Source organism: Pseudopipra pipra, chromosome 3 (genome assembly GCF_036250125.1).
Source record: "Pseudopipra pipra isolate bDixPip1 chromosome 3, bDixPip1.hap1, whole genome shotgun sequence".
Taxonomy (NCBI): domain Eukaryota; kingdom Metazoa; phylum Chordata; class Aves; order Passeriformes; family Pipridae; genus Pseudopipra; species Pseudopipra pipra.
The window spans coordinates 57,306,544-57,450,722 of NC_087551.1; the positions used below are offsets into that span (position 1 = coordinate 57,306,544).

General features: G+C 40.1%; 3 protein-coding genes across 8 annotated transcripts in view; 2 read left to right on the forward strand and 1 right to left on the reverse strand.

The window, feature by feature from the left end:
• Positions 1-300: 300 nt before the first annotated feature.
• Positions 301-91,673, reverse strand: ARFGEF3 (ARFGEF family member 3). Of its 6 annotated transcripts, XM_064649325.1 has the most exons (36): positions 91,208-91,670; positions 90,039-90,090; positions 76,074-76,155; positions 72,632-72,763; positions 57,185-57,253; positions 54,467-54,598; positions 53,268-53,390; positions 51,634-51,676; positions 50,543-50,621; positions 49,090-49,194; positions 46,128-46,452; positions 44,630-44,742; positions 42,983-43,893; positions 39,706-39,789; positions 38,368-38,534; positions 36,986-37,151; positions 35,484-35,591; positions 35,000-35,215; positions 34,631-34,741; positions 33,095-33,245; positions 32,192-32,506; positions 30,479-30,612; positions 28,776-28,921; positions 27,053-27,232; positions 26,527-26,671; positions 24,528-24,650; positions 21,573-21,676; positions 19,896-20,040; positions 17,498-17,626; positions 16,790-16,966; positions 16,117-16,231; positions 15,248-15,350; positions 14,482-14,613; positions 12,206-12,336; positions 7,872-9,102; positions 301-7,119 (listed from the first exon to the last, which is right to left on the reverse strand). In XM_064649325.1, exons 1-36 carry the CDS (start codon positions 91,290-91,292, stop codon positions 6,928-6,930), a joined length of 6,756 nt encoding a protein of 2,251 aa, XP_064505395.1. In that variant the 5' UTR covers positions 91,293-91,670; the 3' UTR covers positions 301-6,927. The 6 variants fall into 6 exon arrangements, with proteins under 6 accessions (XP_064505395.1, XP_064505398.1, XP_064505397.1 ...); XM_064649328.1 differs by lacking the exon at positions 54,467-54,598; XM_064649327.1 differs by lacking the exon at positions 53,268-53,390.
• Positions 91,674-111,620: 19,947 nt separating this feature from the next.
• LOC135411591 (p53 apoptosis effector related to PMP-22-like) lies at positions 111,621-120,578 on the forward strand. The gene is made up of 3 exons (XM_064649364.1): positions 111,621-111,937; positions 119,387-119,530; positions 120,148-120,578. Exons 1-3 carry the CDS (start codon positions 111,727-111,729, stop codon positions 120,381-120,383), a joined length of 591 nt encoding a protein of 196 aa, XP_064505434.1. The 5' UTR covers positions 111,621-111,726; the 3' UTR covers positions 120,384-120,578.
• A 9,568-nt stretch (positions 120,579-130,146) lies between these two features.
• LOC135411592 (p53 apoptosis effector related to PMP-22-like) overlaps positions 130,147-144,179 on the forward strand; it is a 14,626-nt gene continuing 593 nt past the window's right edge. Inside the window, exons 1-2 of the mRNA XM_064649365.1 lie at positions 130,147-130,481; positions 144,028-144,171. Coding sequence (XP_064505435.1) covers positions 130,277-130,481; positions 144,028-144,171 — 349 coding nt within the window. The 5' untranslated portion in view covers positions 130,147-130,276. The remainder of the gene's footprint in view (positions 130,482-144,027; positions 144,172-144,179) is intronic.

A 144,179-nucleotide genomic window follows, 5' to 3' on the forward strand; every position in this document is an offset into this window, starting at 1 on the left:
TCAAAATTCTGCATGGTATCTACTTGGACCTTTAGCTGCCTCAGCAGCTTTTATCTTTTTCCACCCTTACAAGCCCAGACTCTAACTAGGAGTGCTGCAGGACTCATTTGTTACAGTGTTTAGATCTCACCTGCCATCAAAAAAACCCAGCAGTTCATAGTGACTAAATTCCACAGGTCATCCATAAAAACAGCAGTCCCTGCTGGTACATACCACATATTTCAGGCCCTTTCTCAGTTCTGTTCCTTTGCTTCATCAGGAACTGTAAAATAATTTTTGTTAGACAAAACCAAAGCATAATTTATTTTGCATTTGAGTCTTTATTCTACAACACAAACAACATAAATAGTTTATACTTTTTGTTTTAAAATATTTCCATTTCAGAATTCAGTCAGAATAAAATATACACAAAATACAATTTGCAAGCCAGCTGACAGTGACTGCCCAACCACTGGACACCCAAGGACCATACAAAGCTAGCGGCACAACAGGACGCAGCGGACATAGGAAGGTGTTTTTCTAAAGAAGAGCAGAAAGGTAGAGGGAGGAAACATGGATGAGACCAAGGAATTGCAGCTAGGTATCAAATTAGCAGAAGGTAAACCCCATGTAAGCACTTGCTTGACAAGGTGATTTATAGTCTCTCTTAAAAAATATTATTGGCTCCTCCTGAATATACAGCTAGAGAGATTAAGTCCTGGGAATCATTTTTTGTGGTAAAATGCTTCCTGTGGCAGCCATCATCATGGAAATAAAATTTTTTAATTTTCAAACAGGAAAGGCTTAGATCTTTGGTGAAATGGAGTGTTCACTCCCTTTGGCTTGCCTTCAGTTCTGGTTGAAGGGCCCATAGAAGTATGTTTGCAGTCTCACAAATAACGACCAAAAGTGGGGAGAGAAAAGAGGCAGAGAACAGAAAGTAGGAGGAACTGAAAGAAGGTGCTTGCTACTGTCATTGTGTACTTTTCAATCTCTTGCTCCCAACTGCGCCAGCAAACAACACGCAGTACAGGGCTCTGTCACCACCATGCTCTGCCATTCCTGGCTGTTTCCCCTTTGGTATCGAATCCTGCCTTCACCTGCAGAGTAGGTGGCTCAGGAGCCACAGCCTGCTTATGGAGGTGATATTTGTCCCTTGCTTTCACCTGTGTACCTGTGCCTCTCAGCTAGCTCAGTTCTCTCACTGCAGCTTGCTTCTTGTGAAAGCATGGCACTTCAGTGCAGCCCAGATGAACCAAATGCATGGATAGGAAACAGGGCCTTGGTGCTCCATGGTATTTAGATGAAATTTATGGAAGTACATAAACTACCTTTTGAAAAGTGGGATGTTGGGGTAAAAGGATTGAAATAGATCCTGTTGCCATGTTTCTTAACCAAAAATGCTTTCCATAAACCCTGATTCAATGTGGCAGTGGAGACTATGCAAACCTCAACCTGTGATTTTGCCAAAAACTGGAATTTGAGGGATCTGGTTCCACAGGCAAGCTCAGTATTGCATTAATCCAGGATCATACAGTGCAGCTCCACTAATAACCACAGAATTAGGGCATTTCTTCTTCCCTCTGGTTTTAGTTTTCAGCTGGGAGATCTCTGACCACTAAGTGAAAAGACTGGTGCATACTTAGGCCATGTGTGTTTTCATTTTTTATTTTTAAATATCCAGCACTGCATGTTTGGCCAAATCTGTCTGTTTAGTATATTAGTGTTACACATTAAGTATATGTTCTGAGGGGTATTAGTGGAAACAACAGAAAGAGGATATACGACTTCTTCCTTGCAGCTGTACAACTTCCTGGAGTCCCAGGTGTGTTGCTGGTGAGGGCCACTAAGAGACCCTTTAGTCATATCCCTATAGAAGCTCCACTCAAAATAGGGAGTTTCAGTGAAGAGGGATCACTAGCTGCCAGATGCTGTTATCTATATTGCATAAAATCCAACATTTGTGCTTCTGTGCTATGGTAACTTGGTCCTTCTATACTTACAAAATACAGTTAGGGGTTTTTTTTGTCATGTACACAGGTCTTTTCATAAATGACTGTAACTGGAGTAATGAGTAAGTAGCCTGCTTAAACATGATCTTAGTACAAAAGCGGGGAAAAAAAAGAGAGCAATTCCCTTTTTTTGTGAATTAAAAACAATTTATCACTGAGAAATGGCATGTCTAGAATGGATTGCTAAAGGTGACAATAGCCAAACCACACGCTCAGTTTCTCAATTGGCTTCTACACAGATGAGGAGGTAGGTAAAAAATAAAATACTTCAGCTTGTTTGGGTCAGCCTCCTACTGGATCTGTGAAAAAGCAAAGGTTCCAATTTTGCAGCACCAGGATGCATGGGACTATGTGCTGGTTCTTGTGGATTCTTCAAGTAGGAGCTGTATAGGGGACAGCAGCAGAATGGGTGATGCGAGGAACTGTACAGGACTTACCCTTTCCTGAGAATTTGTAAACCCGTATGTAGAGATTAAAGGATTCAAGGACTGAGTCCTGAGTAGTGAAGATGTCTAGGTACTTAACTTCCATTGATTTCAACAGCTTTGGCACTTTGTACCTTTCTTCACAGGTTAGGCCCACATTCAAAGTGCAGGCAGCACATGGAGCTGGACCTCTCTACTTGCTAGTTTGTTTGCTGCTCGGTTTCACGCCAGTGCTGTGCCAAGCTCTGAAGTGTCAATACCAACATTGAACTGCTGCTGTATCAAGTACAGCTGATGATTACGCACAGTAACGTAAGGTACTTAGAGGTGGGGGTTATATCTTTGGCGAGTGAGAATTTGTCAGTGAATTTAGGTTAATGTTTAGGTTTTAAAAAAACTTGAAGCTCAACCTGAAAGGCAAAGCACCTTACAAGTCACAGGTGTAAACTGTGCTTGGCCTTGGCATGAGCCAGCCATAGTGCAGAGGACATGAATTTTTTATCTGTGATAAGGCAAAAAACTGTGTTGCCTGTGCTTGGAGTTGTACAAGGAAAGTTTTGCCTAAATCTTTTCCTAGCAATTCTTTCTAGATGCTAAATTAAGTCAGTTATTCTCACATGAGTGTTTATCCCCAGGAAAATATTAAATCTGTATCTTAACATCTTAAGGACATGAAAGCATGTTAACCAAAAGGTAGTGGTGGTAATTCTATGGCTGATGAATGTTTAGAAAATGTACCAGAGTAACTGCGTTAACCAGTGCTGGTGTGATATAAGCACTTGGACAGCATGATAAACGTATTACTAATGTGGATTAGCTCTCTGTAAATCTGCTGAATGCTCAGAATATGACAGCGACTGCAGCTACAGGTATCTGTAGATACACGCATCAATCATCTCATACGTCTGCATGTGTTCACAGTACGGAATAAAGTGCAAACACATGCAATGGCCTGAGATCATGTAAGCTGGGGTCAAACCTTGCTTCTGGTATGTAAGAGAAGGATCACTTACTTTCTTGATGAGTGCTCTGCTTTTGTCCGCTTTAAATATTTGCACAGTGATGAGCTACTTCATGTGCTTAAAGGTAGTTGATGATGGACAACAGCAACTTTCTCTGTTAGTGGTTGCCTACAAGATTTGAAAACGAGTGTCCTTGCCTCTGCTTGCTGCAGTGACCCTGAGGAGGGCAGTGTGAATTAGGCAAAGGCAGCAGAGGTGCAGCTCTGGTACCTGAGAAGGATGTCAAGCCACCAGAGTAAAGCTGCCAAGATGCTGCTGTTAGCTCATGCATTAGGTTATAGAGCTATAAGTGAGGATTTGAATGGGTTATATGTGTGAGAAAGACTTACATGTGTACAAGGGCTACTCTGTGCTGCTGACTGAGGTGCTTCCCCACTCACAAGTGGAAAGCAGAAAAGCTGCTGTAGCATGGACACATAGCTGGACATGACTGGGATGTTCGGGAATCCCCTCCTGAAGCTTATGACAGGCTGATGCCAGTCACCTTTTCCTGGGACTGTCCTGGCAGACTCCTCCTTTGGGCTAAAAGCTTGAGGTTGAAAGGTATCACACTGGCAGCCATGAGGCATGAAACAGATTGCACAGATCTATGAAATAGGGACTTCACGCGTTTATTGTTCTACTTCTTTGGGGCTTGCTGATGTCTATGGCTAAACTAGCAAAAAAATTGCTGAGAATCCAATGAACTAACTCAATTTTTTTATTTGTTTATAATTTGAAGGTGCATCAGAAGGCTTCTACATCTCAGATAAATGGTTACTGAAGTGGCCCTGGGCTGCTCTCCTCACCTGCTTATCATTTAACACATAAAGAAAAGGAAGAGCAGCACATGCTGAATTTTGCTATGTAAAGCTTGCTGCTTCAAACCCCACCCCCCTCCTTTTAAATCACGTTTCTGGAATTACTCAAAGTTACTTATGACCTCTTATGGAGGGGTGTTAATAAGAAGAGGCACTGAGGGTGACAATGGGCACTTGGTGCACAATTTGAAGGACAATGTTTAAAACAGGGCAACAGCAGTATAGCAAATCTACTCCTCATTTTCCAGTATGGTAGTTCTAGTGTAAATAGTTGAAATTAAATTATATTTTAGGTCAAGATGGTGGCTAATCAGATAATACTAGGTTATACTGTTCATGACTTGAGAGAGGTGGTAGTGGTATTGTCACTCCTAGAGCTTTTTTTCTCTTTTGCAGAAGGATTTTGTATTGCAACCAGAACACATAACCATAGTGTTTCCTAGATACTAGGGTCTCTTCTGTAGTCCTGGGTGATTTCACCAGTACTGCTGCCAATTTTAGTACCCCAACGTAATCTAGCGATTTTCTTTAGTTTTAGATCAGTACCACAAGGATCTGCATCCATTCATATAATTTATAATGAAAACCTGGGTTTCTTTAAATAATCAAAACCTGTTTTGCATATGGTTTATTATTCTGATTTCTGTTGTTGCCTAACTACTGTACTGCTTTAAAACCAGTTCTATATAGATGCCCAGTAAAAACTTGCACAAAAAATATAACCACTCTTTTACTCTACCTAAAGATGTATAAGAAGGACATGGCAACAGAACTCAAACTGTGCTACAACTCTCCCAGATACCAAAGGCTAATCTAACCTGTCCCCAAGGAAGTATTTAAACTGTTGGGAAAAAACTGACAATTGAAAAAATTCTTGGTCATTTATAAATTCAGTTTAGGTGGTACAAAAGAGTTGTTTTTATGGAACTTTTATGTCCTTTAAACAGTTTAGCAAAGAGAAATTTCAAAAGAAAGGGAAACAGCATGACTGACACTACAGAAATTTATGGGACAAATATTCCCTGCACAAGTCTAACAGGTGACAAATGGAAAGTAGGCAACAGAGGGAAAAGGCAGGAGGATAGTGGCAGACTCTTTGTAAACACAGCAGCTTGGGTGATGGCTGTTCAGTGAAGCCTCTTGGCTCCCTTGGGTTTTCTAGGTTTAAGATGCTAAAAGCAGTTAGTTGTGCAAAATCCAGGCCTGATATAAAGAGATGACATTTTTAGAATGCTTTGGAGCAGGGACTGAAGCTGTATATTTAGTTGGTATGCACATTTTAAAAGTCTTGGGAGAACAGCATTAAGGGGTCACCAAAGATTAAAAATCAACTTATTTTCAACAAGTTATTTCAACTCTGATCAACAAATTATGTGGCATGGGAGTTCCAGATGGAATGTCCCAGGGGCCATGACATAACTTGTGCAGCAAGGTAACCCTTTGCTGTGTCTAGTGCGAAGAGCATCACATATGCATTTGACAAGACAAGTCAATCCTTCCCCTTCTCCTCCCTCTTCCTAATAACAGCAAATTGCAGTAGTCCCTATAGGAGTGCTGCACAGAGGGGGATGAACCTCCACGAGGAGCAGCAGGTAAGAAATGGAAGAGAAACAGGAAAGACTTTCAGACTATTTTCCATCTTGCTTCAGCTCAATGTGAAATGATAGGCTACATTTAACAAAGGTGATAAGGGTGTTCCTGGTTACAGCAGCTCTATATAAGCAAACAAATTTCCAGTAGAATCATAGCCACAGTGTTGCTTAAACTGGAACACTTTATCCCTACTCTGCTTAGTTGAATGTTGCATACCGGCACATGCTGGTATTTACTCTGTGTTGTGTTTTCCCCACAGCTTCACAGGAAACACAAAACAAACTTCCCTTTTGCCCTTAGGGAGAATTTGACCTGTGAAAAAGTGGTCAGCTGTAGGCATATCTGAAGAGGCAGCCAGGGTAGCACTGGAGAGAGGGCAGCTCGACAGTGCCATTTCTCTTCAAGCAATACTCCACAAGAGCAATGAAAGGATCAATAGTCTGTGCTTGGTTCACCAGTTTTAGACCCGGAATACTTTAGCTACTCCAAATGTGACCAGACTTCAAAGGCTCTTCTTGGAGCAAAATCAATTTCCACTTTCTTTAGTAAGTGATGTATATGGTTACTATAATAGTCTTTAGTTGCCTATCCTCTCTCATGCTGATTTTTGAAGGGAAAATGTTATCCTAAAAAGTGTCATGTTTTTGCTTGTCATACAGCTCCATCGTTTTCCTGACTTGCATTTATTTATTTATTTAAGTTACATAGGCGTACTGACCTGGTTTGACATCCACATGACAGTTGCATTCACAGCTAATTGCAAGTGTGGAAGTTCTGCTGCAGTTTCTTGTGGCTCCCACTGTCACAAATTTGAATTAAAATGAAGGGTACTGAAATCTATCACCCCTTCAGGTACCAGCCTGACTTACTGGTAGTTTCTGGGTTCTGGGGCCATGCCAGACACTTGGACAGACTCATGTTTTGCCTCCTTTGCTAGTGTGAGCGAGGAACACACAATCTCAAGTGGATGACATAAATCAACAAGCTCATTGTTTCTTAATTTACGACCAACAAATAGGCAACTAATGAACCCCAAATACTTCTTTGCTGTATACCTTGAATGCCTTTTGCCCTTTGCAACAGAGCACTGCTTGGTTTAAATGATGATATCGTAAACTCGGCCCACTCTTCCCAGCCATTCCCGTACTGCCTGGCGGACACGGATATCTGTCACATGGCAAGTCAGCTGGCTGATACAGGGGAACACTGCTGGCTGCAGGGCTGTGAAAGTTTGGTCTGGCAGGGCCTGAATCTGGTTGAGAACTGTCAGCACCATGTTGGTCCATGCCTATAAATAAGTTGGACAGAAAGAAAAGACTCTTTAGAAGACCTTTCTAAACAGATGAGCCCATTGGTTGAGGCACAAAATAAGATACCTAGTGGCTACAGCCTCATGAAGAGGACTGAGTAATGCCAGCATATTCATTTAATGTTCACTGTGTTTTCCTAATTCACATTCAGTACTATAAGTAATTGTTTGACTTTGTATTGCAGGTATCATGCTCAGCCTTCATCACCTTTTTTTTTGTCCCACAGTGAACAAAGTCTGTCAGGTTTGATGCTTTCACTGATTTGTTCACTTGGACATGCAAGCAGCAAGTTTCTGTTTAGCAACAGAGCCCACTATTTCGGCTCTGGAATTAACAAAAAAACCTCAAGTACAAAAACATTGTGAAAGGAGCATGCTGTTTTCAAAAGCTTTAAGGGGGCTAGAGCCCTCAGCAGTAAGCAATGAGTTTGCTGTAGGTTACTAGTTCTTAAGATTAAGTGCAGCTTTGACCCAAGTCACAGAAACACTCCTGAAAGCTGAACTAGTATATATATGCCTGATAACACTTCCCTAAAGACCAACTTTCTTTTCATAGGACAGAATCAGGTTTTTATCAGTACCAGCTGCTGCAAGATTCAGTGCTCATCATGAGGACTTCTTTATATAAAAAGGCATTTAATGAAAAGATTATAATAAAATCAATTAAAAATATGTATAGGTATATTTTTATTTATTGCTATTATTATTAGCATTCCACAAGAATGTCCTACCTGTATCTGGGCCTCAGCATCCCTAACAGATATATTCAAGGAGCTGACTGTAGATCCTGAGCGTGGTCTCTTCTCTTGTCTCAGGATCTCTGGACCAGCACTGAATGAATGCCTCATTTGACCTTGATCTATAAGATGTTGTGGCCGCTGGAGTACGGGTGAATCTGGCCCTCTTGAACCCAGGAGCTCCCCTTTCTTCTCCACTTTGATCTCTTTGGTGAAGGATGTCATGGCCTGTTGCTGCTTTCTCTTCTTGTATTCTGTCATGAGCTTGGAGATGGTTTTGTCAGTGGCTATAGTGTAGATCTTGTTGCCAGCACTCTCCCACCATTCTTTTTTCTTGGTTTGCTCTTTTTTCTCTAGTTTAGGACTTAAGGGTGGGGGGAGCAGCAACATTTCTCCACTTCCTCCTCGAGGTGTCAGGCTGTCTCCCAGTTGGTCCCTGATTTGACTGCGGTCATCTTCTGATGGTGTGTCCTTTCCAGATAGCCCTCCAGTCGATGGGGTGGAGGTTTCTGAGTAAAAAGATGGTAAAATGAAGAAGGAGTCACCTTTGAATACTGGAGGCTCCTCTACATTATTCTCCAGGTCCAGATGCATCTGGATATAGTTGTTGCACAGTTCCATGCAGAGCTTATGAAGCCGCTTGATTAGCCACCCCCAGTCCGCATTGCTGACGGGTTGCACGCTCAGAGATGGTATTCGAGCCCTCCACTGCCTCTTCTCCTTCCCTCGGGGGGGACTGACCTGGGCAGTCTCTTCAAAAATGTCTTCGTCTTCTGAAGAACACTGCTGTGATGAGTCTGTGCTTCTCTCATCATCTTCAAAGAGGATCTTTTTCACTTGCTCTGCAGTGATGTTCTCCTGGTTTGTCAGGATTGCACAGACCAAGGCATGGAAGTAGATGTTGAAGCTCATTGCCGACTGTCGATACAAGTTGGCAGCTCCACTTATGCCAGATACTTTTTTCAGCAAACACTTCAAACCAGGTCTCGTGTCAAACTCTCTGGCTGTTCTGTAGGAGTCCAGCAGTAAGTCAAAGATGACAGCCAGGTTTTGCATGGAGATGTACCTGAGAAAACCAGCCAACTTGTTTTCTGGTACTTGTATTGTCATTTTCTCCTCCAAGTTAGAAGGGGCTTTCACGAATTCTTCCAGTAAGATGTCATATAAATTCTGCAGCAGTACTTGGTGGGACAGCAAGCTCACCACTATCGTCCTGAAAGGAATACTTGGTAAACCAAGCATAGGAAGGAAAAAATCACAGAATATTTAAGCGGTGCATTGTGCTTTCACTAGGAGTACAGAACTACTTTATATTGTAGAATCTAAAACAAAAAGTGCAAATGAAAGGCCAAATTTTCACAGCCTTGTTACAAAAGAAGTGGAGAAAGATAAAGCGGTCTAGAATGGTCTTTCAGCTACTCTTTCAAATATTTTCCTAAAAGGGAAGACTCTTGGATTGGTTTAAGCAAAAATTGTCCACAGCAAGCACGCTAATGGCACTTGTGTAGAGATGGTATTAAAACAAAACTCTATTATGATTTTTGTCCTTTTCTCCAGTGTCTGACACTGAGGGATTAAATATTCTGGGTTTTAATTTTCTGGCAGCTGCAAGTATGCTCAATATTTCAGCCTGCTATAACTGAAGGACTCGTCAACACAAAAGTTACCCTTCCACCAACATGTCAGACAACCTTAACCTTGCCATGATAAATTGAATCCAAAACTAGTTTACTATTTGGTTTCCATTTCCACTAATGCCAAGAGTATTTCTTAAAATAAACCTCAAAGAGCCAACCAACCAATAAATAAACATGTACAGAAACAGCAGCACTGCAATGCAGCATGCAAACAAGCTGAAGTCTGGCTGAAGGCACATGTTTGCTCTTAAGACCAACTTGAACACTGAGAAGCTAGCATGGAAATATCTACTCCTAACCCTGTTTCTCACATATAATATTCTTAGCTGTACTCCTGTTACAGAGATGCTGGGAGTTGTTCTAGCCCTCACTCATATTTGATTTGCACAGGGGACCCAGGAATGGCAAATTCCTCCAACAAAAGTTTTCAGGTCATTCACCAGTAAATAATACTGAGAGGCTTACAGGCAAGTAAGGCTTGGAAGAAAGGGTGCACACGATTGTTGTTTGGTATCTCATGGATTTAAAATTATAAAGACTTTTATTTAAAGGCCTATCTTAAGGCCTTTAAATAAAAGTCTTTGCATAAGACTGCAGTGGCTATGTTTTAAATGGAGCAGATACATATAGCAATATTTGTTTTGATGTACGATGGGTTGTGTTTTAATTTGCATGGCTATCGAGTGAGGAAGAGATTTTTCAGTTTGCTTGCAATATTGAAGTTTTCGGTCTAAGTTAAAGCAAATCTTCATGTAACATGAGAAGTTCAGTCGTAGACCTTTAATATTTTTTGTTGCAAAAATTATTCCCCTTTCATTAAACAACTTTCAAAAGTGTTTGGGAACACCAAAACAAGAAGTCTAATTTTAATTTTTTTTTTTTTTTGAGAAATCATATCAAAACTCGGTTTTGAGAATGAAACATTGAAAAAAAAAGTTCAGACTGTTCTTCTCAGTTTAAGTTACTCATGTCAGTTCGCTCACTATGACACAGCTGTCAGTGCTGATATGTGAGTAAAATTTATCTCACAGTGCTAAAATCTTGATGATTAACACATATAATGGTGCTCTTTATGGGGAAGTAGTTTTCTGCTGTAAAAATCATTAGAGGCTCTGACGCAGAAAAGCTCTTAAGAGCACGTATAAAGTTAAATGAGAGCTTGCAGTGATTTCAAGCAACTAATCCTGTTTCAAAAGCATGGTCAGGAATGAAGGAGATCTGCTTTCCTTGTAATAGCCAAAAAAGCGATTTACAAGGACAGTGTAAAGTACTGCTCAATCCCAAAACAAACTAGTACAGCAATATAGGTGAAAACACAGTGTCAAAGCTGGTTAAGGATAGTATTTTCTTATTCTCCAAAGTTTCAAAATGAAATATATGATTATTTTTTAGGAAGAAGAAAAGCTCCCTTACCCCAGCTTCCTGTGAAACGATGCAGCATTAAGGAAACAAAAGCAAAAGGGAGAAGAGAAACCCTGCTAAGGTTAAAGTAAAACTTTTGAAAGGCCACAGTTACTAGCATGCATGACTGGCATATTACTGCACTGCTGTAGCAAATAATAAGAAAAACAGTGGCACAGTCAACTTTTGAGCTATGTTTTGGTGAAAAAATTAGTATTGCTGGGGTAACGCTTACTGGCATATATACTTTTTGCAGTTGTTTAGACAAAGCGCAGTGTGAGAGCATTCAGAGTTTGTATTAATTGCAAGCTTTACACATTTATTTATCTAAAGATAAGGAAGACCCACACTACCTTTACAAACAGAGCCTGTTAGATTGCATGGCCTTGTGTGCTGTGAGAGGTGAGTATTCCGGTCTTTCGCTTTGCTTTCATTATAACAAGATGAATAATCTGCTAACCTTTGAATAAAGCAGATATTTTCCCACCACAAAGAAGGGTTTGGACTGTGATCTTAAGCTTTCTTTGTCTCTGCACAGGGTCCTGTGCTCTGAAGGCAAGGAGACAGAGCACGTGCTCTCAGGGGAAACTTCTATACAGCTGTGTAAGAACAGAGACATCTTCCAGTTCAGCCAAAGAAGAACCATCACGTTCTGCCTCCTTGTTGCAAGCAATAGTTTAGATTTGAATGAGACTGCCTGAAGTGGTACAGAAGTAGGTGTGGTATTTTGTAAAAGACAATTTCATGCCATGTGTTTTATACCTTGCAATACAAACACAAACCCTGAATGCAGAATTCTGATTCTTGGCTCTACTGATGTTACAGCAGTTGTTTAAAGAACCGAGTGCAAGCAAAAAGAAATATTCTTTGACAGGATCAGATTGTCATGCAAATGCATGAATTTCTGAGGCGGTAACATAATGGAAGGACTTCCACAAAAATAAAGTGCCAAGCAAAATCAATATTCCCTAGCTCAATATGTTGACAGTTTTTCACAGCTTTGGATGTGGTCTCTTCAACTTATACTGTTCCAGCTTATCCATTAACTTTTTTCACCTTCTTAATTGAGTAATACTGAATTTAAAAGACCATTAGTGAAGCAGACATTGCATTTGCAAGGTATCATTACAAACATTACAGTGTCACAAAACCTAACTTGATCAGAGTATTCATTTCTTTTTATGAGCTCTAGGGAGAGGTATAGTTTGCCAGACTCAGTTCACATCTCTGTGTGGAAATATTTTTATCTTACTTTTAATGACATAGTATTTTCCTGAGAAGATACTTTACCTTCTCTGGCTATGCCCATTTGGTTTCTTATCTGGTGGCAAGTCAATGATGAGCACACAGGACTGGGCATGTTCAAACCCTTCCTTGTTGCTAGGAGTCTTTGGGGAGCACTGAGTCTCCAGCATGAAGACCTAGAAAACAACAAGTTACATGAAACAGTCAGTTTAGCACTTGCACTGGGTTCTTGGGGGCACTCGAAAACAGGATTCCCTTCATTGCAAAAATCTGTCATATTGAATTATTTTATAGTGATAGAGAGAATGCAAGATATCCCCCAAGGCAGACCTTCCCTGGAGCATGCTGGTTTGGTAAAACAGGCTCATAGCAATGGGCTACCTCCAGACATCCATAGAGCACAGGGCAAAGGACAGACATTTTCCTTTGAACTTGTATAAGGCATAGTACCAAAAGCCAAAACAAGCTTTCTGCTGCCTGTACACTACTATAGAAAATATCAAGTACAGTGGAGACAAGGACCTGTTTGCATAGTTAGCCCTGTTGCACCTAGAAAGGCTAGTTGTCAGAAGGATTATTTTCAGCCATTAAGATACAGAAATCTAATATGCAATTCTGTGGGGGTGTGTCGTGGTTTAACCATAGCCAGCAACTGACACACAGCCACTGCTTACCACACCCCACACCTATCCCTCTCAAGGATGGGGAGGAGAATCAGGGAAAAGAAAAGGTAAAACCCACGGGTTGAAATAAAAACGGTTTAATAATTTAAATAAAATATAGTAATAACAACAACCACCACCACCACAAAAAGAGAGGCAACAAAAAAAAAAGAGAGAGAATGAACTTGCACAGTACAGTTGCTCATCACCCACTGACCAATGCTCAGTCTGTTCCTGAGCAGTGATCAGCCCCTTCCTGCCAACTCCCCCCATTTACATGCTAAGCATGACAATCTATGGTATGGAATATCCCTTAGGTTGGTTTCCATCAGCTGTCCCCCTGAGCTTCTTGTGCATCTCCTCATTGGCAGAGCATGGGAATCTGAAGAGTCCTTGACTTAGAGTAACCACTGCTTAGCAACAAGTAAAACATCAGTGTGTTATCAACATTATTCTCACACTAAATTCAAACCACAGCACTCTACCAGCTACTAGGAAGAAAATTAACTCCATCCCAGCCAACACCAGGACAGTGGGAAATGGGGAGACAACTCTCAGTTGCTGTAGCTTTGTTTTGTAGCTTCATAGTTGCAGTAAATTCCCTCTGACAAGGATTCAGGGAGTGCCACTGATAGTGTCTACAAGAAAAGTATAAATGCCACATTCCCTGCTTTCTTGAGTTCTGGATCTTTAAAATTTAATTTAAAACATTTTTTTCTATTTGAAAAATGTCTGCCACTGGCACATTATTTGTGATCACCAGTCCTGGTCTGTGTGTTTCAGATTTTCAAGCAGCATCAGGGTATGATTTTTTAAGTCAGAAATTGATACCAAACATCTGTTAGCTGTTTTAATCTAGGTGCTTTCCCATGCTGAAGCTGTCATACAGTATTTACAGTTTTATGGTTCCCCACAGGTCATTAAGTTCAGTCTTCTGTATTTCAAAGAACTTGTTTCATATAACTACTTTCATAAAATGAATAACCTCCATTGTAGTCAAAAGGACCCTAAGAAAGTTGTCTCAAAGTCTGCTTTGCTAATGAGGAGTTAGTTGTGAGTTTTAAATAATTTTTTAAATATCACCATTATCCTCTAATTCCCAGCAACTCTTTTTCTTCTCTGCAACCTATATGTAGATATTTATAGAGAAAAAAAATCTGCATTTCTCTATAAACTCTGCTTTGATAGGTTAAACAAATCTTGTTTTCCTAGTTTCATATCCCCATCTCTGTTTTAGCACATTTTTTGTCCTTTGAATTTATTGTTCTTTAACAGAGTAAACAGAAGTGTATATGACATTCTAGATGGGGATTCATGGTAACGTTCTGTTCCTCTATCAGAAAGGTTTCCACTGATGTACCCTAATGCTGCTAATTACACAATAATCTCATCGTCAGTTTTCCTCAGGTATTTATGCATCTTTCCCCACTCTAGGCATTCCTAATCCCTATTTACAGGGGGACAGTTTTTAGGTTTTATTTTCCTGGTTTTTATTATTTTTTCTGAATACTGCTGTTAAATAAATAAATGTTAGTCTGGTGATGAGGAAGCCTTTGCCTGTAGGGTTTGTGAGGAAGGTGGTGGCAAAAATTTACTTTCATAAAGTAAACCTCCAACTTTAAAAGGTTCTCTGACTTGCCCTGAAACATCCATCAGTACCTGTTGTGCCATGGCTCTGATTCTCCAGTATTCCGCTTCAGCACTTGGAGAAAGGGAGGGGGCTGCCACCTTCACTTCACAGGCATCTCCACTAAAGCTTTCAGAACCACTGTGGAAATAGCCCAACAGGTTCTATAGAGAGACACAACATCAGACTTTCACTGTGAGTTAAAGAAATCAGTGGCTGTAGCGATGTCCAGCCTGTTTGTGTGAAATACAAGATTCAGAGTGACCTGTCCCATTACCATCAGCTGGTCACCTGCTATTTAGCAATTTAATACATCCAATGTAAAGGCACTACAGCTTCTTGTGTACTCTGGCCTGCGATGACTTAACAGGATGTTTTGTTTACAAGACAGCCAGTGAGCCGAAAACTAATCTATATGAAGCATGCAGCTGCAGGGTTAAGTAAGCAACATTGTCTTCTCTCTAGTTTTGGTCAATCCAGAGGAAGAAATGGATCAAAAGGGAAGTTTTCACCTACCGAACTCTTCTGATTTCATGCTGGCAAGGCAATTTAAAATAAGTCTGTTAGCTACTAGTGTTGTCTGTTCTGTGTTTAGAAAAACTGGTTTCAATCTCCATTGTTGGTGCAACATGCCTCATTGTGAATTGACAAATTAAAAAAAGCTATGACACAATCTTTAAGCTTCTTTTCCTGGTTCTATTCACAAAAACTTGTCTGAAGAATTAAAAAATACTTGTCAAAAATTAGTGAGTCTATAGTGTGATTACATTTTGACTGTTGACAAAAAGGCAGTTTTACCTTTACTGGCTCCAGAGTGGCAGAGAAGGCATCCTGCAAGGCACAACAGGCAAGCCTCCACATCTCTTCTGTAAAAACAGGCCCTGCTGTCACTAACACATACCTGCAAGAACACAGAAAAATGTTACCATGTTCAAGAAGGGACTAGACAATTCTTACTTGTAAAGGGAGAAGGCTGAAAATCCCCATCTCTGGAAGAGTTCAAGGCAGGTTGGATGGGGTTTTGAGCAACCTGGTCTAGTGGAAGGTGTCCCTGCCAATGGCAAGGGTCTTGAAACTAGATGATCTTTAAGGTCCCTTCCAACCCAGACCATTCTACGATTCTATGAAAACAGAACAACAGGCTTATTTAGTAATCCAATCTCCTCAGTTGTTACCCTGACCTATTTTTGTAATTACACTGTAGTTTTGACTTTTTTTCTCCTTTGCTTTTTGTCTTTAAGTATTCATCTTGCCACAAGAACCACACATTGTGTAAGCACATAAATGCAGTGCTTATTTTGATTATGACTGTAATAACCTGAAGACTGTGAAAGATATTAATTACCTCTAAAGATGTGTGAATTCCAATGGAAAAACCCTCGAGTATTTTTGTTAAGGATCAATTATTGACTAACTAGATATAAAGTAATGTCCAAGAGCTTTTTATGGGAATCATACATACAGTAATGCCTAAAATCACAGGTTCTGAAGCACACTGAAAACAGCAAGAACAGGCTAGTAAGTCTAAAATTCATTATTCAAATAACAAGAAGTTAGATATATTGTGGACATCTTTTGAGATGTTGACCAACTTAATCAGTCCACAAGTTCTTCAAAGACATAGACATCTTTTTTTGAATATGCTAAGAGTGAACAGATGGGGTTACCTGATACAAGAGCAGCCAACTCTGGAAATAATTTCTGTTGGTTCTGCTACACAGGCTACCAGCAACTTGAAAAGATCTTTCAGCATAGTATTGATCATATTTTCATAACCAATATCTATAAGGAAAAGATACAGGCTGTTTTTAACATCATTGCCTTTTCATTATAATTAGAGATACACAGTCTTGCTACACTTAAATGCTATTCAGAGAATTTGCAAAAACAAATTCTTTTTATGCAGCTCTTGAAACATGCATTACATCAAGTTGACATAAGACAATTCCTTTTGATGTTAACAATATAAAATGTCTGGACTTATGTGGTACAGGAGAAATTCTGTTAGATCCTGTTTCTGATGTTCTAGTTCTTCATGATCAAAGTATTTGTATCTTCTTTTGGAAAGTATACTAAAGACTATAATGATTTAATTTTGAAGATAGCCCTGCTCTGAGCAGGAAGCTTCCATAAACTTCCATAAGTCCCTTACAATTTTTTCCCCTGTAATTTCCCATAATCCTATAAAGAATGAAAAATAAAAAATCCTAAACAGAAAATTTTAACCCTCCTCCTTCTCTTATTTTATGCTTGAGCAACCAAAAAAGCAAAGAAACCATCTCCACAAGTAGCTATCAGTAACATGTCACTGATGACAGATGTGACAGTACAATGACATACCTGAGTGTATGAAATTTTGAATGTGCTCCACTACAAGTTCACAGGAAAGGCCAATGGCATGCTTGAAATTAGCAGATGCTACATCCCAGTAAGAATGATCACCATGGCTGCGATGGAGCCAAAGAGACATCGTAGGAAGAAGAAGATGTACAACCGCGTAAATGCCAAATCCTGGTCCTTAAAATAAACATAATGATGGTTGTATATTTTTGCTTACAAAGCCTCCATGCTCAGTAAATTTGCTAAGTTGTTCCAAGCTGAGACCTGAGGTAATGCTAAAGAAAGGAAGTTCTGAAACTTTTTTGTGGAATGAGAGTGGTAAGAGTTTTGGATCTAGTTGAGAGGTACTACATGAAATTTAGCCAACAGTCTCTCCCAGAAGGTGTGCAGGATTATGTAATTTTCTCTTTCCATTTCCTAGACACCAAGCAAACATTTTCTGTAGCTAGGACATCAATAGAGTACCGCACCTCTCTATTTGTGCAATGAATTTAAGAATATGCTCAATATATTCTTAAAAGACGACTTTTGTCAACAGAACAATGCAGTAACTGGAACAACAAATCCACTCTAAAAAATCCCTTTCTATGAGAGAATGTCTCTATGTAGCTTTAGCATGAGTAGCACACTTTACAGAAGAGGTGTAGGATTCTAAAAGGTTTGTGTCAGGACTCCACTAGCTCACGTTTTGTCAAGCCCTTTCATTACCAGGTGTCTTGGCAATGTCCCTCAGCAGTTCAAAGAGCAGATCCAAAGTAGGAGGCTGGTGTTGACGGGGACAGTTGGATATGGCAGTTGTTAATTCTTCCAGCAGAATAATCCAGACATTGATAAGGCCTACAAGTAAAGAAAGGAAGATTAAAAACCATGAGTGAGATACTGCATTGACTACAGGTGAAACTTGCCCTCAAAGTGATGGAAACGAATTAATTAACTTAAAGATTGTGGGTTCTTGCGTGTTCACTGTTGCTGTGTAATGGCTGTAGGCAATAGCCATTTTTGAAATTATAGTCTCCTTTTCCCACTCCTTTTTTAAGTTTGTGTTTTGTGCCATCCTTCCTCCTCCACATACACCTTATTCTGGTCTTAGTTTACTTCTCCCTATAATCCAGTTTCTTTAACCTTGTGTAAAATGTCTCATAAAAAGTATGTAAGTAAAACCATATCTCATTATCATTGCAAATGCTGCCCAGAGGAAATTGTACTCATTTAGGTTATGCTTTTAAGTAAGGCTCCTGAGGTGACTAGCCATAATTTAACTGTCTCTATTTGGTACCCAAAACTGAACAGTAAAATGTCTCATAAGGTATCATCAGGCTGCCTCACATTATCTTTAGATCTTAAGAGATCACAGAGCTGGACAATTGCCAGAACAGCAATTAGGATACAGGTGAGTTGGCAAACATATTCCCTAAAAGATTATGGGATACAACTAATTTTCAATACAATTTTGAAGATGGCTAGGAACTGCTGCCCTTTCATTTTTCACAGACCACTTAAGTACTTGCTAGTTCCCTGTCATATCATGAACGACTAGAAGGATCTTGCGTATTACACTCCCGCTAATGTATGCTGTTATTCTTAAGTCAAGAAGGCTATGAGTTTATTAGGCTAAAAGGGATTTTACCTTGGTTCACTAATAAGCCCACATTGTCTGCCACCAGTAGCTATGCTGATGTAGTCTGTGTCTGCATGACACTTGCTGGTATCAAATACACTATGAAAATACACTGCAAATATGGCAAAGTAGGCTAAGACATTTTGCCCCATCCTGGTAGTGACTTTGAACACTAGAGCACCAGATGAAGCACTGCCTCCTGTCTTTGTAAAGTCAGTTTGCCTAGCAATGTTCTAACACCATTACCATCTAAATAACAAATTGGGTGACAGGTTTAGTGCTTAACTGTGACAAAAATCAAATCAGAACGTTTCTTTGCTGTGGGATGGCCTTTCTATTCGCAGGAAGACACTGACAGACAGAACCACTCCAGAACAGTAGGCAAAGCGTGTTCACCTGAGGTGGGGAGACCCTAGGCTGAGTCCTAAATCTGACTCAAAGCAGAGGCTTCAATGGCTTGGGTCTCCCACATCCCAATTAAATATTCTGAAATTCCTAGAGTGGAAAAAAGCAAACCAAAGCCAAACCCAAACAGAGAAAGAAGAAAGTAAAAGGTTGTTTTGTGAAAAAATAGGACTTGTGATTTTCTGTTTTCAGAGAGCACCTTTTCTCTCCTTTATCCAGGGTAGCAGTGGAACAGGACAATCCATGTGATGGAAGAGTCTAGATAAAAGTAGGTACCAAGGGCCAGTCTAGTGAGGCACATGAATGACATGCATCGGAGTTAGCCTGCTTTCTGACAGGTTGGAGCTGATTCTTCACAGAAACAGTCTCTTGGAACAGCTCAATAGTTCAGATATTCAAAAGTGACTGTATTGCTGTGAAAGCCTCCTGAGTTCAGAAGCCGTAAGGCTGCATTCCTCTACCACTTGGCTCTGCACAGATCTACTTCATCAAACACCTGATTAATCCACAACCTATATAAACCACACGAATAATCAGGAGACAAACGTTGCTTGTTTTTTCTGGAGGTCATGGAGCTTTATATGGACTTCAGAAATTCACTGTTTATTTCAGCAGACCACAGGATATAAGTTTGAAAACATTTAAACCATTATTCCTTATATTTCTAGACTGTAACTAAATACTGATATTTTTTTTCTGTTAAGGCAGGCCTGCCAATACCAACCTTAAAAGGTTTTCACTCCTTTACTTCAGCTGTGATCTAGAAAGTTTTTTTTGTGTTAGGTCTCAGAAATATACACTGGTTATATTATGAATATCAGGATAATAAAAATAATTATTTGTTAAAATATGGTTGTCTTGCCCTAGCAGATGGGTTGTATTTTTCTTATATACAAACTATATCTTTACATAAAGAAGGTGATGTGATCTGAACTTCCAAGCTCTGCATGTACACATGTGTATGTGTAGACAACAGGGAGACAAAGGATTGAAGTTTTTCCTTTCAGCAGTTGGCAAAATTTACAGCAACATGCGGAAGAAGTAATTGATTAATTCTGCACTTACTGCTTTCAATACACTTACCAGTATCGTCATCAAAGTCAGAAAGGATGCATTCAATACCATCCTCACTGCTGGCTGACTGTTCCTGCGCTCTTCGGGGCAAGTTAACCAGCCGACCACTGAGGAAGATGGGTTTCAAGGGCATTTTATAGATTTTGGCTAACAACTTGGGGAGGGTAGTGGAGAGGAGACAGAGAAAAAAAGAGCAGGTAAGTATATATAGGAAAGTTTGTAAAAGCTATCACATACAACATAAGTATGTAAAATAAAATAAAAGCTACGAAAACACAATTAGAGTCCAGAAGTCTTCTGTTCATTGACAAGTAAAGGGTTGAGGGTGAAAGAGAGGGAAAGCAGCAATTTAAATAACACATTTCTGAGAAGGAAGTGTGCTCTCTTCTCACTTGTAAAGGGCAAATGTTACGACTCACTGATTGCACCTATGAAGCTCCATTAGCTGTACACAAAATATGTTTAAGCTGTGAAGGACTAAGTAAATACTGATAAAAGGACCTGTACAGGTTTACTTCAGAGCTTCATTGCCTGGGTTGTCCATCACAAAACAAATACAAACTGCTGAACTGTGCTATAGCTGGGACTCTACCAGCATTTTATCAGGTCTTTCTAAAGTAAATAATGTATTTGCAATATATAGACAAGATTTTTTTTCAGTCATTCCTGTTCTTCTTCTACTGGCAAGTTAAAAGATATAAATGGCTGCTTCTTTCAAAGAGGAGAAAATATTTTTTTCTCACTGTAGGCTGAGGTTTGTAAGGATGAGGAATAGTGATGTGGTGCAAACAATGTATAGACAGAACATACATTAGACAAACGCATAGATATTCACTAATTTTTCAGTGAACAAGATAGCAAATAGAATTCGATGTCTGCTGTTTATTATCCTGAAGTGCCTTATTCTTCCCTTCTCAGTCTGTGTAGTGAACCCACCCATTATATCTGAATTTAGATATAAGTCCTTTTAGCAATGGTAATATCCATTTTTGTGCCTTTGTATTGTACCCAGAAAAAACATGTCTGGGGTCCAACAAAAAGACCTGCAGGTACTACAGAAATACAAACAACTTTATAAAGTCAGATAAAAATTGTCCAGGTAACCCAGGATAATAATATGTGCTGTGTGCAAGGAGATTAGAGGAAACACTCTAGAATTCCAATTGTTACAGATTTGCCCCAAGCTTCAGATAAGTTTTGATGGTACAGATAAAATGCTTCTGTGTTTCAGAGGGTGTAACCTGTTGCTCTTAAGATCTGAGAATTCTCAAGTTGTTGTTTAGGTTTTTTGGGGGATTTTGGTTTTGTTTAGTTTGGGTTTTTTTGTTTGTGTTTTTTTTTTTGTTTTGTTTTGTTTTTGGTCTTTCATTCCCAACACTGTTACTGTTTAAGTAAGAATGAATTAAGCTTTAAATATGTCACTATTAGGTTTTGATTGTTCACATTTTCCCACATGCTTCCTGGGTGTGTTTTTATATCATCAGTTTTCTCACCACTAATTGGCCTACAAGGTATAATATTCCCTCAGATATAGCCACTGTCCATTTGGCAGTGCAGGATATTACCATCAGAGTCATCACAGACTTTGCTGGGTTCATGCAAACCATCTCATGACTGATGCAAAGCCTGCAGGTTAGAACTGTTTCCTAGGCGAGGTTAATGCCTGTATAAGATTGTTCGTCATACCTGAGAACATCTCCTGAGGTAATCAAGCGCAGGAAGGCACAAGTCTGTAGATGCAGATCCTGATCCTGGCATACAGTCACCCACCTCCTTACAATCTACTTCCCCTGGGGACAGGAAAGGCAGCATTGGGAAGGACAGAAGAATATAAATAAACATAGAATTCTTTTTCCTTTTTCATTAGTTATGCCTTAATGTCTGAATAGAAGCCAGAAAACATCCTTTGTTTGATCATCTTAGATAACAAGCACGTGATCCCCACACAAACAATACAGTAATACTGGTCACAGTTTGTCCACAAACTTGTATCTGAATAAATGTTTTAATAACCATATGCCTATTTAATAACTCTTTAGTGAAGCCCTTGGGAGTTCTAATAATCATACATTATATTATCTGCTATATTGACTCCACTCCACTTTCTTCCATGAGTGTTGTAATTACTTGCTCATATTATATTCTTATTATTTGCTCAATTACTATACTCATTTTTTTCTATTCATTTGCATCCCAGTGCCCTGGAAAACTTTTATACCACAAGTTCTTCCTTTTAGTTTATTTACTGCTTAAATACACCATTTTATATTTTGTGCTACTATATTTCCTTCTGCTATCTAAGTCAAGCGTCAAAGTCTCACAGTTTCAACTGTATGATATATATCCTCAGACTGTAGTGCCTCAATATTGCTAGTATTACCAACTCTATGACATCAGCAGACTCTTTCTTTCAGGTCAGCTTCATTAAGTGAATTCCATAAGCAGAGCAGTTGCAAGGCATCCTGCTGCAGAGCTCCTCTCTGGACAACTCCATTCATTTTGTCATTTTTCCTGTCTGCACAGTCTGTTTTCCTCCCCTGTCAGCCAGTGTTCTGCCCACCTTAGAATACTTGGCTTATAACTATTTTTATGTTTTAGTCAAATACTTTCAATTCAGTGCCAAATTTGAAACTTTACTAAATGCCCATACATGTAAACATTCTGTTGTCTTGAGCTATTCCTCTCAGAAAAACCACAAGATAAATATGAAATGCTTTTATTAAGTCCTACTTTATTCTCCTTTCACTATATTTATTTGCTTTTTCTATGCCCTTAACGATCCCTCCATAACATATTTTAAAGTTTTGTCCACTGCTGAGATCAGCCAAGTCAGCCAGTGAAGTTTGAATCCTTTACTTTTACATTAAAATGCACATAGTACGGTATTTTCCTTGCTGAAGTATCCCACAGTCTTACTACCTTTAATACAAAAAAAAAAAATTCTTGCTTTTGACATGTGACCACAAAGGGAATGAATCCGAAAAATCCGGTATCATGAACTGCCCGAGACTTTGATCTTTTGAGCAGCATAGGTATTTATTAGCAGTGCTGGGAGCAAGCCAACTATTGCTGGAAGAACTTGCTCAACCGCTTCACACAAAATCAGCAGTTTTTATACAATTTTCGTACATGATTAAATGCATATTCAAGTAATTACAACATCTATCTATGCATATTAATAACAGGCGGAGTATAGGTGGAGCTCAGGCGGGGCTTGAGGCGGTGCTTCTCTTGGCCCTCAACCTTGGGGGTAGTTCTGTCCTTCCTCCCATGGGTCCGGGGGCTTAAACTCATCTTCCTCAGCCTGACCTCTCTTCTTTTCCATTATTCTAGACCCACTCACTGAAGCTTGGAAAAAGCTTTGGCTCCTGGCCTGTTTCTTCTATTCAAATGTCTACCTTATCCTACTGCATCTTAATTTATTACCTCTAGGCTTATTACATGTTCTTTTACCATTCTCTTAAATTTTGGTCCAGTAAGTAGAACAGAACAAGCACAGATCATTTTGGATGTTAGTAACTTGTTAGCAGGCCCAAATTTCTTAGTTAACTCTTTTGGGCCTGGCCTCCTGTTTCAGGGTCAAAATTATCTCATGTAACTAAGAAACCTAAAGAAATATAAGACAGGCTTTTGAACTCTCCAGAAGTCACATGAGTTCCCTCTACTGGTATTGAACATGCAAGTTTATTTCTCTTTTGTAGTAATTATGGTTTGTCATCACAAGCTGAATTCTGCCCCCATCGAAATCGATGATGAAATACAAGAGTAACATTAAAGACTAGATTTGCTGCAGTTAGGTGCTTCATTTAAATCAAAGGGAGTTATTTACAGACATAAAAACCTCTGTGAATCAATATACATATAGAAACCAAAAGCCCCATTTTACCACTCATCAAAAGTTCTGTAATTTACATAACCAAAATACCCCATCATTGTCACAGTTCAATGAATAGTGTCGAATTCTAATGATCAGGGTGAGTGTGGGGGCAGAACCACCCAGCATTTCCCTTTGTTCTGAATTTTGGCAAAGCACCACAATTACTCTGTAGGGTCACCTTGACATGATGTTCTGGTTTCTGCTGCCCTCAGTAACACAATACAAAACACAGGGACAGTGGAGTTAGTTGCAGCGCTCGGGACCTCACAGAAGGTTTGGCAGGTTTTCAGCAGTGCATATACCAAACTACTGCTGCTGAGGTGGGCAAGGGTAGAAAGGAGACGTGCCTTTCACCTCCGAACATACCCTATTCTGTAAAACATACTCTATTCTGTTGTAGACACTCCCTAGTGTCTCTGCAAAATACCAGGCCATTTCTGCAATATTCTAGGTTTTGAGTTTAGTTGTTATTTTATTATTTAAATGAATGTAAGCAAGTTCTGCTGCAAATTAAGATCAGACAAAGCAGACACTTAATTGTGAGATGCATCTTTGCTGCTATAAAAACTTGAAGAACTGAGAGTATTAAAAATGTTTACCATTTAATCCCTTGGTTTTGATTTTATTTTTTTTAAGCATTGTGGACTCACATTCTTCATTGTTTCTCTCTTTTCTACCATACTATGTATTACACAATTGAATTATCCTCTTCTGCAGGATCAAATTTGACATATCATGACTTAATAGGAAAGGAAAATATTTACCCAGTCCTTTGACAAACTTCATAAGGCACATAATATAACTGGTGGCAGCATTGGCAAAGACCTGGATGCTGTCTGTGTTTAGAAATGCTTCGAAGACATCAAACACTGGAGCCTGGCGTTTTCCTGTGGAAATAATGAGATGAGAACTCTTCCCCAATCCCCATAAAAATGATTTTCCAACCATTTTTCAACAAATAAATTGAATCTGTAGAATCTTTTCTATTCTGAGCAGAGATAGAAATGATCTTAAAAGTAAAACCTTTTGTTGCTCCTGAGGCAACTCATGTAGCCTTTCATAGGAAGTGATACAGATTCCCTCCTTCGCCTAGTCTATGACAAATACTAGCATATGCCTGTCCAAACGGTAAGAGCAGGTCTGAGCTCTTGAACTCGGCTCAGTAGCTAATACTTCTGTTTGGTGGTGGTTTATGTTTAGTTTCTAGTTTAGTTTTTGATAACTGCCAAGGTGACATCAATCACGCAGAAAACTATTCAGACTATACAGTAACAAAATAGCCTTGTTTTTCCCAAGTAGATGATCAATCTTCAAAAGCTGTGTACACCTGCATTCAGCCATCAATTATAATAGATCTCAAAGACAAAGTTTAGGAAGAAACTCACGTCCCTTACACATGACTTGTAACATTTAAAATGCCTTTGAATGGGGCAAAAGAACAGAATGAAATTATTTTCCCATATTACTCCGTTTCTATACAAGTGAACATCTCTGAGAAGGGTGCACATTCTTGCAGCACTAGCAATCTGAAAACCTTGTGATTAACTGCCTGGACAAGCACTTGCCTAGATTATCACACTAAGTTACCCTAATGTTTGAGAGCACTAGAGTTCACACAATAAGGAAGACAGTCCACATGAGACATGCCAGTTGTATAGAGTCCGCTTTCCTTTCTCTAGCAGGACAGTGACCAGGGCTCAGCCAAGCTCAGTATGCCTGCACTACTGCTCAAAATTATTCACATAGGTTTGATGAGGTTCAACAAGGCCAAGTGCCAGGTCCTGCACTTTGGCCACAACAACCCCATGCAGACCTACAGGCTGGGCACAGAGTGGCTGGAGAGCAGCCAGGCAGAAAGAGACCTGGGAGTTTGGATTGACAGGAAGCTGAACATGAGCCAGCAGTGTGCCCAGGTGGCCAAGAAGGCCAATGGTATCCTGGTCTGGATCAGGAACAGTGTGGCCAACAGGTCCAGGGAAGTGATTCTTCTCCTGTACTCAGCGCTGGTGAGGCCACACCTGGAGTACTGTGTCCAGTTGTGGACCCCTCAGTTCAGGAAGGACATTGAGGTGCTGGAGCAGGTCCAGAGAAGAGCAACGAGGCTGGTGAAGGGACTCGAGCACAAGTCCTATGAGGAGAGGCTGAGGGAGCTGGGGTTGTTCAGCCTGGAGAAGAGGAGGCTCAGGGGAGACCTCATCACTCTCTACAACTACCTGAAAGGAGGTTGTAGCCAGGTGAGGGTTGGTCTCTTCTCCCAGGCAACCAGCAGTAAGACAAGAGGGCATGCTCTTAAGGTGTGCCAGGGGAGGTTTAGGTTGGATATTAGGAAGAAATTCTTTACAGAGAGGGTAATCAGGCATTAGAATGGGCTGCCCAGGGAAGTGGTGGATTCTCTGTCCCTGGAGGTTTTTAAGACAAGACTGGATGTGGCACTTAGTGCCATGGTCTAGCAACTACAGCAGTAGTGGATCAAGGGTTGGACTTGATGATCTAGGAGGTCCCTTTCAACCCAACTGATTCTATGATTCTATGAAGCATTTCTTTCTCATTCTACTCATCTGTCAGAATCTAGAGGACAAAAAGCCAGAACAATACCTCTGCTTTCCCCTCCCACTCCAACTAATAATTCAGATACTTGAGTACAGTTCTGGAGTATTGCAGTGCCCACTGTTCCGTTAGAGCATTGAAATATATTGAGTTAGTTACTGTGTCCCCCAGGGAATCTAAAACACTTATGGAACAGTCAGTGCAGTAAGTCCTTACCCATAGAGTATTCTCCTACAAGGTACTCTTTAACCTCTGACTTGTTGCTGCTGTGCACTGTTTCCAGGGCACTGAACAGGGGTCTCCATCCTGACTGGATCTGGGTAGAACACATTTCCACCAACTCTCCTATAGAGGTGACCACCTGTAGACAGTGTAGGAGGGGTTAAAAGAACAAAATCAAAAAATAGAACTGATATATAGATGAATCTTCAGAAGGAATGCCAGTGCCTTCAAACAGATCCCTAGATTTCACTATGGCAGTCTAGATTAACTTATTATTTAAATTTCTTTAGATAATAGAAAAGCTTTATTTAGTTGCTTTAAAGCCAGGTGTACTGTCTCTGTGCTCTACCACAATGCTGGCTTAGGTAGGCAGAGCACTCTTAATTCCTTGAAGATGATTAAGGGACAGCATTTGAAGGGAATTTGGGAAACACTCAGGTGGACCAAGTGCACTCTGGAAACCATTCTTCTTATAGGCATGGTAGGCCAGATACAGACACCCCAATCAGAACTGACTTGCCTGGTCCTGAACATCCTCATCACACAGCTCTAGCTGCATGATGCGCTCAAAGGGGCGGAAAAGTGCCTCATTAAAGTGGAAGTGAGAAGGCTCATTCCAATCCATCAGCACTTCAGTGAGGATGTCGTGGATGAAGGAGACAGCCTTTCGAGACACATGCCTCTCCTTATGACAAGCAGCCTGCAGGGAAAGGAGAAGAATTAGAGTATGTGCAAGAGGAAACATTTGGTTTTAGTGAGACATTTTTAAGGGTGGTAAGCACTTCATGTTGCTGACCCCTAAAAGTGGCTTCACCACTGATGTTACTAGGGACCCCACTACAATGAAAATGAGAGAGTACTGCCATGGAAACAGATCACTGAGACTCTGAGCTGCTGGGAGTTCCACAGATGCATAAAGGTTTATTAACAATTCAAAAAGTACAGAGCTAAAAATAAATAAATTAAATACTAAAACCTACAGAACAAAGCTCATGTGAAACACTGTCCTGTGTTTCTACTGTGCGACCATTTTTCCCTTCAAAAAGTTAGTTTCTGCAAATATTCACAATACCTATCTAGGCATGAACAAGTGCCACTTATTTGGCTATTTATGGAACTTAGAGTTTCTTGACACTTTTGGAAGAACTGTTGAAAAATTAAAGAGCAGTGAATCTGAATATAAAATTACCATTTTGAGCAACTATGCAGGTTTCTGTGATGTTACTTTTTACTGATAATGTCCTCATCTTCGCTGCAGTCAACCCAAAAGTCTGACCACTCCTGCATCTAAAAACATGGGTGGCACTTGAATTTAAAGTGGTGTGGGATCTTAAAAGACCTTAAAGTGTTCAAAACATGCAAAGTATTTAAACAGATCTCAGGCTGTTATACAAAGGCAAGTAGGACACTGGTTTTCAAGATAAAGGTCTGTAAAGCACACAACAAAAGCATTCTTTGTTATTTCTACTTCACTTAGAGGGATTCCATTGAGACCTCCTGATGTCTGATCTCTACTGTAAGATGGTCCACATATTTTCTCAAGTCAATGAAAGAAAGTGCTATGGCAATTTACTGAACAACTCATCTTAAGACTTCAGATAAGCATGCTCCCAACAGACCTGGGCAAATGACACCACATACCTCACCAACAGAAAGAAAGGAAGTACAGCACATTTATTCATACCAATGATACAAATCAAAAAGCTCTGAGAAGTCAAGACACCAGCATTTCATCAGAAAGGACTGAAAATTTGACTGAGGAAATGTCATTTGTTATGACTGAAATCCATTTTGTGGCTGCTGCTTGCATGTCACTGAGCAGTGTTCACAAGGAAGCAGAAGGAAAGGGAAAAATGTCATAATCCTTCCAGCTGGCTTTATGTAGGAAAAGAAACCTGCATCCTTTTATGGGAAGACTTGCAAGGCTGCAGATCTTAACTGGGAAAATAGGTAGATGGAGGAGTTACTTACAGCCTCTTGGTGTGGTTTCAGTTTTTTCACCAGACGCATTTTGCATCATATTGCAAAAATCCAACACCCTGTCCCTGGTCCTGCCCATTTCAGTTACTTAAAAGCACACTCCTTTGTGGCAGTATTGCAGTATATGACACAGTTTACACAATACCTAGCAGATTTCACAATGTTGAGAGTTGTTATACATTTTAAGAGCTATCAAGACTTCTGCATGTTTTTCAGCTTTGCCATCTCTTGAACACATGCACATTTTTGTCCCCCATTCCTACCTCTACAAGGTGAGGTGCCACCAGGCTCCAGCAGCGCATGAGGTGGAGCAATGGGCGAGATTTACTCCTTACAATTCTGAGCATGGCATCACCAAGTCGGAACAAGTGAAGTGCACTCCTCCTGTCCTGGGTAGATTTTACTTCACCTACAAGAAAGTATAAGAAAATAAATGGAAGCTAAGCATCAGCTACTTCTCCATCTCTAAACGTCTAAATTGGAATTGAAATCAGGTTGAAAATTATTTATTAAGTCAGGGGGAGGTTTAAGGCGGGATGAGAAAAAGGAAAAAAACAAAAAAACCCTCCAATGTAAAACACAGCCTATACCTGTGTAAGTAAAAGAACATGAGATGGATCCAAGTTTTAAGAACAACTTAAAGTATTAAACATACTTTATTTGGACTTAAGTGATCACTCCCTTTTTTTTGCAAAAGACAAAGTCTTGGAGAAATACTGCAGGAAAGTCAAGCAAGTAGTTAAATAATTGATAGTAAGACTCAAAATGGTAGTTAAAAAAGCCTTTGGTGACATCTACAGGAAAGAATATAAACTGCAAATTATTTAGTTTGAGTACTTAATTTTGTATTTCTTATCAAGCAAAGGATACAAAGAACAGAATGTGAGAAAAAGCTTTTTTGTTCCCCAGTCACTAATATTTGTTATTTGCTGTTGAAAGGGATTCATCTTCCATTGCTCTTACAACATTTGGAGAGATATTTCATCCCCTCATTAAAAATATATTGGTGCTTTTATCTCTAATGAAAGATATAATCAGGGGGCATACCTTAAAACAAAAAATTTTTTTAACATAAAATACAGCATTTAATTGCTCTATCCTAATTTCAATTTTATTATTACTAACGACTGTGGATTGACTACTACATAGATGACAAGAGGATAGCTAATTATTAAAACTAGTTATGAATGTTGAGGTCTGAAGACAAAGCAAGAGCAAAAAACCAATCAACTTGAAGTGTCATATTGGCAAATGACAAATAGCACTTCTGGGAAAGGGGAAACCGATTAAACTGGAGACATATATCAGATAAAATCCATGTTTGCTACAGGACAGAACAAAACCTGTATGACTAATATAGCTTCTACAGGCACAGTACAAATTTTAGTGAAAGATCTTCCTCTGTGCTCAATCCTTCTGATCTATTTGAGACAGTGATGGAAACAAACATTTACAGGCTTTATACTGTAAGATACATGCCCCATCCACTCTGTTGGGGAAGAGCAAGCAGGGCAAATCCCACTGCTTTATTTAACATTCTTCATTTGTGTGCTTTGTTTGCTATTACCCATTTTTTGAACACTTCTGAAGTTACCCCACTGTCAAAGGTCTAACCTAAATCCACTCTCTTAGGTCCACATTCACCCAAGTTTTATACTGGACTAGGCTCCAAAATGGAGTTGTGATTAAGTATCTGCAGATAATTAACACCCCAAAGAATGAAATTAATGTCCTCTGAAGTGTTTCAAAGCAGGTGTGGATGTGATCCCTGCCCCAAAAAAGTGCTCAGCCTTTTCTAAAGACTTCGAATTGTTCCTACAGAAAGATCTTATTAGACTAAATTCTGTGTTTTATTTATATCTTGAAATTTCAATTGGAAAAATCAGAACTGTAAGAATACAAAATAGTCCTGTAAGCAGTACAGTTGTATATGAAACAGTTTGTAAGGGATCTTCAGGTGACTTACCTGGCATTGCTAGTGAGTAATCAACTGTATCTGTGACTGAATGGAAAAGCTGGGCCTGAGAAGCCTTCTTGAGCTGGTAAAGGAAGCCTGCCAATGCAGTCAAGTTTAACTTGTCAGCAGCATCTTCAAAGAGTCTATAAGTAAAGAACAGAATCTAACTGAAAAATTCATGAGATGCAGACTTAAATGTGTATGTAAGAGGAAAACTCTTATCTGTTATGCCTGCTATGTGTTGCCTTTGGTGACACATTGGGTTATTGAGGCTTTTTCATTTATACAGTGCTACAGAAAGACTTTGATCCAGAAGCTTTATTAATTGGAGGGTTGCTATGGGACCAACCAGAATCTTTTGAGATTCAACTATGGTACTACAACAAAAAGTCACTTTTTCAAAGCAGTTCATGAACCACTAATAAAAAGCCCAAACAGTTAAAACATGCCCAGTCCTCACAACACAGATCATCATAGCTTCACTGACTTTAGAGTTACACCAGCTTGCTCCATCTGAAGTCACAGAGCCTTACATGAAAAACTAATTCAAGTCTTAGACCTAAAGTTACTGTACCTGAATGGTTATTTTGGAACACTGTGCTGGTTTTGGCTGGGGTAGAGTTAATTTTCTCACCATGCCTAGTATGGGGCTATGTTTTCATTAAACTATAACAAATATAAGCCAGAGTCCTTATTTTCAGCTGCAGTGAGCCCATAAGATTTACCCGTTAAAATCTGTACACTTAAAGAGTAAACATGTTTACACAGGAGGTGGGTTCCACAGAGACTACAGTGAAATTTCACATGGTGCAGCCAGAAATTGACAAAAATATGATCTTCTGACATTGCTTTTCATGAAAAACTTTCTATAGTCCCAGGAAACTGGGGATTGAGTCCTAATAAATGTTCACACTGAAGTAAAAGTGTGGAAATCAAACCTGCCTCATTAAGATTACAGTACTGCTATTCTCTAATCCTCAGAACCAAGTTGTATTGTGAACTTCCTATATAAAAGATACTTTCTATGCCCACAGTCAAACTTCTACAAGCAGTTTACGCATTACTTTTGGCTCTGAATTTACAAATAATGGCTTTCTATGGGCAGAGATCAAGATGTAAAATGTCAGCTGGAGAAAAAAGATAATTACAAGCCTGCAAACCCAGCAAATTTTCAACTCTAGCCTGGGCTGCTTAAAAAATAGCAGAAATAACGTAAAAGTCTGAGACACATATTAGTCAGCAGATCATGATGAAGGGACACTTAACCTAGCCACTTGGTGGCCCTTCCTCCTCTGGACACACTGGGGACATCTGACAAACAGTCCTGACAGAAGCAGCTGCTTTCTGACACAGTCTTGTCACTCAGTCCCTTCCTGTCAGGACAAGACACCCACTTATTTTGTTCGCTTTACTGAATACAACAGATTAATTTACATGCAAGAAATAAATCCATCGCTCTCAGGATGCATTTGATTTATGTGGCATATTCACTGTTGTGCACAGACATACTCAGCTCAGTAATTGCAGGGCAGGTACTGCAGAGATGAAAAAAACAGGTCTTTTAGAAACTGCTGGTTGTGACAAACATGCAGTCCTCTTGAGAAATTCAGCTGAAGCAAGTGGCTGCAATGAACAAAGATTAGACCCACTGCAGCACAAAAAGGGCCATTTTGGTACTGTTTTGGGAACAAGGATCCTGGTTCCTGACAGCACTGCTTTTACCTGTCAGCTTGCGTGGAGAGTGTGAGAACAGCCTTGGCAGCACTGGTCCCACACAGCAGACTGCCTCCACGGAATTCGAAAGCTCTGCCCTTACTGTTGTCCTTGATGAGATCCTGGATAGAAACGGGCTGAATGACAGGATGGCTGCTGAGGGTGGTCTCCTGCTCGGGGGTGAGTGCCTGAGGAGAGTCACCAGGCTCAGAGGCTGGGTGTAGCCCTCCAGGTGCCTGCTGTGACTGAGTGATGGTAAGGGAGGGCTGGGAAGCACCATCACTGAAGTGAGTGTGCTCCAGAGTGCTGATGTACTCGCACACCCTGAGAACAAACAGGAGAAGCAAAAGATGAATAAACACCCCAAACCACCAACTCCTCCCCCCACTAATCACAGGCTCACTAAAGAAACGCTTGGGTCTATACTCCAGAGTACTCTTGGCTACCACACAGCCTCGTAAGTGGAAGAAGCCAACTGATATGGAAACCTGCTGCCAATTCACAGGCACTGATTTCTACATTTGAACCAGATACAATGCACAGGACATTTTCCTCAAACCATAAACAGAACAATCTCTAACTCTCAGACTACACACAGATAACCTTTCTTCCTACGTCCTTTGACCTCCCATTGCCTAGATAGCAAACAGTTTGGTGGAGGTGCCTTAAAAGCCCATTGAGGTTCCTGGGTCTGGTACAGTTTTCTGATAGTTTTGAAGTTTCTAAGTATTGATTTTTGTCTCTGAATAGCGGTGGAAAACTGCACCGTCTTATCTTTTAGAGGTGCTGGCAGTTAATTCAAACACTTTTTATACAGAACATCCACAGAGTCTGTAAAGGCCTTTTTCTCAGTCCGTTACTTTCAGGCAACATAGTATAAATTCTGGTTATTTTGTGAAAGCTGGTAAGTACCTGAACACATGAGGCCAACAGTCTTGATTGTGGCTTCCCATCTCCAGACCCACATTAAGGACTGCATCCATACACAAAACATGAGCAGTGTGCAAGCAGACTCCCTGCATTTTTCCCATCTGCTCCAGTTTCTGCTCCACTTTCTGTTTCACTGCAGCACAGGGAAAAAAAATTTAATTTCTCCAGTTTTTAAACAAACACTGGTGTGTGTATATAGAGTGATGGCAAAGTATTACAAACTGAAAGCTATAAAACCCATGGATTTAGACAAAAAACAAACCAGAGAAACGAATTTCTTCCTAATAAATTTAAGGCAGTTTTAAAATTAAAATCCCTTTTGACTGATCCTATATACAAGAAAAAAAACCAAACCAATGCTAGATTGACACTCGCCACCCCCAAATTCACATCTTGTTGCCCACAGAACAGTTGCTGATAGCCAGTGATATTACATATTTCTCTTCAGAGACAGCTGGCTGGCTATTTACTTATTTTTAACAAAATCTTCTTTGCTATGGAAAAAAAAGCATTTGGGGATTTCATATCCATTCCCATACAAAAGTTTCACCAAAGAGCTTTTGTTAATGGATATTCTTTTCAAAGCAAAACTAATCTTGATCTGAACTACAAGCATTTGGACCCATTTTTTTTCCTGAGAATCCTTGAAAAGCTTAGTTTTCATGCTGCATTGGAAAGGATCAAATTTTGAAGCTTTGCAAGCTTACACAGAACAGATCTGCTGGCCTCTGGCCACTGCTGCTGCCTCCTCTTTGCTTCAGCATGGCCTGGCCAAGGCACTGCAGCCATATCTAGCAGAGCGATCAAAAGCTTGTTTTAGCTCAGGCTTTTTCAGTTTTCTTTTCTCTACTGAAACACCAAATTTAAGTGCCAAGCAGGGTCATTCATGCAACACTGTGTTTTCTTACGGACTTCTTGCCATTATAAATCAAGTGTAATCAGACAAACTTTATGTACTTCTCCAAACAGTCATTGGAGACAACAATTGACTTTACTGACTTCCACTGAGTTTGAGGTGGTGGTATAGAGATGGAGAACTTTTTAGATGTTATAAAGATATATTTTTTATTCTATTTTCATTTAACATGATTCAGAAACAGTTTTAAATATCTGACAATCTGATGAAAGACAACCAAGGATGTATACATAGGACAGGGAGAAGGGGACAAACTCAGCTTATATTACCACCCAAAACATAAAAAACCCCAAATAATTTGGTCTTCTGATGCCCTCTAGTTGTACTACTATCACAAGGCTTAAAAAGCACACATTAAAAAATGTTGTTGACTTATCTGTTGTTCCACTGATTTCAGCTGCATTTTAAATATAATTAGTGGGGCATGATGTTAAGAACCTAGGACAGCAGAATATGTACTGAAGATATACATCCCATATGCCTACAAGTGAGTGGTGCTCAGTAGAAGAACGACAGAGGGGAATGCCACTATGTGTGGCAAAGTGCCTTCCAGTTGCACTTTTGCAGGCAATATTAGTTAGGTAATTTAATCACATAGTTACCTTGAGCTATAGTATCACTGGGTTCTTGGATTTCTTTTTCCTCTTTCTCTTCTTGGACACAGGAGGCAGCAGCCATTTGGGCAAGAGCAGATGCACAATTAGCAGCAACTCCTGTAAAGCAACAACACAATTACTGTTTGACCAACATTTCCTCTCCAGTCCCATGCAAACTCAACAAGAGACAGTGTTAAGGAAAGTTGGGTGGCTATATCTATGCTGTAGGGCAGATGCACTCTATGTGGATTGCCACAATCCATGTTCCTATCCAAAACTGGAACTGCATGCTGCATTTTTCTCTCCCCAAATCCTTCTAGGAAAGTTACCATCCTATTTTATGAGTCTATCAGGGCATCCCACATGCAACAGTACCTAGAGCACAGCTCAGCCGGGCTGCCCTCCTCAATCCATCCAGGCTCATGCAGATGGAGTCCTTCTCCTTTTGGTTCTGCTCCTTGGCTCCTTCTGCTCCCAAGATGAAAGCCAGCCCCTTGGAGCTGCCTGCCATGCGGCCAGTCAGTGGGGTGGACAAAGTGTCAATCAAGTTCTTCCAACAGCCGATTAAAAGGTATCGGGCAAAAGCAACTCCTGGAGTGGGAAAAACATTACTACTACTACTACAAAATGTAGTAGTAGTAACTACTACAACTGCACATAACAGCAGTTTTATCATCAGTGGTAAAAAACCAAGTCACATTTGTCTTTTGCACACTGAACAAGTAGTTCATGTACAATGTACTGATATACTTTCCTCAGCCCTTAAATTGTTATTCTACACAATTTATCCAAATATATTTTGGTATATAACAACCCACTGCTGGTAGACACACTTGCACTTATAGTACAGTCTTAATACCTGCAACAACAGAATCATCTGTCTTCCGGTTTTGGGAAAGAGGAGATTGAGCTGAAGCAGATGCCATCAATTGGCCACCAATTGCACTGCTTCCCAAGCCATCGATGTCTGCCAGAACATTAAAAAACATCAGATTACTATTTGACGCACAGATGGTACAAGGAAAGTATCTCCTACTGGCTCTTTGTTCAAGTAAGTGCTATCACTCCTGTCTTCTCGGGCTTTTTAATTACTCTTTCTGGCAGCTTACTGAAGCCTTGGCATAAACATGAGCTGTGGCATCTTATGCTTTGCCCATAATAACCAGTGTTTTGTTGAAGAGGTGAAATATCCCACTCTCAAAAGCTGGCCCTCACCACCCTGCTCCCCAAGTTACACAATGAACGGAACTCCCAGTAAAGATATAATGATATTTCTTACAGTTGAGAACTTACCACACACTTAAATCTATGCATTTCTTAGTATAAAATTTTAAATCTTGCTAAATCCTGTATCTAGATGTTCCCAGACCTCAAGTGCATCTTGAGTCCTCAAGGACTCAAGATGCACTGGAATCCTATGTCTTAAAAGCAATTTTTAGGAGACCTGTGTAGGTTTAATTTCGACAACAGAAATACAACCCTTTCTCCAACACAATAAAAGATCAGCTTTTCACAGAGAGTTTAATGTTAGGGACACCAGGCTGATTTCTAGCAGTCCCTTTTCCACACACTTCACGGCTATTGTTTTTCCAAAGTGTTTCTTTCAGCTTTTTAGCTCAATAGCTAAAATAACACTGAGCTCAGTACAATCAGCAAAAAACTTTCAGAGCAGTGCCCTTTGATTACCAGTTAATGGCTCAGTTGAAGGCAGGGTTCTCCCTGCATATACTGGTTTAATTACATACACACTAAAGCACACAGTGCATTTTATATCAATAAAATATCATAGCCATCCTGCTGTCTTTCAACTGATACAATTTGATTTTTTTCCTTCAAATGAAGCTAAGGATTGTTTTTAAGCATTTGTTAGAGGTGCTCCAGGTTTTCAGTTTCTCTGTAGTGCCATTTGGCATATTGCTGGCATAGTACAAATCTGAACCAAGGGGAGTCCAATCTGTGGAAGGCTTTCAGGATCAGATGTCACTATTTATATTTGTACTGCACCACAGGCACACTGAAATGGCTTTGCTATGACATCAAGAAAACAGCAGCCTTATTGCTTATCATTAAGTCTACCAGAACTGAAGCTGACAGAAATAAGAAATGTTTTGATTCAATGAACAAAACTACTCTCCCTGTCTCCCACAGACAGGCTTGATTTTTTTAAACCCACACTTCAAAAGCATTCTGATGATCCAAACCAAACATTTAAGTACTTGCCACAGCTAAGTCTGGTTCCTTCTCTACTGACAATTTCCTGAAACACCACATTTTGTATGTAATGCAATGAAGCAGTGTGTCATTGCAGCTTGTTTTAGACGTGTTTTGAAGTTAGCCTTGCCACCATAATATAGTACTGACCAGTCAGCATGCTGATAAGTGGAAGACTGTGCTCCTCAGGGCTTCCCCAGTATCCAGCTTCCCCCAGCATGTTCCTTTCTAGCACCTGGTGGTACAGTTCTTCAATCCAGGCCTGGGAAAATACCATCAACACTCCACTGGACTGGACTTGCTTCATGAACTCCTTCTGCAGAGAACCATAAAAGCCAGATGTAAGACAACAGTAAGCCCCACAACATGAGCCTCAGTCACCAAATTTACTCTGAGTAAGGAACTGCGGGAGTAGAAATGAAGTTATGCAAAGATAAGAATTAACTGAGGATTGAAATAATATAATTGTTAAGGTTGGAAAATATCTTTAATATCATCAAGTCAAACAGCAGTGAACAGCACCATCGCCATGTTCACCACTAAACCATATCCTCAAGTGCCATACACACACACTTTTTGAACACTTTCAGGGATGGTGAATTTACCACTTCCCTGGGCAGTCTGTTCCAGTGTTTTGAAACCCTTTCCATGCAAAAATTTTCCTAGTATCTAGTCCAATTATACATCAGAACGATCTCCAAAAATACTTTAGGGGCATCACTGTGCACAGCAGGCCTGAGCGTGACCAAAGAATGTTCTGAGCCACAGATTTGCACTTGCAGCAGCTGCAGAACATACCAGAACTAAGGATGATGTTAAACTCCATTTGTTTTTGAGATGATCTAGATTATAAATTCTCTTACACTGGAAGCTCAGCAATAATGATACATTTTGACATAATTTTTTTTTGTTGTTCCATATAATCACAATTTTTTTTTCTTTTTAAGAAAACTCTGAAACAACTTCTCTTGGGCAACTTAGTTGAAAAACATAGATTCATGTTTAAGAACTCTTGCAGGCTTCAAAACAATTTTTTAAAAGCCCAAGAAGCTGAGGAATTTGAGGTGCCACAAAAATAATAATTTACCATTATTAAAATCTAGTTATTTTCCACCTTAACTTCTCATGTCTTCAACTACAGAAATACAAATCAAGTATTAAGCAACAAATTTGTCATCAGGCTCAAAAGTAGTTGCAAGATGAAGGTATGTTTATGCCCATTATCAAGAGACAATACTTGCTATATCACATGATGCCAAGGAAAACAGTTGATCCATCAAAATGACTGCAACTTTAATGACAATCAGTAAGCAGCATTCATTCCTCCACATTACAGAGAAGCTGTGTAATTCAAATGCATGACATTTATCATGCAAGATTCATAAGCAGTCTGGAGAACGCTTCATTTGCAATTACTATTTCTCCACTTAGTGAGCAGCCTGAAGGCTTTATGTGTGGGCTGGCTTATGTGAAGGGAAGCAAAATAAATCTTCATTTTTTTTAAAACAGATTTCCCATATTCCCCAACTCACCAGCAACACAGGGGCTTGGGCAGGCTTCTTCCTGTAGTAATCTGAGTTGGCCAATTTTAGGTTAAGCAGCAGAGTGTAATGTGATACCACGTAGAGACTGTCTGCATTCATCAGAGTCTGGAAGTTGAAATTTAGGTTTCCCTCAAATCCTGGTGAGTGCATCATACCTAACAAAAACACCATGTGAGCTCTCACATTTCACACAGATTTTTCCTGGAAAAAAATATCAGAAACTATTCCTAGCATTTTGGCAGCAATAGATTGCTAGAATAGTTAATGAGTCATCAGTAAAAATTACTAAATGTACTAGAACAGGGAACAGAAAAATAAGTGGTTCATCTAGAATGCAGTGCTACAAGACAAACTGAACACTCCAGCCACAGTCCAGCAAAGCAACATGCTAAATTTGAAATACTCAAGGAGCAGCACCATTCATTGGGATGACTGCCAGATACAAAGCAAAGGGCAGGATACATCTGCAATGCCAACTGGAAAGGTGAGGTGTGAAGGGGCAGACACAAGGCCTGTGTATTTAACTGAGAATATTTTACCAAATGGTGCTAATGAGGTTAATAGCCCTTTTAACCCCCCAGTAAATCTGTTCTGGCTAAATCAGTTGTTGGATGGGGACTGGAGTGCTCAGCACCTTGCAATTAGGCTGTAATCATCATTCTCTACATGGCCTAGAGGTATGTGGACAGATACCTGGGGCCAAGCTGGCTGGAACTTGTTACAACTCCAAGCCCTACTTAGTTCATACAAGACCTACTTTGTAAATGGCTGAGCACTTTCAGTTCTGTCAGACCAAGAAGACACCTATAAGCACTCAGTAGTCCTGATAACACTACTAGAATGAAACGACAGCCTACAACTATGTGGCACAATCCCTTCTTCCCATGGATGGCACATACATTTTCCTCTGAGTTAGCTGACCTACTGGTAGAAAAACATAAATCAAGTACGAGCAACACCTAATTGAACCTCCATGATCTATAGTTTGAGCCATGAAAAAACAAGAAATATTAGATCCCTCCACATGACTCACAGTATTTCATGGTTTTCACATCAACTGTAAAATCCATTCATATAATGTCAGTTAGTGAAGATCAAGGAGTAAGCTTTATCCTAGAGGAACATTTGAAATGAAACAAAAAACAGCTTCCAAGGTTAGTTACATGATGAAGCAAAGCTGTGTCATTTGTTAACTGCTGCAGTGGTTTACCGTGAATATACTCCTCCCACCATAAAGCTCACATCTCTTCTTAGACAAAATACAACAAACCATTAACATTAAAAAAAAAAATCCACACACAGAAAAGAAGCAAATGTTTTTCTTGCCTCGTGAGGGTTTGAAAGCTCTGTGCTGCTGCCTTCTCGGACTTTCCACTGTCGTCACTTTGGGGGCGTGGATAAGGTGAGTAACTGTTTGAGGGTGGATTTAGAAAGAGAGTAACTGTTCCAGGGTGGGTCTAAAAGATGAATAACTGTTCAGGGGAGCAACCTTTGTGGAAGAGGAGTGATAGGGCTGGCTACAAACCATACCCACACAGGCTGGCATGTACTTGGGGTAGATTTCTCATGGTGAACATTAACAGAGAATCTTTAACCAAAACTGCAACCACGTGCTTGAAAGTAGCCTGTGAGTAGCTCTAGTGATTTCATTGCTGAAGGCAAAGATGAATCTTAATACTTTGTTGGATGGAGGATCATGATATTGATGTGGCTATCTTAACTCTCATTGATTTGATGTCTTATCTTTAAGACTAGAATCTGCTAGAGTAATAAAAACCTCAAGGCAGAGAGGCATGTAAAAGAAAAAAAAAAAAAACACAAAAAAACCCACTCTACTTTGCATTAAAATATTTTAAAAATTGTGCAACAATACAAGACTACAATTAAAAAAGAAGGTGTAGAACTGCACAGAAAAGTGGATACTACATATTAGTAGCACCAAAAAGTGCTTAGGAAAAATATGATCCCCAGTTTCCTCTAAAATATGGGGAAACAAACTGCATTTAAGAGATTCTGAGATCTCAAAAGCAGAAGATCAGCTGATGTTACCAGCAGAAACCTTGCCTCTAAAAACTATGGAATCAAAACTGAAAAGAGGTGTGAACTTATTCCTAAGGTGTTAATTTAGGAGTTAACTAGCTTACTTGCAAATCTTAATTTCACTATAACTCTGTTTAGCTGACTTCACTTTTTCAATGCTTATAGTCCCATGGCAGTCCCTCAAATTCCTACCTCCTTTCATTGCTCTTCAATCCTATGAAAACATACTAATATTGAAGTGCTATCTAAGAACCTAGTTTGTAGGAAAGACTACTAAATCATATTTTTCCCCAAAAGTGTAAGAGAAATTGGGAAATGAAATAAAGCAGTTAAATAAGGTCTCCCAGAAACACAAAAATATTGCTTCTGTTCTGACTGGTCTCAGAACTGCACCTGCTTCTTTTCTCAACTTGAATTTTAAGAAATATTCAAATTTCCTAATGTATTCTTCAAGAATTACACATGAATAAATGTTGTATATACAATGAATAGGATCAGTCCCTCTAACTTCATCATCTAAAATTTGTGCCTTGAATTGCTGGTGCTAACAAAGGACTCCTGAAATAAGGACCTCAACGTTGCTTATAGAGGCAGATCAGATAGGTGTCTTGGAAGCTCTCCAAGGGGTGTTCCTACCCCCTGACGTTTGTTTCAACTTTAGTAAGTCTCTCTCTCTAACCGGTCTACAAACTCATGGTTCTCTCACATACACAGGAACACAAGTTCTCACCTCAGGAGGACTGATGGACATTCGCTTAAGATCTGATGTACAAGTTAAAGGACTGTTTCAGCTGGATTGAGTCTCATTCCAGGTATCCAACTGAAACAGGAACCACACAGATCTTACGAGAGCACAAAAGTACAACTCTGCGTCAGCCACATCTCCATGAAAACCCCAGGATACCTCTTCTAGGATGTCTTAATACAGTAACTTGCTGCTCTACTTTTCCATGATTCCTTAATGAGTGGTGTCTTCTAAGAGTACTTCACCAAATCCATGTGGAAACATGGTGTACATCTTTAAAGTACAGATTTAGTCATGCGTGGCTTTCTTAGGAAAGTGAAAGGTCTCTCTCAACAGTCTAAGTCCAAGACTAGGTATCTTTTTAACAGATATGTACAAAACACAAATTATGGCTTTAACGCAATAATTGATTTATATTCTTCCATCTTTCTCACTGTATTAGTCATAATGGCATTAATGCCAGCAAAAAACCCTATGTTTAGCCTTAAAAATCTGGAATTCTCCTAGGTCCACATCTTCCAATGCTTTAAAACACTCTAAAAAGACTTAACAGACAAAACGGAAAAGAAACAGCATACTCATTCATGCATGAGGGAACAGGTGCACAAAAGTTTGAGCCAGAGGTCTAGCACTGGTCTTTCAGCATAAACTCAAGATCACTGTTTTTCAGGTAAAAGAAATCCTCATGACAGAAAGGGCACTCTTGACTGCCTCAATTAGGAAAGTAACATTATTGCTTCCTTTAGGGTATTTCCTTTCTATAATATAAAATGGCTAATGTTTCTTAAGAATACCATCTGTCATCTTCCTGAATTAGAGCTTAATTGGGCAGCATTTAAGCAGGATATCAGGAATATCAGCTTATTTGCCCAGCTTCATATCTAAATTTTGCTGTATGGTGATGGGAGGCAGCCCTTCTGACTCTGTATGAGTTTAATGTGAGGGAGCACAAATGAATGAAGCAATGATTAGGAAAGGAGCAATAGGAATGGCAATTGCGGTAAAGTAAGTTAAAGAAACAGAGAAATATATTTTAGCAAACATTTCCACTTTGGCCACTGTCAGGAGAACAAAATGCTTCTAAATATATATATTTACACACACTTTAAATATACTATCAACAGGACAAACTAGCCTTTACATGACTTTTTTCTGTTTGTTTGACAAGTCAAGATCCCAAAGGTTCTAACCATGAAAGAACTGAAGGTATTTAAACTCTTAAAAGGTAAGATCTTAATTTTTCACTTTATCTGGGCTTTGAGCTTTGCATTTCCTGTTGTATTAGACAACAACATTAAGAAAAACAGAATAGTGAAGAATAGTGCCTCTCCTCTTTTCCTATCCTTTCAAGAGCTTACTGCTGTTATCACCTTTCTCGTGAGGCTGGCATTATTAACAGTAATGCAGTGATGTACTGAGGTACTTACATCTCATTCAAAACAGGTGATGGTATTCCCCACATCCCTTTCATGCTAAAAGGCAACCCCAACCTCTTTAACAACAGCATGTGCAAATCTTCTCAACAGATCTTTACAGACATGGGAAAAGGTATTTTACTACAGAAAATTTCATTTCTTTATAGAGGATGTAATCCAGAGCCTGTTAAGAGTCAATGGATTGACCTCACTTTGAATCAGTGACTGCATATTCAATTTGCTTTGCCCTAAATGAAGTGTGTTGCTGTGAAGGAATGTATTCTGTAAAGCCCAAACCTCCTTATTCTGGATATTCTCTGAAGATGAAATCCTACAGGAGATTCTGTGTACAGTGCTGTCAGAGTGTGCATGCTGGTTAGACAGTAAGTATTTGCTTGCAAACCTGAGCAGAATGTTGAAGAGAAGCTCTGCAGTGCTTCATCCACTTCTGCTACACTGGAAAGAGCTATAAGCCGAGGAAGGAGAGCTTCAAGTGACTGGATAAACAGCCGTGCGCTGTGTTGGTCTGCTTCTTGGCTTTTCAGCAATTTCAGAGAGAGAGCAGCAGTACGTAAGGACCTGTGACCTGGACAATCCCGTGGTGTCTGCTCCTCATCAGCCAGGGAGCAATTGTCAGAGCCTATGTCTGAGACATCAGACCTGCCTGAATCCTTTTCTGCTGCCATGGAATACTGATCACATGAATCAAACTCAGTCCTAGAAAGGTCCTGGTCATCTACACTGAAGTTACTTTCACTGTATCTGGATCCATAGGACCGGGTCTTGCAATCAACTGATAAGAAATTAGTTATATCTGGATAGACTATGGTGTGGCTTCTTTGAACAACATCTGGCTGGTCAATGGTTTCTGACTCTGGTTCTCTGTAATGAATCTCTTTGCTTTCATGTCCAGCTGGAGATGCCAGTGAGTTTTTTTGACTTTCTGGATTATCCTCTGGAGTCGTCTGTCCCATATCCCCTTCCAAAGTAGTCTGACCAGTGTCTGTGGTAACGCTAATGCTAATATCAGGACTCTTCTCATTTCCTGATTCCCAGGCAGGATTTTCTGAGGACAGGATGCGCCTCTGCCACCTGAAGTCAGCATCATTGATTTCCATGGAGTCCCTGCTCGTTTCAGTCCCATCCTTCAATTCTTCTAAGCGCTGGAGCAGCAGCTGGATCTGCTCTTCACTAAGACCCCTCCCTTGGCTCAGCTCATCTAATGCTCCAAGCAGGGCAAAGACGCAGGACACAGAAGCATAACATGCTTCAATACCACCTTTGATGCACGCTTCCGTCATCCCATCCATGATACTGCAATCAATACAGAGTTCATTTAAGTGATGCAACACCTATAAGGAGCACATCTCTGTCATTCAACACCATCCCTCCATAACCAGGAAAAAAATGAAGTGAACTTATCCTATAGGACTACTCCCAAGAAAGACAATCAGTATTAGAACAAATTATTAAGTATCTCATGCAAACATGGCCATTCTGTAAAGGGAGTGCCAAAGTGCCAACCAGGGAAACCAGCATGCACAGCATGTTCTCCCTTAGAGACAAACACTTTAACTGTAAAAAAAATCTCAGCACCCAAATGAACTAAATTTAAAGTGATCTGTGTCCTGAAAATTATTTTGTCTACAAGATATGATCTTTACAAGAGCTGACTACCCTTCTTGCTCAATCTGACAATGTTTAAATTTTCTATGATCCCCTTTGACTTCATTTTGGAAATGTACCTCTAAATAAACACACGGTTATTTCATTGCAAGTTTAGGGACCCATAGCCAAAAATTTCCAACTGTAAAACAACGTATTTGGGTATTTTTAAAAACTCCACAATGTAGTTATCTATGCCTTTACAAATAGGCTCAGAGTGATGACAAACCAGTAAGAGCTTTTACCCCTTTTCCATTTTCACAGCTTATTTAACCAGGGAGATACCCTGGCTCATATTGGGTATGCTCCTGAAGGTACAACTGCTTAAGTGTCCTGCGTGCACAGGCTTAAGAGAGAAGAGGCTACGGGAGGAAACAAAGCATACAGCTTGAGAAGATCCAGATGGGACTTCCTTTTAGAAATAGACCTCTTCTTGGATTCTGATTCAGAAGAGCAGGGCCCTGCCAAATCACAAAGCTGACGAGGACTGCCAAGTATCTGAAAAAAAAGGAAACACATTATCTAAGCATTATTTAAATACAATAAGTAAGTCATAATTCTATCAAGCATTAAACCCGAGGCAGCAGTGCTGTAACTTCCCACAGCGAAGGAAAGCAGCACACTGATGTTCTATTTATTAAAGCTACCATTCCTGTTTTTAAAAGCAGAAAAACAAACAGAGAAGAGCAGAATATTCAGCAAAAATCACATACAGAATGCTCTTCAGTGCTTTATATTTTTGACTGAATATGTTTCAATTGATATTGCACACAAGAGAATTTTTATGCCTAAATAAACATTTTGCACTATAGCTTATACCAAAAAGAACCTTTCTCTTCAGTCACCTAGTTACAAAATTATAGAGCCATGCAAAGATGGGCATTCCTTCAGACTCAACCTGCTGGGTAGCACCTTGTTAATGCCCACCATGAAATACAATGAGAAGGCATTACAAACGAGCACGTATTAATAAGCCCAAAGAGGCAACAGATACATCCTGCAGGAAACAACATTAGACTAAGCTTTTCCTAAAACTTCAGTTATCATCTTGCTACTATTTAAAACTAGAGAAAGACAAATGAAAGGATGACTGCTAGTTCAGACAGTGGAGTGGGTGGCTGTGTGGTGTTAAGAGAGATCTTCAGAAACAGAACAGCCTAGGTATGCAGAAGCTAGAAGAAAAACTCTCTAAGAGATACCACTGTTCCTACAAATTACGTAAGTTGCCTTGTGTTACACAACATGAGAAGAAAGCTCCCACGTGGAATGGAAGAGTCCATGATTTCAGCTGGTGCTCAAACAAGTCTCACTGTGCTCCAGTTCTAGTGCTCTCAGAGGCACTGGGCAAGAGGCCAGAAAGGACTGGTCTTGAAATGGCTGCTTAAGCCATTAGCAGCTTCCTTGTGGCTATTCAAAAAATGCTCAAAGAAATTGCAGTTCAAAAAAATGGCAAGTAATCAAAGCATATATCCACCTTAATGCCTGGAAACTACATTGTGAAGATGAATGTTTCCTTCTAGCAAGAGCAGAGAGTGGGGAAAGATGCCAAAGAAGCTGCGAACTGGTTCATTATGCTCTATCTCACCCAAAAGAGCAGTCATGACGCAGCGATAGGATCTGCTCCATGCAGTACCACAGCACAAACACTGATGGAGTTGCCACAGTAACTTGCATTATGGAGAAAAATAGAGCTATTATGGTTTCATAAAACTAAAGATATTTGTCAGAGTGGTGTTGATGTAACAGCTCTGCTCAGAAAGGACGATTGCAACATCCCTAGGTGGGAAGGTTTGAAATGGATTGGTATACACATTTCAGCAACATTTACTGTTAAATAAACATTTTGCTTTACCTGCCTGGACTTGCACATGTGATTATCCTACCTCTTTCATAATTTTGATGGCTTCTACTCTATGTTGAGGTGGTGGGTAAAGCAAAATCCGGTGATATAGAGACTGTAGCACAGGCTTCATGGATTCCACTGACCCCATCAGTCGAACCAGTTCTGCTGCAATATAATATATGGTCCGTGCAACGGGCCCACTAAGAGCAGGTGCTGTGGAGGAACAACCTGAACCTCGGCCATGATCAGAGATCCCTGACGAAGGTGAATCAGCCTCAAGACAGATGCTGCTGTGGGCAGAGGTGATAGTTTTGTCATGGATTGGATTTCCCAAGATTACTACTAGGGCTGGACACAGTTGCTTCCTGAGAAAGAGAACAGCAGCAGATGGTAAACAGAAAAAAATAATCTCACAAGAACAGATTGAAAATAGCCCATGGTTAAATGAGATAACACGCTCTTGTTTTAATGATTAGTCAACAGCAGTGTTTAGATAGAACAACAAATTATGCCAGGCTTTTTTCATCTCCCAAGCATCAGCATGATAGTACATATGGAAATACCTTTGGGTGCTTTAGAAACATGATGGTGAGGTAGAAATTCCAGGTTTCTACTGCTAAGCATCTCTTCTTCAGTCCAACTCAGGAGCTTTAAAAAACCTGACCAAACAAGTACTAATCTATGTTAACTAGAAGACCTAATGTTCCACCACTGAACTGCACATGCATGTATTTTAGTAAGCACCCTTAGCTGTGAGACTCTTGTTTAGCTGGCTTTTGAAAACATAATTAAAGCTGTCGACAATAACTCAAAGAGTGCACAATAACTACTCATATGCCACTATACACTAAATAATCAACTGTCTTTCTGCATGAGCACTCATGTTAAGTGATTCAACACCAGCAGATCACTCTTCTTTGGCAGAGCCAAAGCCAACTCAGCACTTTCCTCCATTAGCTGTTATTTCAGCTTTGCACTCATGCACTTGACATTTTACTTCAGTCTGCAAGACCTTAATTTATGAAGCCAAGTGCTGCATTAGAATGAGTCCCAAACTTGGTTTTCACCCATGTCTCAGAGGTTCAAGCTAGCACCTAGAGCAAGCACCCAATGACAGGTAACGATTTGTAAATATATCCTCACAGGTAAGTACATTTTATTTTCTCAAGATTTTTATGCAGTCCAGAATTTTTGTTGCTTCTCTTAACATGATTGCTGAAGCAGCTTGGCTTCCTGAAGTCACAGAAAGAAAAACAGCTTTAATCAGAATCAGATAATGACTTTAAGTCTGCTTATTTATTTCTCCAACCAGGAACATTTCAAATCACATCAATTCACACTTATTGTTTAAAGAAATGTGCCTGTCTCAAAGTAGGTGTAATCACAGGCTGTAACACCAATATATTCCCCAAACATCTTAGTCCTATCAAAGTGTATCTGTATCAAACTATGCAGAACACTGTCAGAAGAACAGAGGTAAATCTTCTCTGTCCGCTCCCTTCTTTATCTTCTGTTGAGAACTGACTATAAAGCACCAGTCAGAGAGAAAGCTGTGTATGTGCATTTAGGCAACGGCTCATTTAAGAATAACAACAGCTACCAGTTGGGATCACAACTTCACCAGATTGGTAATGTTTGGTGTGTACTTATACTACTATATATTCAAAACGATGTTCGCAGTTTAAACTGTTCCATGTCTTCCTAGTGCTTTGGGTTTTTTTCCTCCCACTTAAGCAGGTCGCTGGAAGGATGCATATTCCTTGGCAGCAATGCAGATTAAGAATTCCCTGAAGAAGACCTGGAGGGTTGCCCTGAAGGTACACAGTTACAAACACCTGCAGATTTGCAGCATGAACTGGATCATCAAAATGATGCAGACTTAAAATAAAACAGGAAGTGTTTTCTTTTAACCAAGATCATTTCAGTGACCTTGCTTATACGATGGCCCCACAGTCAGTCACATAAGCATAAACAAAGGGTTGGGTGAAATTCAAAGGCAGAAACTTCTGAAGTGGATTTTTCATGAAAAAGAGAGTTCTGCTCTTACATTAGAGCTCTAAGAGGCCTCAGCACAGGGTCCCTGTGCAACACTGCCAAGTGTTATCAACCTGAAGACCTCCCAGTCCAGCAGTCACTGATGTTCCTGGGACAGCAAGGGAAGTTATGGGTGCCATTACATATTCCATCCTTAGAACTGGGCCCAGGTCAAACACTTCAATTTCAAAAATTACACAGTCAAAGTACAAGAAACACATTTGCCATTAACAGTCACATATATCTTTCCTTAATACAGTCACCTGACAAAGTCACAAGACGGGCATGGACTGCAAGGAACTGCATATTAGCTACATTCTTGCTTTATTACTATGACTCAATTATCCACAGGCTATAAAAACTCCACTATTTCAAATAAAAAGAAGGAAAAGGATTATTTAAGGTGCTCTGAGGTGATGGTATCAAACAATTTAGAGGTAGATATGAGCACTAAAGACATCAAGCCTTTCTGGTGAAGTGTATAAAAAAGAGCATTTCTTGATTAAAGGGGTAGCATCATGAAGATTCTTTAGCCTCAGCCCTTACACAATGCAGGTCATAAGCATTTCTGGTCACCAGCCCATCACTTGACATTAATTTTGCTTATCTTCCTGTATTACTGCATCAGACCAGTAAGAATCTCTACAGGACACTCCTATGACAAGCAGAATATCTTTGTGTTTAATGCCACACACAAATCCAAACTAGTGCAGAAAGCATAATAGATTTTCTGTTCTGGATAAATACACTGGACTTCATTACAGGAATTCACTACCAGGATTTAATGTGCTCGCTAAGCAGAAGGTCCTACCCAATCTTATATGAAGCACAGAAAGAACTGACAGTAGTTTAACATCAAGCTCTGCTCACATCTGGAGGCTTATTACAGGTTTGTTTGCATGGCTGGGGGAGAAGGTCCTCTTATATTTACAAACTTAGTATTTGCATTAGTCTTCAGATGTACTCACCATATTAGATCAGTGAATCCTTTGTGCTGGTGCATGCTGGGAGAGAAGCTGTTTAACATGGAAAGGATGCACTCCAAGTAAAGAAGCTGAAGTTGCCGATTGTCGCTGGCAAAAAGATCCCATTCACATCATATTAAAACAAAGATTATTTAATTTTCTAAAATAACTAAGTTCACTTGAAAATTATACCATACTTTACAGTATTTGATTTATTTTGCTTCTTTCTATCCATTTATAAGGGTGTGATCACCATCATCCCATTTATTTTGTACTGACCACATGCAGTGATCTGCTACTTTAAAAAAAATCTCAGTGAAAAAAGAGGAAGAATAAAACAGAAGTAACTACTCAAATTCAATCTAAACTTGAGAAGGTAGGAAGCCTTAAACAGAGGAAAAGGAGACAATAGAGGATTTTGAACTTGGATAGTGTCTTCAGATAATCTGAAGCACATTTAGGCTGCTCTCTTCTGGTTATTTTTTCCTCTTTTCTGGTTATTTTTTCCTCTTTTCTTGGTGACAGCCACAATTGTCAGAAGTCAATGTCTACAGGCAGAAAGTTGCATGATAACATAGCTACCTTTCAGGGCCTTGCCAGTTACTCTGTCAGAACCAAAAATATAAAGTAAACTTCATGAGAAAGCATACTAAAGGACCTGTGGATGCCTGGAACTGATACACTTCTTACAATGTGCCTTAATGCAGATCATCATCATCATCTTGCAGTTGACACTGCATGCATAGGGCATCCCTGCACTCCTGATTTTATTTTCACATATGTTGATACTGATTAAATAATGCTAAGTAAGGCACTCTTCCCTTTCAAATCTTGCTGTAATTAGAGACACTTGTGGGAGAAAAGTCTATAGAAAATTTGCACACAGATGTCTGTGCTGTTTCTGGCTCTGTAAGTTCCTGAAAACTGTAGAGCATATAACACTCTATTACTGCCCATAATAACCCCATTTTAAAGTTATGCTCATGCATTTCCAAGTAAGTAGAGTGTATGATATTCCTAAATTTAAGGAATTCTTTGATAATGCAAATTACTTCAACTGGATAAATGGTGCCTTTCTAAGAAGTACATATTAATTCGTTCTGAATATAGTTTCTGTTAGGTCTTTCCATGGCTCTTGTTATTCTTTCTGTGACAGTTGCTTCCAGCCAGAAAACTTCTCCTTTGATAAGTATTTTGCTGCTGTATGGAAGTTCCTTACAGGTTAGACTTACTGGAAGCTTTTTAAAGCTGAACAGTGCACAAAGAAGGCAAATTAACTCCTTATTTCAAGCAAGGATTAAATGAATGCATCATGAGCAATATTTCCTCTAGTAAACACTTTGTTTAACCCCAGCTTTGCTCCCTAATTCCAGAACTACAACAGTACAATCACATGTATCAATGAAACTCTCAAATTCCAGGTAATAAATTGAAATTATAAACTGAAATAACTCACTTTATGACAGCCTGGAGCTTCTCACAGAGCACAGTGAGGACAGATACAACATCATCACAAAGAGACTCCACTGAAGTACCTCCAAAAAGGATAAAGATCAGAGGCATTACATATGAGCTACTGGATTATAACCTCAATTCACTGCATGGACTTTCAGATCTGGTCAGAGCTTCTAAACAAGGAGCAAGGCTACCAAAATTGACAGAGAAGATGCAGTAGGAAAAGTCCTAAATTAGAAAGTGATCTTCACAAAATGCAAAAGCAGCAGTATTAAATCCAGAGAGAGCATTGATTGCTTACATGCATTTACAGAAGATTAGCTGAAATCCAATTCAGATAATAGAATAAGTATACAATTAAATAATAAAAAAGGCTCCAGTATTTCTACATGGCAGCCAATTGCTGTATCTCTCCCTGCAGTTTGTCTCTCCTATACAGCTTCTGGTGTCTGACCAGGTTCTGATCTTAAAAGAAGATGCTTGTGCTCTTCAAAGATTTTAGCCTCCATTCACACAAGTTCTGCAGAAATCCTGTGAGAAGGTCAAAAGCAGGGATTATTTTTATCTGTCAGAGAACATGTTGAAAGTTAAGCCAGAATGGGAGTAGAAAAACATTCTCCTATAAAATAATTATTTGGCAAGTGTAAGCACACCTCCAATAGTGATGTGCTTTCAAAAGCAGCCATTATAAAAACAGTATCTTTGGCCTGAAATATAGTAACACAATCATTTACAGGTTCCACATCCTACTCCATGAATCTCTTTCAATTTAGGAAGTAAAGCCACCTACTAAAACTTTCTCCAGAACATCGAAACTCCTTAATTACAGAAGTTAGCATCTTGAAACAATAATTTATTACAATGTTGAATGCAATGCTGTTACCATGGTCCAAATGAAGACAGAACTGAATATACCAGGAGCTAACAGGGCTGTCTCAGTTCTTACCACATCAAGAACATCAAGCTATGGAGAAGGTACAAAAACCTGAAGGTGCAATTCCCATGACATCAAACCGCACTGTGTTGATGAAAGGAAAGTTAAGAATAAAAAAGCTGGAGTGTAAGGAGTCACTAAAAAAGTGTTACAAGTACCTTGACTCTTGAATTTTTGCAGGGTGTCATGGTTTTCAATTGTCTGTTAAGGAAAGACAAAGGTGGTGTAATTGGTGCAAGGAGCAGAAAAATACCATAGAAGCAATACTTTGACAGCAGAGCTTTCTCAACAAATTCGTGTCCTCTGTCTGTTCTGGGCTTTTTGTTTGTTAGGGTTTTTTTAAGTGAAGCTTTTGTAAAATGTTTTTAAAAATTCCTTAAGATCTGTTTTAACAGTCATTTAGATTTAAGAAACTCACATCTCACTGAGCTGAACCAGAATTTCTAACTTCTTAAGGGATTTTCTACACCTAAGACAACTTAGTAATAACTAGGCATGTAAGTCGCATTGAAAATAACTGAGAGGAAATCATAGTTTAGACTTCACAAAGTACTTAGAAACCAAAATCAATTGAGAATTAGAGAGTTTAGAACATTGGCATTGTTATCGTTACAGTACCAACAGAATTAATGGCAGTCAGGAAATGGAAATGACTTCTTACATCATGCGGTGTGGTATAGGATTCTTCCCATTAGTGCACAAAGGGGTCAAGCCAAATTCTTCTCTCAAGCATCAATAACAAACTGCCAGGTAATAAATGCAGCTCTCATATGTTTTTACCTAGTCCCCAGCTAAGAAAAGAACTAACAAATTGAAGACCCAAAAACTAACAAAATTTGTAGACCCAAACTAAAGTTTCAAAACTACTGGTTGTATTTGTTTGTTTGGGGTTTTCGGTAAATATTTTGGCTAGTAAAATGAACCTACTTAGCTCAAACAGAAGACAAGTTTACTCAAACTGAGCAATTCTGGTCTGCAGCTGCTCAGTAGGATAAAAGCAATCTGGTCTACTAATCCAAAATAGAAGGGATTGTCTTAACCCAAGACAGATGTAAGGAAAATAATCTGCACAACTACAGTCCTTAAAATTTCCTAATACATAGAAACTGACTTTTACAAAGAGTACTTTTTGGACAACATGATATTAAGGAAAGCAGCACTAACGAATGTAAAAAGTCAATGTAAATCCATGCGTACCCAGAATATTTACAGTTTCACCAAAAATGTGCTGGGATTTCCCTCAAAAAGCTCTTATGGATTCTAATAATGCAATAAATAGAATTATTTTTGTTTTGCTAACAACCAAGCAAAGAATTTCATGAGTTTAAAATTATCTTCTATAAAAAAAAGTAGAAGAAAAACCTCAATTACACTTTCCTTAGTTGAGAATTTTTTTTTCTTTATGTAAATATTTGTCATGCAAAAACTTTTAGCAGAAGGATTTCAATGAATCTTAGGAAAAGAAGCAAAGAAAACAAAAGAATGGAAAAGGCCAAGGCAGTCTGATGTCAGAACAAAGCCTCTTTTGTTTAATGGAAGAGGGAAAAAAAAATTAAAAAAAAAATAAAAATCAGCCAACCAGAGCTGACAATATGAGAGCTGAGTTTCCAACAGATTGCTCTGAGGCAGGCAGAGTCGAAGCCCAAAAAAAAGCTTTTAAACAGGATTAATTGCAGAAGTGTCAAATAAAAGCCATAAGGCACAACAAGCCAGTACAACACACTGCATTCAGAGAAACAAAAAGGTATGCAGCCATGGACATGGAACCATTTGTTGATGCCAGAAGGCTCACCATGTTTTCTTGCTTTTGTCGTAACTGTAAAGTCAAGTCACTCAACATTTGGCTGAGGGTTGCCCGCACAGCGGTGTTAATGCTCCGCTGGTGACAGCTAGATACATATGTCTCAATGCAAACCTGATAAGGAAACAAGATAGTAGTACAAAGATATGAACTGTAACTTACCAGTAACACATTTTAGGAGGTATCCATACCAAGGTCTCTCGCATGCAGATAGTCAGCCTTCCTTACTATTGCTTTATTAGCACATTAGAAGTTTTCAGCAGTATGAAAAACCAAGTAAGCAGTATCTAGAAGCAGCATGCAATTCATCAGTCTCACAGCTGCAAGAATGGTAGGGCAAAACTGGCAAAGTCTCCAGTCAAATACAAGTGATTTTGGCACTTGCCTTGCTCTGTAGATAATTCATTAAATGTGGATTTGATTGTTCATTTCTTGATACTTACTTGTAACCAGCCCCTGCAAGTCTATGTCTGCAATGTAAATATCCTCCAATTTTTCAACTTTTCTTGAATACAAACTATATCTTGAGTGATTCAAGACATCACACACGGAAGCTCTTGCCTTATTTTCCCTTTCTCAACTAAACAGAGAATCCCAGAGGTTTTCAAATGTATGTATGTTGCTCATTATCTCATGCAAGAAACACTATGCAAATGAGAACCTGAGACTGATTATCTTCTTTGACAACACAGTAGAATGGGTTAGTTGTATGCATTTGCAGCATATAAGGGACCAAACTGACAGAATGTCTCATTCTTATTGCCCTTTTTTGAGGTTCTAAGATCCCCCCAGATATTAAAAGGATTTTATTTAGTTTAAGGTCAGTGATGAAGATGGTCTTCTAAGTTAAAAGAAGGCCTGGACCAACTCTGCCCATCATTCAGCTATCACCTGAACTCCAATGGACAAAAAAAACCACCTAAAAGCCCGTTAACCATGTACAGCCCTTTGCAGAGACCAAACCATTCCAGTGCTGCTGAGATCATTCTTTCAAGCTGTAAGTTTTCTTCTAGAGTACCTGAATTAATTGATGAAATACCATTCTTAAAGGTAGGCTGACTTTCTGGAAAGAACATGGTTGATATCTCCTTCTTCTCTCCCCTCCCCACATGAGCTAGTAAGCAACAATACTGTCCACTTGAGCTCCAATCTTACAGAAGGCCTGTGCTCTAAATGGCTGGGCAAGGTACCTTTTGAAAAGTCATTGATGAAGAAGCATCAGTAAAAATGCGAGAGCTCAGGGCTCCAAAGAGGCGTGTAATGGACATTTTGATAATTTCATGCATTCGGGGACTTCCAGCTCTATGGCATGCAAAACACAACTAAGGGCAAAACACAGAAGGGTTAGCTAATGAAACACAACAGAGTCAAACAAAACAAACCTCCAAAAGGTACATGGGAGTAACAGATACGCACATAAAAACAAGAAACAGCATGAACTAAATTTTCTTGCAGGTGTCTATGCAAGCATGGGAAGGTGCCCAGGGGAAGATTTAGTTTATTTTTAATACTAATAATCTATTTTCAATACTAATAATACTTAAGCCACAAATGATAGTACTCTTCATGTTGGATGCTTTCTTAATTTAAAGCTGATAAGGTTCAGAAAGATTTGGAATGCCATTATTTTGTACACGTGAATTGCAAATGATCAGGCAGTGCAAAATGGCTAGACTGTAGCTTTGTTTTTCAGAGATAGTCCTCACAGAGTTTTATCAGTTACAAATGCAGTACCTTTCCAATTCTGCAGTGGTCCCACTTTGCTACAGAGTACTAGTACTACTTTGCTACAGAGGCTAGGAAAAGGGACTAAGGGACTGACTTGGAAAGAAATGTCAAATAGCATGGACACTGGAACAGAAAGCTCCTTTTGCCACCTTTCCCTTAGAGCAAGTCAGAAGGTTAACCAAATGCTAAACTGAGAAATTATTTTCTGTTTCCTACTGCTTATTCATTGCAGAATTCAGATACAAAGGCATAGTGATTCCAACTGTTAAAGTCTTTGCCTTACCTAAAACCTGAGCAGGAAGAAGCATGTATGTGCCTGGTAAGATTTGCTATTTAGAATGACCTAGGCATTCACTGAGGCAGTACTTTCTCAAGGAGTGTGGGGAAAATAACTGTACCTCCAAACACTCCAAATAGAAACATGAACACTCTGTATTACAGTTTGTTCCAATTCACTGAAGGAAATGAGTTTCGTTTGCTTTGCTGGCACACCTCATCTGCCTGCTGTTGAGCTCTTGTTCACCATAACAGAAAAGAACCATCACTGTGCTAATTTGTATCAGTACACTAGCTACGGTTTTTAAGAGCCAGGATAGCCTTTGGGAACAAAAGTGAAGAGCAACTACCAAGAACAGCCATGTTTAATGTCTGTCTATGAGAGACAACTGACATTTTCCAGGATGCTTTTTATGAATAACAGCCCTGTTATTATCCAAATTTACACAGAGAACAGAAAATATGATTTCTGATACAGCTTATAGCACACAGAACATGACTGATTGACCGTTTCCCCCCCGTCTTAGGCAGTGTTCTTAAAGATTAAAATCTGAAGGGTTTAGAGTCATCAAATACTTTTCCCAGGAAGTACTTCATTTAAGCTAGAGCTCTTTACCTACAGCAAGGAGATGCACTAAGCTGCATTCATCAACTTTTGCCTTGCATGTTAGAAAGTCCACTGAGAAAAACTGCAGTAGGGGAAGCAATCTGTTTTCTTCAGTTTGGGACATTGATAAAGAGGGTTTAGTAGAACTTAAAGAACTGTGACTTGCTTTAAATACCAATTCAGTTCATCCTTGCTGCAGCATCATAGGCAAACCTTACTGTCTCACCTAGCCCAAAGAGAAACCAAAGCTGTGCTAATCTGGAACGATTACTACCTTTTTTTCTCCTGTATATGTCATATACATGAACTGTGGACTTTTAAAGCCCATTTGTTACAAAATAGAAGCTGTTTTCTTCAGTTCCTGGTTATCTCTACAGACCCACTCTCAGCTTCCAGTAGAACAAGGCAAGGACAATTATATTCTTAAACTTGGAAAGTACTGTAATATCCAGGTAAATTGAGCTACTTTCACATGGGATTTTTCTTTTTTTACAAAAGTCCCACCCACAATAACAAAAACCTGAGAAGGACCAAGTCTCTATATGTCTACGGACACCCGGAGTATAGGACATATATATAATCTTTAATTTTTTTCATGGGCATTTCCTCTGCCCATACCACATTAACAATATAATTTTATAATACGTTCCGCACACAACAGTGTGTGCTGCACGGGAGGAGTAAGCTTTCCTGTGCATCTTCTCTAACCTGAACAAACAACACTGTGGTTTGCTACAAAATGTACTAAAAATATCACCCACGTATAAAAGCTTACTTAATATACCTGCAGGTATGTTTTTCTACAACAAAAGATCCTACACAATTTAATTCAGACTAAAATCTAATGGAATAAAGGGAGTGCAGTGACTAATAGCATCATACATCTCCAGGCATGCTTAAATCTTTTACTAAGATGTTTTAGGAAAAAGGCTAACAAGACACACTGAGGCACTTCTGCTAACATGATACACTGTGGCTTATACACCTCTCTTGAGGAAACTTCATTAGTTTTAGACTTGAAGTAGGTAAGAAATCAGCACAGTGCTGCTTTATAAAGAAGAAAAGCAAAGTAAAGTAAATATGAGTAGTAAATGTGCAACACTGTAATATACAATTATGGGTCCATTTCCGAAAGTGCCTTCCCATGCAAGCCCGTCAAACCTGCCCAACTTGCAACTATTTCTTACACTAGAGAATGGTTTGGACTGGTTTAATTCCACGTTATGTAAGGAAGTCATGCTGTAGGTAGCAGGGAAAAGTTAAGAAACACAAGCCACAGTATGACAGAGGCACTTACCTCAGCAATCTTCAACACTGAACTCCCATTCAATTCAAATGTAGAGGTATATGTTATACAGAGCAGGACCTTGCAAAAAAAGAGAGAGAGGAAGGAAAAAAATTGTTTCATTGGTTATTGCCTCCCTTTCCCACTCATGTGCCGCAGCTCGTTTCAATTTTTAGAGCAGGCATCAGAAGCTTCTTAGCACCATGTATTACTGGGATAGAGGAGATCCACCTGAGATGCTGCATCTGTTGCCCCCAGAGGTAACACCCAATGGATTACTTATTGCTATCTGCTACATATGACCACCAAAGACAACCCAGTGTGAAAGACAATCAACCTTGGCCTTGAGTCAGAATCCGTTCATATTTCAACCACAAGCTTTGCATGATTTATAATCAGGCCTTTAATTTATTTCTATTAGTATAACAAAGGAAGAAGGAAAAATGCCTACAAGTTATTACTTAAGAGTCACAGATAGATATGCATTATGTGAGACAAGCCATTAATCACTGCCTGACATGAGGATTTCCCAGCATAGGATATTTCCAGTAAGTGTATTATAGTCATTTGATAATGAGCATCCAAAAAACAATTCATAAGTCCCAATTAATGAGGGGAGGCTTGTCCTGTCTTGAACTCAGCAAGAGGAATAAGAACTAAAAGCCCCATCTAACACCTTACTTCAAAGAGAAGGAGGGTGAGAATGTGATGTCATCTACCATGTCTAGTGGGGCAATGTGGTGAGAGCTGCAGTGTGATGCCTTTAGTATCTGGAGATGTCCTCCCCGTCTCCCTTCCTCCTTTTCAATCCCTCCTTCCTCACAGAAGACAGAGAGTCTGAGCTACTGTTCTCCCTCCTTCAAAGCATAAAATTTACCCAGTGCCAGAATTTATGTTTTGCTTGGTCTGAAATAGTATGAGTTTCCTGGGATAAGTGTACCAGCAAATACTAATCACATTAACACTAATGTTTTGGTCCCTACAACTTCTCAGTCCCTAAAAACTACTGTTCTCTGCTTCACAAGGAAATTAGGGCCATCAGATAAGTTAGCTTATTGTTAGCTACAAGCAAAGTAGCTAACAATTGTTAGCTACAAGCAAAGTACAGAAGAGCCTGTCCATGGATGAGCGTGACATGTTCCTGGAAAAAGACATATATAACCTTCTTTGCATTTTGAGAGTCAGACTGAAAAGTTTCTACACACTGAAATGCACAACACCTTTACAAATATTTTTCTCATCAGAAAAAAAACATATTTCACTACAAGATGTCACACCTTACTCCAAGGTTGTTCGGGGGTTTTTTTGTTTGATTGTTTCCTTCATTTTGTGAATAAAATACCAATCACGAGCTTGATCCTATTATTATAGAAGACGATTTTACTATAAAAAGTGTTCCCAGAAAACTATTGTGTAATGGCAATTTTACAGCTGCTTGTATGTGTTATCTTGCCTTGACTCTCAGTCTTTCATAAAAATACGCCAAATAGTGTGGATAAATACTAGAGGTAATGGCAATAAAAAAAGGCATACTACTCCTCAGAAGTACAATAGTCCTGCACTAGAAACTCTTTTTTAGATATTTAGCATTTACCCTTACAGCAAAGCAAACTTTCTGAGCCAAGTTTCTTCTCCATGTTGTCTCTTTGAAATGGGCAAAATGGATTTTCTCATCTTAAAAGTGTTACACAGCCTACCTCAGTATTGCAAGGAGAGATATGAGCTACAGAGCACTTGAACTTGCCGGAGAAATAAATCTAATTCTAACTACAAACGATTAAGAATGCTGTGCTTTGTACTTCTTATATGAACTCCACAAATGTCTCTGCAATCCATATCATTTACTGGTACATGGACAGGTACCAGTGAGAAGGAACTGTGATACGTCTTTTCCTGTCAACAGAGCAAATTCTATAGAATAACAGAAAAGTAAACAGTCAATTATAATAACTCTCAATAATTTCATTTGGTTAATAAGTACATAAGTTATAAGGGCTGTTATTTTCATCTGCTGCTCAGTACATACCTGCGAAATTTAAAACTACAAAGCCAAACAATTTCGTTTGGCATTAACTGGATTCTAAGCTGCTGGCCAGCCTCACAGTCAGCTGTTGGGCCTCACTTTCTCAGCTGTTAATTAACCTGAAATTTTATTGATGTTTCTAATAGCTGTGAGAGCTCAACAGCTGGTTAAAAATATATATTCATTACTTAAGGAAAAAACTGTGATTTATACTCTCCAGACACTGCTATGTAAAACACAGGTGTAGAACACAGTTCAGAAACCGAGAGACAGACAACTCTCACCTCCCACTGACAAATCTCTTCTTACCATGCTAAGAGCTGCAGTGGACAGCCAGGCGCATGACTAATCTTATCCAGTGGTTTGTCTGTCCTGAATTTCCCTACTTATAAAACCTCATTTGCTTCATGGGATTTTCTGCTCTCTTGTCCCATCTTGGCTTTGTAGAGTGTGCTATTATCTAATGTTTTCCAGAGATCGAAACCTGGAAGTCAATATACTACAACACACAGAAGTACGCCAGTTTGGGCATTCTTTTAAGCCCTTGCTCTTCCAAATCTCTTCTTCCTCTCCTTTTTTTTTTTATTTAATTCCCCTCCTTTATAGAGTTGAATTACGAAAAGTTTGTACACACACACACATATATATATATATGTGCCCAATCCTTTCTGTCACAAATGCCAAAAACCTGCAAGTAACAGGTGAATGATAGAAAGGTCAGATATCAAGTGCAGTGAGGAAGTGATGATCAAAACCTTGCTATGAAACAAAAGGGAAATTCAGCAAAAAGACTACTAAGTTTTGATTGCTACTTTTTGCAAAAAATAAGATCTGGGAACCTATTAGCTAGAGAAAAGTCATATGATCTGATATAATCAAATGACAGAAGCAAAGTTTATCAGTCAGTATATTCTTAGCTTGCCCCACTGCTATGGTCTTCCCTCACAAGTCATTTGTAAGTTCCGAAACACAGTCTCTGACCAACACACAAAACTGCTCTCAGCTATGATTCCCATCAGCGCTGCTGCAGGGCTCATTTACAGTCTTGGCAATGATCCAGACACTTGCATGTTTTCCCATTTATGTGGAACAAACAGGAAGACAGCAGGCTTCTCTTTTAAATTACAAGATGAAAAACGGGATTAAAACCAAACAAACAAAACCAAACTTAATCATTCAGATCCACTAAGAACACTGAGTCTCCAGATAGTATATCCCATAGGCTGCTTAACTACTCATGACACTAATTCAAACAGTCTGTTTTTTAAAAAAAAAAAAAATAAAGAAAAGAAAGATAGGCTTTCTTGGGCAATGACATTTTGGTTTTGACACCACTTGTAGGGAAAGCAAAAACAAAACTACAAAGCAATTCCTAGTAACTACAAAGCAATTCCAGTATAAAACAAAATTGAAAATCAGCTTTTACTGATTGGTGTGGACTCTAAACCACATTTTGTTCCTTTTTCTTTTTTTTTAAAGAAGGAATTTATATGACTGTAGAGGTAGTTTCAAAGTCACATAACCCCCAGGATTTTTTACTTGGTTTGCATTATCTTGCAAAAGCCTGGATGAGATCATATTTCCATAAATGGCTTATCCATCATGAAAGTATTTATTTTAACTACTTTCAAAGCTCTGACTGTCATGGAACAAGAAATACAATTCCTACTCCCTGGAGTCCCAGGGTACCAACTGTAGTATAAAAGCATATGCATGGGTAATTTTCATAATAAGTAGAAACAAAACCAAAAAAATCCTGCTTCTGATGCCACAGTGAAGGTGAATTGGCACAAAATGTACAAGATTTGGATCGCAATGTAATTAAACTGACATTACAATATCTATCCATCCTGCACCATGTGCTCTAGGATGATCCTGCTTGAGCAGGGAGGTTGGACCAGACAACCCACTGTCGTCCCTTCCAACCCAAACCATTCTGTGCTTCTGCATGATCCCATATTTTAAGAGAGATTAAGTGTTCAAGGTCTGGTTGGACAGGGCTTTGAGCAACCTAGTCTAGTGGATGGTGTCCCTGTTCATGGCAGGGTCCTTGGAACTAGATGAGCTTTCAGGTCCCTTCCAATTTAAACTATTCTATGATTCTATGATCTCTCAAAAAGGGAAAAAGAGGGAATGTTTTTAGATCGTAAGGCTGCTAAGCGTTGCTAGCCAAGTTCCCCAAGTGCTTTGCACATACTTGTAGTATAAAGCAATTGTCGCATTGGAGAGCTTATGGAGGAGGCATGTCAAACAAACACTGTGGTGTGCATAAGAAAGCAAGTAGTATCCCCAAGAAAGAGAGAAAACGTATAAAACTTAACAATTTACAAACAAAACAATTTTGCAGCCACCTCTAATCCCTTCGTGGGATTCATAATAGAAGCCTTTCCTGATTTACTTTACTTGTAGGCTTGTAAACTTGGATACAATGTGTCATAGGGTGATTGTCAAATCCTGCCCCTTAGGGAAAAACTCTAACAGAAGACAAGGCAGGACTACTATCTCATTCAGTAGTTTGACATTTAAAGCAGTCATCTAGTATTTCTGCAAAATAGTTTGGATGGGAGACGTCCTCCTATTGTCAGAATAACTGGAAACCTGCCCATTTTGCACTCTTTGGCCTTGAAGGAAAACAAGGGCAGGAGAAACAAATGTATTAATGAAGTCATGTACACTGTGTCATTGTGTATCCCTGTACAAAACAGCAGATTTTAATTATAAAGAGAGAGTGTGTCTCCTATGAACTAGTAAACCCATAAATGCTGCTCAGCATTATGAATGCATCAGGGCTTCAGACATAAGGACTGTATTTGGTACAGGAGCACCTCACAAATCATCAGTAGTGACAAGCTGAATGCTCCGAGAAGACAATGCCCATTTAGTTCACTGGACTAAAACAGAACTTCTGCTGAACACTGTTCATGGTGGTATGAAACCAAGTGAAACTCCTGCTCATGTAGTGGCAGTTGTAGAAGGGAAAGAAATTATTTAAGGCTTAATCGATACTTCAGAGTTTTTTACAACACTTGACAGGAGCTTTTATCTTTAGAATTATAGCAACTAAAGGCAGGGAAAATTAAAGAAAAAGGCTGACTAGCAGCACTAGGATGGCATTTCCCCCTTTACAGCCTATTTAGGTATACTACATTACTTTATGAATTAGAACATACAAACCTTAGTAAAACAAAACTGAAAAAGGACAAATACCAAACTGAAAAATACCAACAAAAAGTTTAAAGAGTTCCCCAATAAAAATGAAGTTATTATAATAAAATAATGCATAATGCATATTATAATAATAAAAATGCATCTGTTATCAAAATTATTCAGAAGTATGTCAACACATGGATGTCAGTAAACACAGAGCTGTCAAGGAAAAAAAGACTGGGTATATCCACTGGGTGGAAAATTCTGACATTTATTCTTGACAACAAGAGAATTTTTGGGGCGGGGAGAGGGAAGACAACTCCCTTGCTCTCAGATACATGGAAGGTTCCACCAAAACTGTATCAGGGAGATGTTCTGTGTAGCACTGTACGTTAGAACAGCGGATTTAAATTTACTGTTTCAAGTCACTAGACTAACTGGCAAGAAGTTAGCCTGAAGACAACCTAAGAAGTGAGGCTGCACAGGCTGTTTGGCTGGCCAGAAGATTTCACCCTATCCCAGACCATATCCCAATCTGATCCAGAAAAGTGATATTAAAAAGCCAGATAAGCTGGTTTTGTGGTTGCAACACCAACCACTATGGCACATGAAGTTTTGGTATCTTTCTCCTCTCTCACAGAAGACACACATGAGGAGCTCCAGGGAAGAGGACTCAAGGAGCTGGATGGCAGTGTCAGAACAGCTTATTAGAACATAAGTTTTCTCCTCAGCTGCCCCAGGACTAGACAGGATTAACTGCTATGTAGTGTCAGTGGCCCTCATCATGGGAAGCTCATAAGCAGAGAAGGTCTAATCTGGGTGCATCTGTGCACAGTTGTGGCACATCTGGATGTGTATAATACACACATAATATATGTGTATAATTACACACAAAAGCTATGGTAAGTGACCATTTAATGTCACTGTTGGCTGGCAGAACTTGGCACTGTCACCACCAGTAACCATTAATGTCTGGCAGCAGGGAAAAGATTAAAAGGCAATATATGGAAGTTAAAGAGTTTCTATATTTGGGGTTGTGAATATACAATGTCTTTCCAATTAACTTTCTTAATGGTTAACTGGTCTCCAGGTTCTTGGTATGTGCCTCAGATTAAAGTCTGTAAGAACTTGTACTTCCATTCTGGACAGGTGTGAAATTACACTTTCCAGAGCTAGGGACTTGCTACTTTTTGTGCTGATGCCAATGGTTCTGATTACGCCACACCAGTTCCAATGTGACAGAAGGAGCACCTTCTCTATCTGAAAACACTTTCATAACCTCATAGTACTGAGACAGTTAAAAGTTTTGCATTGGAATTTCTTCAGGTAAGAAACTAAGCCTACTTTTCTATCCTGCAAATCTTTCAAGAGACGTGACCAGCCCTTTGCTTAGATTTTTAAAGCTACATGTCTGCCCAAACCCACAGAGGTTGTTCAGGGATATAAATTCAAGCACAGAAAAGTACTGAGAAAAAGCTGGATCCTGGAGAGAAGTTTGATTTTTGAGACACTGCATTCACTACTGACTGGCTTAGGCAGTTCCTATCCAGTATTGATTTGGCCACATTCAGGCCATTACCACTGTCATTCTTTTCATAGAATCATAGGATCAACCAGGTTGGAAGGGACCTCTGAGATCATCAAGTCCAACCCTTGATCCACTACCGCCGTGGTTACCAGACCATGACACTAAGTGCCACATCCAGTCTCATCTTAAAAACCTCCAGGGACGGAGAATCCACTGCTTCCTTTTGCATCCCTTTAGAAGAAAGCTCAGCTATTTAACTTAAGACTGGTTTCTGCTACAGTGACCAGGCACCTAAGAACCAAGGGAGTTCTTTAATCACAGAACTAGGTATTTATCATAGTTCTAATTAACTTGGGAAAGGATGAGCTTATCTTGAAGCACACAAGGTAGGTCACTTAATCCATTGGAATTAACTAAGCACATGAATAAAATAACTTTTAAAAATAACCAGAAAAAAAGAGAGAAGCAAACCCCAGAGAATCTGGTTTTGTAGTTGGCCCACATTACATCAACTTAATTTATGAAAAGCCTAAGCACTAAGAACTCTATTTAGCATTCCTCAGCAGGACTGATCTTAGAAAAGGATCTTATTTGCATGACATTGTGCAAGTCTTTACAGAATCCTCTCTTTAACAGAGCTGATGCTAACACATCTCTGAATTATGGACTGGAAAAAAAATCAGTTATTGCTTATAAAAGCTCATATCAGGCACTACTGTTACAAGAACTAATGCATATTCAGGTGAAACTTTGTTCTACAAATCTTCAGCATTTTTATTTTTTTTTTCTCATTAATACAGATTTTAAACCAGTTCAGGATTAAAGCATGCAATTAAAGTTGCATAATGGTTTTTATTTTTTACTTTATTTAAAACATAGTCCATCTCTGCTTAGAACATGACTGGACTGAAATTTATATTGCAAGTAACGCTGAAAAATGTTTGCATTAATGCAGTGCATAAAATATACTGAGGGGATAAAATGGTCACTTATTCCAAAATTCTATATTAACTAAAATACATAGATTTACAGCAAGTATCAGCAATTGGATTGCTGATTCCCATCCTAATAATAACAGTCTTCCTTCTCCATTTCCGCTTAGCAGTTATATTTTTACTGCTGCACCAATGAATTTTTATTTTTAATGGGCAGAGAAATCACTGTCTTTACTCCTATATAAAACTATTATGCCATGCCTCAAAGGGGTGCACAGGGAACAACATAGTTTACATATACCTTTAAATCCAAGTTGTTTCAGTCCATTTTCCTCCTCCATTTGATTTTACAGTTCAGGACAAAGCAGAACAGTTGTAAATTATACTCTACTAAGCATAACCAAACTGAATGTGGAAGGATATATTTCATAAATATTAACCTTAAAACAATGAGACCATATATATCTGCAAGAGTTTATTACAGTGATCAGCTCATTTACTAGTATTCAAGAAAAAGCTGCAGAATATAATCATCCACAAAGGCTGGGATTTTGCAGTTGCATTCTGCCAACATTTTGGATCAGTTTGGAACAACTTTTCAAATACATAATGTAAGTTATTCTTTGTGACGGAAGGCAAAAGACCAGTTCAACAGCAACAAAGTTCCTGACAAGTTTCCGAAAAAGTTAACCATAAGTTTTGCTTGGTTGCTCAAGCACAATCCAACTTAATTCAATATTTGCATCAGATCAGGACTACCTCCCTGAACCTGTAACAATGTGGATGTGCAGAACCTAAAACAGGTCAACTATAATTGTTAAAAAAACTAAGAACAAAAAACTCCCAAAAACCAATACAAAACCCACCAAAACAAACAAACAAAAAACCTTTATACAACTCCTTGTAGATCTTTAATAGCGACCTTTTCAAGTTACTAATTTGACACCATAACTGGGGCCTTATCAATTAGTCACTACAGAAAATAAATTAATAAAAACTAGGATATGACTCAGCACTTTGCATCTTTAAACCATTGTGGTAGCAATCTTGGAAATTGATAATACCCAACCTAAAGACAGTCTGTCCTTACACAAACTAAGTTTAACCACAGAACTCTAATTCAGATTTCAGTTCTGAATATATCTGAAATGAAAACTGAAATCACAAAAAGAGCTGTGTACTATTATTACTGGAGAGTTCCCAAATGCTGTATTAATCGATCAGAGGCAAAGATAAAAGATTGCCTTGACACAGCAGATTTAACAATGGTTGATTAAACCTCATTCATAGATTAAAAAAAACTTCTGGCTGACTCCTCACTGAAAGCCTACAGAAGAAAAATCACTAAAATTTTGCCCATCAGCAAGAAGTACACCTAATCCACTAACAAATGCAATTTGGAGTCACTGGGAATAAATTAACCTTTACTAAATGAAATAGCTGTTCATCATGGACAATAGATAAATAACCAGAACTAGAAGAGTCTTCTCTCTCTCTCAAGCCACTCTGGAAGATTCAAAACAATCCTCAAGTCTATTCAAAACCCACTACAAGTAGAGTAGCTACAACTCAAATATGTGAAGTCTTCTCAGAGGTAATAAGAAACAACACTTGCAAGCTTCACTGACAGAAACATAGTATATATTCATAACATGTCCAGCATATCATAACCCCATTAATTAAAACAGTGAAATAAAGCAAAAATATTTGAAAACCCACCAAATCAGAAAACTGGAGTTTCTTTCACAAAAGGTCATTATTCTCTTTCATGCTTGAAAATTTCAGTCTTGCAAGCAGTAAATTTCTTGGGAAATCTGGGCAAAGAGAACTGACATGCACTGAACTACATGACAAAGTTTTACCTGGGACTGAAGAAAACAAAAGGATGCAGTAGAAAGGGAAATTTTAAATGACCAATCATACCCTTTTTTTTAAGAACAACCTGTTTACTGTTAGCTTCCAGTACATTACAGTGTATCTGGTTTCTCTGGAGAACTTATTTCTGTGTGAGGACTCATCTACTAATTTGCAATTATTTATTAAACTTGTTTTTGTTGTTATTTGAGAATAATGTTCTCACAGATAGAGAGGAATGGCATTATTAAGAAAGTTGTCAGTTTATAAATGAAAGGGACCATAACATTAGTGAGAATAAAGGAAAAAGAAAAAAAGAAGAAAAAAAACCCCAAAACCCTGTTGTTTTGGTTTCCTTCCATACTATCCACTTCCTTCATATTTGATTTCATCTGCTTCGCTGCCACAGTTACGTTCAAAGCTGAATTCCAGTTTTTCCAGGAGCCTTTCCAGAAGGAAATGCATTTTAGGGTCAGGGTTACTGATGAAAAATTACCAAAAAATCAAAGTGAGGAAAAAAAAAAAAAATCACAGAATTGTTGAGGTTGGAAGGGACTACAATCCAGAGACTTAGCTATAGATTAGTTTCCTAGTTCCTTTTTTCACTGCTGATCTGACAATATCTGATAGCGCTTTTGCCAATACTGTATGTGTTCCTGCAAGGAAAGGTCTAATAGCATGAAGCAGAAGTACTTCAGCCATTTTAAAAACATCTGAAACCAGAATTTAAAAGCATTAATCCAGGGGAAAAAAAAAATCAGAATCCCCTGAATCCACAGTCAAACCCAAATGCATGATATTAATTCTCAATCTGGAAATCGTCCCCTTTCCTCTGCAGACTGTCTATTTGCTTGTTTGTCCAGTGCTTCAGGTCAACAAAATGTCCCACTCATCGACATGAGATATAGCCTTGCATTTCACTCAATTATAACATGGCACCATGTCACACAATGAAATTCTTCCCACTTCTGGGCCAGTCATATTGCATGACTGTGTTCATCTAAGGAAAGTGCTAAATTACTGTCCCCCTGATTTTTTTCTATACATCTGTAACTCTATAAATAAAGCAGTGAGTCACTTTGGTATCTCACTGATAAAACACTGAATTTGATTAGTGATCAATATATCTCTTCCTCCATGAATATTGTAATGAAAATATACAAGTATAAATATTTAGATTATTCTGTTTGAAACTGCAGTTAAGCTATTGATGTATTACAAGACGAACATCAGCAAGGTACTGTATGATTGTGTGATTTTCCCTTCCATTGATACAGTCAGTTGAGCATAGTAAAAACACAAACTGGTAATACATATATTAGAAGGCTCTTCAGTCTGACAGCAAAGTATCATGGCAACAGCAAAGGAGAATACTGAAGTGGCCTTGTGTCAGATACACTGTTCCCTTTGGTCACACCTTCTGGATTTCCTGGTTTTGCAGTATCTTATAATATAAATTAAAGCACCTAAATAACCTTAGTTTAGTCCCCAGTCTGGAAATACTAATAAATCTCTGCTATAAAACATATCAGAGGTACAGAGAAAACACATGTGGCATAGAATACACACACCACATAGTCATTGAGGTATTATAAGGAAATATTTGGCTCAGCAGTTAAATAACATGCAAGTCTGAATGCAAAATTTATATACAGCAGGCAGTTTGCTCTGGTGTGTGGCAAATCAAATCCAGTTAGTACACCTGTGTTTGTTATAGGTGCCTATTCATGTCGAAGAGAAACCATAACCTTTCCCTCTTCCCCACTGAAAAGACCACTCCCTTCTTTTGGGCATAAAAGTGCTGTTGACATAAGAATTACACAGTGCTTAGTAATAATAAGAGTGTCCTACAAGAAAAAAATAAACAAAGATGTCACAGTATCATTTCTACTCTGGAAATCCAAGGGGGGAATTTCCCCACATAACCATTCTATACGAAACCTCTACAAGAAAGGTGCAATCCACAACTGGTATTTTAGAAGAAGTAGAGATACCAACAGCAGCCCCTAACCTGGAATTTAGTTTAATATTTGCTTATTCATCACCATGGCTAGGCTTCGCGAACGAAGATTTAGGAAGGCACTATCCATGTTTGTTACAGGCACGCTGGTGGCTTATGAGGCCAATACGAGATAGACATATCCGATTGCAAAAGGCACAGCAGAAAGACTCCTTAGATGGTGTATTCAGCAGGATACGATTCTTTCTGCGTTGTCTTTTCTCCTCAAGAGTGATCATGCATGCATTCTCAAAGGAGACAGCTGCGTTATAGATGGTGTGTCTCCAGGCCTCCCGGTTTGCGGCCAGAGTAGACCAGTTATGAAGATCAATATGGCCAAGGTTGAGATGTTGTTTCAGGGAGTCCTTGTATCTTTTCTTCGGGGCTCCTCTCTTGCGGCAGCCGGAGGCAAGTTCACCGTAAAGCAAGATCTTAGGGAGGCGGTGGTCCTTCATCCTTGAGACGTGCCCTGCCCAGTGCAGCTGTGTTCTCAGCAACATGGCCTCAATGCTTGTGACTGCTGCTTGTTCTAAAACAGATGTATTGGTCACATAATCTGACCAGTAGATGTTTAGGATGTACGGAGGCAGCGTTGATGGAAGCGTTCTAGGAGATGCAGGTGGTGGCGTTAGACGACCCATGATTCAGAACCGTATAAGAGAGTAGACAACACTATGGCTTTGTAAACACTGATCTTGGTGCTTTTCTTCAAGTGTTTGTTATGCCATACTCTTTTATGGAGTTTTCCAAAAGCACTATATGCCTTTGCTAATCTGTTGTCTATCTCCCCATCAATCTTACCATCCGAGGAGATGAGGCTACCTAGGTAAGTGAACTGTTGGACTGATTTAAGCTCTGACTGGCCAATGGTGATATGGGGATGACGGAAGGCTTCCTGAGGTGCAGGTTGGTAGAAGACTTCCGTCTTCTTTAAGTTGACTTCCAGCCCAAAGAGCTCAGCAGCGTCTGCAAAGCAGGATGTTAAACGCTGCCAAAAAGTAAAATTCCACTTTAAATCAAAGTTCATAAAAACAGTAAGAGGTACCTCACCTAACACAGTGGAGAGAGATATTGCAAGAGGGGAAGGCTTTGAGTTCTTGACAACTGCATTTGGGTAGTAAAAATCTTCCCTGGCTGCCCAGGATGCACTCCAGCACAGTCCCCAGCCCTGGCCCTTAAGTCTGAACATTGTTGGCATGCTGGTTTTGTGATCCTCCAATCTGGGAATCTGCTGAGCATGCCATGACACTCATCCTTAAAAATAAAGAGAATTTGGTACCTAGCCATAAATTAGTCAGTGCCCTTCCACTTTTACAACAGTGGCCTAAACTGTTTGCTTTTCTCAGTGCCAGAAGAGGTCCAGCTAGCACTCCTCTCCATTTGTTTACAACAACCCTTACAATTACTCTATTCCATTGCTGTCTACTGCTGGCCCTTTATACATTTATCAGGTTCCAAAAGTGTGTCAAGCGAGGCAACTAATCGCACTTACACCTCCTGTGTTCTCCCTTCCACTGCCAATTCCAACTTGCAGCAATCTGAATGTAAAAACTTTTACAGAATGCTCTCCTCAGGCAATCAAATCCTTTCACACCTCCATTAAAATAAATATTCAAAATATTTGTTTTGGATAGTGTGTGAAGCGTGACTTTCTGGTGTACTCTTACTGGGAATAACAGGAGATATTCTGGAGAGGATTAAAAAAAACCCCAAACACACACATTTAAGTGATTTAGGAGCTTACCAGCAAATTGCAGTGAAGTACTACTGCACATCTACTTTGACATTGATTTTGCATGAATAATGTCTTCTGTGTAACTTTTGATGGTTGCACTCTTAATACCTGTGAGATTGGTACAACTGTGCAGCAAGTCGCAAAGAACTAGGCCAGTATCACAGCTGATCCAGTTTCACACAAACTTGCTCACACTCAGGAGTGTCTAATATCTATCTGCACTAGATAAAGGTATATTTAATCTCCTCCAGATGGAATAACACAGTCTGATGTACAATCATATGCTGCCTTGAGGACACATTTTAGCAGATCCAGGGATATAAACACATTGCTGAGACCAGCTGCTAGAAAACTCCCTGAAGGCTTTAGCCATTCATCAGGCCTGCATTAGTTACAACATTTTCAAGTGTTGCAATGGCATCTGTAACCTTCAGGTTACAATGTAAAGAGATGTCCGCTGATTTGACTTTCAGGCAAGGCTCAAATCCACTGTCTTTGAGTTTTAATTGTCCTGATTATAATACGTTTTGGTCCTCTGCTTTCTTCAAATATTTAAGTCAACAGAATTTTGCTTTGTTCTTAGGATGTAAAGTTGTAGCCTGATTTTACCATGCATGCATTTCACTGTGCTTTTAGCCAGAAAACATTTGTACATCAAGATTTCGCTCAGTGACATTATGTTCCCTTTTCTCTTTTGTGCCCAAACAGAAACTGAAAAAAAAAAAAAAAGGAAAAAAGAAGTGTACATAAATACAATGTTTTGGCTTGGGTTTTCTGTGGTTAAAAGTTTTGAAGGTTTCTCAGTTCTTTTTTTTTGGCTTCTCACATATCAAGACAACTTGAGAAGATAGGTTCACATAACTGTAGCAAAATACAGTGCTCACATTCTTAGTGTAGGGGCAATTTCTGACAGATGTATGCCAGGACTTTCAAATAAACAGTATGCATGCAGATAATGAATCTGCAACACTCAAGAATGTAAAAAAAGCAACTTGCAAAAAATTAATGCATAGCAAGAGACCTGTTGGTTCAGTATTGCTAATTCTTAACTCTTCCCCTTTCCCACTTCAGAGACAAAAGAGGCAGGAAAGAGGCATGCTGGGTTAGGAATGTAGATCTGAGTGTCATAGTTAAAACTGTGCACAGAAACCTGCTCCATAAAACAGGTAACAGTCCACTCAAATACTTCCTTTTTTCTGCTGCTAGGCTCACCCTTCTGCATGTTATGACACTGTGGGCATATTCCACCCAAGCAGTAACCTCTAGTGCTAAAGAGTACAACTAGTACAGAACAGTTTCAGAGTGGATAACATATGTTCATTTGAACAAAAATGTCACATGCAAGAAACAAAATAGCTAGTCTATGTACTTAGAATTAAAGAACGGTGAAGGAGTAGATCCAAATATATCACTCAGTTTTAGGTATTATGAACATGCAAAAAGGACCAGCAGGTTCGTTCCAAAATGGTTTTCAACTGATGATCAGCTATAGCAAACAAACTTTGCAGTACAAAGTTTACACTCAAACATCTGAGAACTGTCCATCATCATCTTGCTTCACACAAATACTACAGTAATTGGAAGTCACTTTTTTATTACAGTACTGGCAAGTCATACAACCAACCCAATGACAGAGCAGGGAAATTTGACATCACCTCCAATCCAAAACAATACCTCCTGGCAGCTGAGCTTCCTAACATGCATACAGGAGAATGCTAAAGCATTTCTAGAAATGGAAGTTTTCCCTGAGTTTACAAAACAATTATTTCCCTTATGCACTGGTCCAGTGACATTTTGGTGCTTAAACAAATTGTGCTTCATCATTAGCATTTTACAAAGAGAAAATATAGCTAACTAATTACAAAGCACCTATGCACACACAACACAAAATTACAAGCCTGCACAGCCCACCTCATGACCACTAAAGCTCAATAACAAACTAACAAATCTGCAAGTCATTTATCTGTGCACTCCCATGGAACAGATTGACTGTCCTGTTTCAGTTTGCTAAAACTGGAACCATCAGTGTACTGACTCTTAATATAAACTATCTCCTATTTAATCAGGGAAACACAAATGAAGTAGAAATGAAACCAACCAACATCTGCCACCAGGAAGAAGGGAATCAAATACTGTCCTAAAATGAAGATTTCCACGGCAACAGCTAATTTATTTGCTAACCCCAGCATTGATTCATATGGCCTCTGTTGCAATCACTGATGTGTGTGAAACACTAACCTTCATCACTTCAACTTGCAGGTCTTCATTGAGTGAAGGAGTCACTTTGACGGCATTCAGCATCTGATTAAGCAACTGTTTCTCATCTGAGTCTGTTTCCACGGATACAAACCTCTCATCAGAGAGCAGCTTCTGCAGAGAGAAAATGGCAATGTACAGGTTGAGACAAAATTGCCTCTGCCCAATTCTTCTGTAAACTACTGCAACTAACTTATTAGTGCTTGGTACTACAGAGGTTAGGTTTTTTACATAAAAATTTTAAATGGTGCCAATAATATAAAATGCAAAAATACAGCAAAACTGGGAGACATGTGCCATGAAGCAGGGGGGGAGTCAACATCTTTTGAGGCAGCTGCCATTCCAGTATCGTCTTTCCCCATCCTATTTCACCAGTGTCCAGAAGAAAGTGGACATCAGTAACTGATAAATCACTGCAAGTAATGCCCTCAGCAAAACATCTCAACATTTTGGAAGTGGGGAGAGAGTGGAACCTTTGCAGCTCCCCAAACCTAAAAACAACAAAAAGCCCCACTCAGGCTAGTATTCTGACATCAAACTAGTGCTATCAGATCCCCTGCCCAGCAGGTGACAGAGTCACCTATTGTCCCAATCATTCCAATAGGGTACAAGGTAAAGCACAGTGAAGGTGGCACTTCGGATCACGAACAAGATGTGTTTTGCATCATTCAGAAGTTGATTAATAATGGATACAATCAAGTCCTCAGAAGGAAGGATACTGTGAGCAAGTGACTAACACAAACATACACAGGAGTGTGTTCAGTACAGACTGAATGAACTTCTGACTGAATATTTTAGACTGATCAGATTTGCTTTGCCTTGAAAAAGCCAGTATCTGAGCAACTATCAGCATGGTCAGTGGCACTACTTCCTTGGAGTTCTACTAGAAATGCTTCTTCTATTTAATCTATAACCATCTTCATGGGTGCCTCAACAGTGGCAGGCATCCTGCAGTAGACATACCCACTCAAATTTTTTCCCAGTTCTCATGTTCTTAGAAACTCCCATGACAGAGCAAAACTACCTTGTCTTAGATCCCAGGAACACAACCTTGCTGTGTCCCAGTGCAGACTTTGTGCAGCCCACTTTACCCTGTACATTTTGCATGACTTTTGTACTGATGCTCCTTCTCAGCTTCAACTCTGTAGCACATTTCACTGGTTCATTCCTTCTTACTTTCTATGCTTGTACTGGTTTTGGCTGGAATAGTTACTTTTCTTCATAGGATCTCACAGAGTGCTCTTCTGGATATGTGACCAAAACAGCATTGATAACACACTCATGTTTTGCTATTAATGAGCAGAGCTTAGACAGTATCAAGGCCTTCTGTTTCTCAGACTGGCTGCCCAGGAAGTAGGCTGGGGGTGCAGAAGAGTTTGGCAGGGGATACAGCTGGGACAGCTGACCCCAACGTGACCAAAGGGATATCCCATACCATATGACACCGTGCTCAGCAACAACAGCTGGAGAAAAAAGGAGGAAGTGGAGAAGACAGGGACATTCAGAGTTATGGTATTTGTCTTATGAAGTAACTATGAGGCTTAGTGGAGCCCTGCTTTCCTGGAGATGGCTGAACACCTGCTGGTTCATGGGAAGAAGTTAATTAATTCCATATAGGCTTTTGGTTGTGCATGTCGCTTTGCTTTTCCTATTAAACTTCATCTTAGCTCACAAGTTCTCTCACTTTTTGCCTTTTGATTCTCTCTCCTATTCCCCTGCAAGGGAGAGAGTGAGTGGCTGGATCTGGAACTGTCAGCCACAGATAACCCACAACAATGTTTTAAAGAATTTCCCACATATCAGTACATCAAGTGTTTTAGCACTGTACTGCCTCATGAGATTTAACTCAAACTGCAGTGAAAATAATGGGGTTTTTTATATAAAGGAGAACGTTTAGTTCAGCATGGGAGATACAGAGCTATTGGAGAGAGTCCAGGGAAGGGCTGCCAAGATGACAAAGGAACTGGAGCGTCTCTCTTATGAGGAACGGCTGAGAGTTGGAACTCTTTAGCCTGGAGAAGGCTGAAAGAGGATGTAATTGCCATATATAAATGTCTGAAGGAGGGTTGCAAAGAGAACAGAATAGGATATTCTCAGTGGTGTCCAGTGACAGGACAAGAAGCTATGGGCACAAACTGGAACACAGAAGGTTCCCTCCATACATCAGGAAACAATTTACTAAAAGGGTGATCAAGTACAGGCTGCTCAGCGGGGTTGTGGAGTCTCCATCCCTGGAGACATTCAAAAGCCATGTGGACACAAACCTGGGCAACAGCTCTAGGTGACCCTATCTGAGCAGCAGAATTGAACCAGATGACTTCCAGAGGTCCCTGCTAACTTCCACTATCCTGTGACCTACCTGGATAAATTTAAATTGTACTTAATCTCATTTTTGTCTTTTATCCTATTTTTAACGTATCTCCCTATCATCAGTTGTGTGGTTTGCTTTTCTGCCCTTCATAAAACTTTATGTATCATAAATGCAGATGAAGGACTGTATTGTTGCCTGGATTACCTTTATAGGCTTCTAGATAGGAGGTAACATTCTTATTTAACTGTTACCATACTGAAAATTCCCAACTTTGCAATTCCAGTTCTTACAGAACTCAAGTGTTACGTGTAGCAATTTAGAAGACTAAAAAGATGAAATTTATCCTCACTGAGCATTCCCAAGGAAGTTACGCTACAACATACAGTGGGTCACTCATAATTCTTCCACTATTCTTTGCTGATCATGAGTTTGCAAAGCTCTTCTAGCAGGCATACCCACACCAGTACAACAACAGACATATTTTTATTTAAGTCCCACTTTTCACTTTAAAAGCAACCTCCATTCCCTACTTGTCATATAGTTGAAACGCAGGGCACAGGATGTCAGAGTGGGACCAGAGTACTACGCTGCAAGAAGGTGATATATGTCTTCTGGAAAAGCCAATAATTACCAAAACCCTTAAAAAACCACCATTTTCCTTAGCCAGAGCCTTCTAGAACCACTACAGTCATTTTGTGCCCCAATATGGGGCACGGTCTAACCAAATATCTGACACCTTATATGCTGGATTAAATGAATTTGAGTGATCCACTTATATCCTTATACTCACTTCCAATCAAAGAAAGCAGCAAGTCTTGACTCAGCTTAGTTTCTTAAGACGCTTAACAGTGGCAGAGACTAGCACAGGGACACGCAAGGAAGAGTACATCTACATTTCAAAGTTAAAATTCAGGAACTCCTACCTATATGCAAACATTTTTAGCTTCAGCCCTTACTTGCATCCTTAACTTCTGAACACCATTACAGAAACACAAACATTACTGTTAGATCAACATGAGGATAGACACCTTTTCTGTGCTATTTTTCAAGAGAAAAGCCTAGCTTTCCTTAACACCCATTGCCTGTCAACACACCCCCACTCTAAAGCCATACCTGCATCCCTGCTAGAGCCTGTTGGGCCAGCTTCATGCTCTTGGATTCCAGAGCCAGTTGAAGAGGAAGAAGACACTTCTCCCTGAGGAAAATTAAAAAAAAAAAATGAGACGGAAAAATGGAACTAAAAGTGATATTCAAGTAACATTCTAGCAAGGCTGTATCACTTTCGGTAAGATCACACTTGCATACAGTAATCAAAGATAATTTCACAACTCTGTGAAAAGCTGGCATGTTTCTTCACACACTGTTAAGAATGGTCTTTCAACTGAAATTTCACAAAACACAACTGTTAGCCCTCTGTGTGCATGCATGAATGTGCAAAGCATAAAGACGGCATTGATTCACAACTCACTAGTGGTCTTTCAACCCAGCGTGTTGAACATTACACTTCAGTCACTTATCTTCTGCTTAATATTCAAGTTTCCAGAAAAGTGGTTTCATAATCCACCTTCTATTAGCTGAGTTTTAGTCCATGGCCTGCTCTACAGTACAGTGTGCCCTGTTGTGTTAGCTCCCTCCAACTATAAATGGCGTAGACAAAAGCAAATGGACACTAAAGAACTTGGTTTACACCTGAATTAGCATGTGCTATAACTATGACTTAGCTATACTTTGATTATAGAATAACAAAATTTTAATATTAAAATAAATTATTAATTAGGATATTATTTTAGATGTTTTTGACTCTGTGTTCAGATACTAAATTTATTTAATTTATTAATTTAAACACTGCCTGGAACTATGACTTCTCTTTTTACTCCTTGCTCCTTATCAGAGAAGAGCTGCAGCATCTGATGGACATGTAGTAACCACAAACCCTTTAAGCAAATCCTGCTAGTTGGCAGGAAACTCATTCCTGATCAGAGATGCTCAGCCTATGTCCAACTGCAGCTCCCTGAAGATTTGCACTTTATTAGGTTACATATCATAACAGGCACTTATCTGTACATAGAGTCTATTTTTCACATTTGTGTAGACATATTTGCTTATGGCAAACTATTTGTGCCAGAGTCTCAGTACTTGTCTGCATTGAAGTTGTCTTAAGGGAGCATTAGGTTGGATATTAGAAAAGGTTCTTCACCCAGAAGGTGTTTGGGCACTGGAACAGGCTCCCCAGAGAAGCAGTCACAGCACTAAGCCTGACGGAGTCCAAGAAGCATTTGGACAAGACTCTTGGGCACATGGTGTGACTCTTGGGGATGGTCCTGTGTAGAGCTAGGAGCTGGATTTGATGATCCTTGTGGGTCCCTTCCAACTTGGCATATTCTGTGATGGCACCCCAAGGAGCCCTTTTGGAATCACATTAATTTCCTCTCCATGAAGACAATTGTGTGCAAGGTAAGAAGAAAACAATTCCTTGAGACTCTTCTTACCCAACTGGAAATTCTTCCTTCATAACTAGCTAAGTAGAAACCCTAGGGTAGAGCAATAGTGATTACTGGAGTTTCAGAGGCATTGTCAAAGCTACCTAAACTCATGCACAGTCTGCCCGTAACCTACTAACCTCACTCCAAAACAGTAAGTCTACAACCTGAACCTTCTTTTTAAATACATTTAAATGGAGATTACCAAACACTGGCCATTTCACCTTCGGGGAACCCACCTTGTAACTCATTCAGTGGATCCTGGTTTGCAGAGGGGACTGATTTTCCATTCCAAAAACCAACTCTATCTTCAGTTTGTTCAGTTGTTATTCCTTTGTCTCCATCTTTCCCCAAAAAACTACAAATCACAAGCTACCCCAAGGGGCACAAACCTGCTATTTGCTCTTTGAAATGCAACCTCTTCCTTTAATGATAAATTAAAGACTTGAAAGTCACAAGCATGGCTCAGTTAAGCAATATAGCAAGCTTCTGTACTTGGAAAAGATTCTTGAGAATCTGCAGGTCTTAATTTTTACCTTCTTTGCAGCTTATGGCAACTTGTAAAAGGCCATTTGGCATAATGCTATGGGAATCTTCTAAAAAGAAATATGAATACTAAAGAACTTGAAGCAGACTACATGTATATCTTAAAATAGGTTTCTAACTAAAAGGTAAATATTTGCTCCATGATATATTCTGAGAAACAGGCAGGCGCAAAGCCCAATTTTTGCAGAAGTTTCTTTCTTGAATGTTTCCGGAATCAATTTAACTAGGACTCTTGAATCCTGTGAGCTTAGCATCCAAGACAGCTTGAATTACAGAACATCTATGAGATATTTCCTGTAAGAGTGTCATACAATCCAGACCTGCAGAAACTGCCAAAACATCTACTCCAGAGTTCAGATAGCAGTCCTCTAGCCAGTACAGAGCTGGCTACCACCTATGTATCTAATGCCAGCTTTGCTTAGACCTAAGAACATATATAGCCTGCAGGTAAACTGTGATAGCGAGGTGCCACAGCAATACATCTCTAATCCACAAATCACCTTTAAATGCTAACTTTTACATTATGACTGACATATTTCCTCTTTTAAAAAAATGTTCACTATCACCCTGTGGGGGAGAACTCACACTTGAAATTAGTAGATCAACAGATGCCAAAATAAGGCACCTTTGCATTAACCAGTACTCAATCATCCAGACACAGACAGGGAAAAAAAGGAAGGAAAAAAATCACAACAGTGTATATACTAACTGCAGGGATGTTAAAAGCAGATGATTATTTAGACCTCCATTTCTTCAGGGCTGAACACCACTTTTCTTTTAGGCTTTCTACAGGTTGATGCAACAGCATACAAACATTTTGGGCATTATTAATACAGAACAAACTTATTCTCACATTAAAGTGGATGGAGACTGGGAGGAGAGGGGAAAAGGAAGGCAAAAGTTACTGGAGTGGATCCAGTTCAGTTTCATTATAATGAAGACAGGTGGGAGCTCCTACGGCTTATGTGTAGCTACCCTGCACATCAGCATGTTGCCTACCATCTGTCATCACATACTGCAATGAGCAGAGAACAATGAGAGCCTTGAAATATGTCCCAAAATGAAGAATAAAAAATGATAAACAGGAGAATGGAAATTAGAACAGATTCAATTAGATGAACTCCTCATCCTTGCTAAAAATGTTTAACTGAAAATCTAATTAAGGTTGCTGTAGACTGTGTTCCCACTGTATTCTTGGAGAAAATGAATTGCCATTGTGTCATTTCCTGTTCTTGTTACACACTCAGACAATTAAACCTTTAGCATTTCCATGCTAGAACTATAAAACACCTGCAGAGATACCTTGGAATGTTTGATTAGCTTGAGCACTTTCCACACTTCAGTTTAACCTGCCATTTAAAAGCATCATCTGATAGCATGAGAATACAGAAGGACATGGTAGACAATTCTCAGGAGAATGGAAGAGAATGATGTAAATTCAGTCAGTCCCTTCTAAGGTCTACCATTAAAAAGCTGGATTGAAAAAGGACACACAAGAGAGAATGCAGACCAGAATTTGGTCTCAGAGTGCAATGAAGTAAGGGACTGAGGTTTCCTCTTATACCTTACAGCCATTTTATAATTCCACCCTGTTTTGAGTGATCCCACACCACTGGATCTCATTGCTTCTTGCACTGTCTGCCATTCTGTACTGTTAAGTTACAATTCATTGAGGTTTTGTAATGCTACACGTAAGACATTCTACATAAGTGGCGTTCTCAGATTAAGCTGGTGCACAACAATATACTTCAAAACACGGTTAAGAATGTTTTCCATTTACATAATGTATAGAAACTAGTTGCACACTGGAACTCTTAAATTGCACACAAGTGTGGACATACATACACATACAGTTTTAGGCACAAATGCCAACTTAACCCTGAATGAGATGAGTCAAGTACAACACAGAGGGAGGATGACAATAAGGGAGAACCTTTGACTTACAGAAGGGGAAGCTACCTGCCTGGCGTCAAGTAAAAAGCTCAGAGACAGAACCAAGCGCATAATCCAAGATCAGGCTGTGCTTCTGAGCTACCCACTCCATGACTGTCAACTTTGCAAACGCCAGAATGAATCATGAGAATAAATAAATAATAAATAGCCTTTATATTCAGCACACTAGGTTACAATGACCTTTCTAGTTGTCTGAGTTTGCCGTGGCTTATCAACCTACCACTTTCCCTGCAGGTCTGGAACACAGGGTGCTATGACATGTCAGCCAAACCAGACTGTCAAAAAGGTCAGAGAAAGACAGATTACTATTTGTGAGTAGAAAGATCATAAAATTTTTTTCCATTCTAATTGTAGTGAAGAAAGCCTTTAGTGAGAAGAGAATAATAGCTCATTAATTCATTCTCATGATAAAAACTGTAACGAAAATAGGAAATGGCCCAATCTTAACTCCTTCTTGTTAGTACCCGGAACACAGTCTCACAACCTACCTTTGGCTCCTTGACTTAGGGAAGGGGACACTATAGATGAGACATTTTTCCCTTCATGCAAATGGTGATAGCCATCTTATTTTTAATCCCATTTCTGAAAATTAAAGATTAAAAATAAGACATGTCTCTGTGTTATCTTCCTGCTGAAAAGTACATAGGGAAAGCAAAATTCAGAACTCCAGGGCCTTATCAGCATGCAATTTGCGTACCATAGAGCAATTCGCAACCCAGTCAAAGAACAGATAAGAATTTAATTTGGTGCTGTTGCCATTTTCTGATACACTGTTTGTTAGGCGGGATAACAGTCACAGCCAGAGTAACATCTATGATTGAAAGAGCTTCTCCATCTTGGCTGCTTAAAATGAACAGAGTAGCACAGAGTAATATTATTAGCCTCACTCAAGAAGAGAGTTGGCCCATGATGAAAAATAAATGGTAGAGATGAATTCTCAGAATTCTGGAGGTACCCATAGCTGTTACCCTTAAATAAACCAAACAGAAGCAAACACTGTCCTTACACAAAAGGGGATGATAACTTAGGTAAAACAAATTCCAGTGCTGTATATATGAACACATGTACGTATAAAAGTAGAAACTTCCTGTACGAGCTTAGAGAACACTGATAAAAGATTCCACTAACAACTTTCTGGTTTATAATAGAAGTAGTTAAAATCTAGAGGAGGAACAGTAAATAAATATATCCTTTTTCAAGCAACAGCTCTTCAAGAAGGGAAATTTTAAGTCCTTGCTCATATTCTACAGAAATTATTGATTTTATCTACTAGGGAAATACGATAAGAGTACAAAGAGTGTTAAAGTCAAGCTCAAAGAGAGGTTTGGAGTCCACAGTGCAAAAATATAGGGCAAGTTCTCCTGCCTCCACAATTCAGGAAGTCAAACTAGATGACAACACACCACTCCAGCACTAAAATTTGTGCCTCTGTGCAAGTACAAGTTTGTCATTAGTACTTATCCTATTCTAATAGGTCTCTAAAAGACAAAATCTGAAGACTTCCAGTTAGAAACCTCCTTTTCAAGAAAAAAAACCCCAAACCAACAACAATTTCTCTTTATGATGCTGTACCATTACAAGATGATCATGCACATTAGACAACTTGTTACAGTGCTACATAAGAATGAACAAGCACTCAGTGTTGCAGTTTACAGGTCCTGAAAAAAAACCAAAAACAGTTGGGAGACTGTTGTCATACTATGTAGATATAAATGCTTACTTGCTTCATCAGAGCCAAGATTTTACTCCAGTTACTCACAAGCAGAGAGACACTTGGGTGCATGTTTCCCACGTAAGAGATTTGCCTCTCACATAATCAGGTGAGGTTCCACATTTACTAATAACTAAAATTATGATTTCTAGCTGAAAGCATTTTCATTTTTCTGTCTCACCACTTGCATCTTATTTTTTTTAATTCTCATTCTTTTCTTCCCTACAGAGTACAAAAATCTTTGCTTTTATCCAGTTACAATGGAAGGCTTCTTTTCATCTGACTTGAGGTTAACTCTTCTTTCCATATCCGATTCTCTCACCTCAGCTGCTGACATCAGCTCTCTCTTGGAGTTCCCTCCAAGTCAGTATTTAATTTTTCCTTCCTCTTTGTTTTATGGATTCACTCTTCCCTTCAATCTATTTGCTTTTCATACCAAGACACAAAGTAATCACTTCATTCAACACTTCAACCAACCTGCCTTTGGAGGGAAGTATATGAGTTGCTTAGCAGAGAATGTTTAACGACACAGCAAAAAGGAAGAGAAGAATAATGTCTAATTATTTTAGATAGTTTCTTAGCTAGAATTTTAATAATTTTTTTCAACCTGGAATATTGAATGACACTGCAATTTAAAACTGCTTGTTATTAAAGCAGTGCGATAATGGCATTTCTAACCTTTTTTATTTACACACATTCCAAGATAAATGGATTTACCATTACAGAAGAAGCACAGCTCTACTTATGGAGAAGCAAACATAAGCAATTTAATCTTCCAGCCAACCTCATGCAGCCAAGGCCACAAAATTCATACAATTGTAATTAAGTAGCTCAGCACAGTCACTCAGCTGGAGAGCGCTTCTAAGGTCATTTGTTTCTTTGCTATACTGGCTAATAACATCTTGATTTCAACACAAACACAAAGTTCCTAGATAGGAGCCTGACAGTGTTGTCAAGATGAAAACAAAACAGAACAAAACAAAAACTATAAGCACAAGGTGTGCCTTTACTTGAGAGGAGAGGAAGAGAGACAACAAAAGATTCTACACAATATTAAACAGACAAGGCCAAAATAACAATCAGATGCTGCAAGTCTCCAAAGCTCCCCTCTCTCTGATACGTTATCATCACTCTCCCTAGAACAACCCTTACAGACTTTTGCCCTTTGTGCACAAGCTATCACAGTAACTCTGCTCTTAAGGAATTTCATGACATGTAAACCTTACAAGATCCTAATTATATAGCAATCTGTATCCTTCAGGTGATATTCTTTATTATAATTTGAAGTACAGCATGAAGATGAGGTGAGAAGCACAGTATCCATCCTTAGTGTACACCTCCTGCCCTTAAGTAGAGGACATGCTGGAGTGGCTCAGCCTACAATTTTGAAAGCTTATCAAACTAGTCCATGAAACTTCTCTTCCCTCTACTTGGTAAGCTTGGAAAGGAAGTTAAGGATTTTTCCCTGAAAATAACAAATAAAGTGTCTTATGAAAATTAAAATTCCAGCAAGAGAAGTTTTACAATGCTGGGACTAGGTAGAACTGAGGGAACAGAAAAGAGACATAGAGATACTAGAGCATAGAGAACTTGCACATTACCTTATTTTCTCCATCACGGTTGGATGGCCTACAGCGAGTTACAGAAGTTTGATGAAGAAATGGGAGAATAAGATACATTTCTGGTCATTACTGGTTACATTTTGAAGATCAATGCTGCAATCTGCAATACCATTCACCTTTCACAGCAGTTCAATGCTAAATCTTGACAGACCTAAGACATGGTTGTTGAAAATATCCCCACAGTTGCAATGTATTACGTAATTTTATACTCACTGCACCTCAGCATATTCAATTTCTTAAGCAAACAAACATTGAAGGAAATGAAAGGTAGTGAATTTCCTGCAGCTTTGTTACTTTTCATGGAATGTAAATAAAAGAAATGTCAGAAATTACTTATTATTCCCACTAACCCTTTTATTTTCAAAAAAAAGAAAAGTCGTGACTTGCACAGCATCATACAAAGACCACGGCAGAGTAAAGCATCATTCAGTAGGAAAACAGTCCTCTCAGTTTCAGTGGCACTTTTCTTCCATCCCCTGGTTCCTGCCTGCCCCCCCCAACAATATTTCATTCTCTAAGGCAATTATAAACAGCCTCATGATGTTTCTCATTTTCTTCTCCTCTGCAAGCACTAAAAGTAATCAAATGTTTAAAGCAAAGACTTTAAACACGTTAAATACACTGCTATCCCATTATCATCCTTAGACCCTCAGGGTAATATTTCAGTTGCATTTGTTGTTAGAAGTTAGACAAACAGCTAAAACTACGGCTCTCATCCTCAGCCCCACTCAGATGCTCTCCACTCCCATCCTACCAGCTCAATGAGGAAAATCAACTCTAGCCCAGCAGAGACCAGCACACAGTGGACTTTTGTCATAAATGTAGAACAAATTTCTAGAAGAATCTATAAAAGGAACATAGACCCAAGGCAGTGGCGACTATTAAGGTTCACTACCACAAAGAATGTCAGGAAGGGCAGAAAGATAGTTTCAGAAACAGCAAGCACTGCCCTTAAAAAAAAAACAAACAACAAAACCACAACAACAAAACCAAACCAAAACCCCTCACAACAAACCCACAGGCAAGTGTAGCAGAAATCATGCACCTTTGTCCATGACAACATTAAACCTTGCCTTGCTTGATACATTCATGAGTCAATAACCCTCGCTAGCAGGTTTTTAGGGACTTCTATATCTAGAGGCCTTTCAACACTTTTGAAATCTTGTCTTGACAGCAAGAGTTCAGACGTGCACTACAGAAACTACATCCCTTTCCTCTTCAATAGTGCTGTCTTTTCAGTCCCAGAACAGATGCAAAGTTTTGAAGAGATTATGTACCTGACCATCAGAAGGGCCACTTACATATCCCAAATTAAACATGCAGATTGATTCTACATTACACAGTGCCACATTGTCTTTCTAGACACTGATCTCCTCCCCTCACCTACTCCTCAACATTAGAACTGGGAATGCAATATTTTAAATCAAGACCAGTACATATACACCATTCAAAACACCAAACGGGCTACATAAATGCCCCCAAAAGTCTCGATTTAGGCTGTAAACTGCCAACATAAGAGATGAAGCTCAACGATCCACTCTGCAACTAGAACCTCTTCTTGGCCACATGCCTGCCAAGGAACTCATAATCACTTGCTGAATGCCAGACAACGACCATGTAATGGTTGAGCAGCACGAGTCACCCAACAGTCACACTCAGGAGGAAAGCACAGGAGCACTTAATGCCAGGTGGTTGTGAGAGCAAGAGCTGGAAAGAAAGTATTTTAAAAAAGCAAAAGAGTAAAATAGAGAGTGATATGCTAAAACCACTCCTCAGAGACAGCCATTCCTCCCCTCACAATCACTATTTCTGGTCGGGGATCTGCTATATGTATAGTTTTTCTCTCCCAGCAGAAAGAAACTAATAGAAAATATGAACAAAATTAAGAAATGGGAAAATACAAAAATGATGAAATCATAAACATTTCTTCACAATGGAGAAGCCAAAACACATCTCAAAGACTCAAGATTCTTTAAGTGGATGAATTACCTGCAAAGCTAAGTGGATTGTAAGTCTCGATAGCATTGATTGTTTGGTGATGATCACACCACAATTACTGCTTTTATTATTTGTTGAGTACATGTAATGTAAAATGAGTGAGCATGTTGCTTTATTTAAGAGTTTATAAGCTATATATTTCTCAAGAAGTATGTCAAATGCAAAGCTAGAGATGTAAAAATAAGCAGCAGATTAGAAGTACCACTTTTATTCCCAGATGCCCATGACTATAAAAAAAAAAACGCAAGGAGGATAGATATGTCAGAGTTCACCTAAGTTTAAGACATATGTTTGTTCCTGACAGCTCTTCATCACATTGGCTTACTGAAGTTCCCAAACTGCCCTCAAAAACTAGTGGCAAGACAACTACTACTGGGACACAAACAGAAGAGACAGGACTGGATGTAAGCTGGTTATTACATAGGACCCTGCTCATCACTGACTTCTGACTTTCCAGCTGTAATCTCCAGAAATACTGATCATGTTTGAAAGGCCAATGTGAAATACAAGAAGGATTCAAGTGAGACTTTCTGACACAGCACATGATGTAACCTGCATTCCTTCCGAAAAGAAGCTCCCTCAGAAGTCCCAACCAACCTCCTCTTAGCAGCACTAAGTCTGTGCTGGTAAGAAGCCACTAAGTTTTACATAGCCTATAAGGTATGACTTAACTTCATAAAGCATTCCAAGAAACTCTGGTAAACCCAAGTTTTTTCAAAGCGGTATGTGACTGGCAAGCACTGTCTAGCCTCTTATTTTATTCTCTGATATGGTGATAATCCTCCAGTTTAATGAGTATTAAACTGCTCTGATCAAAAATTCTTTTTTCAAAGCTTATTTTCTTGTGTCTGTTCAGTTACCCTTAACAGGTCATATTTCGGCCTCTAAAATCACAGTAGAGGAACTGGCCGGGGATTAGCCAAGAAGAGAGCCTTATTCAGTGTATATTGTTGGCCTTAGGGAAGAATTTGTCATCTTGAAAATACTGAAGTAAACAGAGCCCAACTTAGCAGCAAACAACTGTTTGCTGGCAGACAACTCTTAAGCTATTTTCTGTGTGATCAATTCACCAATTAAAACACGAGCACATCAATTCCTTTTATCTAATTCATGATTTAAGTCATCCATCAAGCCTCCTTAAGGACTTAATATATATCCAATCTTTACAACTCCTATTCAGAGAAAAATATCATCATACGAGGCAGGTAACAAGAGACTGGTTACCAATAGATTATGTGACTCTCCCTCCTCAAGAATTCACAGAACATCTACAACAAAGCCTTGAACAGACTTCAAATAATTTCCATCTTGATCCACTTTAATCTTTGTTACTATCCCAGACCTTGCCCAATACTCTGATCATAAGCTAAAAGGTCCCAAAAGTCACACATATTCCTATCTCAAGGCAGAGCTGACAAGACTCTGTGGGAAACTCCGTATTTGTTGGAGATTTCTATTTCTGTAGGAAGTGAGACATTTAAATAATGCCCCTCACTAGAATTAATATGCAAGGTCATTAAGTGGGATTTGGATTCCTAAGTCCAATTAACATCAAAGGAAGTGGAACAGCAAAATAGTCTCATTTAGTTCCCTAAAGATATACCCAACAGATCTCTATCAAACTAATTAAAGAATGACATTCCAGGCTGAATGTCCAGTCACTGGGACTCCTTTGGGGCAAATGTGCTATGTAAACTGCTACCAGACAAGTGCTAGAAATGGCTCCCATACAAATGCTGAAGCTAAAGCCCCTAATTAACTGCACACACATCAGAGAACTATAATGTGGTCTGCCTGGTGTTCAGTAACAAAGGTCCAACACAAGAGAGGAGACTATGGATAGGTCAGGAGCAAACCAGAACACAGAAATAATCTACCTCAACACTATTTGTGGAGACAAGTATGTAGCTGATATAATACACGTTAAAAAACCCTTGAACTCAAATGGGTCATAGTCTGAGGAAATGCAAAAAGATACCTTGTCCTCCCCATTCTCACACTAGGATCATGATCTTACAAGAAAACATTATGAAGAACCTCTAGTCATCTGGAACTGGGGTGTCAAAAACAGCAAATGGCTTTTCTTTTTATAATTAAAAAAAAAAGTGAGTATACAGTTTACACACTCTCATTCTTGTGACCAGTCTTCATTCTTCAGTTCTAGAAGGAAAAGAACTTAAGCAAGGTCACAGCCAACCTGTTAAATGGCAACAACATCACAACTCATTAGTGGAAGCAAGACACTGCTCTGTGGAGAAACAGAACAATACTGACTAGAGTACTTCTTTGATTCACTATTTTTTAACCAAGCCAGTATCTATCTCAACTGGACATGGCAGCTCATAAATCTGTTCTCCATCCCTATGCAGTATGGATGTGCCCTAGATCAAGAACTTCCCAAAATACCCTGTAAAGAAGTGCTGATGTCCTTTCTTTATATCTACTATATTCTAAGGACACACCAAACTTTACTACTAAATAGGCTGGAACATCCTCCCCCCACATACAGTACTCAAAATTCAGCTCATAAATACATTTTTTCCTGAACTTTTTGCCACACTGCCTTTAACACCTGCAGTACGTTGTTGCTATGGATCGCAGATCTGAGTTGTGGATTAGGGTTAATTAATGGCAAGATTCACTCTAGTTCTAGTATTACAGAATATTCCAGAACACATTCTCGTGCTCTGTTACTACACTCAAAAATATTATAGCAGAAAGTGTGAAGCACAGATGCAGATTCCAAGTGGATGAGCAGCCAGAGGCTGACCTGCATTACAGCAGGTGATACAACCTGCACCTGATATAAGTCGAAAGCAGGAAAGAGGCATGGTTAGAATGTCTCCATCCTGTATCTTGGCTGTATTTCTGGTCATAGCTGCCACTTTACTTTCAAGGCTATTCTTTTCTAGTGTTAGGAACCAAGCCATTAGAGTGCTGCTCTTAACTAATACCAAGCAAAGAAGAATTTTTATCTAATTTGCACATCGTGCAGGTGAACTCCAACCCAAGATGTAGCTCAGTGTCCTGATCTGGAGCCTGGCTGTAGCTTATTATCAGAGAGGGAAAAGTAAGTTCACCGACAGGTCCCACAACGTCTGAGGATGTGTGGCAGAGACTTACCAAGGGCCCCACAACAAAAGCTTTTACTTAAATTCTCCCGTGTACCTTCTATTTTGCAAAACATTCAGTAATAATGAGTGCATTGTTACTGACAAGTCCAACGTTAAGAGTTTACTTCACATCGACACCTGTGAAGGCTTTAGCTTTATTTAAAACGATTAGGATTTACAGAGGAAAAAACGCCCCAACTAAACAAATACATCATTAAGAACACTGGGGGAAGAAGAGAAAAAGGTAGACATATCGGTAAAGAGGTAGTAGGCAAGTGAAACAGGAAGTAGTGTGGTAATAGCTAGTTAACTAATTCACAGGGAATGACAATAGCACTTAAAAAGAGAGACCATAAAGATAGAGGCTGATAAAAGGGAAGATGAAGAGCCAAGTGTTCTCCAGCCACGGTGACAAGTAAACATAATTCTAAGGGAGCTACTGGGAATTAGCCATCCAGCTGTTTCCAGTCTATGCTGGAGATGCATGTGTCTGGCATTGGTTATGTCAGACCTGTGCTACATCCATCCCTCACTTCATTGAGGCCTTTTGTGGACTAGAACTGATAGGATTTTAGAATGGCAAAAGAACTGCTCTTATATCTTTCCTATTTAGTGACTGCTTGACTGAGAGTAATATTGTGATAAAAAAATGGCACCTCTGTCAGGAGCTCATAATAGACATCGAGGAGGACTACAGGACAGGCCACACATCCAGCAAAACTCCTATATACTCTTTTATAAAAACTCAATCATCTCTGACTAAAGTACTTCTGAATAAAAAGGGGTACCTTTGCATCTGATAGACTTCAATCAATTTCTTCCATGGATTTGTTGAGGTGCTTTTTGCACTCATGTAATTTTTTAGCATCCATTATGTTCTTCAATAAGGCAAGCCTAAATATTTCACATCTGAATGATTAGGCTGTGTGAAACAACATCCTTCTGTTTTAAACAGTGTGCTTGCTAGTTTCTTTTGATGATTCTCAATGGTTCTGTCAGAAGGGACAATGAATAATTTTGCATATCCACTTACTCCATAACAATCAGAATTTCCAAAATGAGATCTTGTGCACGTCCCCCATTTTATAGGTGTACAAATGGAGGCAGGAAGAAGGAAGAAGGAAGAAGGTTTACTCAAGATAATCTAGTAGGCTAACAGAAGAAGTAGGCATAGAAACTCAAGATAATCTAGTAGGCTAACAGAAGAAGTAGGCATAGAAACTGCATTATTTTAGTTCTTAGTCAGTGTCCTAGCTACATAATAACTTTTCAGTTTCCAGAATTTTTATTTCCAGTAAACAAAAACTGACTTAGATTTAAAAGAAAACAAACACACTGAAAAGACTGGGAAACATTATCGTTTATACTGAAAGCTGTAATTTAGAAGGAAAACTCTTCAGACCGTCAGGCAGCCCTCCTTTCTAATCAATGTCACCACTATACATACCCATTTTAACACATTTCATTCATGACCAGAGGCCAAGGGATCATCAGAAAGTTATCCGCTACTATCAGCATAGACACATATATCTACAAACTAAAGAAATCACAAAGATTCAGCCCCCTCCCTTGTTTACCTCACTTTTAATTCAATTTTTTGCATCAGTTTTACAAATACTGACAGCTCCACAGGATTCAACATTAAATGTTCTTACCTTAGCTGATATGGAGGTATCTTGATAGCAGCATCAGGAGAATCCAAGGTTTCTGTATAATCAAAGGAAACAACAGGGCTTTTAAAAGAAACTTCTGAGTTCAACCACAGTAGTACATCTGGCTGCAATCTCTGAACTAATGATCCTAAAGTTTACACCTACTTCAGCTGATAAAACAAAAATCACTGCTGCTCCAAGTCCACAAAACTTTGCATAAATTTGTCAGGAGCCTGAGTGCCCAATGAAAAGACATGGAGTACCATCTTTTCCACTTTCACATATCAGCACTTCGGCAGCACAGATACTAAAACTGGAACAGTATATGGGATATTTGCATGGCTTCTGTGCAAGAGTAACACACAGTTAATGAAGCAATCCATGGAACATCAAGATGAAAGGCCAGTAATAAGACAGCAACAGGTATGAATTATCACAGAATGCTGTAGCTATGTATGGAAGAAAAACAAAAATTTAAAGTAGTTGAAAGTATCACAGTTATGATGATGTAAGTTAGGAGTCTTGCTGACAAGTGCTCCAGGTTCCTAGCATCAAAAAACACTTCAAGTCACAAACAATCTTGCAAAATGGGTGGATGCTGAAATGCATCTAAGCTTGTATTCCCTTAAAAAATGAACTCGTTATACTGATCACTTGCATTATACAGCAAGGATAAAAGAGCTCATGGAATCCAGTAAAACAAAACTCCTAGCTTTTAAAATAGATTCCCAAACACAAGCCAGCAGTAAAAACTATGCTGGATGTTCGGTTTTTTTTACGATGATTTAGGGGAAGGAAGATGATTTAAGGAAAAGACAGCCCCCCCAGAACATACAGGGAAAGTGACAGCTACTGATACCCGTATCTGCCTGGCAAGCGCCACGAAACAGACCCAGGAGGTGGGGAGGGCGAGGGACACGGATATCCTCCGGGACCGGTAGCAGGTGCCACGGCCTCTTCCAGCAGCGCGGAGCTCCCAGGCATTTTGAAGAGCCCGAGGCGCTCCGGTCGCTCCCCACTCGCCGGAGGCTCAGCGGCCGGCGCGGAACAAGTTTGCTGAGGTCTCCCTGCCCCCGCTGTTACAAAACCTCTCCATCACCGGCTCCTGCCCCGCTCCGCTCCCCGCGGCAGCCCGGCCGCGGCGGGGTCAGCCCGCGCCCCCCGCCCCGTACCGATGGCCCAGGTGCAGCTCTCCTTGATGGCCCTGTGCTTGCTCCCCGACGCCTCCTTCTGCAGCTTTCGCAGGATTTCTTCCATCTTGCCTCCCTCGGGATCTTCGCCTAGCCGCGGGGGAAGAGAAGCAGGCGGCGAGCAGGAGGAGGAGGAGGAGGAGGAGGGCGGTGCGGGCGGCAGAGCCGTGCCGGGGCTGCCCCCGCCGCAGCAGTGCCTACGCGGGAGCGGAGCGCGGCATCCCGCTGCCGCCCCGCCGCCGCTGATGAATCACGCCGAGCTCCATGGCGGGGACACGTCAGTTGTTGCCGCTGCGGAGTCCCTCCTCCTCCTCCTCCTCTCCCACCCCGGGCAGGCCCCGGTGGCGCAGCGGGGCTGGGGCCGGGCCTGGCACTGCCCACGGGAGCACAGGGACTCCCTTCTCGGCGGGAGGGCGGAGAACCCTTGGAGCAGGGCCGGCGCCGCCAGAGCCGGACCCTGCGGCGGCAGCAGCCCCGCGGGAGGCGCACGGCGCGGGCAGGCGGGTCGCCATGGCGACCGGCGGCGGGGGGCGCCGGCAGCCCGGCCTGCCCGCCCCCGGGCAGCGGGAGGGGCCGCTGGGGCCGCCTGCGCCTCGGGCTCCAGCGTCCAACGGGGCACTCCCGGGGTCGGGCGGAGGTGCTGCTCCTGGTCCCGCCCGGCCACCCTGCTGCTGAGCGCGGCCCGGGACTGCAGGGCAGGATTCCTGCTCCCCAGCCCTGCCAGCCTGGCTCTCCGCTCCCGGCAGCGCTGCCGCAGCGCAATCCCTCCGGCCCGCAGCCTCCTGCGGAGCCGCGGGCGCTGTCGCACCGGGACAGACACAAGGAGCCAGGCCAGCACACCGCCGTGTGTGCCGGCTCTGGTTATCCCCTGAAATGACTAGAGTCAAATAAATGGCCGTGTGCCCTGCGGGATCTACGCCTCTCTCTCCAGCTGGCAAGTGCAGAAGGTCACGACTTGTCACTTGTCTGTGCCTTGAAAAGAACGCACACCCATGTGCCCCCCAACAAGCCATCCCCCAGGCGAGAAAACAGCCTCTCCGCTAGCTTAGACCGTCCTCCTCACGCTCGGAATGCTTCCTACCCACCAAACCTCCTGTCTTCTTCAGTGTGCTGTTCTTTTGCCGTATCTCTTGTTTATACGGTACTTGCCCTTTTTGTGACTGCATCGGTTAATTGCGTGTTAAAATGTCGTTGTCTTCTTGCAGAATCTCTCTAAAAAGATACAAGAGGACAAGCAGGCAAGGAAAAAAACCGCAAACAGATAAGAAAGGCATTCCAGGTATCAGCTGGCAGTATTAGCGGTTATGTCTCCTACTGCTAATTGGAAGAGTACCAATTGTGAATTACCAGGCAGAATATTGGCACCTGGTGAATCAGCCATAGCATTTCCCACAGGATATTGGGCTCTCAAAGGCTGTCCCTTATCCAAATACTTACAAGGGCTCATCCTGTGTTCAGAAGTATAATGAATGCATAATCCATAGTCATCTTTTAAGGCCAGAATGTAAAACTCCTCTCTGAAGAAAATGATTTAGAATGATGCCAGAAGGGTCTAGAGGTGGATAGGGAATGCCTAGTGCTACAATATAAGGATTAAAAAAACCAAACAACCCAAACAAAAAAAACCACCCAAAAAAAAAAAAAAAAAAAAAAAAAAAAAAACAAAAAACAAACAAACAAACAAAAAAAACAATCTCCAACAGAAGTAGCATTAAGCTTCCAATTTCAGGGCATAAACCAATCTCCAAGAAACCAAAAGTACTTTCCTAAAGTTTCTTATCTCTGCCCATGGTCTGCCACCTTCCTTGGAATGAAAAAAATGGTGATAGCTAGTTTGTCAGGGCACTATGATACTATAAGTCAAGGCTCAAGCTGAAGTGGTGATGAATTGTTTCCCCACCTATGTCCTTCCTCTTTATTCTGTGTTGTGCTTAGAGCAAATGAGCATGAGGGTCGGTTTCTGTCTTTTCAAGGCTTTGTTTTTATTTTTCCTTGGGGGAAAAACCAAAAAGGACTGTGGTGGTGTTTGAGATATTTTTAATGTAGAAACAATGTACCAGAGTTCATCTGGACCTCTGAAACGCTAAAAGATAAATATGTATCTATAAGTAGTAAATAATTAATTGTTTATTTTCAGGGAACCATTGATGAAACTTAATTAATTTTTAATTTTAGACTATTTTCTAACTATATGCATCATCAATTCACTGGCTAATTTCTCTGCGGTCTCTACAGGAAGGCCTTTGCAGCTGGAATCTTCACCAGAGCTAGTGTTTTCATAGATGCTCGATGTCACTGAAGCAAAATTTGTATTTGTTTGTATTTCACCTGCTGTCCAGTGTCTTCCAGCAAAATGGGTTCTGTGCTGCTAAACACTTTTTCTCTGTAGTTATGTCATCGGATTGAGAGAAACAAAGGGTGTGTTCAGGCTCTCTAGAGCTGGTAAGATTATGCAGATGGAAAAGGTAAGCCATGATGACTCTTCCTGAGCATGTCAGAGTACCGTGAGTCAGCTTGTTGACACTTTTACTGTGAGGCCCTCCGTTTCGATATGAACAGGACTCCATCAGTCCTTGAGTCTGTTGTCTGTAGTAATCACATAAATACACAGTAACCATGTCCTGCTGGAAATCAGTCACTGAATACGTTTTGCTTAGGGAGAAGGTCGTGTTTAATCATGTGCTTTGGACTCCCCTTCAAGGCAAGTGGCCTTGAATGTCACAATATCTGGAAGTCCAGGTACAGAGTAGGGATGATGGTGAAGAAACCTCCTGTCTTCTGCCATGAAGAGACAACTAAGCTTTCTATGGTCACTCTTGGAGTTCACAAGTCCTCCTTGCCTTGTCCTGGCTGTTGAAAGCTTCTACAGTGGTAGAGGCTACCTAGGAGCCAGTTCTGATGGTTCCCTGCACATCTGAAGCCTTGTCCAACTGGAAGTCAAAAGGCTCCTGTGCAGATCTGATATCTGCAGGATGTAGTGGTCATATATCACTAAGATGCAGTGGCAGATATGCAGTGTGCTTTTGTAACTCTCACCTAGCAGTGCTACTGATCTTTTGCATTATGTGAATGCTAATTATATCCTGGGATACACTCAGAGCTCTGAACACAGCCAAGAAGTGTGTCAGCAAAGCCAAGCTACTCAAAATACCCAGAGTAATAGAGTTATATTAGTACAATTCTCTGTCTAGGCTAGTGAGCAGTATTCGCTTGACTTAGAGATCTCGATGCTACCATGTGTCTGCTCCTTCCAGTAGCCAAGGAAGGCAATCTGGTCCTCGTTTAAATATCTTCTGATAACATATAAACAGATTGCACACACCTACCCTATCATTCTAGTCTTTGAGGTCCTAAGAATGAACTAAAATATACAGTGGAAAAGTGTGAGACAAAGGCACGTTAGACTGTGAGATAATCACATATATTTCCTATTAGTTATGTATTCCCTCATGTATTCCCTGTGCTTTGGCCATTTCAACAATATGCTCGGTCAAGATCTCATTGTATGCTGCAGATGCTGGAAGGTGTGCACCGAAGAGATGGGCCGTGTCCCTTGAGAACTTCCTTCAAATTGAATTACAAAATATTAAGAAATTCCCTCTAATGACAGGAAAAACACCTTATTCCACAGTTCAAAAACATTGCTTATCCAGATTTTTCAAAATTAGTCTTTCCAGAAGCACCCCTATGACTGGACTGACCAGATTTTCAGAAGAAGCTTAGGCTCAGTTTTGCTCAGGAAGTTCTGTACACTTGAATCCCTTTATATAGGAAAAAATTGCTCAAAAAATTTGAAGCGGAGGGGCTGTAGGTGGAAGATGGGCTCATCAGCACCTTTGTGACACCTCATACCAGATGGAGGTACCCTTCTTTCCCTCTCCCAGAAGGCAGCAAGACTCAGACAAGCAAGACCCTTGTCAGGATATGTTTTCAGTTTTGATTGTCTAGACTGTAAGATTGTAGCCTTAGATGCTTAATAGAGTTAATTTTTAGATAGAATACTGTTAAATTAGAATAAGGCCTTGCTTGCTTATACTAACTTACAGACAAGATATGGTTAACTTTATAATGAGGATTCTAGCAGAAACAGAGGCCTTGGAGTTGTGATAAGGAGCTTTGAGAGGGACCTTGTAGATTGATAAAGGGGGACTTCGAGAGAAGGAGACAAGATGAAACCGGTTTTGAGGTGAGTGGCCATTGTCAGCACCACATTCCTTGCAAAGGAAAAGGACAGAGCCAAGGAAGACTATTACTTCATCCAAAAAAACCCCAAATGAAGACCCCCAAGGGGCGTTCTGAGGTGGAGTTGGAGGTGTGATGTATGTTAATGATTTCCCCTCCCAGTTTTCAGGAATTTGCTGACACAGCTAATGCATATGTAACACAACTAATGCATATGTAACATTGTATCACAGAAAAAGGGCTGAACAAAGGGAGTAGGTACGCATGTTTTGGCGAGGCTGCTCCCCATGCACCCAGCTGTGTAAACAAACATACCTGCTTCAATAGTCTTTGTGAGTTTGGGGGTTTGTTTCCACAAGTCACTACACAGTGAATTACCAGAGGCTATCTGAGGGCTCAGTGAAATCCTTCCTGAGCTGGTGCTGCTTTCCGCATCCTCCACAGCATGACCTTTCTGAGCAAAGACAAAGCACTGCAAAGCACATTGAGCATGGGTGCTGCTGAGTGCAGGGATTACAGAGTTAGAGAGAAAACCCTCTGAAGTGGGAGCTTTGAATAAACCTAGCATATATTCAGAACTGTCTTTTCCATACAGCCTCACATCATTTATTCTGTAAAGAACAGTTGAAGCAAATGCAAAGTCTTGAGATCCAAGTCAGGGTAGAAATACAAGACAAGAGTTTCTGGCCTTGTTGAGACATACATTCTGCAAAGACAGCTGAGAAGCAAAAATCCCCATAACTGCCTTCAATCTACCATAATCTTCTCATCTCCCTGAAGAGTTGCAAAGGCAGTTGATGAAGGTATCAAGAACACAGAACAGCTATTCTGTGTCAGATCAAAGTTCTTTTTACCTGGTAATATATTTCTGACAGAAGTTAGGTGGACATTCTTAAAGAAAAGGTAGAAAAAATATAATGCCCCTTCCTCTGGTAAACTCTCCATGTCTCTAATAATTTGCAGACTAGGTACTTCCTGCGACAGTGGTTTTATCTTCATGTATTCAGTAATACCTGAAAGATTTTTCTTCTGGGATTGTATCTAATTCCTTTTGAATCTTTTTATGCTTTTGACCTGCACAACCATCCTGTGGCAGTAAGTTCCACAGCTGAGTTCCATGCAAACAAAAGAAAATACTTTTTTGTAGAGTTTTAGCTTCTTTTTCTTGTGTTTTTGATGCTAACTACCTTATGTGCTGTGAGAAGCATTGCATAAGCATTCCCTATTTTCTCCCTGCAATTCATGACTTCATACATTTGAGTGTGTCCTCCCTCAACTGTTTTTATTCTAGTCTACAATGGACTATGCTATTTAATCTTTCTTCCTAAATGACCTTTGGTCATACTGATTGCCCTTCTCTGTACTAATTCCAGTTCTTCTTTACCTTGCAATACAAGTGTTTGTGAAGAAGACTGAGTATATGGGAAAAGGTAGCCTGAAGATTTGAACTGTAAAAGCTCTCTTTCTTCTATCAGATTCTATTGACAAGGCTCCAAGGGGCAAGACAATTACAAGTAACTGTGGAGTTAAGATTAATATCACTAGAGTTCTAAGTCAGTCAGAAAACTAAACTTCAGAGGACTCCTTGTGTCCCTCTTTTCTCCCTGTGATCCAGAGGATTCCTCTAGTCTTGATCTATGGAAAGAAAACAGCAGTCCATTCAAAAGCTGAACACAAAAGTCAGGATTGTACCATCTGGCAATCATACATTTGGAATATGCAAAATGCACAAACCCAAATTCTGCGAAGCTGTCTGAAAAGTGACTGAACCAATAACTCATCATGTAGCTGTATGAAATGTAGGTCATGAAAGTTACAAATGCATTATACATATCTGTGTCCATAACCTGCTTTGAAATCTGCTGTGGCCTTTGACTGAGAAAAAGATGTCTCATTATGAGGAAATAATGATATCATGTCCTCTACAGCTGTCAGAGGCTTGTGTTACAAAGTCAAGAAAGGTCAGCGAGGTCTAACTAAACACATCTCTACAGGCCAGGAAATAAATTGTGATTTGCATAGCCTGTTTGGCATTAAGCATATAAATACATGGGTTGAAGTACTAGAAATACTCCTAGAAAAGCTAAGAACTGTATAAGTTTTCAATCTGCTATGCTCTTTTTGAAATAGATAAATAGATTTTCATGCGCTATTACAAAATTTGATGTATGACTGCTCTCTGAAAAATCCCTGAATTTGTTAAGCGTAGTGCCAAGTAAAGAGTAACACAAAGAGACAAGTTAATTAGAAGTTTAATAGTGTTAATTTGTAGATTCTGTTCTGCCACTGATAGATCAATCTTCAATGAATCCCTTGGTTTCAGGGTAATACTCTTGGCTTTACAATACAATGGTGGTAACATTCAATTCAGAGCCTTTTTTTTATGCATTCATATGAAGACTAAACACAAGGGGAAAAAAACCTCCTTTTTATTCTCCATGCTGCCCACAAACTGTCTGACATGTAGTTTGACTCTGTTATTCAATGGTGCTTACTTTGCCAACATTAAAAACCAACCTAGAAGACTTAAAAGATAAAATGTTCTGAATTAAGAGCTAGTTAGCTGCAGAACATAGTTTGGTTCCTATTTAGTAGCCTTTTCCTCACAATAATAAGTGGGAACTTATTTCAAGGCAAGTAAGTCCCAGTCTCCAAAAGCTCTTCCAAGGGGAATCAGAATCTGCTACTCCCCATTTGCTCTTGTCCTTGCAGACACTATTTTTCATCTCAAAGGTATCACAGAATCAATTAGGTTGGAAAAGACTATAAATTACTTATACATGTCCCTCTGTCATCTAACTTGGCACAGGAGTTGGTTCCTGAATTTGACACTTAAATTGCAAATTAGAAGTAAATTTGACCTGTAAGTAGACCTGTGTATAGTCACATGCTTGGAAGCTTTCTTGGAATGTTCTTTGAGAGACCAGTTTGCTATAAACTGACTGATGAACTTGCATATTGAGTGATGTCTTTTTATATTCCACTACTAGTATTAATCAACACTCAATCAATGCTCAGATTGCTATTGGCATATACTTTCTGGATATATAATCAGAGGGAGTATAGCATTCAGCTTCCATCTTGCTAGGAGAAGACAGTAATTGCCTCTAAGTCATGATCCGAAAATCCGGTGCTAAGTGGATATTGAACCACGGAAAAGCTCTTACTACATCAATAGTCACATGAGCCTTGTAGGCCTGAGGGAGAGCATCACTACCCATATGCATGGGTTTTAAGTCTTTTGAAAATTGCTCTTGCATTAAACGGAAAGTCTAGCAGAAAGACTGTTTCCCAACGTGTTTTTTGAAAAAAGATTTCAAAGAATGGCATTGCAGAGTTCTGTGTTTAGATTTCAGTAGCTTCCAGATCAAACATGCTCATTCTATAAATGAAAATCCTCTGGCAAAAAGCTATCTAATAACCAAGGTCCATTTGGTTTCTAGTAGTCAAACTGGACTCCTTCAGTGTACTATAGGGTAAGCAGACAGAAAAAAAAAACAGATTGAAGATTTTGGGAGATTGTTAAAATTACGGTCCTTTAAAGAACAGTGACTATTTTTAGGGATGCACTGTGAATATATTTTGTTGGCTTGATGTTAAATATGCCTAGTAGTACTCTTGCTTTCTACTCACTGAAATCAGTGAGGCTTACTACTGTAAGCCTCACTGATTTCAGTGGTACTTATTGGTCCTATGCAACTCTTTTTCCTCATGTTTTATTGACACAATTGCAAGCAGCAGAACTGTGTGATTTCAGGTCTCACTGATACGGAAAGAGAGCAGCATTTCTATCATAGCCCTTTACTTTTGCAATCTGCTTTCTCACATCTGATCTGTAAGAGCTGATAAAAACTAGTTACCTTACTGAACATGTGTAGGCTTATTTTCTGAAATGTGTACAGACTTGGACAAGTTTTCAACACTGCAGCCAAAAGCATAACTCTGATACATAAGCCACTCTTACATTTTGTTTTAATTTGTCATGATAGCAAACAGGGACAGTACATATTTTCAAAGAAAGTTTATCAGATTGTGTTAACATTGGCAAAACATTATCTCCTCTCTTTTGTCTACAAATAGTGAAACTAATCTGGTCAAAATGCAAAGCAACCACCCCTGCTCCCATCCAGATGGAAGATTTCAGCCCTAGTTAGTATTTGGCAAAGTGAGTGAAAACGAGATTGTACTGTGACATTTGCCAGGTCACCTTGATGTAGTCCCACCTGTAATGCCAGCCAATTTCATAAGCAATATATATATTAGAGAGACAATATTGATTTTATGTAGCTGCACATCATTAGCAATGAGAAAATCACTCATTTAATTTAGTGTGCCTTTTCTGATCTTTGTGGAATTTGAAAACATTATCTTATTAAATACCAAGGGTCTAACTTGAATAATTTCTTCATTTGGGAACAAATTAGTCCAATATTGCTCATGCCAAGGGTAAGCTGATCTTTATGGTGCAAAAGAACAGAGCATCACTGATTCATTAATGAATAGTGATGTAGATATCAGAATAAAAGGATTTAGTCATGTTGCTTAAGGATTTATAAATATGAAGTATATGAATATAAATAATTATATATTTTTAATTGAACTCTGAAGTTCCATTTGTTTCCATTCAGCCTTGTGCAAAAATATTGTCAGCTAATTTACTGTTATTGGCCACAGAATGAAGATACACGTTATGTTACACAAGTTAACATACCTCATACATTGCATGCAGTTGTTGGATACTTCAGTGTATATGCATCCACTTGACCCTCTGAGAAGGGCAGCATCAGTTCCTGTATTCTCTTCCTTCCTTCTTAAAGGCTGTTCCTGTATATTGAGGTTAGTCACTGTAGGTATTTGCAAGACTGTGACCTGATACAGGTCCTTCAATGTCAAAGAAGATGGTCCAATAGAGTCAAACCAGCAGAAGAGGTAAGCCTAATTTTTTAAGCTGAAGTACACTACAATTCAGAGTCTCTTTTTTCATAATCCAAGGAAAAAATCAAATGCCTGGATGTCAATCCAATTTTATTAACTTAAGTAACTTAAAGAGAAATTCAAAGAATAGATATACACCTTGTAAATCTTTTCATTAAAGATCTTTCCTGATTATGCTCACAATGAATCCATTTCTACAGGAATTTACATTCCACAGATAAATGCAATACATTAGATTATAGTTTAATTTCTTAAGGGAAAACCCTTAAATGTGCATCACAGTGATTTACGATATGTTGTATGGATGGTTCATGTGTTTTTACTTTGTGCTTAACAATGCAGCAAGAAACCATACAAGCTGCATGTCAATACGCAGATTTATCACTGAGTGCAAAATATATGCTTCCCATGGATGATGTGTCTTTATTGACACATGCATGTGCTGAATCTCATCACTTTTTCCCCCCCTTCTAATAATTTTCCCCATTTTTTAATCTATTCATCTCAATGCTTTCTTACGGTGTTTCTCTAGAAAACTAGATGCATAGTTTTCCCAAATTCTCACACGGCCAGAAATTCACAATCTTCACATTTATGTTTGTTTAACTTTTTCTTTGTTGAACACGGCACTGGGAGTATATTTTCAATGAATGCTTCTGTGCTTCTCAGATACCTCACGGCCTTGCTGTGGTGTTTAGCTACCTGCAAAAGCCATTTATTGCTTCATGCATTCCCCCCAGGGGCATTATCCCTCCAATAATTCACACCCCATTGTACCTTACTGCCTGAGATGCAAACAATATAAAAAAATTACTTAGGACAGTCTTTACATAAAGATCACATAATTCATAGAAGTACAGCTGAACAGTCTGGTGGAGTCAGGTCTGCTTCAAGAAAACTCCACCTCAGCAGGAATTTTACTGTATTATGTGTGAAGTGTTTTCCTTGGGATTTGTGTCTCAACCATGAGAAACAACATCTTCAGTGCAAGCTGCATTGTTGGCAGAGCATACATAGGCAGTTAAACCACTTTTATCTCCTTGGTGCTCTTGTGATTTATTCTTTTTGTTTGGTTGGTGTGGGGTTTTTTTTCCATTTACAGTCGCAGGCAGAGCAGATGGCAAAGGCTTAGCTTGTTGTAACTTGTCCATAAAATAAGCAAAGCTGTCAGTGACCTTTCTCTCCAGCAAGCCTATTTTACTTTGAGAAGGATTTTTCTTCCACTGGAATGAACCTCGAAGAATACAACTTTAGGGAGAAACTAGTAGCTCTATGAACAGCAAAATTTAACAGTTCTGAGGTTCTCTCTTAGCTCAGTGTAGAGCTTCTCCTCTAGGGGTGGAAGATGATACTTTAGGATTCTCTCCTCCACAAGGCAATTTGTTCTGTCAAAACTTGTAGGAATTCCTCACTTTTGCTGTTTCTGCTCTTCTGTCATTAAAAGGTGTTTTGGGGAGGTAGGAATGGTAGGAAGCTGGCAAAGTCATAGAGAGCCCTGCATGAGCTCATGACTTGATAAAGCAAATCACATAATTAAGTGCAGTCTCATTGAGTTCTTCTCATCCAGTTCCAAAAGAAAAAATCCAAACCTTAGATTTTTGCTCCCATTGGATTTGAGCTAATTCCTAAATATCTTCTGAAGCTGTAACTTCAGAAGCTATTTCTGCTGTTATTTCTGCTGCCAGGAACGCCCAGTGTGTGCCAACATATACAACCCTCTACAGATAGACAGTAAAGTCAGGCTTTATCCCAAAACATTATCTGAACAGAAAACACAGGTAAAACAAACCTTAATGTTGCTTATTTCTTAACTAAAGAAGAGATGGCATGGGCTACTTAAAAGATTTGCCAAAGGCCACACACAAAGTCTGAGGAAGAGCTGTGTCTTAGGCAGAGCTGTAAACAGAAAACTTCTCCTGAGCCACAGTTCAGTGCATTCACCACAGTTCATCCTTCCTTTTCAGAGTACTACCAAGTAGGAACATATTATTCAAAGCTGCTGACAAGTCCGACTGGCTGTTTTTCTAACAAATGAAGGAGTGGCAGTTGGCAAAGTGTGATAATAGCACTGGGCAGCAAAGATTGTAACTTCCTGTGCCATGCATTGTATTACACATTTTGTCTTTAAATGTGCTCTTAGAGAAGCACAAGCAAGAATACAAAGGAAGCTGAAATCTGACAATTGCTTATAATTTATAACACTCATTATATTTTTGGGAACAGCCATCTCTTGGCAAGGTAAGTTCTTTTATTTATAGGCAGGGGCTGCTCATGATTTGCATACTAATGCATTCACATCTGCAAAGCCTATAAATTAGTCTCCAGCTCATTACGGCAATGCCATTGTCCCACTTGCCAGTATGTAATCTGATCCCAAATGTTTCAGATGTCCACAAAATAAAACCAGCCTGAGGGAAGAGCTTCACTATTGCAGTATTAGCACACCAAAAAATATCTTCCTTCCCTGCAAAAAAAAACCAAATAACATAAAATGACTGGATGGGAGGAAACTGCTAAGTGTTTAAAAAAGATGAGCCCCAAAGCCTAACACTCAAGAAGCTGTTGCCACGTTTTAAGGTGGCTATGCCAGTTCAGTTAAAAGAATGAATTTATAGCAGCTTTTTAAAGGGTTCCAAATAAAAATATCTTCATAGAAGATTAAGTCACTTGGCTCTGCATCCTGATTTTATCCTAATGTGTCATACGTGAGCACTCATTACTGTTTCAATTCTGGTTGTGCCTGGCTATCTGAAACAGACACCATTGTCCTTTTTTTTTGGTGAACCTTATAAAGGCAGTCCCTACTTTCAGGTACTCAGGAGTTTACAATTATGTCAAGATTTTGCCCCTTCATTAAGCTGGCAAAATGATGAAACGCAGAGTAGACAAAGCAGGCGCAGAGCAAATATCCCCTCCCATCCAGACATGCAGGTGCCTCCTATGTTAACTCACTTTGTCAAAGGTCACTGGATGGTGGAAGTTTGCTAGTCTCACAAGTTCAGGCTCTGAAATATCTCAGGCTCAACTTTGCTACTGTGGGTAGGAGGAAGAGGACTCTCCACCAACCTCAGATAAACACTGGCTCACTGTTCCATCTCTTTGCCTTTAACTGAGCTGATGCACACAAACGTACCTACCCTTAAAAAAGAGAAAAGTGAAACCCTTACAACCCCAAACCCTACCTACATGGTTGCAAAGATCTTAAACAAGGTGACAAAGCTGCTGTCAGCAGGCTCTCACCCACTGCCCAGGCTTACTTCTGCATTATCTTACTGTTTGCCTCCTCTGACCTTTTCATCTCTTCCTCCCAACATCTCCACCTACTCTTTCTTGGCTGTAGAGTCCTCAGGGACCTCCCTTCTTTGCTAGCCTGCTGCTATAGGTAAATGACTGCAAATGAAAAGAGGGCCTGAAACAGGAGAGCTTCAACTGAGGCTTCAGAGTGGGAGGGGAGAGGGCACAGGTCATTGCACAAGTGTGATGCTGGATTTAGGATCCCAATGTGCCTGTATTCAGGAGGTGCAGCAATACATTACACTTCTTTATTGAATTTTAGTTGATAATAGTAGCTGGTTATTAATTTATTTATCTGTAAGTCTCTTGTTTGTTACAGTGGATGGGAGAGGAGCAGAAAAACAGGGCTCCGCGTGAGTCATAACCCAGAAAAAGCTTTGCTGAGAGTAAAGCTCACTGCTCTGCAGCATATCCCAATGCACAATGCAGGAGATAAGCATCAGTGTTGCTGTTGTCTCCATGTTGTCCTTCTCATATTAGCATGAATGACAAAATTGACTATGATGTATTCAAATGGGACTGCAGGTAGGATAGGTAGGGACTTCACCATTTAATTTTCTTGTCTTTTCCATACTACCATGAGAAAGAGGAAATGCAGCATAAAGAAAAACAAATACTTGTTTAGAACAAATATAGAAATATAGGAAAAAAGGTGTTGCTTCTAAATCCAGGGTTTTGGCTCCACTTCTGTTCAATTGTACTTTTGACCTTGCAAAGAATTGCACACGGCTAGATCCAGCTATGGGGCCCAGGGAAGGTTTATATGTCTCTGCTGTGTATCCCACTACATGAGTGGGCAGTGCCCGTGTGTGAGCCACAGCCCAGTCACCCTCTGTCATCCCTGCAACTGGCAGATAGCTGGCAGGTCTTTCTTTTAAATATAGGACAGTCCCAGTGAACTCTGTGGGACTTTCCTAGCTAAGAGCTGGGAACAGAGTGAGGGAACAAGAGGGACTGTTGTTCTCCCTGAAATCTGCAGTTCCAGCACATGTTTAAAGGCAGCCTTCCTGCTCATGCTGGGAGTGAGGCTGCTCAGTGCTGCATGTGCGATGAGCTTCTCACAGACAGTGCTGGAGTAGCCATTGCTGGATGAGGATCACTGTCTGCATCCAGGCTGCTCTCAGTGCTCCAGGCTGGGGATGGCAGCAAGCACTGACCTGGGTACCACTCCTTCTCACATCTGCCTCATCCAGGAACTGAAGACCATCTGGGGCTGCTGAGATGCCAGCCATACGAGGCCCTGCATGTCCCACAGAGAACGAGTAAGTTCCGGCTATGCCTGGAGCTGCCCTTTTAGGCTGAATCCCTGCACTGGCCCTTCATATCACCTGCCCTTCATCAGACTGTACAAACAGACTCTGAGTAGTTGAAAAGTATTCCAGTCTTTCAGTAGTTTATCAATGCTTTCCATGTTTAATGTGCTTCTTCTGCTCCCAGCAGAATGGAGTACAGGATACGCTCGGTGTTGCTGTTTAGATACTGCACTGAAAAGTATAGTGTCAGTGGCTAGACAGCTGATTCCTATCCATTTCTAATTGCATTCATTTTCTAAACATGGCATAATCTCTTTTACAATAATACGTGTGGGAAAAAAAATCTTGGTAGAATTTTTGTTCAGATTACCTATGGTAAAGCCTCCTTTTCTCTTTCCTCTGCCTATTGTGCTTTTCTTTAAACTTTAAACCTATATTTTGTACCTAGTTTCTTCATGCTTTCCACTACTGAGATCCAAGGAATTGTTTCTTCACAAATGGTAGCAAAAAAAAAAACCAAACATGCAAAAACTAGAAACAAGCATGCTGTAAAGACAGTTTAAAAACATACATTTTCCTCTGTGTGTATTTAGCAGTTTCCATCTCTGCCATATGTTCTTTTCCTCATCAATTTGCCTTTTAGATTGTTCTTTAACACTTGGCTGTTTTCTTGCTTCTACAACAGAAGGGGAATTGATCTTTCATTTGTTCCGCAAATATTCCTTATTGTCCCAGGTTTTATTACCCCATCTGTTATTGTGTGATCAATTAAAGTCTCTTGTGGTCTCACTTTTCCAACTGATCATACTATACCACAGACTATATTTCAATTTAATTGCTACCTACTGTATGATGTGTAAACTGCAAAGAGAGGAGCAAAGAGATGAGGATATTTTTCCCCTGCCTACCATCTCTCTCTTTCTGTGTAAGCACATATCTTCAGTGCTTACTTCTTATCGATGACAGTGTTTAAATTAAATCCCTCATCTCCACTCTTTTCTACATGAATCCAATCCAGTGTTTCTATCTCAGTGTTTACTACTATAAAGCACAAAAGTATATACAGAATAAGCGCACAAGCACTTGAGGGAAACAGGTAGATACTGTAACACTTCATGAGCTAAAACGCTTCCCTGGAGTACCCTTGTCAACACCCAAGCAGTGTTTCCCTGTTCTCCCTCCTCCTTCTCTCAGCCCTTTCCTACTGCTCTTAATCTTGGTCATGCATGTTCGTGTTAACTCCGTCTGCAGTTTTAAAATTATTTCTTCTTCCACATTTTTAGGCATTTACAACATGATCTTCTGCAAAGTCCTCTTTCATCTTTCTGCACTCAACTCTCTCTCACAGCAAGGTAGGTGTTCAAGAATGACATGCTTCTAAAATTAAGAGGTACAACACTGTTTCTGCAAGGGGAAGCTAACTCTGCAAATGTGATCAAGCTGATGTGAAGAAAGTGAGTCATTTGCAGCAGGACAAATAGATGGAAATTTCTCCTATTTGTCCAGCATGATGGGAGAGAAGACTCAGAATTATAACTATTTATAACTATTGCTTTTCAAAATAATAGAGGAAAGTGGGTCATTGCCAGGGAGAAAAACAGAGGCAGCTCCTGGTGGAACAAAGCTTGGGAGAGATTGCGTCAGAAACAGCACCCCCAATTTGCCCCTGAAAATAATGACTCAAAGTATTGACGTTCATTCATGCTGTGTTAATCCAGTGTCATGTCCAAATGTGTTGCTAATTTAGAGTTGTGATCTCTCATTCGAGCATGTGTTTAAGTACCAGGCTGTCTTTTAGAAATCAGGCCTCAGTGGACTGAGCTATTGGGTGAGTCATTTATAAAAGCTAAACAGGTGCTTTAATGTGCAGCTGTGCAATGAAATGTCTGCTTCAGGATGTACAGTTGGAGATCAAATTTTTCCCAAAAGCTCCTGATGCCACTGCTGGGAACCAAGACATCGTTTTACAAAAGCTGCCTGTGCTGTGCATCACCAAAAATGGTGATGATCTTCTACAATAATATATTAAGTACTGAGTAAAAAATACTGAGTAAAATATATATAACCCGAGTTATATAACACCAGTTCAATTGCTCTTCTCTGGACATGCTCCACTCCAGCACCTGAATATCCTTCTTGCAGTGAGGGGCCCAGAACTGACCATAGGATTTGAGGTGTGGCCTCGCCAGTGCTGAGTATAGGGGAGCGATCATTTCCCTAGTCCTGCTGGCCACGCTTTTGCCGACTGCAGCCGGAAAGCCATTTTCTCGTTGTGACAGGAGAAGAAACAAGGACAGCTGAGAGGGCCCCGCCGAACCTGGCCAAGCCACTCGGGAGGCTCCGCGGTGCCAGGCGGAGGGTCCCGGGACACGATAAGCCCCTCTTCGAGGAGAGGATTCTGGTGGGAGGCCGCCGCTGCCCTCCCCGGATCTCAACCCCCCCACTTCCAAGCTTTCCCGAGGTGACTCCTGCCCTCTGGCGGCGGAGAGACCGCCAGCCCCGGCCCCACCCCGCCGCCCCCGGACACCTGCGGCGCTTGTAAAAAGTGTCATGGGAGTAGAAATTTCAGGTCTCAAGGAGAGTTTCAGACTTGACACCCGGACTCAGAAAGGTGTGAAAAACCATTTCCAGCTTTGTATTTGATATTGCACGAATACGATATTTTTACAAGTCACATCTCTTGATTTATCAGATGTGAATACATGTCAGGATAGATACAAGCATGCTCTATGCAAGAATTAGTAAGTCTTTCCCATTCTTCTGAATAAACAGAAGTTCATCTTAAATGAACACAAAGTAAAAAACAGTGAAACTCTCCATCTCCTTGTAAACAAGTATACACTGTACCTTGGGTTTTCTTGTAGGTTCAAAAAGAAGTAATAGCAACTCTAGGAAATAATGTTCGTAAGCTGCACCAAGCCCACATTCCTGCAGGAATAGTTCCAGTGTTAGCCAGGCAATTGCTAGCACTTTTTAACATCACACATGAAGATGGTCAACATTGGAAAAAGACTTATGGACAAACCCCAAATCACTATGGATATCAAGGATGACACAGTTCTTTATTTAATGTTTTCCTTTTTTATATTTTGGAAATGCAGGTAAAGGTAAAGGAGGAAAAGTTACAGCAACCAGTCCATAGACCTTAGTTGTCTGAAGACCCTAGATATTGTGTGGGCATGATCTAAGTGAGCCTGAGGCCCCTAGAGAGTTCTGGGGTAAAATCCCTGCTACCTGGGATTCTGCCATTTCCTTCAATAGAAACAGAATTTCACCCAGTGCAACTCCAGGACAGTAGAGAGTCCATTGCAAAACCTAAGTGTAGAAAACTGAAGTCAGTTAGCCCACGTGCAGCCTTACGACTGTCTGTATGGCAACCATAGGCACTGTGTACACAGAATGAGGACTCTTTACTATCCTTTTATTTTTAAGATTTTAGGTCATCTTAGGCTGATGGAGTCACACAAGGTGTCTCTTGCTGGAGTGAGAAAGGGTTAGTCACACCTCTGCAGGCCAAACTGTTGCCCTAGTATTTTCACAAGGCTCTCAAAACAGGCTCAACAGCACATCAATTGCAGAGAGCCAGCTCATTTCATCTATGCCAGCTCCAGATGAGTCTCTAATGTAAACTGAGTTCAACCAAGGGCTACTGACAAAAGCTTGTCAGAAAAATTTCTTTCTTATAAATTCAGACAATGGCAGCTTTTGAGCACGCATGAGGAAATTGAAGTTTGATCTGGAAATACCAATGGAGTGGTTGTTGCAGGTTACACTAAGTACATCCCATCCCTATCCTGTTTTATGGATTGAATGACTACCCTGTTTAGGTGATGCTAATTAGGTATTATGGCTGTGATGCCTGAAGAGAGATTAAGTAGAATTGGGGCACTTGGACATTGAGGAAAGTGAGCATAAGACGCTGCTGAAGGACAACACCCATGAAATACAAAATAATTGGATTTACAACAGGTATTCAGTCTTTGGACATGGTTTTTTTTCCTAATGGTTTAGCTGAGAGGTAAAAAAGCCAGAAAATATAGTGGGATAAAACCCCAGCCCTGAGGTGACTCCCTGCTGCAAGGCACAGAGATGCCTTTGGCTCTGTGCTACCCACCATGTGTCCCCCTTCTGCCCCTCCTCCCCAAAATGAACTCTTGGCAACCAGCCTGCAAATTCCCACTGGCACATTTCAAAGCTTGTGAGAGCCCATCCATACCCGTCTGGGCTGGAGCTGATCTCTGACCTTCACTCAGGGCTACTTGGTTTTCTCCGATAGCTGGGTGAATGATTGCCAGCAGTGGTAAATTATTTACTCCACATAAAGCACCATCTACCAGAGAGGCGTATCCCTCATTACACTACAGAGAAAAATATTTCTATAGAGCCACAAAGATTATGAAATTATTTTATTATTCACATAATAAAATAAATGAAGGTAAGGGTAGTGATGGTGAAAGAAGCTTATGATTCTTTTTTCCTGTGGTTAAAGAAAAAATTGGGGAAAGTGTCTAGATTTTCATAGCTACAGAACACATAGCTGTGTTCATGGCTGAAGATATTGTACGTTTGGCAAAGCAGCTTGATCCAGAATGCCCAGATAGGTTCAGGTGGGTTTGGTGTTTACTATAGCAAACCTCCTGTTTGTTTTGTTATGTATTAGGGCATCTTTTCCTCATGATCATAGCGCTACATGTTTTTCATGTGTGTATCATTGCAGCCCCACAGAGCTGACTCCTACCATCTGGTCTCTGTGAAGATGTGGGTTATACAGCCCAGAGGTGAGAAAAACTACATATGTTACTGGAGCTGCCTATTTTGCTGCATGAGGCACTGGGTTATTAGTTTGCTAGATTTCCTCATTACTAAATCCAAGTATCACTGGGACTGAAGGCAGATAACTTCATTGACTGTGTCGTAGACCCCCAGTCATACATAATGAAATGTTTGGTATATTATCTTTTAACTTCAGCTAGATTTCCTAGTTGTTTAAAAGCCAAGTATTTAAAAAGAAAGGAGAAGATGGCATTTCTCTCTTCATGGAGTCACTGGGAGAAGCAGAATAGGCAATGCAAGCCACTTATGCCAGAAGTGGGCTTGGACACTCGTCTCAGAGCTTGACATTATGCTACTGAAACATCTGGGCATTGAGGCACTCCGGATGCAGGCACAGCCTTGGGAAACCAAGTCATGCAATTACCAAAAATGGGAGCCAGCTCTATGCTCCTGTCTGAACTGGGGGAACTCCCTAACTTTTGACTTTGTAATGAAGAGAGCACTTTCCAGAGTGGTGCATTCCTTCTCTACTTCTCACGAAATGGATGAAATTTAACCTCACTTTTTCCAACAGCTCACACTTTTTGTGCTAAAGAAAGTACTTTCTGCATCTCCTGCTGAGGTGACGAGTGCTGATAGTGAGACTGCTGGAAAATCACTGCTCAGCACTGTGCAAATGAAGTTCTGCTGTAGTGACAAAGAGATGATTATGGTGTCCAGTTCTGCCATTACTTCTCTATGAAAAAACTGTGTGCTGATGACTGAGACTTGCAAGTAGTTCTGGCAAAATTTATATAGAGCTCTATTTTATTATGAATTTGGAATGAAATCTGAAGAATGGGAATGAGCATAAGGATGTTGGGAGGGCTGGTCAAACACCACATAGTTTAAGGTAACCTGTCTGAGATTTTTGCAACTTGTCTATAGTGATATCATACCATTGTTCTGATTTTTAGCATCACAATCTATTCCCTGATATTTGCCAGTAATTAGTACTCAAATGAGGTTGACCATCCTTCCTTGCAGGACGCCTCCCCTAAATACCTTTTGAGGAACTGACAAATTTGATTGACAGTTTGATCATATGTGAGATAGCTGTGACAAAATCCCAGTTGATGCAGTCCAATAAAAACTCACCCTCCATGAAACCCACAGATCTTATTGTAGAGAAGCACTTCTCTCATAACCAAAATTTTGGGTGTTCTTTCATGTCATGTGATGGGGAAGCCTTCATTTTGGTCATCTTGCATCTGGGGGTGCATTTCCAGACATGGAATGAGAAAAGGTCAGGGTGCATGGGTCCTGAGTACCACTGCTGGGCTGTGCCCATGAAAGCTGGAGCACAGTTGCAATCGAACATTGATTAGATGATCATTAGGAAATGTGCATTTGTTTAATGCTGAGCCTGGTGTGAGGCAAGTGATAGTTTCCTTGTTGGTAGTCACATTCCCATCCTCACATTCCCATCCTCATATGACATCTGCCTTTAAGGTGTTTTTTCAACTGCACAGGAACTTACTACAAGCTTTTTGTGCCTGAAGTGGTTACCACCATCGGTATTATCAATGTTGGATAATGCTAGTCGGTCCATCCAGTGAACAGAGAGGAGGAGGATGAGCTCCAGTCCCTGGGAGGACGGCAGGGTTCGTGGAACCCCGAGAACGGAAAGTTTTTTTGCTGTGGTTGCGCTTTGCGGTGGCGGGGCCACGACGGAGGAGCGGATGCGGGTGCGGGTGGCAGACAGCAAGAGGATAAGTGCAAGGGTGAGCCCAGGCGGGGCGAGCCAAGGGCCAGGGATTCTCGGGGCTGGCGCGGAGCCGGGGCCGAGTGGGAGCGGGCTCGCCCCGCGTTCCCTCCCCTTCCCTCCGCTCCTCTCCGCCGGCCCCACCGGTGGGGCCCGCCAGCGGCGGCAGGCTTAGTCAGAGGAATGTGGGTGGGACTCCCTCCTCCCCGGCGCCTTAAAACCCCGCTCGGACCGGGGCGCCTGCAGTCTCCCGTCCCAGTGGAGCGTCCCCGCCGCACCCCACCCGCGACGCTCGCTGAGCGCCCCGCCGGCCGCGCAGGATGGTGGTGTGCGGCCTCGCCTGCTGGAGGTGCAGGTGGCTCCTGCCACTGCTGCTGGGCCTGGCCATCATCATGGGCATCATCGCCCTGGCGGGCCGGGGGTGGCTGGAGTCCGAGTCGGAGCCCTACGTGCAGCAAGCGTCGCTGTGGGAGAGCTGCACGCGGGGCGAGGAGGACCTCAACTGGAACTGCGAATCCCTCATGGACTACGGTGAGTGAGAAGCCCTCCGAGGGACCCGGGACAGTGGGTGCCATGGCCATGGACCCTTCCTACCTCTGTTGTGGAGCAGTTGCTTTCCGGGATGAAGTTTCCTTCGCAGAACCAGTACTCGTGCTGTTTTGGGGCTTAAACCAGCAAAGAAACACGGGTCTAGACTGCTTCAGAGCGATCTTTTTTATCAGTACAACACTGAGAAACCGGGGTGTTGATATTTTGGGTTTTTCTAAAGTTATTTTACAGCCAAAGTAAGACAGCCAACTGGTTACAAGTTCGTCAGTTTGCTTAGCCTCAACTTTCCGCAGGCTGCAGTCCCAGCAGCCTTACCTGGCACCAGTGAATTCCCCCGCCCTGTGCCGGTGGCCTCCCTGGTCAGACGGGATACCACCGGCACCGCTCCCTGACAAACCTTCGCAGGAGGTGTCCTATGTAGAACCACACCTGGACAGTAGTAAAATGGTCTTTCCTCTGCTCTTTCGAGGGAGAGAGCACCTGAATTTAACCCTGCCTGGCCAAGACAGTGCAGCTATTAAAATACCTCCTGACGTGCAGCTTAAAATGGCCTGATGTGGGTTTGCAGGCAGGAAAAAAAAAATGCTCTTTCTTTTGTATACCTCTCTGTTGCATTGGGGCCTAAATCAGGGATAATTGCGCCTCTGTTTTAACTTGCTGAGCTGCTTCTGTATCTGGCATCAACAACGTAATATTCTTATTGCACACTCTCAGTTCCTGGGTCTTTTGGGGGACTTCTTGTTTTATTGCTAGAACACATGGGTCTGATTACATCTGCTTTTCCCTAAACCAAAATATTTCTGGACAAATAAGCAGACCCGCCTTAAGATCCTGGATGAGAGTTCTTTAGGGACTGAGAAGCTGGAAGGGTGTGTTTCAGCTGGGAGAGCCGGGACTGCTTCCCTGCACAGATCCCTTGCTGCCTGAGCAAGGCAGACTGACTTCCAGAAGCTTTTAATTGCAACACATGTGCTTGAAAGCTAAATCCTGAATATACTGTGGCTTTGTTTCTTGGCCAGGTGATGACTTCAGGCCTCACCTAGGTGGAAGAAATCTGGATAGTGAGAAAAATATGTCCATTTCCCCCATTAGACAGAGAAGAAAAGGTGATAGAGTTGCTGAAATTTGCATTGCAAAAGGAAAAAGTGCTAACACAGAACAGCTGCTGAAATCTGTTTTCTCCTGTAGTGACACTGCTTCTCACTTCCCTGAGTACTGATGGGTGTGTGCTTTGCGTCAGCCCTCAGTGTTGTGGGGCAAAAGTAATGTTCTGCTGTTTTTTCTAGTTAACAAGCTGACAGAGAAGAATAGTATCCTGGACTTGGCTTATTTAAGCTCTAGCTTATTTAACCCAAAACTTACTTAAATCCTTGGCTCATTTATACCAATTTGCCTCTTTTCAAATTTTCATAACATCAGTACCACTGTCTACTAAAACAGTATTTACATCTAGAGACAGCATGTAACACATGAGTTCAGGTTTGATTTATTTTGTTTCCTTTTTTCCTATGCTAATGCAATTAGTCGCAAAGTAGGTGAGGGCATTTACAAAGGAAAAAATGCCTAGCAGGCATTTACAGCACTGCTGAAGGAAAATTAAACTTAACTAATTGAGATGCATAACTTGTGTTTTGCATACAGTAACTGCTAAGCACTAAACATCCTCCACCTCTCTTGATGAAATGGAGACTTCAGAGTGGATCTCCATTAGCAGAAAGTTCTATTAGACAACTTCTTAATTGAGCTGTGGCATGTGCACTAAGAAAAGGAAGAGAAAAAGCAGCTGAGTCGCTTATTTTAAATGAGGGGAAAGGGGCGAGAACAGGCAAATAAAGATTTGCAAATAAGAGTGTCTCATAAACTGCATTGCTTCTTAATACACGTTTGTAAATGCCGCATGAGAGGGAAGAAGTGAAAGGGAAAAAGAAGAGTAGGATGTCATTTGGTAGGGAGGCAGGGAAGGGATTTTGTTTAGAGTTCTGTACTGGTTTGCGTCTGGGAAGTACTCTGGCTGGCAGCGTCTGTGTATTATCAAAATGTTGCAGTGCAGAGGTGTTGTACTGCACTAGAATATGACTCAAGATGACTTAATCTAGACCATTGCAGGATTAAACTGTTGGCTTGGTGTTTAAAACAGATCAGTAAACCATCAGCTGTGACAAGGATTATTTGCAATGTGTTCCTTGGAGAGGGTGATTGTCTCTATAGTGATGAGGCTGTACGTTTAGGAGCAGTATTTGTGGGTGGCTGTATCCTCCTGGTTCTGAATGGCTGATCCCAGCGACTTTGCTTTGAATTAATGCTATAAAAGTGGGTGTGTATGTGTGCAGTAAAGGTAACCCCATTAGGTTAACTCTTTCTCATGTTCCTAACAGCCAGTCGGTGTTCATTAAGTACACAACAGCCAAGGAAGAAAAAGGGAAACACTCATACCAGGTGCAAAAAAAAAACAACCAAAAACAACACCAAACCAAAAACAACAAAAGAACACCAAAACAACAAAGGCAAGGAAAAAAAAGGTGGAACCTAGAATTGGGAGCCCAGCCTTTATGAATCATATTTCACTGCAGCTGTGCCACTGTACCTGTGTCCCTAGAGGCATGGACTTTGATACCGCAGATTATTGGTGAAGCTGAGTGCATGTGTCGACTTCACTGAGGGACCAGGTAAATAAAGGAGGAATGTTAGATGTACACTTATCTTTTCAGTACACCTCTTTTCAGGCATGCTTTTGCCTGATTTACGATGCCAGGATGTATTCAAGACAAACTAACAACATTTATAGTATCATCCAAGTGCAGGCACCTGGAAAATGCTAATGGGAAAGGTGTAGCAGTTGGTGTCCCTACCTACACCGAGAAAACATTTAGTGCAATTCCCTGGTAAAAGAACCCAGTGAACAGGTGAGGCTTGTGACTCTGCCAGTGCACTTTGCTGGCTCCTGGGCAGGCGCACTTCCACTGCTAACAACCTGGAGACTTTAAAAGTTGGAAACATATAGGATTGTGCCTCTCCTCAGCTCCTGGCAGAGCCAACTGACTTACGCCAAGTTTGTACCAGAGGGCTTGTTTTTAATAATTTGATGTTATAGCATTTGCTTTTCCTGCACTCTGAAAGCCAAAACAGAGTTGTGATTCCCAGTATTAATTTCCAACCAGCTCTTCTAGCAAACCTCTGATCCTGGGCTCTTCTGTCTTGTGGTGGTTATGCACATAGCTTCCCTTCATGCTATCATGGAAGTTTGCGCATTATCTGAGCAAGAAAATGGACTGACAGTGCTCTTTTGCTTGAAGTCCACTAATCCTTTATTACATTAACAAATGCAGATATTTTTTGACATTCTATGTAATGGGGTCTCAAGGCCAAACAAGAATTGCTACTGCTACTTATATACAAAAAAATATTAAAGCTACAGTGTAAAAACATGCCCCATCTATGCACGTCGTGATAAAAACTTCTACCCTAAGATTCCAGTTTTTCTTAAGCTAACAAATTAGCTTCTGCTTTTGGAAATAAGTAAATGAAGATGAGAAAATCTTGTTAATTCAAATCCTGTAGAAGTTCATCTCCCTGCTAGACTACTTTCCTAGCCCTTTTATTATTTTCTAAAAGGAAATCTAGATTTAAATCCTTTAGCCTGTAGAGATTCCATCTTCTTCCTGGTGAGGCTGAGGCATGACCAAATGAAATCAGGAAATATACCTAATGCTAAGGCCCTGTTGCTTGCTTGCTTTTAATTTCATCATATTACTGGTGCTCATCATTTACGTTAAGTAATCCTGACCACTCCTAGTTATTTGCTTGATAACATTTGCAGCTTAGTTCCTTTCCATAGTAATCATTAGTATAATGTAGTGCTATGTAATAAAACTCTTAATCTTTCCTAATAATTATAGACCTTCAGCTCCTGAACAGTTGTTTTTTTAATGTTCTTTCAACACCACCTAATTGATAAATACTTTTCTGCTGATTAGATGCAAATAACTTGATTATTCTTTGAGGCCAAGCCAACCTGGGAACACTAGTATCTCCAACTATTTTTCTGCTTTTCTGCTCTCCTGTTCTTCTGCCTTTCATTTTATGCAGCTCCTAATTAGTGTGATGTTATTGGTGGATTTCATAAACAGACATCATATTTATGTCTGCAATACTCTCTCTGCCAAATGAATGGAACTGAAAATTTTATATTTTTATGGAAAACTTAAATCCTGGCTAAATATCTTCTGATTACAAAGTACTTCTGAGCACAAACCAGCTAGAAACTGGGGCTGATCTGTCCTTCTCTGAGCGTGAGCAGATCTCTCCAGCTCTTAAGGTAGAAAATGGTGAGAGGGTAAACTTGCACTCTTTCCTCCTGGGAGCTGTAGGGGGAAGATCTTTCAGACAGACAGGAGAACTGGGTGCCTGTGGGGACTCAACCAGCTCTCCGAAGTCTTTAGAGGGACAAGGAGCTGGGAAAGCCTGACTTGATAGGTATGGGGATGAGGGGAATTCTGCATGCAGAAACAGCAATTTCAGTCCGAGCCCTGCGGCAGCCCCTCTGCTGAAGGCTCTCCATGTTGGTGGGGGTAGCAACAGTTCTTGCGGATAAGAAACATGCCAGGGCTGCACCCTGTGCTCAGGAAAGATGCAGGCTCCCATCCCAATCTCTCTTGTCAGTCACTTATTAGAAGACTTACAGTTAATTTTTGAGATTTTTCTTACATTGTGTGTGTATATATAAGTCTAGAGCCTTTTTCTGCTCTTTTTCTGATTCTCACAGGGGATCAAAGGGCAGGCTGGTTGTTCTCTGGCTGACTACTACACTAGTCCAGCCCAGAGCACACTCATCGAGTGCTGTGGCCGGCACATATGTCTCAGTCTTACCAGGTCTTGTCAGTATCAACTTTCTGTTAACTGCTGTTGGAAAAGATAATCCAGCAGGAGAAAGAGAGGAACTTATGGGATCACCAGCACCGAGCTCTGTCACACATGAGCACAAAACTTGCTGAATTTCATAATGATGGTGCCTACTGTTGCCCTGTTTCTGAAGACCTGAAACAAAGCTGAGCTTGATATTAATCTTCCTGACAAGGTATCTCCCGCAGCCATATGTGTTGTCATTTTCAGATTGCCAGAGAGAAGAAAATAAATCATTTTGAGCAGAGCTGGGGCTGACCTGTATCCAAAAGCTTGTTATGCTTGTAAAGTAGGCACAGATGACACAAAAATGGCAGAGAAAGCACTGGGGGCATTCTGGCTTGTACTCCTCTGGTTGTGTTTTTGTTGCACCAAACCTCAAGGTGTCTAGCCTGTGGGTGTATTTGAGTTTGCAGCCTAAGTTTTATCAAACAGATGCCAGAGTTGTCTTCTTGTCAGCATATATAATGCATCTGAAAGGGAATGTGCTATGGTAACTAAGTGTTCTACTTGTTGTGCTTTTTTTCTTAATATGGTAAATATTGATAAGTAGCTTTCCAAGATCATTTAGTCTGAATCGGTTTTCCTGGGCCGGCCGTGTGTAATGGCTACATATCTCTTTACATGAGTTATCACTGAAGAAATCCTATTGTGGAGACAATATTCAATGCCTCTGTTAGGTATGTATGAGAATATTTTGTATGAAAAGATTTTATCAGACTGCTGACATAGTTTTAATCTCCAGACACTCATCAGGTGTCCTCCCTCCCTCCCTCTCCCTCCTTCCTTCCCCCTCAGCATTCCCTTAGGCAAAGGGTATGAAACATGCACAGCTAGCTGAAGGAGAACCAATTTGAAAAGTTTTTGCTGTCTTGAGTAGCTCCAAGAAGGGAGAGGGAAGAGAAAACCCTTTTCCTTATCTTTTCTATGTCAGCTTTATTGTGTTCAGGTGGTAGTGGTGGTGGTTGGGAGTTTTGGGCAGAGATTCAGCTGACAGATACCTGCTGTATTTCACTTTTGCTGCTGGAATAGAAGGGAAGGAAACCAGTTCAAACTGATCTAATTAAAATAGCTGTAAAACAATGCTTTGCTTTCAGATGGCAAATTGATGTATGTAGTGGAGGTGTCTGAGACAGTTTTACTGCATTCTCTGTCGCAAATTACTATTTCTCCCTATTTGTGCAACTAATACAGTACATGAGTTAAGGTGGGGGATTATAACTCTTTAGGAAAAATTTATTTTACCTCCTTCTTCTGCTTACTTTTTGCACAGAAAGAATGGAAGCCACAATGAAAGCAAGATATCTCCAAAGTCACTTCAACTGTGTTGGAATGGACAGCTCTAAAGAAAGAGATTTTTTTAAAATGTTCTGACCTAGATCTCACTGCCATCTTTATTCCTACATTAGAGGGAGCTCAGGATCTGGCCCTACCTCTGTCTGTGTGAAAGTAGAAACCCACATTATGTAGATGTGGGAATTGAATTGTGATGACAGCTGACTGGAAAACAAAGCACTAGCCAGTATAGTTTAGCCCTTGTGGGCAGGTATCCTGCCTCCAGGGCAGGAACACCTTTGCTTATAGTTGTTTGCACTGGGTTCACCTCAATTACTTGGTGTCTGAAGTGGACAGGGTCTGTGAGGTCCTCTTTGCAAGTCCGCATTACTTCAAAAGTGGAACTGCTGGCTGTTTTTCTAGGAGGTTTTCTTACCATTGTTGCCTTGGCCCTGGCCTATGGTGTGTGAGTTCTGGGTGCTAGTGCTGCTCTGCTGGAATATGGCCACTTGCCTGAGCCTCTCCAGCATGCAGTAGCTTGATCCTAAGAATCTCCACCAACCTGTTCCATCAGTAATGTTTCATCAAGTAATGATTCAAAGAAGACTCTTCAACTTTTAACTCAGATTTGGCTGTTTCTCTTCCACCTGCTATGTTTTAGCTGTGAATAGATATTTATCTTCAAGACCTTTCTTTTTGTCATCTTTTCAGCTATTCCAAATTTATTTCTTTTTGGTCTTGCTAATTTTGCTACAGGTGCACTATTCTTGTCATAAAAAACCAGGAAGAAATTGTATGCTCACATTGTTATTTCCCAGAAGTTATTGACTGTGGTGGTACCCTCTTGTCTGCTTTCACACTTCCTTGTGCATGCAAGTGGTTTTGTAAACTTGCATATTGAACAGGAGCTGTAACAATAAAGTGCACTGTCAGCAGCTGTGTGCCCTATCTGCTCTGGTATCTGTGAGTCTTACAGATACAGAGTTTGATGGTGCTATCTCTATTATGTGCTGCACTATATCCCTCTTTTCAGCAAGACAAGTTAGTGGACAGGGAGTTCTGTGCTGCTCCAGCAATGATGATTCCTCTCTGCTCTGCAGCTGTGTGATTTGGAGCCATTCAGTATTGCTTTGAAATAAGGACATGCTTCTTACAGTAAAAGATTTCAATAAAAAATGATTAAAGAAAACCAAAGAAATGCAATGACCTACAGCAGTGTACTGCTGTGTATAACATCTTTCTTGTTTTCTCTTCAAGGCTGGGGGAGAGCAGCAGCTGCCACATACCTCGTTGGCTTTGTGATTCTGGTCATCTGTTTCGCTCTTGCAGTCATCGCGTTCTCGATCGAGATACTCCGCTTCAACTTTGTGCGAGGAATTGGAGGCTTGCTCTTTGTTGTAGGTAAGGCTGGGCACAAAGACAAGGTTATTTGAGAACAGGCATCAGCGGAAAAACATGCTAGATGGAGCCTCCCTTATGAAATTAGCTGTCTTTGTCTCATTTATGACTCATTTTCATGGGAAACAAGGAAAGGTTGATTTCAGAGAATAATGGTTAGGGAAGTTATCCAGTGGGTTTTGTCAATTTGCGCTTTCCCAAAAGCACTGTACAGGGACAGCCAACACCTTTGACCTGACATGCCACATGCTAAGACTTAGGAGCTGAGAGCCCTGGGTGCTTCCCACCTTTCTGATGGGAGGAGGAACAACGGGACTATGGGAGGTAACTGGCTCCGCAGGGTTCACTGTGCCTTGCTGTAGGACAGGGCTGGTCATGGCATGCAGATATGTGCCTTAGCAACCTGGCAATGTCAGCTGTAGCTGCTGCAATCAGATAGGCGTGGGGATCTGCCTTGGCCAGAAGTCACATACCTCTGTAAGAATGCAGATTTGATTGCAGGACTGAAGCTAGTCCTTACATATCTTAAATATGCAGTTATCTCCAGGTACCTTTTCTTAGTGGGAACTGTAATACATTCATTGTAATTTACTCCTGCTGTTCTTTTTCTCTCACTCTAGCTGCATTCCAGATCATTGGCTTGGTCATTTACCCAGTGAAATTCACGGAAGATATTCCACTGACAGGAGATAATATGTTCAGCTGGGCCTATGGCTTTGGTTGGGCCAGTACTGTCGTTGTTATAGGTTGTGCTTTCTTCTTCTGCTGCCTCCCCAACTGGGAAGATGAAGTCCTGGGAAACATCAAGCCTACCTATTACTACTCCTCCCCAGAGAGAGCACCATACTTAAATTGAAAGATTAAGTCCAAGTACAGTCAACTGTCAAAACAACAGAGGAGTACCTATGATGTACATCCGATGTGATTGTAGGAGACTGAAAAAACCCACCTTATTTCACCAGACTATTTTTTACTATCCCTCGCAATAAATCAGGAAAAACACTGGCATCCTTAAGCAAATAACTTTTACCTAAAGTATTCAGTTATGTATTCTCATGTCAATTCTGTTTGGGTGGTTTACTTGCTCCTTCCCCTCCCAACTAATTATTCAAACATTTGCTTATGAATAAAGAGGGTTGTGTTTCAAGTGTAGAAAGGAAGAGGATAGATTTTAAACAACCTATTAGTGGGTCCTGCAAGATATTTTTTTTTATCTCTGACAAAATTGCATTAAATGGACCTAGAAAAAAAGCAGCCTTCCAAAGAATATTTTTCTTCCATCAAAGTCAGTCCCAAGGAAGGAACTTCCCTGAGACTGTCACGGTCACCTGTCACCTAAAAATATTTTCTTGTTTCTGTAACTCTACTGTTACTGATTAAAAGCTATTTGAATTAAGGGGAAAATTAAATTAAAATTTATTTTCCACCAATTGATGCTGTTAGACAGAGATCTCCTCTAAAGCATGGAGCTGGTGGGTAACAGTGGCTAATGTAACATTGGTGGGTTTGTGGCCACAGCAGGACTTGTGATGGAGTCACAGATATGTGTTTAATATATATTGTCATAGAGACAATCAATAAAATTTCAGATGTTAAAACTACGTATATTTTTACATGGTATTTTAGGGATGGTCTAGAAAATATCTTTGAGTAGAAACATAAACTGTTCTACTTATCTACCTTTTTAAAACTGCAGTGTTTTAAGTTTTTATCAATGTACTTTGGAGGGAAATCTTAGCATAAGGTATCTGAAAACCTCCAAACGTTTCTAACACTGTAGGTACCTCAGTTTAGTAAACTTGGGGCTATTGCATGAGTCACTAGGGGTAACAGGCAAAAATAGATAAGCAGTTCTGTGAGCAATTTATGTATGCAAACTTCATACAGACATCTGTGTCGGAGTAATCTGGCTGGCTCCTAGTTTGTGTTTCTGCAGTCAGCAATTCCAAATAAGTATTCTGGCAAAGCAGAGCTGTGTCTGTGTTGGTCATGGACCTGCAGCAGCTTACAGCAGATTTAATTATGGTCTATAATCTTTGTCAGGGCTTTCTTCATCTGGGGAAGAAGGAAGAAGCTTATTTTGTGAGCTTTTCCTCCAGCTTTGGGAGAAGCAGCTCTAGCAAAGACAGACTGAGGGGGGTACAGGTAGGGTGGAAAGCAAAGGTTGTGCATTACTTTGTTACTTCTTGCTCTCATGAACCCAGTACTTAGGGGAGGGTAAGTGTATGGGTGGGTGTATTCATGGACATGTACAAAATAGAACTTAAAAAGCATTAATCAACATACTGTAAAGCTAAAGTAATTTACAACTAATATTTTACAATGCCCAGTATTTCTTGTACTATATGTTTTATAGCTTTCCATTTTGTAACACCTTTTTTAACTTGATAATACTGAATATTGAATGTGATCCTGTTTTGGAAAAGTCATGTGACTCCTGAAGGTCCCTCCAAGGCCTGTATTTTATAATTTTACAGAGCATAAATGTCTGCAGACTTAAGAATTGTGTTATGAGCTCAGTTGTGGCGTATACAATCAAGTGTATTTGTGATTCTTTCTGAACAAGAGAATTCTGTGACAAATGTGTCCCTTTATTTTTTTTTTTGTTTTCTGTATACAGTACTGGCTGTTGGGGAATATTGTGTAGACTTACCTGTATCATAAGTAATGATAGTAATTACTTCTATCAAATTCAAAACACAGCAGAGAATCCCAAGTCTGGAAAATTCTTGTACAGCTAAAGCTGAGAAGGAGGTAAAAAAAAGTAAGAAAATGGACACCTTTCCTAATGAGAGGGAGGATGGTAGGTATGGTAATCAGGTTTAGCATAATTTCAGTCTTTTGTATGCTTTTTTTATAAGCATTGTTGTAACTTGTCAAAAAAGCACAGATGTAAAATAAACTTGGCTCTGAATGTACTGGGAGTGGTAGAAGCACAACCAGCGTGTTACACAATTAAGATGTTCCAGAGAAAGCTATTGCAAATAGTCATTAATTACTTTGAAGTGATACTAATGTATATGACACTCCTTTCAAATGTGGTGGCTTAATTAAAAATGTTTTAACTTACAGTTGTAGAAACTTGGTGGTGTTTGTGGTTCATGGGTTAATTTCATAAACTCAAACAAGTAGTCATTCTTACCATCTCTTAACGTGAATATCGGTATCCATAAAGTGTCGGGTTAATAAAATGAAGTTAATGACCTCGTGTCCAGGAGGTGGCAGCTTCATTTTCCAGTCAAATAAGCTTAGGTATACAATGCAAAACATGTCTGTGCACTTTCTTTGGAAGTGCCAGGCATAGAATGTTCTTTGCTAAGCCAAAACCTCTTAAGTGCATCACAGCTTAAGGGGGAACTCTAAACATTTTAAGTACACAACAGTCTACAGGAGGAATGGATGTGGGAATTCTATTCTTTATCAAAACTGTTCCAAGTGCCTTTCCTATACTGATCAAGAACTTTAAATAGTGAAAAAAAGATGGTGTACTGGCCTGCTATTTTCAGCAGAAGGCTGCACTTCTCTTGTGATTAGAAACCTTCCCATTTCTAACCTCAGATTATGTGAGGTCCACATTATAGCCCTGTGCTAGTGTCATTCTGTATCCTGAACAACTCTTTTTTCCTCTGCATTTTTACAGAGAGTGAATCTGTCAGTCACTGCTGTCTTACACCAGCTTATGGCTTCTGATTTCTGGAAAGACAGGCTCATTATTTCCCTGTTTGGTTTTTTTAATCTGTTCTCTTCCTTAAATGTCTTAATTTTTAAGTACAGTTACTACCCTGGATTCTGGTGCCTTGCATGGATTTCTTTTTGGGTTTTGGTTCCATGCCTCCCCCCTCTTAACTAGTCTTAATTTTAAATACACAAATGGGAAAAATATTTTGTTTCCTTTTAGATTTTCCTAAATGCTCTGAAGATAATTGGAGGGCTTCTATAGTGCCTGTCTTTTGACAGGAAGAAAATTTGTACTCTTGTTTATCTAAAATTCTGTATTAAGCTGCAGCCTAAATCTGTGCTTGCTAAAATCCCCTGAACAGCTCCAGTGAGCTTCAGGCTGCAGTGTCACTCCTTCTAATGCAACCCTGGAGAAAAGAGAGTAAGTAGTTCAGGAGAATATAAGCACACTTCGCCCTTGTATCAGGGGGAGTTATGGGCAATCAAAAATGTGCATAACTGAGTGCTAGGGAAGGCTAATTGACCTGAATGGGATGATTAATGCTTAAATCTCATGAATATGGGAAACAGCTGCCACACCCCACTGGGATTTTGTATTTTTAGTTGATGCAACAAGTGACTAATTTTTTAGACAATTCATTGTCAAGGAAGAATCCTAAAAGAGTATTCACCTGACCTTTACATCCTGCATACAAGGGCTTTTGGACCTAGAGTACATACATAAATCAAGAGTGTAGTAACAGATCATTAGGAGGAGATGGGTTGTTATGGTGATAAGTACTCTAGAAACAAAAACACCCATATGCTAAAAGAAAATATTGCACACACACACACACACAGAGTTGTTGAGATCATTGAACGCTTACGAATTAATGATGAACTAAGCATATATATCTATGGAAACTGAGATGCTTTAGGAGATGCATGACAGCTGAGAGGGCTGGTCTCACAACTCAGAGCAGTGGAGGTTACTGCCAATGTGGAACAGGCCCCTGAAAAACCAGGTTATTCTGTGCCAGTAGGTGAAGTTGCACAGATTTTTAAATTAACTTGGGAGACGATACTCACAACCAGAATAAAGTTTAATCAAATCTGGAGGATGTATTTGTCAAAGATAGGGATGCTAAGTTTCTGAATGTGATTACTGTAGCAGTTGTCTATACAGGAGTAGTGAAATCCATGTGCAATAGTTCACAGAACCTGGTATATGCTAATGTTACTGCACAGGTGCAGCAGTTTTATGTGTAGATCCCATTGAACAAGAATGTGTCGATTTTCCTGTATGTATGCAGTGTATTTATAAAATAGGTCCAATGAATCCATGGTGCAGGTCTGCACTGGCACACTAAGCAGCCTTTAGTCTGGGATTTCCTGGTGTCCAAAGGTGTGGGCAAAGCTGCTCCAGTTACAAAATTTGACATCTAGAAATCCCAGGCAAAAATCCAATGGCCTCAAATTTTGCCTCTAGAAACTTATATTTAAGTTACTTGGGAGTTGTCAAAATAATCCAAAGGGGTTTTTTATTATGATTTTTGAATTCATAAATTTAATAAGACTATTTATAATAAAGACTTTAGAAGAAAACGTGTGGACATGCCTAGAGCTTTATAACGTTACAGCTATAACCAAGATAAATAATAATGTATGATAAGAACTATTCATTGTGTAATATAATTAATAGAAATAAATAAATATCTAATAAATAGAAATTAATTATATTCCTTACGGGTTCATCTTTGCAGGATTGGATAACACTAGAAGAATTGGTATGACTGCTGCTTTTTATTTATTTATGGGAATGTGGACAACACATACTATTTTTAACAGAGGTTTTTGTTAATACAGAATATTTTGTAAGCAATTTGAAAATAACTTTTTTCTCTGATTTGGAATAGAAAACCAAAACAACTCTCAAAACAAAACTTGGGAAACTCATAATTGCCATTTTGAATCAAGACAATAGGAGAAGTTGAAAATGTTGCCAAGAGACCACTAGTTTCATTTCAGCCTGTTTGTCAAATCAGTTTCACATCAAACATTTAAAACTGAAGAGGTCATTTCCATATAACATATTGGCTTAAGCAAAATCCTACTTTTGGCTGGAGAATTTCAAAGTGAAGAATCCTGGCCGAAAATCTTAAAAGATATACTTGGCGTTCATGTCATAACTGTAGATCTCAGAGTGCTTAAAGAAGTAGCTGTTCCCAACTGACCTGTAAGGCACAGCAAATAAAAGCCATTCCTTTGACAGAAAATTGTAAGTAGCAAGGCTGTGGCACCTGGGAATTACCTAAGTAAAGCTAATTTTATTCCTCTTCTAAGGCAACTGAGCTATATGCTTTGCAAGGAGTTACTGTTATGATCCACTACAATAGGACAAGTATTAGTCAGCCTACCTATACCACAGAGAAGTTTTGGAGCTCAAAGAAAGTAGGTTAAGTAAAATTATCTCATATGTAGAAGAGGACTATGTTGTACCGCTGTAACTGCTTACACAGGACTTCATAAAATCCCTGTATGTCATATGCTATGATTCTTTGATTCTATGATTCTTTGTGCTCACCAGAGAGCTTGTGATCCTGACAACCACACAAGGAAAATTCAGACACCCACAATGGTTACAAATGTCCAGAGGCCCTCTCAGCTGTTAACTGTGTAGTGGATTTACAGGGCCCCGTTTATTTCAGCCATTTGTCTGGAGAAGTTGATGGAATTCATCAAACTTCTACAGAGCATCTGTAGGAAATACCTGGTGATTAAACCTTGTTCCAGTATAGAGCTTATCATGTCCTTTAGCAAAAACTAGGTGACAATTAAATCCATGCTCAGACACACAGAGTCTTTGTACTTTCCTAATCTTGTGTTTTCCTTATTTGTGTTTTCCTAATACACTCTTGAATTGCTGACATAAATGACAATCCTGGATGCTGCCCTCTTTGCATCTCATGTGTTAAAATTTACTGGTTTGCACATGTAGCCTTGGTAAGGAAGGGAAGAAAGTCCTTTCAAGCCTAAGAGTTTGTCCTGTTGAGGCAAGCCTCCTTTACTGACAAGAGCCAGCCAGTGCTGGACATGGGTCAGGCTTCGGAGGTTCCACAGCAAGTTTGTCCTGGATGACTCTTGATAAAAATCTTAACAAAGCCCTGTGGGAATTTGCCTCCGAGCTCAGCAGTCCGTGAATAGAGGAAATATCAAACATCTGCAGAACTTTCCTGTGCTGCGTGGGGCAGATAGAGGAAGGCCTTCCCAAACATATAGCAGCAGGACTGAGCACCGACCACTCCCAGGTCATCGTCATAAAAGTCATGGAGGAGTCACAATATCTGGCTACCACGGGAGAGTGCCTCAGAAAGGGCTGGTGTGGGGAAAACTACAAGATCTCAGTTGAGTTCATTTTTTTTAGGAGGATGTTCTTATTTTGCAAAGAAGTAAAATCAAGTCCTATTCAAAATACATTTTCAGTATCCTTCTAATTAACATAAAGGAATTGCAGTTTGGATTACCCTGTGAACACTTTTGATGTCTAAAGGTATTTTCTACATGTGCTTACTGTGGATGAAATATTAGTCACATTGAGAATGCTATTGCCTTACTGCCCAGGGGATGCAGGGCAGTGACCACAAGGTATAATTTGGCTGACTGAGTTGCATCACTGTTGTAACAATAACTGCAGTGCAGCCCTTTCCGAAGGAAAATGGCAGATTGGCATTATTAGAAAGAAGGGCTGATAGTTGTAAATGGATTAATAAAGATAACAGCAATAATTAGGAGATTTACGATAGCTCATGACAAATATGTTTCTCAGTTGCCCAGAGTGACTTGTTAGATGTAAGATAACACACAAGAGAACAGATAATAAAATAAACTTAGCAAAGCTTTTAAAATACAAACTCTGGGAATTTGTTTTCTATAAGCAGTGTGAGCATTAGAGAATGAAAATATGCTTGCTGCAAAAGTCATGAACATGCACCACAGCTGCTCATCTTATGATAATCCAGTAATTTATATAGTTTAGCTGACCAGGTCAGAGACTAAAGGTGAGTGAAAATGTGCTGCCAATCATTTCTAAGCTTCTTCTTCTGCTAAGAAAATCGTTTGTGTCTTGGCTGAAAAAGGCATATTTTTATTTTTAGTGCTAATGCCTCTTAGCTCTAATGATTATTTCAAGTAATAAGAATGAAGAGTCATTAGCAATATTTTTAGTTGCAGAAAGTGCATTACAATCTAACAAACAGTTTTAACACTGATAATATATAATTTTCAACAGATGATGCCGGGAGGGACTATCCACAGATACCTGAGAAGGAGAAAAAGCATTTGCTTTCATGTAAACACCCAGCTTGTACATTGCAAAAGACAAAGCATGGTGAGGGTACGTCATCACTTCAAATCACTTAAAGTTTCCAACCATTTTCCCCTGTTTGTCATAGAACTATCAGGATTACAAGAGATAGATGCATCATTTCATCACCCTTGAATGATGAACCCTCTCTGCTCTTCCAGGTATCACAAAATACCCTTTTACTGAACGTGAAGATTGCTTGTAGTTCTAAATTACTTAGGGATGACAAAAATGGGCAAGACACAGAAACACCTGTGATGACTGAACACTACTCACCTTCTTTCACAGCTTGACAATGTGCTCTATGGTATCACCTCGCAAATGCTAACATTTGTGACAGTATGCATTCATCCACAGGTGAGCTACAGCAGAAACTGATGACAAATCTTTCAGTCATAAGTGCCTACCTGAAACATGGCTGAGCATTCTAAATGCAGGGAAGACCGTTTTAGTCCTCAACAAATATTGGCTCTTGTTTGTTGATGACAAACAAGATATCAGTTTTGTCTTGTGATGACAAGTGCTGACTTCATACTAGATTTCCAGTACAAAACTGCTTTAACTTGATTTGGCTATTTCCTTAGAAAGCTGTAATTTTGCGGAAGATTGAAACTCGGCAAGAGATTGGATATAGACAGCTGAGTGAGGGCTTGTCTACACTCTACTGCCACATTCATGAGTGTTTCTGAAGCCATCTTTAAAAAACCATTTCATATCCAAATCTGTGTTCTCTCAATCTTTTGGATTCTATTGTGCCTATTTCTACCTCAGCTGTGGCAACAGAAAGAACATGTGTAAACAGACTTGGACAGCTTGCATCTACCAGCATATTGCACTAAGGGTGAGCGTCAAATGATATGAGTTTTAATGTAAATACGTTTTTAAAATCATGCATAAAAATGATACATTGCAGTGCTATAGAACTGGTAAATGGCATTTTAAACATTAGGTTAATGATAACTGAATTTGTGGATAGCACAAATGTGGACTACAATGAAAGTTACATTCTATTCTAAGGAAATGCTTATTCTGTTCCCTAAAGTTTACTTTACAAAAAAATATGTGAGACTGTCCCTTAACTTCAGTTCAGAATAGCAGCTGACATGTCTTCATGGTTGTCTTTAGCTTTTAGTGACATTAAAATTCAGTAGCCAAAACTGTAAAAGTGTCTCCTGCTGTCACAGAGAGCTGATGGATGCCCTTGATGGACCTCTCACAGCCACAGGAATATTGGACTGTGTCTGAGCCACAGGGCAGCTGCTGACAGGATGCTTCAGGTAGACAGAATAAGAGATAAAGCAGCCACACCACTGCTAATCTACCACCAGGCTAGTAAGATATCTCTGATGAGAGATATCGCACAGTGTCATATTAATCTGTTCAAATTGTGTTCATGATGGAGTTACTACTCCTTCACTGTGCTGTAGCTCATTACTGTGAATGTTCTAATTCGGTTCTGTGCAAGCTCCATGCCTCTTTATGTACAGTGTATCAATGCAATGTAAATTACTAATTTCTTTTATTTAGGCCATTATTGATTTATGAATATCAATTTGGAAAAATGCTGTGAATTTGCAGATCAGTATGGCTGTCACATTGCACCATGATCTGCACTACAATAGCAAATTTCTGTGGCTAAATGGAGTCAGTACTTGGATGTAGCCTCATCTGACAAAATTCAACATGGGAGCAAGGGATACTTTGCATCCTCTGGGCTCAACTGTGTTTCACACAAACAGGCTTTGATCTGTAAGGGCTGCAGCTGCTTTCAGATGTAAACGCATCTGGGTCCTACCAAAATGCCAGGTTGTAGCAGCTGTTAGTTCAAAGGGGGAGTGCCGGGAGCACAGCTATATTGATTCTGAGCTGACAGACAGAACCCTGCAGTAGGCTGGGTGGCTTCCTGGGACACAGAGAAGTGAGGGCTCATCTCTGCATCACTCTCAGCATGTTGCAGACAGGCTCTGACAGGCCCCAGGCAGTGCATGTACAGCCAGAGCCATGCACAGGGAGTGTTGTAAGGCTCAGTCAAATCAAAACTCATTTTTTTTTCTCTCACTAAGGCTATATCCAGATCATACTGTAGCTATGCGCCAAAGGGGGGAAGGGAGGACAGTCCCATGTTCTTTTTTGTCTCAGCTTTTATAGCAGCTACGGGAATTTTTTTAATTGTAAAAAGTAAGAGATGTTTTATTTTTAAATGGAGTCCAAGAAAGGCAGCTTTCAGCCTCCAGGTGGCAAGTTTCAGAAGCAATCACCCTCTCATGCAAATAGTTCCCTGTTTTGTCTCTGTTTTCACCCGCCATAGAGCAAATCCCTTAGGAGATAGAAAGGTGTATGCACAGCTGTGAGATTCTTCTGCTGGTGGGAATGTCGGGAAGGAAAGTGTTAAATGCTGAGGGTAAACAGCACCCAATTTGTTACCTAGTCAGCAGGGCAGAGAAGATCCCACAGATAAACCCAGCCTCGAAGCTTCTCCCCAGCTCAACTGGTTATTGCTCAGCGGCAGCTCTTACTCATCTGAATCTAGGTGGAGCTCCTTTCTTCCCTCCATTCCTCCCTCCCTCTCTGCTGTGTCCCTCCTGACTTTTCTCAAACATCCGTGCATGCGGCCGTAGGTACCGGAACTCACTTTCCGGGAGCTTTGCAGAAGTACCCACTGCTTTGCGTTGCTGAGTCTGCGGCAGAGACAGCTGTTCCCGTCCCGCCAGCCACCCCTGCCCTGAACAATGGTGAAGTACGGCCTCGACTACACGCGGTGCAGATGGATCCTACCCCTGCTCCTAGGCATAGGAGTCATCTTTGGTATCATTGCGCTGGCGGGCAGGGGCTGGCTGGAGTCGCAGACCTTGCCCTACGTGCAGCAAGCGTCGTTATGGCAGAACTGCAGGAGGCTGGGTGGGGAATGGAGCTGCGAGTCCCTCATGGGTTACGGTAAGCGCCTGCAAGGGTGGCGGGGAGCAGTCTCTGAAGCAGCGGGTCACATCTCCAAACTCATCTTCCCTCTGCTCTCCTAACTGTATCGCCTAATATCTGGCATTTATATATGAGGTTATGGGCAATAGGAATTGTCACTGAAATACATCAAGGCTTTTGGCTAAACGGGTGAAGAAATAAAATGCCCTCACCCCTGTGAAATAAAAAACTGATGGGTTATATAATACAAAAACCCCACACACATGGTAATGTATCAGTGCAGAAAATATTACAGCATTTTCTTCCTCTCTTAGAAGAAGCTGGTAACCTCTTCTCACTAATCACTACTTTTCAAAACTTAACGGCTACTGCTGATCAAATATCCAAACAGCAGGTTGTGTGGGTAAGCCTGGCATTAGTGTGACAAGCAAGTCTGAGTGCCAGCAAGAAATGAGGAGGTAAAAATGTAAGATGGTAGGAAAATATTCCCAGGGAGTGTCAGGCTGCAGAACGCTGCCCTGAAACTGCTCCGGTAGGTGGGTCGTGTGAAAAAGTCTCCTTGTGATTATGAAAGAAAGCTTTAAAAGATGAAAGGATTTCTTGTTTGTAATAAGTTTTGGTTAAGTATGCTATTAAACATGTTGTCGACCCAGGTGCAATCTTCAGCTTGAGAAGATGTAAACCACTGAGCCTGGAAGAAGAGCCCAAGAGAAGGGTCACTCTACATGTGCCCTGTTTCTTTTTTTTTTCCTTTTTTTTTTCCTTCTGTATATCTGCTATTGGTCATGGTCTGATATAAGTAATTGTGAATGAAGGGCTGTTAGCCTGAGCCAGGAGGAAAGTTCAAGTGTTCTTAAAATTTATGATAATTCAAATGAAAAGGAAGAACATTTTCTCCAAGGCTAAGAATCTCAGCTTTTGTTGTTGAAAATGAGTGTAAAAACACTTGCAGAAGCAGTCTCAGGGATCATTTATTACAGCTTTTCAAAATTGTTCCGGAAAGTTTATTGTACATCATCAAACTCTACCTTCTATGCACAAAATTTGGCTGTAATGAGTTAATTGTAGCAGGCCTCTGTGAGTGCTGGGCTCCAGGGCAAGACCAGTGCTACTGAGCATCACACCCAGTCCTGCTCTCAGGGCTCCACAATCAGCTGTGTGGCTGGGCATAAGTCAAGCCAGCAAATTGGCCTCTGGTACATGGCACTAGAGTGCAGGAGAGAGAACATGATGCTTAGCAAAGGGCTTCTCCCTAAGCTTCTCCTCCTAGACTTCCCAAAGAGTAAGCCGTCCTCTTGATCTCCAGGTTAGGCCCTAGAAAATGCCACAAATGCCTGCTTTAACTGGAGAGAAAATACCAAGACATTTCACCTTGCTTCTCTTGATAATATAAGAGAATTTTCACCTTGCTTCCAGGTCCTATATAATTGTTTGGCATTTTACTTCCTTCCTTATTCCGCCTCACTCTGATAGCCTTGAATTCTGCATCTGTATGCAGTTTCCCACTGGACAGCATCTACAGACAAACCAGTCCCTCTATGTGGACTATCCTACAGTGTCTGGGGTTGCCATGAATCATATCCACAGTAAGTCCAGCACTTTTAACGCAGATATGTTGGACTTGGTACACATATGCAGAATATTATATGGCGGCTATGTTGGACACTCTAATGATGTTTCTGAAAGCATTAGAAATGCTGTTCACGAGCTGCATGACTGCCTTATGCTCTCAATGGGCATGCATCCATCATTTGACCTCTTCACAGTGACTAAATACCCAGGAAACATAAGCAAATCCTCAAAATGCTCCTGGACAAAATTTCTAGGTAGAAGAGAAGAATATGTCTGGGACAATGGAGTCACTTAACCTGTGGGAGAATATGTAAAGCCTGTATGTAAACAGTGGGTGCATAGGCCAGGTGAGAGTGGATTACACTGCCAGGCTTCTGCCTCTGCAAGATTATGCCATTAAAATGCAGATCTTGTCCTTCACAGGGGTGAGTTATTCCTAGCCCATGAGAGGTCTGTAGATTGACTCTTAAAGATGCGATCTCTTGACCCTGTCCTGATCTTTCCAGACCTTTCCCTCAGACATCTTTTCTCCAGAGGTGGGTTGTGCTCAGATCCAATCCTGGTCTCTGTTTTTCTTTGCTCAGTGGTGTGGGATTGGGATTTTTCTTCTGTGACTCCTACTTTTTCTTATGCAGGGTACAGGTGGCTGATGCTGGTCTTGGATTCCGACCAAAAGACAAGGCCATGAGACAGCATCTCACTTGTGACATCCAGGTCTTGTGTTGAGCCTGATTCTGCCTGCCTCAGTGTTTAAACATAGGGTTTTAACAATTCTGGGATTGTGTTTATCCACTGTACTCCAGAAAGGCCTTGGAAAACAAGCAGTCAGCATCATGTGGGATGTTTAACTTTGTGCCAAGCTAAATACAGTGCTGGTTAAACAGAGTGTAATTATCCACCTTCCTGAGTGCAGAGACAAAAGACATGGTGTAAACATAAATGACAGAAGTGTTTTACATCCTTCCTGAGATGAGATCTCTTTCCCCCCTCTATGCCACAGTTTCCATCTTGTTTCTTCTGATCTTTACTTTCAGCTTCCCTGTCTAATCTGCCACTAGCTGGGTAGGTTCTGAAATTCCTGCGGGGATGGTTTCACTGATATATGTGATATGCATGTGTACTCCAGCAGCTGCCAGCAAATATTGTCAACATGACTTGGACAGTGTAGTTATCTTAATCCACTTCAGACATCTTCATCATATCATAATTAGATATAATTGTAACATTCTTGCAAGTTTTTAATTATAATGTGCAAATTCAAATCAAATGCTGCACGTGCAATGTTTATAATTCCCCTTGAATTTCTGCTGTTTGGTTTAAGATATGTTTATACACAGTCAGAAGACAGAAACCCAACATCATTGAGGTTGGTCAGATTAGAAGGGAAGCAGGTTGAATGTTTCATTGGCTGCACCAGTGAAGTTTGGAGTCTCCAAATAGCTGCTTAAACTGGCAGAATTAAAACCTCACAGGGTCACAGGGAAGACTTTTTTTTTTTTTTTGGAAGCCAGTAGAGTAGCTCCACTTGTGCAGTTGTCTGTTGTGAAAGCATCTGTTCACCCGTGATCTTTTGCAAAGTTTATGAGCTCTGTGAAGAGTGAGAATAGGAAGAGTTTATACAGTTATCTTCTCCAAGAGTTCAGATCATCTGCTTTAACCATATGACACTCATGTAGACTTTATCAGAAGTCTTTTGCTTTTCAAGCGTATTTAGTTCAAATAAATAGAACTTTCTAGGTAAAAATGTCTAGTGCATTGGGACACTTAGAATGCGTTGAGTTTAGGATGAAGAGCTGAGAGATATAAACAGTAGCTCTTCATTGTTCTGTCTTTATGAAGAGAGATGAAGACATTTGGATAGAGAATGAGCATGATATGGAATATATCTGTCTGGGACATGGCTAAGTTCACAAAGAAAATGCAGAGGTTAAACCCCACCATGAAGCTGGTATAGCACTCCTTTGTTTTTCTTGATCTTTGCTATATTGCTTCTCTTGAACAAGGTGTGTCTTGCAGACCTGAGACACTTTTTCAGTATGTAATTTTATTCCACTGTAGGCTTTGAAGATGTTTAAACATGTGTAGGTTTGTCTGGGGGAAAATAACTGATTTTATTAGTCTCAATGTGATGCACAATGGGGTGAAAAACTTGTGATCACACTTGTCCCATCTTATGTTCCACCCAGCCCTGCAGCTCTTCCATGTGCAGATGCTGCCATCAAAACAACTGAAAGTTTAAAGCTTGAAGTTTAAATTGAAGTTATCAGCTCATTTGCATAGTGCAAACAGAGTTCTTGGGGAAAAAAATCAGGAAAACGCTTTTCCACATCGCAAGTGGAATCCAGTTCCTCAGTTATTTTCACATCATAGTATTCAATTATAGCCTTTTTCTAGGATGTGTGGAGGTTTTAGTGGCTATGGAGATTAGTGGAGGGATGAATGATTTTGCCATGTGGAAAGGACACCTTCCTGCAGCTTGTCTCCCAGGCAAATCACTGGCAACTGTATTCTAGGTAATTCCAGTTTTATTTTGATCTTTGAATATTAGTGCAATACTACAAGATATGAAGGCTGGTATAGTATGATTATAATGAAAAAAATTACTTCAGATATGACAGTGGATGAGTATGGCTGCAAGATAAGTGAAAGAAGGGAATGTTGCAAAGGTAATAATCCTCTTGAGGAAAGAAATATTCTGCATCCCCTTTGATGAGATTTGCTTCCCCTGTTTTGCCTGTATCAGGCTCTTATTTCTGGAGAATCTTTTGCTATGATGAAGCATTCTTTATTATTCTGGAGGAGGAACAAAATGGAAATCACTGACTAAAAGGGTAATGATACAACAGCAGGTACAGTCCTCAGGGAATGATAGAACAGCAAGGTTCATGGTGTGGTTGGGATCAGTTTCCAAGCAGCAAAGGCCCTCTCTTGGTACTACACCTGCCGCTGGACTTGCACTGCTGGCCACACAGCTCTCTCTTCTCCGTCAGACCAGTGACTCATCACACCTGGGGCGCAGGACAGACCAGGCACCAAGTTTCACCATTGCCACGCTACCTACGTAAAACTGTTTTGCCTTTCCCCGCGTTCCCATAGCATCTGACAGCCAGCGCCTAATTCCAGGCGTGGGGAAACCCAGAGGGACAGAATGGAATACAGCAGGGCTTGGGAGGAGAAGCAAGCAGTCCCAGTGGCTCTTTGGTATCTGAGAGTGTCTGTACATTGGAACAGAAATGAAGCAAGCAAATAACTGTGCTTTTGAAGCAGGGACCAGCTGAAGTCACAGTGCCTTTATTGCAGATTTTCCCCAAAGTCAGGGTTCTGCATTTAACAGCTTTCAGAATCTGGTAATATCCAAGTAGATTTGTGAAAGTGTCCTTGCAGCTGGAAAACAAAGGCTCAGGATGTTTCTGACCAGTCCAAGGAAGCCTGTGGGAAAGCTCAGGATGGACCCCAGGTCTATGCCCTGTAAATGGCGCAGATTATGGGGCAAGCCTTGACTCCTTTGACGCAGGGTGAACTGAAAATGAAAGCCTCTTGCCGTTCCTACTGTATTGTACCATGAAATGGTTATATTTATCTAGAGTGATTGCCTGTAGTTTAATGACAATGTGTGGAGAAGCACACAATTTCCTGTCATCAGTCTCCTAAAAGTCTAGCGTTACCTGGGACTAACCAGTGAGAAATGACATTACAAGATTAGTTACTTAGTAATGTAGAATATTCAATAATTATTCAAAACACAGAATGATAGAAAATACAGTCTCAATTAAACATATAGAGTAATGAAAATATCACAACAGTGTATTTAAGGAACTCTGCTGCAAGAACGAAAGAAAAAATTCTATTTTTCCCCATCTTGTAGGGGACACTTCATTGTTTCTAAAAAGTTATAAGGAAGGGAATCAAGCCCAGAGAATTTAATTACCATGGCATTTTTCATTTCTCATCTGCAATTGCTAACATGATTTCCCTTGTAATTTAAGAGCTTGTCCTTTTATAATTTTAGTGGCAGATTCATTTAATCAGAGTATTTTCTAAATAATAGTTATGTTCTTGAGCAATTAATTTTACAAACCTCCCTTTAATAATTACAGTTAGATTGGGTGGAAAAATAGCAGTTATATAGAGGGTTCTTGTCTCCCCATCAGGAAATATGAACTGCTGGTGTTGAGGACTTTGTGAAGATCCTCAACACTCTGTGTTCAGGACCTGAAATGCTTGAGAGAGGATTCCATTCACTCACACACACACAGGAGTTATCTCTGCTGAAAGCACGTGGAAACTTGTGGCCAAGCTCTCAATTCTCTTCACCTCATCTCTTCCTCTGGCTTATTGAGGTAATCTGATACAGCAGAGCTGTAATAACTTCTCCATAGTCTGAACAGTGATAAGGGTGGCAAGATGCACTCACAATTTCACTGTAGGTTTAAACAGTCAGATTGCTTAAGTGGAAAAGTGTTACGTAAGAAAATAAATGAAACTCTCAAAACATTTTTTCACATTTCTATGTCACTTCTCACTGGCACCTTGTGTTGTTCTGAGCAATTTTAAACACATTGACTCAGTGAGTGTTGTAATGCTATGTTTCTTCTTGGTTAAGTACCATTACAAAATATCTCATTGGTCAAAAATTCCCAGGAACTCAAGGTAGTTTGTGGCATGATGGCAGTAGCCCATGTCCCAGAGGTATCTAGCTTCCTTCTACTAGTACTAAATCACACTTCAGATCACTTCAGGTGCATCAAATCTGCAATTTAATACATCTAATGTCACCTACTATGTTGACATATTCAACGTAATGTCACCTATTATGCACACTGTGCCCAAATCAGGCCCCAAATACAGGAAGTCTCTATGCAGTTCATTAAACAATGCCATTAGCACTAAGGAGCAAGTGATGAAAATTTTCAGGAGGCATTGTAAAACTGTTTAATTTGTAAGAACAGTAAATAGAATTAATGTATTTTTAAGAGCACAGAGCACCATTTCTGCCTATATGTTGGGGTTTTATTTTGCAAATGGTGAAATTTTGCTTCTAAGAGAAAATCAGGTCCAGATTCACAGCTGCTGTCTGTTAGAGGGAAATTCCCTAGTGCAAAAGGCAACTTTCAGCAAGGTTCCAGAACAAAGTTTGCTCACAGCATAAAAACTTCAGATCAAGAGTGAGAACAATACTTGGTGCATATGGAAATAAGATGTAAATTCAGTGTTCTTTAGTCTCAAATGTCTCTGGGAATATAAAACTTTAAAAGAACTTTTTTGGAAAGGTTCCACTCTGCTGTTTTGATTAGAAGTCCTAGTTCATAGCCTGTGTTATTATGAAAATTGGTTCTGTTTAATTCACATTCGATATTTCAGCCCATCTTTAACTCAGGGGAAGTTAGAGAGCAGGTACATCTTGCTATTCTCATTAACTGAGCTTATGTAAATGAACTGATTAATCAATGCCTTACCTGTTTCATTTACCTGATCCTCCCAACTCCCATATACACATCCAAGTGTAAGTAATCCTGCTTTAATTTAAAATAAATAGGAAAAAACAGAAGGAAAAAAATGTTATAGCATTAAAGTGTATGAGACTGAGTTTTAATCCTGAGATATTCTCAGTGTATGCAACTGCTTCTCAAGATAATGTGAGATAGGGGTACTCCCTGACTCTCATGAGCAAACCTTTAATTTTGAGGCACTATGTGTGCATTATTTTTAATAGCTAACTTACTCCCTTGGTGCTCACTTTGATGATGGCTCTACACCCTCTGCCACTTCTGCCTTCCTAGCGCTAAGTAAGCATCAGGAAGCAGCTCTCATTAATAGAACACTTGCAGAAGCCAGCTTATAAGTCAAGTCTGTACATGTCTGAGCTTATTATGAGATGAATTTGAACCACTCCCTGAAGATGTAACTGCTCCTCCCCTCAAATCCAAGTTGGAATAGCTTCTCAGTTTAATTGCTTACCTCAGTAAGAGGGGAGGGTTGCCGATTACACAGAGACTTTGCCTGTGTTTGTTTGTGAGTGAAGTCAGTAGTGAGGAATTAATAGGTTTTTGCTTTAAAGGAATTAAAGCCCTACAAGTCACACTGAACTATCACTTTAGCACTCAGCTGTGGTCAAGACTGCCTTCTGCTAATATGTACTGTGTTTTATTGAGAGATGACATATGCATAGAGGTTCTTGTCCTTAATGTTGTCATTTAAAATCATTATTGTGGGGTAATTGTTGTAAAGTCCTAATCCTTTCTTGTTTATATGGGACCTGTTACTGATCACCAAGAAACTTTTGCAATGACATCTTAGTGTGAACCTAAATAGGTCATTCTCTGTTTCCATGGTTGTCTCTTAAATAGTGGCAGGCTAAAAGCTGGTTCCAGGTCCCATAAAAATGGCTTTCATGTTATGAGATAATACTCTGCTATTAAATGAGAAATCCATAATAACTGCCAATGAACTCTAAAGAAGTAATGCTAGGGGAATTAAGAATGGAGTTACCAAAAAAGGAGTCACACAGAAGGACTAAAAATTATGTATTCCACTCCAAAGGTTATAAACTCACACAAAAAAAATTCAAAGGAAATCATCCAGTATTGACTACTGTTGGAAAGATACACAGAAAGTGAAGTTGCTTCAAAAATGATCAAGATATAATGAAGACAGAAACTCAGAAAATAGTGCACATCCAATCATGCCTTTGATTTTTTTTCTCATTTTATTCTGTTCATAAATTATGCATGCCTAACATATGATTTTTCCTCATTTGTACAGATTTCCTTTGAAACTATTTTCGGTCAATGGCTTTCAGTCTGCACGTGCAATTTATCCATAAGCTGCTTTTAATAGTTTTGGATTTATCTTGGCTGTATACAAACACATGCACATGGGTATTTCAATGCCAGCTCATGTGATCAGCAAACACTTGTAGAGATTTCAGTGTACATTTATTTTCAGAAATAGCGCAGAAATTTCCCATAGTTGGCATGTTGTGGAGTTGGGATTTCCAGGAGACAGGATATTGCACTGTTTAGTGTTGCACAGGTAACATGGGGAATCCAGAGTCCTGATGACAGTGGCTTGCACATACACTAGCAGCTTGTAACCCTTCAGCTGACAGAGGTGTGTTAATGAGTTTGATGGACCATCTTAAGATTCAGAAATCACATGTTCTGCTGTAAACATGGGCACTTTCACATAGAAACTTTCTCGAGGAGTACAAACCAAAGGGAAATGGGTAAAACCTGGCCAAAGCAGTCCCTTTTCAAAGTGAAGCGTGTGCTCTGTAGTGTTCACCACACCCTGAAGAAGAATGTCAGGTTGAGAAACCCAAGTGAGTTCAGCTCTGTTTCCAAAATAATACTCTTTCCCTTTAATCAAAGAGATGTAAAACAGGTTGAGCTTTGCAAACTCAGCCCAGAAACATTCTCATTACATACAACAGAGAAATGAATTGCCGCCATTGCAGATTTTAGTTCTTGTAAGAATTGCTTTGCAAGATTGTAGATAGAACTGCAGCATTTGTGTTTCTTTCCCTTGGTAGTATGAAGGATAATAGAGAAAAATATTAGTCTGTTACATTTTCTCCTCCTTTTTTTTTGTTCCTTTTGAATTAAAGATATTCTGTTCCTTTTGAATTAAAGATATCCTTCCTCAAATTGCTGCACAATTCACTGCAGTGTTAAAATGATCAGTCAGCAAGAACCTGTAGGTAATCGTTGGTGTCTTCAAGGTGGCAACAAACCTTTGTTTTTCTTCCCAGTGATAGTTGTGTATTTACCTTCCAGCCAGGAAGAAAATTTGGAGAGATATGTTCTTATTGATTATACAAGGAACAGTACTCCTGAATTCTCTGGGGTGACTTTTAGAAAATGTGACCAAAAGAGAGACTCGATAGTTTATGTGGTTTGGGGGTGCCAGATCAAGGAAAACAAGGGAATTTTATTGTGAATATTTTCCCATGTTTTGAAACACGTACGCCAGAAAAACAGGCATTTGCATTTGTCATGAGGGAAGTCGGCTTCCCATGCTATTTTCAAGGTACAACAGCTCTTTTTTGAGGGCACCATTTGGAGCATGAAAGATGGCAGGCTAAGGAAATACTAGGTCTGGTTGTTCGAAGTTTTGGCTCAACTTACTGCTGACCAAGGAAGTTTGTTTCCTTATGTGTGAAGCACAAACAGTGTTTACGCTTTTGCAAACTGTAAAAGCAAGTGAGTAAAATCAGGAAGGCGGGAAACTGCAGGCACTCAGTCCTGGATCTCTAATTAAGTCCATCAGGTTCCCCATGGCTGCAGCCAGCTGCAGGATATTCTGAAAGTGTTTATATGGTGCAGTCCAAGAGGTAGTCATGCTACCTCCAAACTGATTTAACTTTAATAGCAGAGTAATAAAGCTACGTTATTATTGAATTCTGTCTCAGTTCATTATCTTGCTCATAAGAAACCATGAGTTCTGTCCTGGCTTGGGCAGGCTCTTTCTGGTCTCTAAATTAGCTCACGGGTCTTCTCACACTGTAGGGAGTTTTAGAAGGCAGGCATTTATTTTCATTTTCCAGTAGTCACATATTACTGTATTCACTGTGGATAGCCCAGACTTTCACAAATCATTGGTGACTGACATACAAAACACTATTATCAGAAGCACTGTCCTTGCTCTGCTTGAGATAGGCATAAAAACATGGGTTCCTTCTGTCTGTTTGGGTTAGCAAGGTCTTGTTTTAAGACAAAATTGCTCAGAAAATTACCAGTTAGAAGGAGTTTTGAAGAGTGGATGGTGTGTAGCTGCCTACAAACCCTACAAAGTGTTCATGGGTGTTCTTTCAGCTGACAGAGGAACTAAAAAAGGGAGAAATAGGACTGGTACCAAAGTGTTACAGTATCCTGCTGGTATTCAAGGACACTTTTGCATAAACACATATTTCTTTTCTAACAAGCACATTTTAACTCTTAAACAGCCAAAACATCACCACCATTTTTGGGGCTGAGAAAACAGATCTCAGAAATTGCTGAATATTTTCAAAGACTCAGCTTGGTAACCTGTAACTGCTGCTCCCTCTGTTTCTCTTCTTGATTTGATGACAGTTGGACTGGATCCTTTCAGCTTTCAGCTGCCCTCTCTCCAGAGCCAAGCATACTTTCAGTTGGTGTCGCACCGGTGAGGATTCTTTGGTCTGGAGTACACATTTTTAAGAAAAAGCTTTGCAGTTAGAACAATTTATTTATGCTTTTGCTCAATGTTAAAACTAAAAAAACCCCGCAACATTAAAAGATAAGAAAATGTTTGGTCTAAATTAGCCACTTGTTTGTCAGTGGTTTTTTGATCAATTTAATTCTACTAATTCTGATATTTTTAAGGAATTTTAAGTTCTAGTCCTATTGGTAAAGACAGTAAGCTACTTCAGTGCTCCTGGCTGGCACAAGGAAAAATAAACATCTTGGATATAGAAACAGTTGCAATTATTCTTGCACAAAGCTTTTGCTACCTTTTACCCTAGAAAGGTAAGGTGTTTACACACTCAGACTTAGTAGTCTTAGACTATTGATAGCTGCTGCTTTTTGTAAAAGACACATGAAGTCAGTTCCTCAAAAATACCTCATAAAGACTCTTCCATGCAATCCTACTGCCTTACTTGGAGCTGCATATTGTTTTTCTTCCAATGTTGAGTTAATTTTTTTCTCTTCTGTAGAAGTGACAGTCACAAAATTGACTGTTAAGTGATTAAGCAATGCCTCCAAGTGATGTAAGTATCCTGCAACAAACATGTCTCTTCTTGTCATAGAGCCATTGCCCAGCAGGCTGGGCGTGTGCCCAATCTGCTTTCATACAGTCACAGCATTTGTAACACTTCTTCAGGAAAAACACCTGGGTGAGCCTGGCGGAGGAGGGAGATGCTGGCATAGGCAAGGTGCCACCACACATGGCTGCAGACACCAACCATGCCTCCCTGAGCCTCCAGCCCAGGTGATGCTCCCACCCCAGAATCTGGTGCTCTTCCATCAGCTCTTGGGAAGCAAGGCTGACCTTTGGCAGACTGGCAGTGAGCGAGACGGAATGCCTAGGACTCCTGGTGCCTCAGAACTTGCTGGGCAGGCAGCTGTTGAGTCTGCTCTAGGAAAGGACACTCCTTTGCCTGGGAGTTTTGTACCTAACCAGAACCAGTTGTGCACCTAAGAAAAACCATCACCTCTACATGTCCTTGTCACTTTACCCTTCTGACAAAAGTTATAGTTCTTGTATGCTGGATGGCAGTGAGGTCACAACTGCTGAGAGACTTCTCTTATGGTCAGGTGTCACTTTTTTGCCTTTTAGAGGGGTAACAGAGTGGCTGGGAGCAGGAGTGTCTCCAACAGGGTATACTGAGCAGTATAATAAATTCCTCTTCCTGAGTGTTTCTTCTAGTACTCTGCCTGAGGTGCTGTCCTCCCACCTGTGCCTCCACATTCAAGCCTACTGTAAACTCCCAGTGATAAGAGTTTGGGCTAAGATAATGGGCTAGAAAATGAGATGTAAGAACATGCTAGCTGTCCCTATCAGTCTTCTCAGGCAGCTGCCTGTTTACAGGAAAAAAATACAGCTGAAAAGCCCTATAAGCAGACAGAAAGTTTTTTGGCATAAGAAAGAAAATGGACATGACATAAAACTGAAAATACACTGCAATAGCTAGAATGAAGCAGGGATCATAAATCAGGGGGGATGAAAGGGAAATTTGTTTTGATGGACTTATGGGAAGAAAAGGATATCTGGAAAATCCTGATCCATTTTTCTCATCTAATATAGTGGTGGTATGGGGCCTGGGGGAAGAGCGATTTGTCACTCACTAGAAACAGGCCAGTGGCTTTCATGCATACCTGACTCTAGTCATGGGAAAGTCAGGACAATTTGCATTTAATTACTTGCATGTTTAAAGCAAACAAATTGGCAGGTCACTGGATATCAAAAATCTTAACTTGCACAATTTCAGATGCAACTTTTACTGAACAGTGTGCACTGCATTTAAGTTGAATTGTAATTATCATCAGAGTTGTTTGAGATATGGTAATTTTTTGGCATTGCTGCTGTATATATTTGGTTACAAGCCAAAACCTTACAAATGCATAGTGTGTAGAGGGGATGAAGACTGTAGATGCCTAGCAGACTTCAACTACTTACTCAATTTAAAACATAATTTTAAAAGTGTTAAAATGGGTTTTTTACATTTAAAAGAGGAGACACTTTGATCTCTTTGAGTGGTAGTTGCTCCTCAAGTTTTAAAATATTAAATAAATATTATTTTTCCAGTTATTATGCCAACATAATATGCTTTGCTTTGACATGTTATAACATAAAGTTATATAATTTGAAAATTAAAGAATTAATATCCTGAACAAGCTTGTCAAAATGAAGTGGTTCTAAATTTGTACCAAAATTAGAGGTCAAATTTCTTTACAAAACAGATTCCAAATCCTTAACTCCGTTTAAGACACAGAGCTAAACAAAGGCTGAAAAGCAGAAATCTCTGAATTTTGACATTTGTGGGCTACTGCCACACCTGTAAGTTTGCATGTGCTTGTATGAACTTTTCATTTTAAAGGAAGAATTAAATTCACTTCAGGGCAGTCTAATTCCCCTTATCCATGCAAAATGAAGCTGATTTTATGGCATCTGCTGAGGTAACATTTGTTATTAAAGGAGGGTGTCCATTCCTACATTTTAAAGCCATTTTTGTCTAGATTCTTCATTGTTAAAGCTAAAGAATAAGCTTGCATGCAAGCCCCATTGGAATCCGTGTGAGAGGACAAAGCTGGCATTTTTATGCATTCTGCACTTAATGCATGATTTTTTTGTGGAACTAAAATGTTCACCTTTAAGAGGAGAGAAAGATCCCATGCTTTCTTTTTTGGGAGCTAACCTTCTTTTCACAGTTTTTAAAATGAACCTTTCATTATGAACCACAGAAAAACAATCCAAAGGATTTTTTTTATTGTTTTTGTTCCTTTCTAATGTATCTTCCTTCTGATTTCAGCTTGGGGAAGAGCTGCTGCTGCGACATACCTGGTTGGCTTTCTACTTCTAGTCATCTGTTTTGCTCTGGCCATCATAGCATTTGCCATTGACACACTTCGGTTCAACTTCATACGTGGGATTGGAGGCTTACTTTTTGTGGCTGGTAAGGAG

Excerpts from the sequence above, each read along its gene's own strand:
- ARFGEF3 (XM_064649325.1), bottom strand. The coding sequence starts at position 91,292 with ATGGAAGAAATCCTGCGAAAGCTGCAGAAGGAGGCGTCGGGGAGCAAG. Across the intron at positions 50,622-51,633 it reads GCAAAAATTCAAGAGTCAAG|GTACTTCAGTGGAGTCTCTT; the intron begins GTACTTGTAACA and ends TCCTTTTTGGAG. Across the intron at positions 17,627-19,895 it reads TGACTTTGATGACGATACTG|GCCTTATCAATGTCTGGATT; the intron begins GTAAGTGTATTG and ends CTTTACTTGTAG.
- LOC135411591 (XM_064649364.1), top strand. The coding sequence starts at position 111,727 with ATGGTGGTGTGCGGCCTCGCCTGCTGGAGGTGCAGGTGGCTCCTGCCA. Across the intron at positions 111,938-119,386 it reads CGAATCCCTCATGGACTACG|GCTGGGGGAGAGCAGCAGCT; the intron begins GTGAGTGAGAAG and ends TTTCTCTTCAAG. Across the intron at positions 119,531-120,147 it reads AGGCTTGCTCTTTGTTGTAG|CTGCATTCCAGATCATTGGC; the intron begins GTAAGGCTGGGC and ends CTCTCACTCTAG.